The sequence below is a fragment of the Mustela putorius genome, unplaced genomic scaffold (genome assembly GCF_011764305.1).
Source record: "Mustela putorius furo isolate JIRA1106 unplaced genomic scaffold, ASM1176430v1.1 tig00003845_pilon_pilon_pilon, whole genome shotgun sequence".
Taxonomy (NCBI): domain Eukaryota; kingdom Metazoa; phylum Chordata; class Mammalia; order Carnivora; family Mustelidae; genus Mustela; species Mustela putorius.
This window is the reverse complement of record NW_025421998.1, coordinates 54,602,356-54,719,400: the sequence shown is the minus strand read 5'-3', so window position 1 is coordinate 54,719,400 and position 117,045 is coordinate 54,602,356. Positions and strand designations below refer to the sequence as shown.

Sequence of the window (117,045 nt, the reverse complement as noted above, 5' to 3'; positions counted from 1 at the left end):
TCCTCCTAAGTGATAGTACTCCAAATGTCGGATTTTGATATTCTAGTTTTGTTTTTTCTCTCTATAGAAAGACAATCTACTGTTACCTATTATAAAATAAATATAGGGTGCCTGGGTGGTTCAGTGGGTTAAAGGCCCTGCCTTCAGCCCAGGTCATGATCTCAGGGTCCTAGGATCGAGCCTCGAATTGGGCTCTCTGCTCAGCAGGGAGCCTGCTTCCTGCCCCCACCCCCTGCCTCTCTGCCGACTTGTGATCTCTGTCAAATAAATAGATAAAATAAAATCTTATAAAAAATAAATATTGAAAACTTGTTGAAATAAAACGGATGTGTTCGTTTACCTTCTAAAGTCATCTCATGTACCCCCAGTGGTAGGCATGGCCCACCAGGGACACTCTGAAGGAGAAACTAAATCCAGGTCTCATAGGGCTGCCCAGAACAGCGTTGGCTTCGGTGGGATCTGGGGGGAGCAGAGAACCTGTACTTTAAGTGCCATATATACTTACAGATATTATTATAGACTTAAAAAAATTGGGCTTTGGGAAACCAAAATAATCACAAGTTAGGATCCATAACTTGTACACCTTCCCTGCCTCTGTTTCGAGGCTTCTTTGGATAAAATTGTATTTAAGATAAATGTGTTTATTAATGCCAATAGTGCATGCAGCATTTGTGGATCCCTTTAGAAACAATGCTGGCAGTTACAGCAAGTTCTTTCTATATTTTAGAAGTAGTACTTGTTCATTCAGTTTACCAAGCCCCAGTAAAGGACAGTTTTGTTATGAAGTATCAGCAAATGTGGCCAGCAGGAAGACCGTATTCCAGGGTGGGCTGGGGCTTCCTCTGGGAGGCCCCGGGGAGCTGAGCACGCTAGAAGAGGGGTGAAAATCCCAACAAAGAGAGGCTGGAGAGAGAATATTTTAGGGCTGCATTTTCACTCCATGGTGGGCACGGGGGAGAGGGAGGAGGAAGAGGACCTCTATTGTAAGGGTTGGCAAATGGGGCCGGTGGTGTTTTGTCATGGCAGAGGTGAGGATGTGAAAGCAAAAGAGAAAAAAGTTGGAAAAATAAATTTCCTGCAAGGTCAAGTAAGAGAAATTTTATCAGCAACAAAACAAGGATGGGAAGTGTAATTGGGTATTAACTGGAGACCTGGTCAATGGCAGAGTTGGGAGATAGAACTTCAAAACTGAGACTAGCTGGCCAGGAGAGCTTTGGGATGATTATTATTATTATTATTATTATTATTAAATTGGATCTCAGAAGCAGAAAGGACACACGACGTACTTCTGAGAGAAGCTGCGTTCGTTTAGCCAGAAGTGCTGATTCATGGCTTCAGGTTGGTGGGTTGGCATTGTGGGACACACAGGCCATTCCCCACAAAGCCCAAGGACCAAAACAGAGGCTGAGAAGTCAGGCATTGGTCTGGGGGCAAGGTCACCTCTTTGGGGTTGGAGGTTGGAGGGTCATGGTAGTGGCTCTTCCTATGGTTTTGGTCATAGCAGCAAAAGTAAAGAAATTGGAAATTTCAAGATTTTTGCCAATTCTTTTGAAGTGTTATGGTGGGAGCAGAGGCAGAGCAGATTAGGAGAAAGTTCCCCCATCACCTCTACCAAGTTGATTCAGAGAGATTAGAAGGTAAGTGGTGCTTTCACAGAAATTTGAAGCACTTTTTTCCTTCTAATTTTAGGGGAAGCTTCATAGAGCCCTTCTATTGACAGCTGGATTACATTTGGAGATCTGAAGACAATGAAGAAAATATCTAGACATTGCAGCCTCCAAGGTCCCCTCTCCCTTCCTCTTCCTTAGAGCGGTCACAGGAATATACATTGTGACATGGTGGTGGTGTGATGGAAAGTTCCTTAAAAGCATGAAAAGCACAAATCAGCAGTCATGTGCTTGAAGAGGTTGATAAAGAAAGAACTGTGTGATTTGAGTGTGTATGTTTGTGGGCAAGGTCCTAGAATGTGCATCTTGTGCAAGCCTGTGTTAGGAAATAGCTAGAAAACTCCAAATGTCCTTCAGAAAAGGAGAGGTGAAATAAATTATGACACATTCATGCAATGGAATATTGCACCACTGTTAAAAAGGAGGGGTTAGATCTTTGTTTCAGAGTTTGGTCAGATCATCAGAAGAGACTCTGCGTATTCAGTGACTGACCCAGGGTGGGCACATACCTTTGATCAGAGCCAGGGAGAGGCAGTGAGGATTTTGTTGGGAATCCTGGGAAAGTGCCCCTTTTTCTTCACTAATTCTCTAAGAGACATGGAGTCTGGAGCTGCTGCAGGAATGTGGTCAGTGGAAAAAGGGAGCCCAGACGCCTAACGGGTGCTGAGAACTTAGCAAGGACAGTTTCAGTGGAATAAGGGGTGAGACAAATTGAAAAGGGTTGAACAGTGAGGTGAGAATGGGTCAAGGAGGAGAGTGGTCAAGTGAAACAAGATTTGGAGAAATGTGGCCTTTACAGGAAACAGAGAGCTTGGGTGGTGGTTTTGAAGACCAAGAGCATTTTGCAATGGTTTTTCCCCAGCAGACAGGTGCTATAACATGTGTGATGTTTATGGGGGAGTCCGCAAAGGGGAAGAACAGGTGACTTAGGAGGAGAGTAGGCAATTGGTAGTGTCCCCATAGCATGTGTGAAGGGCAGGCTTTGGAGTACAGAAGAGAAGGACCACTGTCTTGTCTGAGGCTTCTAATTTCTCAGTGAAGGATGAAGAGGGTCATTTTTTGAGAGAGAAAAGACAGGTTTGATGGTGTAGAAAAGGTATAGAAAAACCAGGGGGCAGCTGGCTGGCTCAGTCAGTGGACCATGAGACTTGATCTCAGGGTGGCAAAGGGAGCCCCATGTTGAGTGTAGAGAGGAAGGAAGGAAGGAAGGAAGAAATGGAGGGAGGGAGGAGGAAACAAAGAAACAGAGAGGAGAGAAAGAAAGGGAGAAAAGCTTAGGTGGGAGCAGTGGATGAGCCGCCTGGAGGAACTTTGTGGCTTTCTGTTTAAGGTCATGACTTCGCAGCATAGCTTTCCATAGCAGCCCCACAGCTCTGCGGGTGTGCTCGTCATGGCAGACAGCCTCCCAGGTCTCAGGCTGCCAGGAAAGTGCCTGGAGGAAGGGATATGGAGGAGTTGCAGTTATGGACCTTCAAGAGTGGTTGGACTGATGTGCTGTGGACTCTAAGCTAGAAGAAGAAACAGATGAGGCCAGGAGGCGCCACAGTCACTTGGGGATAGACCCCCCCACCCCCCATAGTTTCATTTTCCTTTCCCATTTGTCCATTTCCATCTCAAATTTGGCTTGTTAGAAGCTGCTTGGCTGGCGAGAAAGCTGGAGCTATTTCTTAGAACCACCTCTCTCTACTTCTGCCCCCATGGGTGAGCTAGGTAGTAATTTCCATTAATAATTTTTTTTCTGTGTGTTTTGATGAGATACGTCTCTCTGGTCAATGACAGACTTGTACATTCAGCCATCAAACATCATGGAAGCCTATCTAAAGGACAGATGACAGCTTCAGAACACTTGGAAATCCTCATCTTTCTAATTTTGATGGAAAAAAACCCAACAAGATCTGCAGCGTTGTCCATGCAGTAGTGGTCCAGGAGGCTCCCTGGAAGGGATTGATGGGAACATTGCTGATCTAGACCCCAGTCCTAATTGCTCTTATTGCTGTATATATTCATGACAATAAATTCACTACCTTTGAAATGTAAGTAGGCTATGTCTTCTGTTTCAGGACCTACATGGTGGGGAGGATGGAAGGACAGGAGGGGATTAATCAGTAAGACATTTCAACGATCAATCTAATGAAGTCTATTAAAATAAAAACTATTTAAAAATAAATAAAATAAAAACTATCCATATTTTCAACTCAGCATTTCCACTTTTAAAAAACATTCGCACAATAGTGAAAAGATATATGTTCTAGTATATTCTATTGAAGCATTGTTGGCCATGACTAGAGGCATAGTTAAATAAATTAAGCAATGGACATACAATGGAATCCTCCCTTTAAAAACAGTGAGGGGCATCTGGGTGGCTCAGTGGGTTAAAGCCTCTGCCTTCGGCTCAGGTCATGATCTCAGGGTCCTGGGATTGAGCCCCACATAGGGTTCTCTGCTCAGCGGGGAGCCTGCTTCCCCCCCACCACCTCTCTCTGCCTGCCTCTCTGCCTACTTGTGACATTGGTCAAGTAAATAAATAAAATCTTTTTTTTTTTTTTTTAAATTAGAAACAGTGAGGTAAACCTATACATGCTGATTTGGAAGATTCTTCAAAACATTTTGTTAGGTGACAAGATGAAACATAGTATGATAACACTGATAATAACTATTAGAATGTGTATAAAGATGAAAATGAGAGAATCATGCACAATAATGTTAAAGACAATGCCATTGGGAGGGTGGAGAATAATTTTCATTTTATGAGTTTCTATGTGGCTTAAATTCTCTGTCATGACCAAGCATTATTTTTCTCACTAATGGAATTACTAAGCATAATTTCCCTGCTAAGGATGTTATATTCATTACTGATCCACACAGTCACTGGGTGGGGGATAGTGCCTGTTCTGCAGATAAAAGGATTGGAAAAGTTAACCTGCCCAAGTTCTCCCAGTAAGTAAAGATTCTTTATCGAAAGAGACAAAGAAGCTTTTCAAACTCTATATAATGAAGTTAATATAATCTTCCTGGACTCAGCTGATTTCTGTTTAGAGGGTCACTTCTTACTGCTTTGATTATTTCTTCTTCCACTGTGATTTCACTTCTGTCTCAAAACTATTAAAATTCTGGGACGCCTGGGTGGCTCAGTTGGTTAAGCAGCTGCCTTCGGCTCAGGTCATGATCCTGGCGTCCTGGGATCGAGTCCCGCATCGGGCTCCTTGCTCGTCGGGGAGCCTGCTTCCCCCTCTGCCTCTGCCTGCCATTCTGTCTGCCTGTGCTCGCTCTCTCCCCCCCCCCTCTGATAAATAAATAAAATCTTTAAAAAAAAAAACTATTAAAATTCTTTTCCTCTGGGAAATTATCACAGGCTGATGCTGGCTTTTCATGAACTGTACTCCAGCATTGTGATGTCCTCATTGCAGTGACTTTTTATACATGTTACCATCTGAATTTGCATAGATGACTTGATTCTTGTTCATCTTCATCGTGATGATGACCTTGTTGAGAGACTTGACACTTTGCTTGGAACTTTCCATAATCCTTCAGGGTCGTTTCCAAACCTGCTCAGTAGGCCTAGGACTGAATCTATGGTAGTGTAACATTTGCACTTGGTGGGTCCTTAATATCAGAAAGCAACAGTTCCAATAAACCAGGCAATCTTTTTCTTATACAAGACTATGTTTCCTCTACTGAATTCTGTGAATGTTCCTGAGTTGGGTAGCTTCTGGGTTAATAAATAACTCCAGTAATGTCTTCTCTTGACCTTTTTTCTCCTGATGGAAAGGAAATGTGAGTCATGCAGTCACTAGAAGGTTTTCCAAGTGTAGGGACACCTGGGTGGCTCAGTTGGTTGAGCATCTGCTTTGGCTCAGGTCATGATCTCAAGGGTCCTGGGACTGAGTTCTGGGTTGGGCTCCCTGCTCAGTGGGAGAGTCTGCTTCTCCCTCTGCCTGTTGCTCCCCACTGTGTGTGCTCTTTTTCTCTGATAAAAATAAATAAATAAATAAATAAATAAATAAAATCTTTTAAAAAAAAAGTTTCCCAAGTGGAAAAATCTTGACAAGTACTATGTCAAAGGAAACATTAATGGCAGAGAATCCTCTATGCCTCTGCTTCACTGCGGACAGGATTGAATACTGTTTATATTATAAATGACAAGGAAACAAGACTTCCTGCTGCCTGATGGCATGAGGTTGAGAAAAGATCATCAAAACCTGGTTAACATAGGGAGTCTAGATTATCTTTCTTGTCTGTTTTAAGTAGAGAGACAAACTAGTGAATCAGGTATAATTTTCATTTTGCTCCACAAATATTTGACTGTAAACCCTTAACATTTCAACAGCATGGTAGCAAAAATTACATTGTCCATATCCACGGTCTGATCCCTGGTTTTCTTCTCTGGGCTTCAGTATTTGAAGGCAAGCTTCACCAGAGTGGCATATTTAATCCAAAAGACTTGGATACAATTTGACAAACTAGTTGATTCATAGCATCACTTCAGAAATCTAAAAGCTACTTGATAATACACAATTTAGGGTGGGAAAGAAGGCATTTCTTTTTTTTTTTTAATGAAATCTTTACAAATGTTTAAACTTATTTCAAGTCTATGGAAAAGTGTAGAAAATAACATCCTGGATAACTATGTACTCATCATCCACTCTATTAAATGTTTCCACTGTTGTATTAAGTTCAGATTAAATGTCACAGAGATAAAGTGCCCTGCATATGCGTCCAAAATCTCATTACTTTTATTCCCTCCCTAAGCAAACTCTATTCTGAATTTGGTGTTTGTCATTCTCATGTTGTCATTTCCTTACTATGTTTATATATTCAAAAATAATATATAATATTATTTTGCATTTTGTACTTTAAATGGTATACCATAGATATCAGTTTGCACCTGTATTTTTTTAGTTGTTTATACATGTAACTCAAATTATTGTATAGATATGTCCTCTTTTACCAAATACCTGTTATCCTGCAGATGGACTTGTTGTTTTCAATGTCTTCCTACCACAGACAATACTCTGTATTGACTTGCTCAAGTTTTTTCCCACATACAATTGTTTCTCTTATATTCAGGTGCATTCAATCATCTGGCAAATCTTGTTAGCAGGAAAACTCTGATACAGTAGGTTTGAGAAGGGGCCTGAGATTCTGCATTTGCATTAAGTTTCCAGGTGGTATCCATGCTGCTGGTCCTAGGACCAAACTTAGAGGAGCAATGGTCTTATGGGGGAGTGGAACTACTAGGTTGTAAGAGATGTGTATCTTCAACATTTCTAGATATTGCAAATTGCTCTCTCAAGTGCTTGCACCAATCCACACTCGTGTTAACAGCTCACAGTGTCTCCACGATATTGTATCTTTTTCAACATCTGTTTTCATCAGACTTTGATTTCTGCCAATTTGGTGGGCGTGAAGTCGTATCTTGTTGTATTGTCTTTCATGAATATTTTTGAAGTTGGACCATTTGAGTTTCTTTTTCTGTAATAATTCTCAACATAAACTAATATTTGGAACAAAGAAGATGTCTTCATTAATCTGTTTCATATTTTAAACATCCTTCTTACAAGATTCCTTCACTTTTTTCTTAAGAGACTCTTTTTTTTTTTTTTTTAAAGATTTTATTTATTTGATAGAGATCACAAGTAGGCAGAGAGGCAGGCAGAGAGAGGGAAGCAGGCTCCCTGCTGAGCAGAGAGCCCGATTCTTCGGGGCTCGATCCCAGGACCCTGGGACCATGACCTGAGCCGAAAGGTCGCTTTTACCCACTGAGCCACCCAGGTGCCCCAAGGCATGCACTTCTAAGTCCTGCATTTGAATTCCAATTTAACCAGTGACTAGTTGGGTGACCTTGGATAGGTCATTTTCTCACTTAGAAAATGAGGATCATGATAATAGCACCTAGATCATATGGTTGTGAGGATTAAATTAGCTAACAGATGTAAAGTACTTAAGACATAGAAACTTGCAAAAGATCATAAAAACTAGAGCTATCAGAGGTGACATTAGCAAGATGGTAGAATAGGAAGCCCTCCACCCTCCTTCCCCCTTGGAGACACAGATTTAACTGCAATGCGTGGACCAATCTGGAGCCCAGTCAAGAGTTCCTGCACTCCAGGTGAGTGCAAAGCCAACCACCTTAAAGCCTGGTAGTAAAGTTCATAGTGATTTCTTTTGCCAGAGCTCTCCCTCTGACCCAGTGAGTGCTACCGGGAGGAAACACTTAACTCCCATCTTCTCCCTGTGGATGAAATGTATGCCCAACACTCTTTTAGGTGGATTGTTGAAGGGACTGGTTTACATCTTGTCTGACAACCAGGAGTCTGGTTGGGAGCTTGGCCTGCAAGATCAAAGTGATTGGCATGAACAAGAGTCTGCAGTACCATGGATAGGCACTAGGTGGCTCTCCATTGCCACGGCATACTACAGCACCAGTGAGGTCACTGCACACAGGCAGGTATTGATGGGGAGTACTGAGTAGAAACAGGCAAACTCTTCAGTCAGGTTACACACAAGCCCCAAAAGGACACACTCCCCAGAAAAGGCTTGTGAAATCTCCAGAATCTCTAGCAGCACTGAATTGAGAATGTCATTCCAGTACAAAACCAGACTATAATGTTGGGGAGGGATGGCTGATTTCAAATGCCCAAATCCCAACAGCAGATAACAAGACATACAAAGAAATAGGGAAATGTGGCCCCTTTAAAAGAAAAATTAGGGGTGCCTGGGTGGCTCAGTGGGTTAAAACCTCTGCCTTCGGCTCAGGTCATGATCTCGGGGTCCTGGGATCAAGCCCCGAATCTGGCTCTCTGTTCAGCAGGGAGCCTGCTTCCCTTCCTCTACCTCTGCCTGCCTCTCTGTCTACTTGTGATCTCTGTCTGTCAGATAAATAAACGAAATCTTTAAAAAAAAAAAAAAAAGAAAGAAAAATTAAATTTTCTGAAACTGACCCTAAATAAATGGAGACTTACGAGCTACCAAAGAATTTGAAATTGCCATCATATATGCTCAATGAGGGGCACGTGGGTGGCTCAGTTGGTTGGGCCTCTGCCTTTGGCTCAGGTCATGATCTCAGGGTCCTGGGATCGAACCCCATATTGGGCTCTCTGCTCAGCAGGGAGCCTGCTTCACCCCCAATGCCCCCTTGCCTCTCTGCCTACTTGTGATCTCTCTCTCTGTCAAATAAATAAATAAAATATTTTTTAAAAATTTAAAAAATGCTCAACAAATGAAAAAAAGCATAGATAGACAACCAAACAAAATCAGGAAAATAATACATGAGCAAAATGAGAGTATCAATGATAAGAAAGAACTATGAAGAAGAACCAAACAGAACTTCTGAAAATGAAAACAATAATAATTGCACTGAAAAATTCACTATTCAATGTCAGACTTGACAAATCAGAAGAAAGGACCAGTGAACTAACTCAAAGACAGGACTTTAAAAGTTACTTAGGCAGAGGAGCAAACAGAAAAAATACTGAAAAAAGATGAAGAGAGCCTAAGTGACTTATGGGACACCAGAAAGCAGAACAACATATACATTATGGAAGTCTCAGCAGAAGAAGAAAGAGAGAAAGGAGCACAGAGCCTAACTGAAGAATAACTAATGGCCTTATATTCCCTCAATCTGAGACTAGAAATGGAATACAAATTCATGAAATTCAAAAAGCTCCAACTAAGATAAATCTGAAGGTAATTACTCCAAGGCATTTCATAATCAAACTGTCAAAATTCACCAAAAGAATCTTGAAAGCAGAAAGAGAAAAGTGACTTGTAATGTACAAGGGAGCTCCTATTAGATTATCAAAAGATTTATCAGCAGAAACATTGTGGGCTAGAAGGGAGTATGATGATATATTAAAAATACTGAAAGAAACAAGGGCCAACCAAGAATACAACATCCAGCAAAACTATCCTTCAAAAACAAAAGAGAAATTTAGATTTTTCCAGATAAAAGCTGAGGGTTTCTCATCACTAGACCTGCCCTATAAGAAATGCTGATGGGGGGCGCCTGGGTGGCTCAGTGGGTTAAGCCACTGCCTTCGGCTCAGGTCATGATCCCAGGGTCCTGGGATCGAGTCCCGCATCGGGCTCTCTGCTCAGCGGGGAGCCTGCTTCCTCCTCTCTCTCTCTCTGACTGCCTCTCTGCCTACTTGTGATCTCTCTCTGTCAAATAAATAAATAAATTCTAAAAAAAAAAAAAAAAGAAATGCTGATGGGTTCTTTCCCTTGGAGCAGATGGCAGACGTCGTGGCTTGTGCAGTCCTGGCCAATATTAAGTATCAAGATCTTCAGGGTAAGGGGCGCCTGGGTGGCTCAGTGGGTTAAAGCCTTTGCCTTCAGTTCAGGTCACGATCCCAGGGTTCTGGGATAGAGTCCCTCTTTGGGCTTTCTGCCGTGTGGGGAGCCTGCTTCCTCCTCTCGCTCTGCCTGCCTCTCTGACTACTTGTAATCTCTGTCAAATGAATAAATAAAATCTTAAAAAAAAAAAAAAGATCTTCAGGGTAAGGAAGAGGAACTGTTGAAATAGCTGGACAACAGGAAGGTAAAGTTATCACAGCTGCATGTCTCCAATGTGACAGGCAGAATGGCATCCAAGCTGTCCAAGATCCAAGTTGTTCACAAATCCATCATCTGTGCTCTCACCACATTAACTAGGAATCTAGTTTTTTTTTTTTAAGATTTTGTTTATTTATTTGACAGACAGACATTACATGTAGGCAGAGAGGCAGTTATTAACTAGCTAACTAATTCTAGTTAACTAGAATCTAGGAAAATTATACAAGGGCAAGTAGTAAAGCCCCTGGAAATGTGGCCCAGGAAAACGTGTGCCATGTGCTGCTGGCTCAACAAACATGAGGAAAACCTGAAGATTAAGAAGTAGCAGTGGAAGAAAATTTTGTGCCCACTGTGGATGTATGCGGTCAGAGACTGAGCACAGCAGGTCCATAAACTGGCTGTGAATAAAAAGGAATGCTGAAGGGAGTCTTTCAAGTTGAAGTGAAAGGATGATAAACAGCAACCAAAACCATACAAAAAACTCCTGTAGTAAAAAAATATATATAAATATAAAAATACAAAATACATAACTCCTGTGGTAAAGGTAAATATATAAATGTGTAATTATGTAGTGTTATAATGTAGGGAATATATCACTTTCTAGTATAGAATTTTAAAAACAAATGCACAAAAAGTAATTATATATAAATATGTGCTAAAGGATATGATATAAAAAGAGGTAATTTGCATTTCATAACAAAGTGGGGGTACAGAGTTTATGTAAAGGGGCAGAGTTTTTTTTTTTTTTAGATTTTATTTATTTATTTGACAGAGAGAAATCACAAGTAGATGGAGAGGCAGGCAGAGAGAGAGAGAGGGAAGCAGGCTCCCCGCTGAGCAGAGAGCCCAATGTGGGACTCGATCCCAGGACCCCAAGATCATGACCTGAGCCGAAGGCAGCGGCCTAACCCACTGAGCCACCCAGGCGCCCCAAGGGGCAGAGTTTTTATACGCAATTGAAGTTAAGCTGTTAATGGCTTGAAATATATTGTTACAACTGTAAGATGTTTTATGTAATTGCAATGATAACCACAAGGAAACTATAGAATATACACAGAGGGAAAATGAGAAGGGAATAAAAATATGTCATTACAAAAAAAATTAAAAATGAATGAAACATAAGATAAGGTAGTAGGAAGAAAAGAAGGACAAAGGAGCTATAAGATATACAGAAAACGATGAACAAATGGCAATAGTAAGTCCTTCCTTGTCAGCAATTATCTTATAGGTAAATGGATTTTAAATGTACCAACTGAAAGACACAGATTGGTTGAATGGATAAAAAACAAGATCCAATTAATATAATGTCTACAAGAGATTCATTTTAGATCTAAAGACACACATAGGTTAAAAGTGAAAGCGTGAAAAAGACATTTTATGCAAACAGGAACCTGAAAAGAGGAGAGGAGGTCATATTTAGTTAAAATAGACTTTAAGACAAAAACTGTCACATGAGACAAAGAAGAACATTATATAATGATAACAGGGTCAATTCACCAGGAAGATACAACAATTATAAAATATGTACCTAATATTAGAGCTCCCAGATATAGGAAGTAAACACTGACAGAGCTGAAGGGAGAAAATAGACAGCATAACAGTAGTTGTAGGAGACTTCAATACTCTGCTTTCATTTATGGCTAGAATAACCAGACAGAAGAAAATAGAAGAATTGAACAACACTATATATAGACCAATTAAACTTAAGAGACATGTATAGAACACTTAACCCAACAGTATAATACATATTTTTCTGAAGTGCACATGGACATTCTCTAGGGTAGACCACAGATTAGGTCATAAAATAAATCTTTTTTTTTAAGATTTTATTTATTTATTTGACGGACAGAGATCACAAGTAGGCAGAGAAGCAGGCAGAGAGAGAGAGAGAGAGAGAGGGAAGCAGGCTCCCTGCTGAGCAGAGAGCCCATTGCAGGACTCGATTCCAGGACCCTGAGATCATGACCTGAGCTGAGGGCAGAGGCTTTAACCCACTGAGCCACCCAGGTGCCCATAAAATAAGTCTTAACAAATTTAAGAAGACTGAAATTACACAAAGTATCTTCTCTGACCACAATGCAATAAAACTAGAAAATAGTAAAAGAAGGAAAATCCACAAATATGTGGATTAAATTAAACAACACGCTCTTAACCAATGGGTTAAAGAAGAAATCACAAAGGAACTTAGAAAATATCTAGAGACAAAAGAAAACAAATACAATACACCAAAGCTTATGGGATGCAACAAAAGCAATACTAAGAGGAAATTTTACAGTGGTAAGTGCTTACATCAAAAGAGATCTCAAATCCATAATCTAACTTTATACCTTGAGGAGACAAAAAAAGAACAACTAAACCCCAACTTTGAAGGAAAGAAATAATGAAGATTAGAGCAGAGGTAAATGAAATAAAAGAAAAGAAAAGCAATTTAAAAAAATCAACAAAATCAAGAGTTGGTGTGTTATGGACTGAATATATAAAAATATTATATATATATATATATTATATTTTAATATATTTTTAATAGATAAAAAATCATGTATTAAAGCCCTAATCTGCAGTGTGATAGAATTTGGTGGTGGCCCTTGAGGGATAATTGGGTTTAGATGAAATCTTGAGGGTCAGAACCTCATGTTGGGATTAATGCCCATATAACAATCTCTATCTTCATGCACATGCACCAAGAAAAGGCTGTGTGACCACACAGCAAGAAGACAGCTATCTGCAAGCCAAGTAGAAGGTTCTCACCAGCACCTAACCATGCTGGCAGCCTGATCTCAGACTTTCTGCCTCCAGAACTGTGAGAAATAAATACCCTTTTTTAAGCCACCCAGTCTATGACATTTTATGGTAGCTTGAGCAGACTAAGACACTGTTTTTTGAAAAGATTGACAAAATTGACAATGCCCTAGTTAGACTAACAAAAAGAGGCAGAAGATTGAAATAACTAAAACTAGAATGGAAACAGTGCATATTGTAATTAATATCACAGAAATTAAAAGGATTATAAGAGACTACTATGAACAATTCTATAATAATAAATTGGATAACCTAGAAGAATTATATAAATTCCCAGAAATGTACAACCTACTAAGGCAGAAGCATAAAGAAATAAAAAATCTGAACAGACCTATAACTGGTAAGGAAATTGAAGTAGTAATCAAACATCTCCCAACCAGGACCAGATGACTCACTGAAAGATTATACCAAACATTTGAAGAATTAACACCTATCCTCCTCACAATCTTCCCAAGAATTGAAGAAGAAACACTTCCAAACTCATTCTGTAAAGCCAGTATTATTCTGATACCAAAACTAGATGAAGACATAAGAGAATAAAACTGTAGAAAAATATTCCTAATGAGTAACAATGTAAAAATTCTCAACAAAATACTAGTAAGCTGAACTAAACAGCACACTAAAAGGATTATATATCATGATCAAATGGGATTTGCACTTAGAATGCAAGGATGGTTCAACAATTAAAAAAAATAAATCAATATAACACACCACATTAACAAATGTAGGACAAAGTCCACATGATTATCTCAGTTGATGCAGAAAAACACTTGACAAAATATAACACTTTCATTAAAAAAGCACTCAACAGACTAGGAATAGAAGCAAACTGCCTTAACATTAAATACATATATAAATGAAAACCCCACAGCTAACATTATACTCAACTCTGAAAGGCTGAAAGTTTTTCCTCTAAGATCAGAAATAAGGCAGATGCCTCCTTTGACCACTACTATTCAAAAGACTACTAGAATTCTTAGCCAGAGAGCAATTAGGCAAGAGAAAGAAATTAAAAAGCATCTAAATTGAAAAGGAAAAAAACAAAATTATCTCTATTCACAGATTATATGATCTTATACGTACTAAACCTTAAAGACTCAATACACACAAACTGCTACAATTAATAATTTTAGCAAAGTAGCAGGATACAAAATCAACATACAAAAATCAGTTAAATTTTATACACTACCAGTAATTAATCCAAAAAGGAAATAAAGAAGATAACCCCATTTAGTATAGCATCAAAATGGGTAAAATATTTAGGAATAAACATAACCAAGGAGGTGAAAGACTTATATTCTGAAATCTATAAAGCAGGGGTGCCTGGGGGCTCAGTGGGTTAAAGCCTCTGCCTTTGGCTTGGGTCATGATCCCAAGATCCTGGGATCGAGCCCCACATTGGACTCTCTGCTCAGCAGGGAGCCTGCTTCCCTTGCTCTCTCTCTCTGCCTGCCTCTCTGCCTACTTGTGATCTCTGTCAAATAAATAAATAAAATCTTTAAAAAAAGAAAACTATAAAATATTGCTAAAAAAAAAAAAAAGAGAGAGAGAAAACACAAATGAATGGAGATATCCTGTGCTTATGGATCGGGAGACTTAATATTGTCAAAATATGCATACTATCCAAAATGATGTAAAGATTCTGCGCAATCCATATTAAACACCAATCCTTTCTTTTTTTTCAGAAGTAGAAGAAAAGGTCCTAAATTTATACAGAATCTTAAAATATCCCAAGTCTCCAAAACAATCTTGAAAAAGACGAACAAAATTGACAGCCTCAAAATTCCTGATTTCAAAAAAAAATACAATGAAACATTAATTAAGATAGTGTGATATAAAGGCAGATGTATAGACCAACAGAACAGAATAGAGCCCAGAAACAAACCTGTGCATATATACCCTAATAATTTTTGGCAAAGGTGCCAAGACTAGAAAATGGATAAAGGACAGTCTCTTCAACAAATACTATTGGGTTACCTGGATATCCACATGTAAAAAAAAAAACAAAATTGGACTTTTACCTTATACCATATACATAGATTAAAATGGGTTAAAGACCTAAATTTAAGACCTAAAGCTATATAATTCCTAGAAGACAACAGGAAAAAAGCAAGACACTGGAGTTGGCAATGATTTCTTGAATATGATACCAAAAGTACAGTCAACAGAAACAAAAATAGACAAAGGGACTACAACAAACCTAGTAACTTTTTTTTTCAAACCTAATAACTTCTATATGTCAAAGGAAACAATCAGAATGAAGAGGCAGTAAGGCATTTGCAAATCAGATATCTGATAAAGGAGTTAATATCCAGACTACACAGAGAATTTCTATGACTCAATAAGAAAACAATTAGGCAAAATTAAAATTAGGATTAAAAATTAGGCAAAAGGGCACCTAGGTTTCTCAGTCAGTTAAGCAGTCGACTCTTGGTTTTGGCTCATGTCATGATCTCAGGGTCCTGGGATAGAGCCCCGCTCTGATAGAGTGTGTCAGCCTTCATGCTCAGTGGGAAGTCTGCTTGTGGATTCTCTCTCCCTCTCCCCCAGCTTGTGCTTGTGCTCTCTCTCTCAAAGAAATAAATAATCCTTTATTTATTTATTTATTTATAAAGATTTTATTCATTTATTTGACAGACAGAGATCACAAGTAGGCAGAGAGGCAGGCAGAGAGAGAGAGTGGGAAGCAGGCTCCCCACTGAGCAGAAAGCTGGATGCAGGGCTCGATCCCAGGACTCTGGGATCATGACCTGAGCCGAAGGCAGAGGCTTTATTTAACCCACTGAGCCACCCAGGCGTCCCAATATTCTATTTTTTTTTTTTAAGATTTATTTATTTATTTATTTGATAGATGGAGATCACAGAGAAGCAGGCAGACAGAGAAGGAAGCAGGCTCCCTGCTGAGCAAAGAGCCCAATGCTAGGCTCGATCCCAGGACCCTGGGATCATGACCTGAGCTGAAGGCAGAGGCTTTAACCCACTGAACCGCCCAGGTGCCCCCCAATCTTCTATTTTTTTAAAATAAGATTTTTATTTACTTTTATTTGAGAAGACTGAGTAAGAGAGACACAAGCTGGGGAGAGGCAGAGGAAGAGGGACAAGCAGAGTTTCCACTGAGCCCCAATGTGAGGCTCATCCCAGGGCCTGGGATCATGACCTGAGCCAAAGGCCCAAAGGCAGATGCTTAACTGACTGAGCCACCTAAGTGACCCTAAATCTTTTAAAAAAAATTAAAAATAGGTAAAGGACTTTAATAGACTGTTCACCAAGGAAAATGTACAAATGGCCAACAAGCAATTGAAAAGCTGTTTAACATCACTAACTGTAAGAGAAATGCAAATCAAATCAATGAGCTATCACCTCACATCCATTAGGATGGCTACTATGAAAACAAGAAAATATGTGTTGGGGAGGACACAGAGAAATTGGAACCCTGTTGATGGGAAGGTAAAATAATGCAGCTGCTCTGCGAAGTGGCATATAGGTTCAACATACTAAACGTTAAGAGTTGCCATGGACTCAGTAAACCTACTTCTAGGTATATACCCAAAATAACTCAAAGCAGGATCTCAATGAGATATTTGTACACCATGTTCACTGCAGCATTATTTACAGTAGACGAGAAGTGCAAGCAAACCAAATTCCACCAACAGATGAATGGGTAAAGAAAATGTGGTTCGGGGTGCCTGGGTGGCTCATTTAGTTAAGTGACTGCTTTTAGCTCAGGTCGTGATCCTAGGGTTCTGGGATCAAGCTCTGCATCAGACTCCCTGATCAGTGGGGAGCCTGCTTCTCCCTCTCTCACTCCCCTTGCTTGTACAGGCTTTCTGTCTCTTTCTCTCTGTCAAATGAATAAATACAATCTTAAAAAAGAAAAGAAAAGAAAACAATGGAGTAGTTTCAGTGTAGCAAGATTTAGTTCCAGAGATGTGTTACACAACAATGTGACTGTTGTACACACTACTTAACACTACTATACACTTAAAAATAATTAAGATGGTAAATTTAATGTTATATGGGTTTTTTTTTTTACAGTAAAAGATTTGATCTATTATTAACTTTTAGGCTTTCCTTTCCCTATGAATATAGACTTTCCTCCCAAATTGGGCCACATTTGTATGTATGATTTTATAACAGGCTTTTGCCCATTGACTACAGAATAAAAGCCCTTCCGAGTTATTCTCTATTCTTTTAGGTCATTTAGAAATATTGTCCAATATTCCAATATATGAATCTACCAGTTAATGGATTTCCTGTGGCTGGACACTAGATTTTATCCCTGCGTATAATACCGTGTGGCTAACTCATGTTATGCTTTTTAAATAGGGTTAATATCAGCTGTTTTCTCTCTCCTCTTCTAATTGGCTCTCAGCTCTTATACTCCTCCCTTTCTCATCTGTGATGAGATAACCAAGTTAGCTAAATCAGTTTACTTGTAATAAAACCTTGTTTGCAATTCTGTCATTTGCTCCCATTCTAGGTAAATAGCTGTTGCAGCAGCTGCTAAGGGAAGTGGTTTTTGCTTATTTGGGGGTATACTTTCAGTTTAGACCAGCTCTGCCAGAACTGGTTCTGATCTCAATGAATAAATCCAGATGGTGGCACATACTCTTGTGGTTGCTTTTTCCCCCATACACTCCCTTCCCAGGGTCTTGAAACTCAGTCTACCTGGCCACCACCTCATTGGTACCTGTTTCTGATTTTCTGAAGTCCTGCTGCCCCTTAGCTAGGTCTAGGAGCTCAGGCCTTCTTGGACTCCTGATACTGGTATGCTTGCATACTGCTTGTTTCTACTTCATTAACTCCTTCGCTTTAGTTTCTCAGACTTTTAGGTAACCCAAAGCATGCACTTGTGCTTTTTGATGACTGTACTACTTAACCACCTTGGATCTAAGTTCACCACACTGTGTGTGTGTCTGTGTGCACATGCGCAAGCACATAAAATAGACTTCAATAATTAAAACGAAACTCCCAAGTCACATATTACTAAGAAGCCTAAATGCAGCTAGATCGGCTCCTTTTCCCCAAACTTGCTTATAGAATCTCATGAAACACTTTGTAAAAAACACATCTCCAGGTCTAGCCTAGTGGATATATTATTCTGGATATGCAATTTAGCAAATACCTCATGTAATGCTTGTAGCCAGGCAAATTTAGAAACACTACGTCCTTTGCATCCTCAGAGCCTCTAGGACACTGGGAAGTTCAACTGGGACCCACAGGAGACTAGTAAGCCTGGTAGCATAGGGTTTATTCCATCACATAGAAAAATCCTAAGAGTGAAGTAACACTGGAAAGTCTTTAGAACTTGAGACCAAAGCAGGAACTTGGGATCTTTTTACTCTTTCCACACCAAGGATGGTTTCAAACATATACCCCTTGGCTACAGATTCGATCCCAAATTTTGGGCTTCCAGAAATGTTAGCTGGGAATCATACAGTTCTTTGAAAGAAATAACAATAGGATCTGGATCTTCTGAGGACTGCGTTCTTTGCATAAACTCTAAAATCATTTGGGGTATATGTTTTATTAGGTAAGGTTCTAATTTCACATTAAAAACTCAGTTCAATCCCAGATCTATGTCAGGTAACTGTTCTGTTGTGCGAGCTATGTCATTATGGAGGCTTGAGAGAGGAAAACATAACTCTGACACATCAGCCTCAACTCATAACAGGTCTTTGGCTTGGATCAACTATATGTAAGATATACAAGACATCACTCTTGTATATCTTACACAGATATACAGGCACAGGGAGAGGGCACAGGAAGATCAAAACATGTCTGAGAATTCTAACAGAAGCTCACCAGAGGTTGTGAATCCTGACCCTACCACATACTCTATTTATTCACGTGAGACCACAATTTCCATTCCTCTTACAACCTGCCAAGTTGATGGGATAATGTGAGGAATAAACAGAATTATACAGAAGTTAGGCCCTGATACAAATAAGTCTAAAACTGTTCAAGAAAACTCAAATGGTATTCCTTAAGAGAGTCAAAATTGGAGGGGGAACAAAATTATGCAGGGAAAATGCCTTGTTGGTCTGAATAATTAAAAAAAGTTTAAAAACTATTATTTCTCTAAGAGAATTTTCTTTAACATGAAGGATAGTCATGCTACTGATGTTTATTTGATAAGCAAGCTAAATATTTAAGCATTTTTTCCCCTCATGGCTTTAGAAATGATCTCCTTTCTAAAAAATAAACAAATATATATATATATTTAAAGGTAAACCTTTAAATGTTAAGACAGTAAAGTGATATAGAATGAGAAAAGCACTTTATTCAGTGCACACTGACAGTTTTTTTCGATTCTATTCATAATTGAATTTTAAAAAAAAACTCTTGCAGAGTACTTTTTATGCTTTACTTAGAAAAAATATTGAATTTCAAGACCCCTAAAGTTATTAATGAAAGCTTATATTCCTTTTAAGTATATATGTACATATATACATATTTATGTATATATTTAAATCACTTAAAGCAATTTTATACAAACCACTCAGAACAATTTTAAGAGCTGTTCTTTTCTGTATTTAAAATTGTCCTTTCAAATATTTAGAAGTTCTGTAGGTGGTGGCTTTAAGGGAATTTTTCCTAGAGTAAATTTCTTGGATTGAAATTGCTCCAGTTCTTCTGCTGTGAGTTGATCCTTGGGTGTGAATAATTTGTTATCTGTTGTGGTGCTGCCATTTGAGACTGGGAGAGAGGTAGATATGCTACTGTTTCCAAAGGTGTTGCTAGATGACTTGGAAAAAGCAGTGTGGGAATGTGAACCTAGACTACCAAAACCAGCCACAGAAGTACCACTTCCAAAGGCTGGGGCCCCTGGAGCTCCAAAAGAGCCTGCTGCCATGGAAGTTGGAAATCCTGAAAATCCAGGTGATCCAAAACCAGTGGCTGCAGTACTTTTAAAAGAAAATGAAGCAGCAGATGTGATTGCAGGTTTCCCAAATCCAAATGCTGGAACAGAAGTAGTGATGGCAGAACTGGCAGAGGGTGCAGCTCCAAATGCTGGAGTATTCCCGAACATAGGAGGACTTCCAGAAGGGGCAGAGCTTGGTTTAAAACTAAAATTCTGAGCATTAGCACTGCTGCTGTTATTCACTGGAAAACCTACAAAAATCAGAAAAAGGAAAAAATAACCTATTATAGTAAAGAATGTAACCATATTAACCACCCCTCCTTTTTCTCTTATTTCTACCATGTTTGAATGTGAGAAGCTTATTGGATAGAAGAAGAAGTGAAAAGAAGAAGCTAGAACAAACCCACTAAACCCTGTTGTCCTATCTTTCTGCTATATCTGACCTCATTTGATCATCCTCACTCATGGGTACAGCTTTGAGAAACCTCTGGGATCAGGAGGTGGACTTTCACTTTGTTTCAACCTCAAATAAATCAGCCACATCCATTATCAAAGAAGTAACTCTTTCCTTAGCTATATTCTTTTAAGCAAATATAGAGTGGTCACTTCATCTCAGTTTCCTCCTGTATAAATGGAGTGATTCTCAAGCCCCTTCCAGCTCTCAACTAAGACAAATCTGATGAAATTGTACTCTAATAATTAACATCTCTAGTTTTTGGCTAAAATTTTTCTGGAGTTGCCATTTTTATTTTTATACTTTTTATGACAGTTCACACTCCTCAGTCCTAATTTGCCTTTTTGTCTCTAAGAACCACTGTTTACCTCTGTATACTAACTTAAAACAATTTTTCTTTTAAATTAAAGAAAAAAGTGATACAATATTGTCACTTGAGACAATATTATACTGTTATGCACTGTGAAAAGAAGGTCCTCAATGTGCTGCTACCATAGCTACTATGTACTCTGATAAAACTTTTGAAAAACCATTGCTAAAATATGCTCTGAAAGCCTGAGCCACAGGGTCTTTCAAAAAATGTGCCCAGTCTGACCCCTATTTCACAAATGATTAATGAGCCAAATTCTCTGAAGCTCCATTATAGAAGGCAGTAGAATCTGCAAGGATGATTTAAAAATCACTTAAAGAGAGGGAGGAAGATGGTGTAGAAGTAGGAGACCTTAGTTTTCTCTGGTTCGTGGAATTCAGCTAGATAGCTAAAAAATCATTCTGAATACCTGTGAACTCAACTGGAGAGCTAAGAAAAACATTGCTGCAATTCTACAAACAGAAAAGTGACCACTTTCTGCAAGGTAGGAGATGCAGAGAGGTGAATCCAAGGTGATGTATCAGAAGATAAATGGCGGTGGGGGGGGGGTGGTTTGCAAGCTGGCTACCAGAAAGTGATACAGCAGCGGAGCACAAAAATGGGAACTTTTAGAAGTCTGTCTATCCAAGTGAGGGAAATGCCTGCCTGAAAGGTGCTCAGGTGGTGAGGCAGGGCAGAATCCTATGGGGGAGAGTGTGATCTCAGGACCCCAGAGCGCAAAGGAAGACCTGGGGTGCCTTAATGTGGCAGAGTTCTCAAGCATCAGAGTGGCAAAGCCAGCTACAAATGGCAAGCTCAGGAGTGGGCTTTCTGCTCTTTGTTGCCATAAACCTCAAATTGTGGCAGGCTGGGCAACTGTTCTCTGAGCAGGGGCCCAGCGAGTGGCAGAACTGTGGTGAGACACCCCCCTCTTTCCCCGTGGGGAGGAGGGGTATGGGTATGAGCTGCAGGAGTCTGCAGGCTTTGGAGACTTGAAACAGAGTTGCATGCCTGAGATAGAAACACTTGGTCACAGGCTGGGTGAGCACAGAGTGCTAAAGAAGACCAGGAAGACAGCTTTTCCCTGAGGCCATACTGAGGAGTGCAGGTTATGAGCTTTTAGCTCTAGGGTTAGAGACTGGGACGCTGCCATTTTCATTCTCATCCTCTAACACAGCCCGGAAAGCCTTCAGGGAACAAAAGCTACAAAGAGCAATCTGGAGTGCTTACACTTAGTGCGGCTCCCTGGCAAAGGCAGTGCAATTCTCCCTGAGACAAAGACACCTGAGAATCAGTGCAACAGGCCCCTTTCCCAGAAGATCACCAACATATTCAGCTAAGATCAAGTTTACCAATCACAGAGAACTACAAAACTTCAGCGCTAGGGAAAAACAGTACATAGAATTCATGTTATTTTTTAATGATTCCTCAGTCTTACTTTTTTTTTTTTAAGGCTTTATTTATTTGAGAGAGAGAGAGAAAGCACAAGCAGGGGGAGGGGAAGGCAGAGGGTGAGAGAAAAGCAGGCTCTGCTGAGCAGGGAGCCTGATGTGGGGCTTGATCCCAAGACCCTGGGATCATGACCAGAGCCAAAGGCAGACACTTAACTGAGCCACCCAGGCATCTTACAGTCTTTCCATTTTAACTTTTTTTCTTTTTCCTTTTCAAGCAATTTCTTATTTTATCAACTCTTTTTTAAGACAAGGATGTCATACATCCTGTTTTTTTAAAAGATTTTATTTATGTATTTATTTGTCAGAGAGAGAGAGAGAGAGAGAGAGAGCGCGCGTGAGTGCACACAAGCAGGCAGAGTGGCAGGCAGAGACGGAGAGAGAAGCAGGCTCCCTACGGAGCAAGGAGCCCAATGTGGAACTTGATCCCAGGACTCTGGGATCATGACCTAACCCGAAGGCAGCGGCTTAACCAACTGAGCCACTCAGGCATCCCTTGGGTGAACCTACACTACCCTTATCAACTCTTTCAAGTATTTTTTAATTTTCATTTTTATGGTTATATTCTATCCTTTCATTGTATTTAATTTAATTTTTGTATATACATAAGTTTTTCTTTCTTTACAAATTATAGCTGAGAACTTCCCTAACCTGGAGAGGGAAACAGGCATTCAAGTCCAGGAGGCACAGAGAATCCCTCTCAATATCAATAAAAATAAGTCAACACTTCAACTTATAACAGTGAAGCTTGCAAATTTCAGAGACAAAGAGAAAATCCTGAAAGCAACTCAGGACAAGCGGTCCTTAACCTAGGAGGGTAGAAACATTTGAGTGGCAGCAGATACATCCACAGAGACCTCGAGGCCAGAAAGGATTGGCATGATATATTCAGGGTGCTAAATGAGAAAAATATGCAGCCAAGAATATTTTATCCAATAAGGCTGTCATTCAGAAGAGGACAGAAAAGAGCTTCCAGGACAAACAGAAACTAGAAGAATTTGTGATCACTTAACCAGCCCTGTAAGAAATATTAAAGGGGATATTGTAAGTGACAAGAAAGCCCAAAAGTAACAAAAGACCAGAAAGGAGCAGAGACAATATACAGAAACTGACTTTATAGGGAATATAATGGCACTAAATTCATCTTTCAATAGTTACTCTGAATGTAAATGGGCTAAATGCTGCAAAGGACATATTATTAGATTAGTTAAAAAAGCAAGACACGGGACGCTTGGGTGACTCAGTTGGTTAAGCCGCTGCTTTTGGCTCAGGTCATGATCCCATCGACCTGGGATAGAGTCCCGCATCAGGCTCCTTGCTCAGCAGGGAGCCTGCTTCTCTCCGTCTCTGCCTGCCACTCTGCATGGCTTGTGCATACTCTCTCTCCCTGACAAATAAATAAAATCTTTGAAAGTTTTTTTTTTTTAAAGATTTTATTTATTTATTTGACAGAGATCACAAGTAGGCAGAGAGGCAGGCAGAGAGAGAGAGAGAGAGCAGAGAGCCCAATGTGGGGCTCAATCCCGGGACCCTGGGATCATGACCTGAGCTGAAGGCAAAGGCTTTAACCCACTGAGCCACCCAGGTGCCCCAATAAATAAAATCTTAAAAAAAAAAAAAAAAAAGCAAGACACATCCATACGCTGTCTGCAAGAGATTCATTTAAGCCCAAGGACACCTTCAGATTGAAAGGGAGTGGGTGGAAAGCCATTTATCATGCTAAAGGACGTCAAAAGACAAATTATATTTTAAACCAAAGACTGAAATAAGAGATAAGGAAGAACATTATAACATAATTAAAGGGTCTATCTAACAAGAAACCTAAAAATTGTAACTATTTATGCCCCTACCAGCTAATAACAAAATTAAAGAAACACCTTGATAATAAAATAATAGTAGGGGACTTTAACACCCCCTCACTGCATTGGACAGATAGTCTAAGCAGAAGATTAACAAAGAAATAAGGGCTTTAATTGACACACCAGACTAGATGGACTACAGATATATTCAGAACATTCCATCCCAAAGCAAGAGAATACACATTCTTCTCTAGTGCACATGGAACATTCTCCAGAATAGATCACATCCTAGGTCACAAATCAGGTCTCAACTGGTACCAAAAGACTGGGATCATTCCCTGCATATTTTCAGACCACAGTGCTTTGAAACTGGAACTCAACCACAAGAGGAAAGCTGGAAAGAACTCAAATACATGGAAGCTAAAGAACATCCTATTAAAGAATGAACGGGTCAACTAGGAAACTAAAGAAGAATTTTAAAAATTCATGGAAACAAATGAAAAGGAAAACACAATGGTTCAAAAGCTTTGGGATGCAGCAAAGGCAGTCCTAAAATACACAGCAATATAGGCCTTTCTCAAGAAACAAGAAAGGTCCCAAACAGAGAACCTAACCTTACACCTAAACTAGCTGGAGAAAAAACAGCAAGTAAAGCCTAAACCCAGCAGGAGAAGAGAATCAATAAAGATTAGAGCAGAAATCAATGAAATAGAAACCAAAAAAATAGTACACCAGATCAATGAAACTATGAGCTGGTTCTCTGAGAGAATTAGTAAGATTGATAACCCCCTGGCCAGATTTTCCAAAAAGAAAAAAGAGAAAGGACCTGAATAAATAAAATCATGAATGAAACTGGAGAGATCACAACCTAGAACAATCTATACATTCAACTGAGGGTTCCTGGAGGGGAGGGTGTTGGGGGATGGGGTAATTGGGTGATAGAAATTAAGGAGGGCACATGATACAACGGGCATTGGATGTTATATGAGACTGATGAATCACTGAACTCTACCTCTGAGACTAATAATACACTATATGTTTGCTTTTTTTTTAAAGATTTTATTCATTCACTTGACAGATCACAAGTAGGCAAAGAGATAGGCAGAGAGGCAGGCAGAGACAGAGATGGGGAAGCAGGCCCCCTGCCGAGCAGAGTCCGAAGTGGGGCTCGATCCCAGGACCCTGGGATCATGACCCAAGCCAAGACAACCCACTGAGCCACCCAGGTGCCCCTACACTATATGTTAATTAAATGAATCTAAATTTAAAAATATTAAAAATAAAAATATTTTAAAAATAAAAAAAAATTAAAAGCCACTTAACATACCTTCAGACTTTATGATCTAAAACCTCTAAAATCCCACATTTCTAAAATTAATGAAGTGTTACATTACTTTATCATTTACCTGGTGATCCAAACGTTACTGCATTTGTACTGCCAAATCCAAATGCAGGTGCTGGTTGATTTATTCCATCCTTTACATCTGAGAGCTTTAAAAAAAAAAAAGTAGGTAAATAATAAAGTAATTAATGAATAATTCTTTTTTTTAAAAAAATATTTAATTTATTTATTTGACAGAAAGAGATCACAGTAGACAGAGAGGCAGGCAGAGAGAGAGAGAGGGAGGGAAGCAGGTTCCCTGCTGAGCAGCGAGCCCAATGCGGCATTCGATCCCAGGACCCTGAGATCATGACCTGAGCCGAAGGCAGCAGCTTAACCCACTGAGCCACCCAGGCACCCGATGAATAATTCTGAATTACCTTTCCCATACACTTTATAGGCAAATTCAATTTTTAAAATGTACACTTAAAAAATATGTTTAACATAGAAAAATGTCCACAATATGAATATGCACAGAAGAAGATAGACCAATCTCAATGAGATAAGAACAACTGGCTGATGAATTATGGGTGATTTTAATTTTAATTTAAGCTTCTAAAATATTTTCTAAATTTCTTCAATGAATATGTTTGAAAATGAAAAAAAATTTATTAATATTTTTCAGTGTCTATAGGTTAATTATCAAGAAACCAAGATTTCACATAAAGGGCCTTTAGAGGCTACCCAATCTGCTTACTCTAATTCTTGACCTCAAGCTGATTCATAATTACATTAAAAGCTTACTATTGAACTCTAGTAAATATTTCCTATCCCTGAGAATACTTTTTGTTCTTGCTATTTTCTACACTAGAAATGTTTTTCATCTGTACATAGTGAAATCTTAATCTCCCTCAAAAAATTTATTTATTTATTTATTTATTTGAGAGAGAAAGCATGAGCTGGGGTGAGCGGTAAAGGGAGGGGGGGATGAAGACTCCCCACTGAGCAGGGAGCCCGATGTGGGGCTTGATCCCAGGACCCTGAGATCATGACCTGTGCCAAAGGAGATGCCCAACTGACTAAGCCACCCAGGTGACCCTTTAATCTCCCTTTTGAGGAACTTTCCCTTACTCCTTACCCCCAAGAATCTTTTCCTGATCAACTCAAACAGATATGATCTCTCTCATTTGGAAGCCTCAATAGCATTGTTCAAAAATCAATTCCACTGAAGTGTAGTTTATAAGCAATAAAGGGCATCTGTCATACATACATATATTTCAGTGAGTTCTGACAAACTTATAGCCATGACAATCAAGATTTAAAATATTTCCATCACCCTTCAAAGATCCCTTGTGTTCCTTCTCAGTCAAGCCTCTCTCAAACCCTAGGTACCATGAACCACTCATCTCCTTCCCATCACTATAAATGAGGTTTGCTTTCTCTTTTCTAAAGATTTATAAAGGGGCGCCTGTGTGGCTCAGTCACTGTCTGCCTTTGGCTCAGGTCATGATCCCATAGTCCTGGGATCGAGCCCCGAATTGGGCTCCTTGCTTGGCGGAAAGTCTGCTTCTTCCTCTCTCACTCCCCCAGCTTGTGTTCCCTCTCCTGCTGTCTCTCTCTGTCAAATAAACAAATAAATCTTAAAAAAAAAAGAGAGAGAGATTTTAAAAAATTTATTTATTTGAGAGAGAGTGAGTAGGAGGGAGGAGAGAGAATGTGAAGCAGACACTGCACTGAGTGCAGAGCCCAACAAGGGGCTAAATCTCACCACCCTGAGATCATGACCTGGGCTGAAATCAAGAGTCAGATGCTTAACTGACTGAGCCACCCAGGTGCTCTGATGAAGTTTGTTTTCTTTAGTTTTTCATATAAATGAAATCACATAGTAGGTACTTTTTTTCTGTTTTCTTTTTTGGTCTAGCTTCTCTCCCTCAGTTTAATATTCATCAACAGGTAAACAGATAAACATATACATATGCTGGATTAAAAGAACAAAGAATTAACTACTTGGCATAAAGAATAAACTACTGACACATTCTAAGCCCCTTGTGGGTGGACTGTTCAGGACCCTCCTCACCTCTGGAGGGGCCCCTAGAGAGCTGACAAAGGGCAAGGATGTTCTAATCCCAAGGGAAGTTCTGTAGTTCTTTGGACTCAGTTATCTCTTCTACATTAGCAGTGGTGAGCTGGGCCACCTCTCACATAGGGACAGAATACTTACAATATGTCCTACTAAATTTAAATGGCATCATAACAACTAAACAGTGAAGAAATGAGCTCACCCAAAAGTCTGTTTAGGAAGTACATATTTAAGAAAGGGGTGGGTGCTGGAATGGTCACATAGTCATTTATTAAGTTACATAACCACAACTCTCATATCCTTTTCAGAAAGTAGAAGCATAAATCAGCAGGGAAACTGTAAATATCTTATTTCAAAATAAGGTTCCTAAAGAGTTTTTATGGGAATAAAACATCATAACTTTAACCCACTGAGCCACCCAGGTGCCCCTAAAACATCATAAATTTAGTGATAGAGAATGAATATGCTACAGTCAGGACCATGTATCTTTGGAGACAAGTGGGTATGTATCTACTAAAGGCATTTCTATATAAGTTAGGGAACATATGGTGAGTGTTTTTCAGTCATAAAAGTATACATTAGTCTAAATGTATATTCATATCATTTTTCAGAGCAATTTCTTTGTAAATGCTAATAATGTTACATACTTAAATTTATATATTTTCAAAACTAGACCATCAAAGTAAAAAACTTTACCCTAAAAATAGTTTTAGGAAAGCAAAGTTATCTGTGCTTTTCTAAGGAACAGAGAGAAAGCAATTCCAGGACTGTGACTTTAAATGATGATACAGTCTTGAGAATGTGTGTGTATCATAATTCCTGACAGAGAATTTTAGTTTTGCTTTCCAAATTCAAAGTGAAATTCTCTGCAAAAAAGCAACAGATAAGATACTTCCAGTAGAAAACTCTCCACTACTCACCAAGGCTATGTTAGTTGATGTATTTAGGCTCTTCAGTTCATTTATTCTATTTCTCCATTGATTTATTAACTGTTGGAGGGAATTTAGCTGAAGAGAGAAGACAGAAAAATAATGAGTCAATTTTGAGTGTTTTAACTTTGTTTCTCCAACAACTTCATGTCTTTACTTGCCAAAATCACAAAAAGTTTATAAAACATTTTTATGGCAAATTGTACTATTTGCCTAAGATATTCCAGCTATAGTTCCCTCCCTGTTCTCCAACTCCCGATGTCCCCTGGTTCAGACTCTCAAGTATGTGGCAGCACACAGAGAGTTATATCTGGATGGGAGGCAAACATGGGTACTAGTAGAAATGCTTGATCATGAGCGTAAACAACACAAAATACAGTTTATGTCATTTCCTTCAGCACCAAACTTACTTAAGCCCAGCTTTTTTATTTTTTGACATCTGATACACGAGAATGTTAATATGACAGATGGTGTCTTTTTTTCACTTTGTTTTTCTAGCATTCATCATGGTGTTTGCACCTAAGGGACGCTCCATAAATGTCAAATGATGAAAGGGTCTGACTTCTAGGAATAACTGCTATTATTTCTAATAAAAATAGTGACATTCCTAGTTATATAGCCAAAATATATTATTACCGTGTTAGATAACCAACCAATTTCAAAGAAAGTAATTTAGAAAATACAAATAGCCTTGTCTTGAGAAAAATTCTAGACCTCATTCACTTTGCCAACATATAAGCAAGCCACTACAAACAGAGAAGACAGTAATTAACAGCTAATCTGGTATCAAGGTAGATGAATAGGAAACAAACTTACATAACTCTGTAAGTTATTGCTGGTTAAGAAGTTATGGTATTCAAGCCTCAACTCCTCTGGTGAAATGTCTGTAAAACCTGAAGTGAGGAATCAATTGGAATCTTTAAAATAAATAACAATACTTTTAATATTATAGTAAAGCTAGAAGTTCAAGACAAGAAAATATGCTGATGCTGATCACAAGGAAATTTTTATAATCAAAAGGAAAAATTTCAAAGCCTATATTCTAATGTTGAACAAAGTATAAAATTAAAATAAAATACAATTGGATATCTGATTTTCAAAGGGAGAAATTTTCTAAAGATAAATGGGATGGAAGGAATAACAAAGAAAAGAAAGAGTTGACCACATACACATTCAAACTTCTGTCTAAAAAATATTCTGCATGCCAGAAACTATAAGCAAAACTAAAAGGCAAATGGTAAACTAAGAAAACCATGACTGTAACATATATGACTGGAGAAGAGCTAATGTCAATGTATAAATAGTACTTAAAAACCAGTAAGAAAAATAAGTTAATATGGGCAAATAAACACCGAATTCATAAAAAATTCAAATAGCCAGTAAATAAGTAAAATAAAAAAGTTGATTTAAAAATACAACTAAAAATAGAGACAAAATGCTTTACTTAATGGAAAAAATTAAAAATGGATGGTATTTACTATTATTAAGGATGTGGTAAAATGGATATTTTCCTAAATTTCTTTTAAGGGAAATAAAAAGGTGTTTTTCTGGGAGAAAAATTTTAAATAAGCATCAAATGTCTTAAATATGTTTACACCTTCTGTCCTTAATAGAATTTCTAGGATTTAACCTGAGGAAATAATTAGATATACAAACAAAGAGTTTAATGTATGAAGATGTTCATTCTAGTATTTTTAGTAGTAGAGACAAACTGAAAACAACAAAGTAGAATACAAAACTAGATTATGATCCTAATTTTATATATTTATATGTATACAGGAAATATGGTTGTGTGTGTATATTTTGAAAGAAAAGACTCAAAAATGCTATAGTTATCTCTATGAAATCAGGTGATCTTTATTTTGTTTACATATTTCTGTATTTTTCAAGTCTTTTATGGCACCAGCCATAAATTTATAATTAGGAAAACTTCTAAAGAAAGTTCAGGATGTTTTCTACAGAGAATTACTCATATCCCACATATCATTAACTCCACAAACCCCTATACCCCAGAATAAAGAAAAGACTAAACGTTCAAATTAGAACATTGGATTCTTTTTTTTTTTTAAGATTTTATTTATTTATTTGACAGATCATTAAGTCGCCAGAGCAGCAGACAGAGAGAGAGGGAAGCAGGCTCCCTGCTGAGCAGAGAGCCTGATGTGGGGCTTGATCCCAAGATCCTGAGACTATGACCCTCTGAGCCGAAGGCAGAGGCATAACCCACTGAACCACCCAGGTGCCCCCAAAACCTTGGATTCTTCTAACAATTTATCTTTATACCATCTTGATTAACTGTTCAGGCCAAAAAACCTAGGAATCCCCTTGCATTTCTCATTCCTCACATCTAATTAATCAGCATCCTCCCAGTTCTCTCCGAAATGGAACATGGATTTGACCAATTCTGTCTCCACCGCTAGTAATGATAATTCAGTCAGTCACAAGCATTTGTCTCCTAACTCATCTCCTTGCCTTTATATTGCTTTCCACCCCCCACCACTCCCTACACACCATTTCTTTTCATACAACAGTCCAAGTAAGTTTTTTCTAATCAGATCATGTCCTTCTCCCACTTAAAGCTCCACATGGCTACCTAGAACAATTAGGCCTAATATGACGGGGCTCCTGGCTGACTCCATGGCCTGTGTCCTATAACTCTTTACTTTATTCACTCTCCTCCAGTGGTTCAGGCCTCACTAGTCCTCAAACTTGCCAACCTTGTTCCTACAAGGGCCTAAGCACTAGTTGTTCCCGTTGCCAAGAATGTTTTCCCCAAATAATTCCCCTAAGTGACAACCTTCTTTTCACTTAGGACTCATCTTCAATACTGTCCCCTAAGAAAGGATAAACACTTTAGCTAAAGGAATGCTGTCCCTCAAGTCACTTTTTCCTCCTTCCAGCTGTTCCTCCTCTGAGCCCCACAGAACACAGAAAATTATGTGAGTGAGTATTTTCTCAATTCTCTCAAGGGTGATACAAAAATAATATCATTTTAGATGCACAGGAAAAGTTAATTCATTATAATTGATGTCTAAGGACAGCAGTTGGGTGCCTGGGTGGCTCAGTAGGTTAAATGTCTGCTTTCAGCTCAGGTCATGATCCTAGGGTCCTGGGATGGAATCCTGCATCGGGCTCCCTACTCATGCATCTCCCTCTACGCCTCCCCACTGCTTGTGATCTCTCTCTCTGTCAAATAAATAAAATCTTAAAAAAAAAAAATCCAGGACAGTAGTTCACCACCTTCCTAGTCTCATGACCCAAATATATTCTTAAAAATCATTAAAAAACCCCCAAAAGCTTTTGCATATATAGGTTATACATATCAATAATGACCATATTTAAAATGAAAAATAAGAAATACAGAACATATTAAATCACATAAAAATAAGAAACCAGGGGCGCCTTGGTGGTACGTCGGTTGAGCATTCAACTCTTCATTTCGTCTCAGGTCATGATCTCAGGGTCATGGGATTGAGCCCTGTGTTGGGCTTCATGTTCACCTTGGAGTCGACTTGAGATTCTCTCTCTCTTCCCCTCTTCCCCTGCCTGCACTCTCTCTCTCAAATAAGTAAATACATCTTAAAAAAAGGGGGGGGGGCACCTGGGTGGCTCAGTGGGTTAAAGCCTCTGTCTTCGGCTCAGGTCATGATCTCAGGGTCCTGGGATCGAGCCCTGCATCGGGCTCTCTGCTCAGCAGGGAGCCTGCTTCTCTTCCTCTCTCCCTGCCTGCCTCTCTGCCTATTTGTGATCTCTGTCTGTCAAATAAATAAATAAACCTTAAAAAAAAAAAAAAAAAGGGAACCAACTACATATCAACATAAATGAAAAGACTAATTTTCAAAGCAAAAAAATAAAAATTTAGTGAAATGAGCAGGCTTGTCTTATGTTTGCCAATTTTTAAATATACCGTAATTTTAAAATATTTTATTGCTAAGAAATGGTAACCCTCTTCAGAACTTGCAGTGGGTCATCAGCTTTTTGCAGATGGAGGGTCTGTTTGTAAATTATTTTAACATTTGACTTTAATAGAAGACTGCTGGATTATTCTTTTTTTTTTTTTAATATTTTATTTATTTGACACACAGAGAGAAATCACAAGTAGGCAGAGAGGCAGGCAGAGAGTGGGGGGAAGCAGGCTCTCTTCTGAGCAGAGAGCCTGATGCGGGCTCTATCCCAGGACCCTGGGATCATGACCTGAGCTGAAGGCAGAGGCTTTAACCCACTGAGCCACCCAGGTGCCCCTGCTGGATTATTCTGCTTCTACATTCAATCTGTTCCAATCTGTTGCCTAGTTGAAGTATATGAAGAAAGTTTGTTCTAATACAGATAAGTAGTTGGAAATGGAGGACTTAAATAGCTTTTTCAGGTAATTATGGACATTCTTTTTTGACACTACCTCAAAACTTGAGAGGTTATAGTTTCTTAAAGGTTAGCTATAATGCAAACTCAAACCATATTCATTAACTTTCTGTACTACTATATTAAATCCAATGGTTTATCTTGCGCTTAGAATGGATTTTTCAGCCATGTATAATTTTCACTTGAAAGCCTGAATTTTGTCACTGGCAATAAACAGTCATTTTTTGGTACACCTGGGTGGCTCAGTTGGTTAAGTGCCTGCCTTTGGCTCAGGTCATGAGCCCAGAGTCCTGGGATCCCACATTGGGCTCCTTGCTCAGCAGGGAGCCTGCTTCTCCCTCTGCCTGCTCTGCCTGTTCTGCCTGTTGTTCTCCGTGCTTTTGCCCTCTTTGACAAATAAATATATAAAAAAATCTTAAAAAAAAAAAATGATTGGGGCGCCTGGGTGGCTCAGTGGGTTAAACCTCTGCCTTCGGCTCAGGTCATGATCTCAGGGTCCTGGGATAGAGCCCGCATCAGGCTCTCTGCTCAGAAGAGAGCCTGCTTCCCCCCACTCTCTGCCGGCCTCTCTGCCTACTTGTGATCTATCTCTGTCAAATAAGTAAATAAAATCTTTAAAAATTAAAAAAAAAAAGGCTAAAAAATAGACATTTTTTTCTTTGAGGTGATAGGCTTACTTCATTAGTTTTTTAAGAAAATGTTGCCAAATACCAAAGTCTAGGTAACGAGAGTTATGAGTCATTCTTTCAAGTAAATATTGTCTGTGAAAAAAGTGGCTAGTTGAGCTCACAACTCAAATGATAACCTTAGTGCTTTTCCTCAAGACAACTATCATATCTGAGTATGTGGCAGAAGCACTTATGTGTGCTTCCCATTTTGTCACACAGATTAAAAAGGTGTGCACTCAAGGGTCAAGATTAATAAAATCAACATTTTTACTCCTTTATCAGAAATTTTAAGAGAAAAAAGGCGTTGATTTTTTTTTTTTTACAGTGGTGCCTGGCTGGCTCAGTCAGAGGAGCATGTGACTCTTGATTCAGGGTTGTGAATTTGAGCGTTGGTGGCATAGTGGTGAGCATAGCTGCCTTTCAAAGTTGTGAATTTGAGCCCCACACTGGTTGTAGAGATTACTTAAGTAAACAAAACTTTAAAAAAAATGGTTTTGGGGGCGCCTGGGTGGCTCAATGGGTTAAGCCTCTGCCTTCCACTCGGGTCGTGATCTCAGGGTTCTGGGATCGAGTCCCGCATTGGGCTCTCTGCTTGGCGGGGAGCCTTCTTCCTCCTCTCTCTCTTTCTCTCTCTCTCTCTGCTTGCCTCTCTGCCTACTTGTGATCTCTCTGTGTCAAATAAATAAAACTTAAAAAAAAAAATTTAAAAAAATGGTTTTGTATTGACTACTATAGTCTGCTAGTACAGTAAGTTGCGTTTTACCCATCAATGTTTTTGTACCAATAGTGCAAATGTCAACAGAGTCAAAATGGCAATTAATGTCTTAGTACTATTATGAAAATTGAATTTTGAGCCTTTAGAATGATCTCAGGAATAGGGTTGCCAGACTTAGCAAATAATAATACAGGATACCCAGTTAAATTTGAATTTCAAATATATAACAAATACCTTTTTAGTATAAGTATGTCCCAAATATCACATGGAATATTCAGATACTAAAAATATTATTTTTTAGGGGAGACTGGGTGGTTTAGTTGGTTAAGTTGGCTTCAGTTCAGGTGTTGACCTCACGGGTTGTGGGATCAAGCCTGGTGTTGGGTTCCCCGCTCAGCAGGGAGTTTGCTCCCCTCTTGCTTTCTTTCCCTCTGCCCCTCCCTTGGCTTGTGCACTCTCTCTCTCTGTAATAGATAAATAAATCTTACCAAAATTAAAGAAAAGAAAAGAAAACACTAGTGAAATTATCGTATTTATTTATATTACTTATTGTCTCCTTCCTTCAAGAATATAAGCTCTGTAAGGGAGGGACCTTGTCTGTCTTGCTTATCACTATCTTAGAGCTAAGAATAGGGCCTAGCACAAAAGAAATTCTGTAAGTATTTTCTTGAATGACTGAGTGAATAAATAACTAAGGACTGATGTGATACCAATACTCATAGGGAAATGAGCTGAGAGAGAGCAGGGATCCCAGAGTTCTGAGAGATCGCAAAGGCTCTCATCTGCTAGATACTTGCTGGTTACTCTGTAGGGCAGATGCCCAGGACCACCCAAGAGGGATTAGAAAAGTGTGGTGCTCTAGGTTTCAGCTCAGAAAGGGCTTAGGGACTATGAAACAAAGAAAACAAGGGAAAAAGGGCGTTCTAAACAAATGCTATCCCTGTAGTCCAGTTGAAGTTCTTTACCTTCAAACATTATCTCCAGGACAGGTCTCAACATGCTTTATGAAAAATAGCTATCTTTAGAAGAAAATATAGGGAAGAAAGGGAGAACAGCATCAGGCAGCCACAGCCTTAATGACAGGTAAGATGTGAATCTTCAGGTCACTGCAGGCAGCTAAGAGATTTTGAAGTTGTACCCATAGGTAAACAAGAAAGCAGAGATTCTTCGGGGGCTTACAGAACTGGAATTGTGGTGGGTACTGATTTCAGTATTTTCTCATGAGAACTATGTATCTTAAATGAACTGTATCTTAAAAAAAAAAAAAAAAAAAGAACAGAACTGTATCTTCTAGTCCTTATTTCTGAATTACGAAGTTCTGCCAGAATACTGGAATACTTGAAACAATGTCCAAACTTTCTTAACTGTAGCTAAGTTTGTAGTTAGTTTACTTGGCATGCTCTTGGTTTTAGAAAATAAGAGTTGTAAAACATATTTAAAAAAAATACAATTTCTCAATTACCTGAAATATTAGGTTTCTTTTTCATTGGTGAATAAACAGAAAACATCCACTGCCCTGATGATTCCCAAATTTCCATATCTTTTATAATTCCTTCCCTGGGGAAAAAAAAAAAAAGCAAAGGATCTTTTTCATCTGCTTGTTAAAATTTATTGTTTATAATTTTCAATGACTGAAATTCTAAATTATAGTAAATATGTAATTTCAGGTTAAAAAAGAAAAGATTTTATTTATTTTTAGAGAGAGCGGAAGAGAGTACACATGCAAAGGGGGCTATAGAGGAAGAGGGAGAAGCAGATTCCCCGTTGAGGGTGGAGTCTGACACAGGGCTCAATCTCAGGACTCTGAGATCACCACCTGAGCTGAAATCAAGAGTCAGATGCTTAACTGACTGAGCCACCCAGGTGCCCCTAGATTTTTTCCATTGTATTTTCTGAAGACTATTTTTTAGAGCAGAATTTATGAACTAAGAACTATATTTAATGATTTTAAGTATTATAATATTAAATAAGTTCATGGTTTTGGTTTTCCAGTTAATTGAACCATTAAGCAATAGATTTGGTAAATGAGAACTATCAAACTACACATATTTTAAAGAACTAAAATATACAATACTAAGTTTAATCTTTCTTCGTTCATTATCGTAAACATCAATAACAAAGAGCCACGTATTGCATGGAGCACTGTGTGTGGCGCATAAACAATGAATTTTGGAACACTGGAAAAAAAAAAAAAGAACCACATAATATAGAACCATAAAATTTTAAAAGTGGGTAGCACTTTAGGATCATTTTGTCTAATTCTTATATTTTGCAAAAAGGGACAACAGACCCACACCCATATAGTTAATTTATTGGCAAAGTGATGGGTAGATTCAACTCTAAATTAAATGTTTCCCTCCACCATCAAGAATGTTACAATTAATAAAATGAGAGATACCACAGAGATAACTGTACTAAATTCAGGATTTTTACAACATCAAATACAGGAAGGTGGGCTTTGTTTGCTCTTTTACCTATTTAAAAAAAAATCAATTGTATATGATATATGGATCAAAATGTTTAACACTCATTCTAATTTATTATGAGAAATAAAAGACTAACGAATATATTTAAGTACTGTCCTGGGAGCTGAAGCAACAGTTACAGAATGCCAGGGACTATTTTGGCACAAGTCACACATTCTACTATGATCAGGAAATAATAGGGAATCTACTCTACAGTAATGAAGGAAATCAAATGAAACCACTTTCAACGGGGAAGTGGAAGTAAAAGTTTTAGGAAAAATATATCAGATGCCGTAAGTGACCACCAAGAGTACAAGTGACCACCAAGAGTGCTTTAAATTACCTCATGCTTTGTAAAGAACTAATAATATACAACAAACTCAAGCAAAACTACCTTAGAAAGATATTCACAATATACTGTTATCAATAGAAAAATGGAAAAAGCATAATTAGCTCTGAGAAGTCATTACGCTGGTATGGAAAGGGGACTTTTTTTTTTTTTTTTTTTTTTTTTTTTTTTAGGGGACATATTTTTAAGGGTAAATACTATGACATATGCAAAATAGTAGTTATCTCTAAGTAATAGGATTGTGGGTGCTTTTTCTTCTTTTTGCTTATTCTGACTTTTTTAATGATTTTTTTTGAAGATTTTATTTATTTATTTGACAGACAGAGATCACAAGTAGGCAGAGAGGCAGACAGAGAGAGTGCTCCAATATTACTTCTTTTTAAAGAAAATATTGTAGGTACTTTTGAAAAAAAAAAACAAGCAAATGGGTAGTAATTTCTCTGAAGGCTACCACTTACAGAAGTTTCTTTTCATCTTTCTGCCCATCAGGGCTGGGTGAAGCAAATGGGTTCTGGGACACTCCAAACCCTCTGTTCCTGCTAGTTGAAGCTCCAGAATTGAAGGAACTAAAAGATGGCTTTTCTTGATCTCTGCTGCCCCCCCATGGTGTTGATTTGGAGAAGCTGGATGGCTGGATAACGCTGGAGTATCTTTGGCTGGTGGTATTCCATCCACGTCTGTTATTACCTGAAAATAAAGAATAAAACAATTTTATTGGCAATACCTCTTTTAAACCTCTAAAAATTTCATTAATATTATCTTACTATGGGCAGACATTATACAAAGATTCAACAAGCACCACACTGCCACTCATTTTAAATCAGAAAACTCTTCATTTTTGACTTACATATAGTTACTTGTAAACAACAAATCATGTAATGGTCTAATGGCATATTTTGTTTAACAAGATTGAGAGAAGTGCAAGCCCTGAGGAAAATAATGATATATTAGTAAGTTCAGCTGATATAAGCTTATTAAGTAAATAATTGCTTGATAGTAGATTTAGGATGTATCCTAAATCATAAACTCCTTCAGGATAAAAAGCTGTCTTAATCATTCTTTGCTCTCTTACAGTGCCCTATAGAGCAGTAACATCGGAAAATGGACAATGTATTAAAGAGTTTGTTGAATATGAAAAATTAGATTCTACCCTCTATCCTTGAACAGATGCTTAAATCTACTTGACTCAGTCCTCCCTCTGGGGAAATAACATCTACCCACCTATCTTTCACAGGGAGATTATTTACATGTGAATAAAATGCATTCAGTTCTATTATCAGCAGATTCTAATATTTCATAATTATCACAACGAAGCAACAGGACTCTCTTCCCTTGTCTCTGTATTTTAAAAAATTGTGGGGCACCTGGGCTGCTCAGGTGGGTTAAGCACCTGCCTTTGGCTCAGGTCCTGATCCCAGGGATTGAGCCCACATCAGGCTTCCTCTGCCTGCCACGCCCCCTGCTTGTGCTCTCTCTCTGTCAAATAAATAAAATCTTAAACTACCTCATTTACTCAGCACTTCCTAGTTGGAACCAAGATAATTTGCTTTGTTTCTGACTGAATTAAGAGATATGCCATGAAATATATTAAAAACTGGAATGATGAGAGATATATTCCTTCATGAAAATTCATCTCCCAACTCTAAAACTACCTAATAAAACCAAAGAGAAAAAAGAACAGATTGCTGGGCCAGACCCCTCATTTAAGTGTTAATGGTATTTTATTTTTCTGAAGTTCCAAATTCGTTGGGGGATGACACAACTAAAGAAGTTCATTCTTTCTTTTGTATATAGCTTTTGGTCTTCATTTATTAATTACAAAAGCATTCATTTCTGGGAGATAAATACTGTTTACTTGTTGAGTTTTATTTATATTCTCTCCATCCATCAACCCATTAAATATTTGCTTTCTAATTACTACATCTATTGTGAGTCTCCACAGAACGTCAAATATTAAGTCACATTTTCCAAGGAAATACGTTCCCAAGTATCAGACCCCGAGTCCTAATTTTTGGCTTGGAATATTTCACAAGACTAATTGTGGGTGATGCAAAAGGCCTGGGTTCAAGAGGAGCGATCAGACGTGAAACCACTATGCAACACAAATTAAAGATGAGACGAACAGTCCTAAGAGAGGGAAGGGAAGGAAAGTTACAGAAGGGGGTCAGCATCTTGTGATACTTTTAAGGACTAAGTTCCAATCCTAAGAAAATAAAAACCTACTTATCCATCTGACCTTTAAAACCTTGCTTTGCGTGGTTTCATGTCCGATCCCTCCTCTCCTGGAACGCCCTCCTTTCACCTCATCCACAATTGGCTTAAATATTCCCAAAACTTTGACAATGACTTAGACCCAGGGAGTAGGGTAACGCGGTCCTCCACACCCCTTCTCTCATACCTCAGAGTCCTTCTTCTTCTTTTTTTAAATTTTATTTATTTATTTGACACACAGAGATCACAGGCAGGCAGAGAGGCAGGCAGAGAGAGAGGGAAGCAGGCCCCCTGCTGAGCAGAGAGTCCGATGTGGGGCTCGATCCCAGGACCTCGAGATCACGACCTGAGCCGAAGTCAGAGGCTTTAACCCACTGACCACCCAGGCGCCCCTACCTCAGAGTTCTTTACTGGGCAACTTCCAGTTTCACCTCCAACGTTATGAGCACGTACACTCGCCTAGGGTAGAGTTTTGCAGCTATTAGACTGTTCGAAGGAGTTTGCGACTTCCCCAACGTTCAGCATCCAGGCTGTGACCCCAACGGCTAGCCTCTCTCAAAAAATAAAAAATTCAGTAAAAATTATATCTAGGGTGTCAAGGGAGACAAAAGAACCAGTACGCAGAAGGGTAGGAAAGCAAGGAGGCGTCTGGGTCGACCTACACCCATTCTCCGGACCATCCCCACGCACAGACACGAGAGTTTTGACACGTACTTCCGACCTAAAAACTCATGGTTTCGCATTCGTACCAAAGGCCGAGTCCCCGTCTTCATCCCCTCAACTACAACCAGCCGAATCCCCACACAGCGCAGAGGAGCACCGGAGAGAACCTGGGCCGGGCCTGTGGGCGGGACCGAAAAGGGGACGACGCCAGCACGTCATCGTCACCTGACTGGTGCGCCGCCGCGCTACGCCGAGCGACGGGCCCCACGACGGACGCCCGTTCTCAGCCCCACGGCCCTGGCTCCAGGCCTTCCCCCGCTCCACCGGCGGCGGAGGATGGAGGGGCACGTCACCTGAGGGCTGCTGCTGCCGTCCTCCGCCCGCACCCCCGGCGCCGGGATGTTCGTTCCAGCACCGGTCTCCAAAGCGGCACCGGCCTTGAAGGAAGAACTGACAAATGGTCATAGCCGACGGCGTCGCCCACGGAACGGTCTTCAGTCAGCACCCTCAGCGGACGGAGAGCCCAAAGCAACCGAAGGTCCCTCCCTGCTCCCGTGACGTCATCTTCTCGCGTCCCCACCTCCCCCCTTCTCTGGTCCTGCCCTGCGGTGAGAGGCGTAGGTCCTACCCAATAGGATTTGAGAAGAGCGGGCGGCCCCCCGCTCACTGAGTTGGGCTTGGGAGAGCGGAAAGCTTGAATGGTTAACGTGGGGGAAGAGGCGCGTTTGCGCGTGGTGCAGAGCCTCGGACTGCAAGGAAAGCTTGAGGTTCCGAAATAAGAGGAGAGCAGGTTAAGGAAATTTAGATTTTCAGCACAGCCACGGAGGGTTCGAGAGACCGAGTTGTAATTTGCATTTGTACTGTTGTGAAAGTGAAAATCCGCGCAGCCATTCATCAGGTGGAAAACCGATATAGCCACTTATAAGGTAAACAGGAAACAGTGTTTCCTTCAAGGACAGACTGCAACTGAAAAGTATCATAACCCCATCTTTGGATAAACACTACATTCTTACACTCTGAGAAAGCTAGTTCTTTCAAGTCCGCGTACGCGCCGCTGTTTGAAATTGTATCAGTAAGAATGAAACATCCCACTCTTGCCTGGAGGAGCTGAGACTCTTGGACACAGAGAAGCAGCAGCATTTCTATCCAGGTGCCCAGCTTCCGATAAGGCGTTCCTGGAAAAAGCATTCCTATTTTTCTTAACTTTGTAGTTTCCAGGAGGCCTGGGTGGCTTAGTCGGTTGCCTGCTGCCTTCTGCTCAGGTCATGATCCCAGGCTGCTGGCATGAGTCCCGGGTTGAGCTCCTTGCTGGGTAGGGAGCCTGTTTCCCTCTGCTTGCTATGCCTGCTGCTTGCTCCCACTGCTTGTGCGCGCTCTCTCTCTCTGACAAATAAATAAAATCTTAAAAAGAAAAAAAAAATTGTAGTTTCCAAGGAAACGTGACCCCACATCCACTGCTCAGTCCAGATCTGATGTTGATGCCTTTACACAGAGCTCTGCTTTGCTTTGAGCTTGTATAATCTTACCTAAAATCCACCTAGTCCGCAAATCTTACAGTTGTCTTTTCCTTCGTAGGGTGAAACACCCCTACCGTTCCTCTGGTTCGCGGTCTCCTTGGTTGCCAGGAGGCAAAAAATATGACTTTGTTGGATTATAGATTTATCCCTGGTGTTTTAAGATGATTGGCCATTGTTCTTGTTCGCATCTTTGGATTTTGAATACAGTGGAAGCTACAAAAGCACTGGGAATAACTGCTACAATGTAGTTTAAAGTTTTTATTTTAAGTAATCTCTATGCCCAAGTTTATTTAAACCTAGTTTATTTAAAAAAAAAAAATTTCAAGTGGGGCCCCTGGCTGGCTCAGGCAGTAGACCATGCAACTCGTGATCTCAGGGTTGAGTTCAAGCCCCACACTGGATGTAGAGCTTACTTAAAAAAAAAAAAAAATCAATTTACTTATTTTGAAATGTATTGAAGATTTACAAATACAGTATAAGAGATGTATTGCAGACCTGATACCCCATCACCCGAATACTTTATTTCCTATAAAGACATTCTCCCACATAACCACAGTACAATCACCAAAATCAGGATGTTAGAATTGATGAATAATTATCTAATCCTTAGATTCTGTTCATGTTTTGCCAAATGTCCCAATGTCTTTAAAAGAAAAAGATCCAGTTGTCTTATTGTCTTATTCATATATATTTTTTCTTCCTTTATTTAGCCTTACTTGTATTTCTTTAGTCTTCTTCATCCTGGAACATTTCCTCAGTCTTTCCTTGACTTTCAAGACCTTAAAACTATTAGAGATTACAGCTAGTTACTTTGTAGAAGTTCCTCAATGCAGATTTATCTGCTATTTTCTTGTGATTGGATTCAGATTAAGCATCTTTGGCAGGATTATCACATACATGATGTCATGGTCTTTACATTGCATCTCTCAGGTTGTGCACAATTTCAGTTTGTCCCATTACCTGAGGTGTTTACTTTGATCACTCGGTTAAGATGGTGTCTGCTGAGCTACTACAATGACTCTTTTTGTCTTTGTTATTAATAAGGATTTTGTAAGGAGATACTTTGAAAGTATAAATGTGCCATTCCTCCCCAAGCTTTTTGGTTCTTTCATTTATTTATTCCTATCACTATGGCCTCCAATTTTCCAATTTTATTCAGTGGGTTATAATCTATTACTGTCATTATTTTGAGGTTCAAATCATCCTCAGTTTGGCCAGGGAGAGACCTCTAATCTTTGTTTTTGACACACCCCATTAATTCTTTGAACACTTCCTTTACTCCTTGGCCCAAAAGATGCTCCAGGCTCAATCTTATACTTTCCCTGATCTAGTTCTAGAATCAGCCATTTTCTTCCAGCAGTCCTGGGTCTTTCAATGGTACTTAGAGGCCAAGATCTGAGCTTCAAATTTTCTCATTGTTATTGTGAGGTCTTTTCTCCCAAGCCCTTTTGTGGGCATTGCTAGGAAATATATACCATAGACAGGCATACGTTTACATCAATACATATCTCTGTGTATGTATTAGAAACTATGAGTTTATACTGATAACCTCGTTTAATCCCAAGATTACAGAATTTCTTTTATTTTCTTCCTGTATTTCTAACTTCTACCTTTGATAGTGAGAAACTTGGTTCTCACTATCCATACTTATATTGAGCAATTCCCTTGTATTAGCCAGTTTCACCTTGTGGCCATTGACTTTCTTGTCTATGCAAAGACCAACATGTGTAAGGACTCTGCTGGGATCAAAGACCTTTAATGCCAGTGGTGGCTGAAGCTTAAATGAGAATGGACATGGCGCTGTGTGAAGGTGGAAAGGTAGGCAAGGCCAGATCTCAGTTGAGATCATCTAGGTGAGTGCTCATGAGACAGTGGGAGACAATGGGAGCCTAGGGCTAAGGAATGCAGAATTCAGTAGTAGATCAATTAGGGCTGGGTTGGTGGAAATCAAGAGTGAGGTCACAGAAAGGAAACTTCTAATCTCAAGATGGCAAAGTAAAAATAGTTCTGCCTCCCTTTCCTCTTGAAAAATCATCTCAAAGTAAGGGGAAACAAGCAAAAACCAAAATCTTTGATTATACTAGCAAATAACCATAATCTCAAACAACAATTTGTGAAGATTGAATGCGCTTGGAGGAATAGTAAATTACTTAGCAGAGAGGAGGAAGGTCACATTCTGGAAAATCCTCAGAAATTAAGAGCCACCAGGTACCTTAGAAGGGTAGACTGAAATCTCTATGTAGTGCAATTAGAATCCAGCTCCATAAATCCACCCAGTGACGATAGCTATCCCTACCTGATGGGAAATAGGTTTTCTCCTTGAAAAAAAAAATGGGGTAGGGTGGGGACGAGAGAGGCTTTGAGTCCAGGACATCAAGTACAGAGAAGTTACAGTACTGACAATGCAAGCTGTTTATTGAATGGTGAAGTATAGTCCTCTTTGCCTGAGCTCCAGAAATCCTGTAGCCAGCCTTATAGAGCCTTTTCCCCAACTTGCACTCGGCACCTAAGGTAGGGGTTTGCAAGATTATTTTCTTGAGAATCAAACATCCCAGAAAAATATCTATAGATCTGGTGGATTCCCAACAAAAATAGGTGACCATTCCCTCATCATATGATGAGGCTCACTGATAATTAGGCCCACCTTTGCATATAAAAATTATCAACTCATTCAATGTCTCATTTTAAATAAAATTTGCAGACAGGGACTAGAAAAGAGCAAAAAAAAAAAAACAGAAAAAATAAGCAGAAACACACCAAGTGTGTAGAAAATGTTAAAAAAAACTATGGGCGCCTGGGTGGCTCAGTGGGTTAAAGCCTCTGCCTTCAGCTCAGGTCATGATCCCAGGGTCCTGGGCTCTCTGCTCAGCAGGGAGCCTGCTTCCCTTCCTCTCCCTCTGCCTGCCTCTCTGCCTATCTGTGATCTCTGTCTGTCAAATAAATAAATAAAATCTTTAAAAAAAATAAAAATTAAAAAACTAAAGTATCGTCAGAGAGGATACCATGAAACAATAACAATGCTATATGAAATAATCATTTAAAAAAAAGTATTCTTAGATATTAAACATGGGTAGTGGAAACAAATTCAACAGATGGTTGGAAGATATAATCAGAGAAGTTCCGTACAAGAACTGAACAAACCAGATCCAGAACCCATATTATAGCTGCTATGAGAGGAGGCTTAAAGCTCTGGAAAAGTAAAATCTTTCAATTTCCCAAAAATAAAATTTTTATTTCTCTCAAAGTAGTTTGAATAGTCTTGGGAAGGAGGAAGTTAGGAAGATGAAAGTTAGTCCAAACTTTTGTTAGTCTTTTGAGGCAAATATTAGGAGGAATATTTAAAGGATTTAGCACATTTGAAGGATGCAACCTGAAAATGTCTCTTCATATTATCAGATTTTTGGGACTTGGTTTGGTGCTATGTTGGAGTGGATTGAATTTTCTGGACATTGTTGGTGTATGTTAATGGTGTCACCCTTAAAAAGCGAAATTTTGGGGGCACCTGGGTGGCTCAGTCAGTTAAGGATCCAACTCTTGATTTTGGCTCAGGCCATCATCTCAGGGTTCTGGGATGGAGCTCCAGTTGGGCTCTTAGCTAGGCATGGAGCCCGCTTAAGATTTTCTCCCTCTCCCTTTGCCCCCTCCCACTTCTCTCCCTCTCCCTAAAAAAAAAAAAAAAAAAAAAAGAAGAAGAAGAAAAATAAAGTCAACCTTTCCTTCAAATACTCTTTTATCCTGACAGGCAGCAAATCTCAATTTTTTGCTGTTAATAGAATATAAGGCAAAAGGAATATAGATTCCTTAGTTAGTAATTGTTTATTAACTGGCTCATTTTTGTGACTCAGAATTTCCTGTAAGATTACAGATCAGGTTTTTGAAAGCTAGGTCACAATTGTAATTAAGTCCTGTTTTTTATAGTAACTTTTTTTTACGGAAAGATTTTATTATTAAAGGGAGAGAGAGAGAGAGAAAGAAAGAGAACACAGCAGGGGGAGTGGCAGGCATAGGGAGGAGGAGCAGACTTTTCACTTAGCAGAGAGCCCAATGTGGGGCTTGATGCCAGGACCCTGGGATCATGACTTGAGCCAAAGGCAGACACTTAACTGACTGAGCCACCCAGGCGCCCCCCACACTTTTTTCAAGACATTAAACTTTCATGTTCAAGTTGTGATTTTTGAAAATATAAACTGCTGTCATCAAAATAGTGTCACTGCAAAGGATGGAAAAATAACGTATCACGTTTACTGAAAAGAAAGCAGAGCCATTTATATAAAGGACATGACTTTTATGGGGGGAAAAAGAAATAGAAAAATGCTGCGGTGTCTGACTTTAAGGTTTTGGCTTGGGTCGGGATCTTGGGAATCTGGGCTCCACATTTGGCAGGGAGTCTGCTTGAGGAGTTTCTCCTTCTGCCCCTCAAGTCAATAAATACATCTGAAAAGAAAACAAAACACCAAAAAAGCAAACAAACAAATAAAAAATACCAAACCCAACTTGCCAATATACTGTGCCATTATCCTGGCATTTATAATTTTGTAGAATATTTCCCAAGGCAGAAAGAACTAATTAGTAATTACTGAGATTACTAACACCACCTCCCCTAAAAAAAACCCCCCACAAAACCCCAAACCCAGGTTTCATCTACATCAAACCTGTCTATATACTTATAGTATGTTCCAGTCAGTTGACATAGCCAAAGAAAAGGCTAGTCCATTTACAATATTTCAAACAGTGCTCACATTCCATATGGGAGAGTATCATATTAAGTAATATAAGTAAATTGTAATATGATAAATGGATGTTCTTCTCTCCAAAAAACATGGAGTTTTCTCCCCTAGTGGAGTACAAAATTCAAAAGCCAACATAAAAATGTTCAAGACAGGCAAATCTACAGACAGAAAAATTTAATGGTTGTCTAGGTCTAGGATATCTGGAGGATGTAATTGGGTTGGCTAATGTCCCCCCCCCCCCACAAATTCATGTCCACTTGGAACTTCAGAATGTGACCTTATCTGGAAATAGATTGTTTGTAGATGTCATTAGCTAAAATAAGGTCATGCTAGATTGGGAGGAGGGTTAGCTAAATCCAGTGACTGCTGTCCTTATCACAACATATCAAGACACAAGGGAAACACAGGAAAGGACATGTGACGCCAGAGGCAGTAAGTGAAGTGGCACAGTTATAAGTCAATGAATGTCAAGGACCACCAGCAACCACCAGAAGCTAGGGGGCAGGTTGGCAGTTTTTGCCTCAGAACTCTAGGAGGCAACCCTGCTGACACCCTGATTTAGGACTTCTGGCTTCCTGAGTTGTGAAAGAAGTTTCTGTTGTTTTAAGTCACCAACTTCATGGCAATTCATTACAGGAGCCACAAGAAATTAATACAGGGGAAAACGGGGAGTGACTGCTTAGTATGGACTTGACTTCTGTGGTGATGGGAATGTTCCAAAATTGTGATGATGACAGCACAACTCTGTGAATGTATTAAAGACCACTGAATGATATACACTTTAAATGGGTGAACTGTATAATGTGATTTTCATTTCAATAAAGCTGTAACATGCATAAAAAACTAAATAAAAATATATCATTATGCTTTTTAAAAAGATTTATTTATTTTCTAGAGAGTGCATATGTGCAAGCACAGGGGAAAGGGGCAAAAGGAAAGGGAGAGAGAGTCTTAAGCAGCAGAGGAGCTCCATACAGGGCTGATCTTACAACCCTGAGATCACGACCTTAGCTGAAACCAACAGTCGGATGCTTAACCTGACTGGGCAATGCAGGTGTCCCTATCAGTATACTTTATATTTATAATCTTTTTCATTTAAACATTTTTAGGATTTAAGATTATAACCCCATACAAATAAAGCAATGAAAATTAAAATAGAAATACAGCTTCACAAATTTAAAAACAACCACTGCCTAACACATTTGAAATGAAGGATGAATAAAACTTAGCAGTCTATTTTAAGTTAAAAAATATTTAATATTATTGGATAAAAACACTGATGGTGACAGCTTTACATGGCTCATTCCATACATTCTGTAATGTAAAAGGGCAAAACATTACTAGGAAAGAAATGAGTAGCTGGGTTTGTGAAAGATTTATTGACCAGATAAAAGCAATTAATACGAGATGACAAACATTTAACTCAAATTATTACAAAACTTAGTAACTGGGTCAAATCTCTCTGATGTGTCCTAGTAAGGAAAAGAAATCATGTATCTTTTTAATCCATAAGAAGTTCAGTCAAAATTGATACTGTGTAACTATCAGTGCTATTCTAGTAACCTAGAAGTTAGCTATAAATAGCTTTATCTTTTGCTAATCATTCTTACTATGATTTTATTTTATTTAACAGTGAGGACTGAAAAGGCATAATCATTTTTTTAAACCACTGGGTAAAATAGTACTATAAATTAATGAGTGTGCTAAGCTTGACATTTTGTGTTTGAAAAGATGGACTATATTTAATTGGAATGAATATATTTCATGAGGACCTGGGTACATTTAAGCCCAAAATGTGTTTATGAAGTTCTGTGAGAGAACAGGTGTATACCTTGACTCACTCTTGCTTGCTTTTAAAATGAAATAAATTTGGCACTATATGGAACAAATGAAGACAAGCAAAATTAGGTGAGACTAAGATGCTTCATCAGAGTTGCCTGATTTGACTTACAATTCATACTATTTCTTAGTTCTTGACTGAACAGAAACAAACAGACCTAACTACATAGCACTTCTATGATGTATGAAAATAGAATCTAGAGCTAAGATGAGGCTACTTCACTGATGAGCCAATCCCCCACTCTGCCATAATCATAGTTTCAAATGTAAAATTCATTCAAGAATTCATATTTTCATCAAATGCTTATGATTTTTCAAGTTTTCTTGCTAGATATGTCTTGGTTAAGTGGCCAGCTAAAATATGGTCTTTGAATTAAGGAAATTCATATAAAAGAAACATCTATTTCATAGCGATCTTACTTTACTTGAAATTTCCTTTAAAAAAAACAAAACACCAAACTAAAACTTTGTAACCAAACTCTTGGAACAAAGCACTGGTGGCCATATTCTTGAGTCTCCGATAAATCTTGAAGTCCATTCACTTTTCATGTTTCAAGTGTTTCCTCATTTGCTCCACAAGTATCAACAACACATATTAAACAACTTGTTACTGGAAAAGCTCGGACTTTGGAGTTGGCGACCCATTTGTCTGTCTCGGTATTATATTCAAGGATATGTCCTAATCGACCCACACCTTGAAAACCAGCCAAGACATAAACTATAGAACCAACTGCTGCACACTTCACTGTTACACCCTTCCATGGCATTGGTGAGACCATCTTCCATTCGTTTAACTTAATATCATAATATTCCACGTTGTCCAGACCACCTTCAAAAGAATAAAACAGCATGAACAACTATGTTAACAGTTCTAAGATCTCTTAAGGTAATAATTCTTTGGATCTTCCCAACATTTTATTATGAACATTTTCAAATATTCAACAGTTATGAATCTTAAAATACAGCTATCATCTATTCTTATTTTTACTTTAACACAATAAAAATTTAACTTAATTTTTACTTGAATCCTAAATAAGTATGTTTATTTTACAAAATTATAAATGTTCTATCTGTTCTGGGGAGGTAAACAAACCAGTGGATTTTCCTTCTGATTAACTTTGACTATAATTATTCAAAAGTTTTTAATCCTTCTGCCATTTATCTTTTAGCAGTTTATGGAAAACAGCAATGGCTGGAGACAAGAGAAGGGAAGAAAGTATTTATTATACTTATGTAATGCTTAAAGGTACTAAAATGAGGTTTGTGGACTATAGATTCAGTCCAAATTCTCCATTATTTAAAGAAATAATTTCAGATTTTTTTACTACAAATTATTTAAGAAAACAAAAATCAAATTTACTAATTTAAAAATAGCAATATTGACATTTTCATGCAAAGTTTAAAAGTGGTAAGGAAACTTTGTCATTTAGGGCCTGAAGTTGTATTTAAAAGTTTGTAAAAACTCAAATGTTTCTGTCACTTAATAGTTCTTTAGCTAGTATGACATTATTACTCAGGGGGTGTTTGGAAGTGTGTGAAGCTGAGACTGTCACAATGACTGATGGCCATCGAAGGGATATTAAATATACTGTAATGTTTTGTAAAATATATTAGTTCTCAGAAACTATAAACATAACAATGTATGTGATAAATGCCTGTATTTAGATTTTAGGAAATGTTTTAAAGATTTATGAGAAGGAGGTATCAGCAAACTCACTGGGAAAGTTGAACAGTGATTTAATGTCACATACCCAAGCCATTCTGACCACCTACAGCAAATATCTTGTCTTTTACAAATACCAGTCCATGATTCTTCCTGGCCTCAATCATTGGACACAGCTCAGTCCATCTGAAAAAATGAGAGGAAGCTTTTAGAGTACTTGTTCACGGGAAGTACGCAAACTACTTTATAGGAAAGGTCTGTTATCTCAGTTTAGTGCTCATTTAGTACTCACATGTATTCACACCCACACACAAACACATATCTGAAAGGCTAGAAGACAAAAGTTTAATATGGTTTTGGGTAATTTATTTATAGGTGAGGTAAACGGAGATTTTATTCCTTTCGACTCCAACAGAATATGAGAAATAGAGAATATTTGGAGACTAACACATCTTTGGAAGAAATCCATTTCCTAGTTTACAGTAACTTGTTAAAATGGTAATAATAAAAAAAGAAAGGGAGGATACTTAAGAAAATATAAAATACTAATACTGTCATGTATTTTTTTTTTTAAGATTTTATTTATTTGAGAGAGAGAGAGTATGAGGGGGAGGGTCAGAGGGAGAAGCAGACACCCTGCTGAGCAGGTAGGCGATGCAGACCTCGATCCTAGGACTCCAGGACCATGACCTGAGCCAAAAGCAGTCACTTAAACAACTGAGTCATCCAGGCACCCATTACATGTGGTTTTAATTAGTATTTATGTATGAATCAAACACAAATTTAACATTGGGCTCTAGCAAATTAGTAGTATTTGTTACTATTCATAAGTAACAAAAGTACTGTCATTCTGTCAAATTTAATACTTATTAGCATGTTGTTATGTTCATGGCCACTACTATAAATAATGAGATTGAGGGGTGCCTGGGTGGCTCAGTCGCTAAAGTGTCTGCCTTGGGCTCAGGTCATGATCTCAGGGTCCTGGGATGGAGCCCTGCCATCGGGCTCCCTGCTCAGCAGGGGGGGGTGCCTGCTTCTCTGCCTCTGCCTGCTGTTCCCTGTTTGTGCTCTCTCTTTGTGTCAAATAAATCAATAAAATCTTAAAAAAAAAAAAAAAGATTGAGAACATAAATGTGGACACAAGTGTTGAAGAATATTAATTCATAGGTAGCAGCCTCATATACATAGACAACTGTTATTTTTTTTTTTTCTGTGAGACTCAATTCCTTCTTTTGCATACACTCCCCACACACACAACTGAGGTTTGTGACTGTGAAGGTGGTACTGGCACACAGGCTTGTGTCTCAATAGCTAACATAAACCAAAAGTATCCAAGTAACAACAAAAGGGTAATCTGACATAAGTGTAACTTAAAAAAAATTTTTTTTATTTATTTTTTATAAGTGTAACTTTTTAATGTTTATTTGCGTCTCTTCTTTTAAATAATTTACTAAATTTAACTTTGCAAAATATAATTAGGACATAATGATTAACTCTGAAATATTAACAACTATTTTGTTGTCTTATATTCATAAAATTGTTTTGTTTTAAAAGTGGTTTGACAGATGCCACATTGATTTTCAGAGCACTCTGTAAGGTGAGATGGGCAACGTTATTCCTTTATTTCCCCCCAGGGTAAACATCCATGCTCTTCCAGGTGAAAAGACCGCATATAGCTCAGTGGTGGGAGCCAGTATTAGCCCTCCACTGCCTCTCCATGCAGTAAGTTGCATACGGAGAGCTGTCAAAGTATATTAAACATAGTATCTGACTTGGAAAAATTCAAAATATATACTCCTTTCTTCTCTACACATGTCCATGATATAAAATAAGAGCATATTTTTATGTAGGGTCGTCCTTCACTTACAATGGTTCAACTTAGGATTTTTTGACTTTATGATAATGCAAAAGTGAAATATATGCAGTAGAAACTGTACTTGACATTTTGAATTTTGATGTTTTCCTGGGCCAGCTATATGATACTCTCTCATGATGTTGACAGCAGCAGTGAGCCACAGCTCCTAGTAAGCCCTGGATCACGAGGGTGAAGAACTGATACACTTACAACCATTCTGTACCCATACAGTCATTGTTTTCCACTTTCAGTACAGTAGTCGATATGATACATGAGATATTCAACACTTTATTACAAAACAGTTTTTGTGTTAAGATGATTTTGCCCAACTGTAGGCTAATGTAAAATGTTCTAAGCATGTTTTAAGGTAGGTTGGGCTAAGCTATGATGTTTAGTAGGTCAGTTGTATTAAATGCCATTTTCAAGGTAACAGTATTTTCAAATGACAATGAGTTTCTCAGGATGTAACCTCATTGTAAGTGGAGAAATATCTGTGTACTTAAGCCTCCTGAAGGTTTAAAGTTAGGAAGTTTCACAACATACACTTTCTTCTTCCTGTAACTTCATGGGGAAAATATTTACTAGGTGCTTGCTCTCTCCAACCTGAGGTTTTGTGTTTAGAAGCTCTTCTTAAAATTCTGACTGCAGAAACTCTGTCACATTATTTCCGTAAGGCTTCAATTCTTAGCTTCCAATTAAACCACTGTAGTTACAAAATACTTAAGAAAACTGTAAAAATCAGAAAGAATTCTTACAAAAAATAACTTAGATGGATAGATCACATATTAAAAAAAGGGAAATCATTGTAGCACATAACTTCATTTAAGATCTGGGTAATTATAGTCACACTAGCCTTCCACTTAGGAAAATTTAAGGGCACTGAAGAGAATATAGAATATTCAAGTCTTACACATAAGCTTAATATGTACAAAAGAAATGTTAACTTGTTTGAGTTTTAAGATATTACCTAAACTGAACACAGCTACCTAATTTTAAAAAATACTGAGGTTGCAGAAATCCTTCATATTTTTTCTCTGCTACTATGAATAAGAATATATTGATATGCACTCATAGTGCCTGAATGAAGATCTCAAAATTTAGAATCTTGGAGTTTATCTGGTATGGGTTCTACTTTAAGAGATTTTTTAGAAATGAAAAAATAATTAGGAAGCAGGATAATGAGATTACAATTTTCCAATTAGTATGCTATAATACTTTTTAAGCACAGTTGTCTGGGAGGTAAAGTAGAGACTGATATAGGAGGGAAGAGAGTTGCACACATCCTCCTCTTATAGTTTGGGACAAGATGGGGCAGACAGCTCAAATGAAGGATGACAGAATGAGATAAGGGTTCCCTGGCAAGTACAAAGATACCTTTTGAAAAACACTGAGAAGTAGTAAATCTGATGATCTCAAAGAGATTTTCTAGTCTCAACAGTTAAAAAAAAAAAAGATTTATTTATTTTAGAGAAGGAGAGAGGGAATGGGGGGAGGGGCAGAAGAAGAATCTCCAGCAGACCACTTGCTGAGCTTGGGACCCAACGTGAAGCTGGATCTCCTGACCTGAGCTGAAAATCAAGAGTTTGGAGGCGTACCCAAATCAGCCACCCCGGCATCTCTAGTCTCTAAACTTTAGCAAAAGGGAAGTTTCAAGATAAGTTGTTTTCAATTTTATTTCTAACACTGGTAACCAGCTGAACAAAGAAATGAGAAAAGAATAACTGTAACTACAGTTTTGTTTGGGAGAGGAGTTATTTATTTTAAATCCTTTAAAAATAAGTGGGAAGCATAAATAAATAATTGCACATGGTTAATCATATTTTATAATTAAATTCTTACTTTTCATTTAAACCAAGAGCTAGAATGGAAGACTTCTATGTTTTGTAATCTGGCAATATTTCCTAAATATAAAACTTGAGCATAAGACTTTTGGTGCAGTTCTCTGGAGTAACATTTAAGTTGAACATATTTACCCAGTAATTTGTGCTGGTAAAGGAAGAACAAACCTTTCAAATCAATAAATAACTTTTCTTATCAAATGCCTTTGGATGTTCTGAGTATCAACTAAAGGTCTGACTGGGATATTACCTGTGGTCATTCCCTTATTAGTTTAATGTCACTGCACTTATCACCCCTCACACCTTCAGTAACTGGCACATTGCCTCTGGCTACACTGAATAGGTTCTATCACCAATTACAAGGTCAGAAAAGCTGGCTAGCCATTTCCTTCTTTAGCATTTTGCCTTTTAAAAAGCAGCTATTTACTTCTCAGATTTAAGAATAATCATAATGAATAAATATGTCTCTAAACATAATTTAGTAAGCATGAGCTCAGAATGAGACATTTTACCTAGGGGTATGATTTATTAATGACACAAATCAATACATAATGTTTCCAATTAAAGGCAAATATACAGAGCATCTAGGTGGCTCAGTTGGTTAAGCAACTACCTTCAACTCCAGGTCATGATCCCAGGGTTCTGGGATCAAGCCCCACATTGGGCTGCCTTCTCAGTGGGGAGCCTGCTTCTTTCTCTCCCTCTTCCTCTCCCCTGGCTTGTGCTCACACTATCTCTCTCAAATAAATAAAATCTTTAAAAAAAAAAAAGGCAAATTTTCTGACCATATATTCTTCCCCATCTTCTTCACATTTCCTGACCTCAAACAAAAATATTTTATGAATTTGATGAATTAGTCAGACTTGTCTCATTCATAGGCAATTACTGCATAAACAGGAACAGAAACAGATGAGCTCCCACAGGGTATATTAAGGTCAAGCCATTTCTTAAAGTACAGAGGAAGGGTCCAGGACATAAACATGTCCTGAATGTAGCTCCTTCAAAAGTGTGTACATATTTTTATTTAAATTTTTTTTGTTTTTTAAATTTTTATTTATTTATTTGACAGACAGATCACAAGTAGGCAGAGAGGCAGGCAGAGAGAGAGAGGAGGAAAAGCAGGCTCCCCACTGAGCAGAGAGCGGGGCTCAATCTCAGGACCCTGGAATCATGACCTGAGCCGAAGGCAGAGGATTTAACCCACTGAGCCACCCAGGTGTCCCTAAAATAAGAATTTTAAATGATACATACGTTTCTGTGGCAGGATCATAAACCTCACAGGAATTCAGCACTCGCCCAGAAACATTGTTCCCTAAACTTCCGCCACAAACATAGATCAGGCCATTGGCTTCCACCATGCCGTGGCTGCAGCGCTGAGTCAGCATGCTGGGCTTAGTGTGCCAGCTTTCAGTTCTCGTGTCATAGCACTCAAATAAATATAGAGCTGAGTTTCCTGTAAAAGAAAAAGGCTCCATCAGGCTTCTCTTAGTGTATATGTGGGTTGGGAGGGAGCTGACAGTAGAGCTGGTCATTACTTACTGGAGGGAAGAATTTATAAAGTTGTAGTCTTTTCTGAACTTAATTAACAGTAACAGCAAAATGGGGGACTAGCTTAAGAAAAAGCTAACCCTGTTTGTACAGATCTCAGAAAAATATTTTTTAAAAAGATGTGCTGGAGATGTTTATTGGTAACTAACTTTAGGAAAAGAAATTGGTTTGATTTCAGAAGAAAAATTAAGTAACATTATGTATGTCTTCACGCCCAGTTAGGCATGATGGTAATTATTTAAACTTTAAATCCTTATAAAGCATAGCTATTTATAGATGGTAAATCCATACCTTAAACTCTGAAAACTACTATCTGATAATATGCTCAGGTTTATCATTTAACATTCTATAATAGTCACTGCACCATTAACAAAACTATTCTTCCTGACTACTCTCAGTGGCTGTGTAAGCCCTGAAGTCATGCTGACCCAGTCGGGACTGTACTCTCAAGGTATCACTGTATGTCTCTAGTGTACTTTGCTTACACATTTTATCAGCAAAACATATACATCCTGTCTTATAACTTCTGTACATTATAGGGGCTCAATAAAGAATTTTAGAAATGATACCAATAAAGCAACAAGTGCTTTTTTCCTTCCCAAGAAAAAAGAAGGTAAAAAAAAATTTTTTTTAGCTTTTGCACAACAAAGGAACAGTTAACAAAACCAAAAGAAAACTGACAGAATGGGAGAAGATATTTGCAAATGACATATCAGATATTTGCAAATGACATATCAGTATAGTATCCAAAATCTATAAAGAGCTTACCATACTCAACACCCAAAGAACAAATAATCCAATTCAGAAATGGGCAGAGGACATGAACAGACATTTCTGCAAAGAAGACATCCAGATGGCCAACAAACACATGAAAAAGTGCTCCACATCACTTGGCATCAGGGAAATTCAAATCAAAACCACAATGAGATACCACCTCACACCAGTCAGAATGGCTAAAATTAGCAAGTCAGGAAATGACAGATGCTGGTGAGGATGCAGAGAAAGGGGAACCCTCCTACACTGTTGGTGGGAATGCAAGATGGTGCAACCACTCTGGAAAACAGCATGGAGGTTCCTCAAAAAGTTGAAAATAGAGCTACCCTATGACCCAGCAATTGCACTACTGGGTATTTACCCTAAAGATACAAACATAGTGATCTGAAGGGGCATGTGCACCTGAATGTTTATAGCAGCAATGTCCACAATAGCCAAACTACGGAAAGAACCTAGATGTCCATCAACAGATGAATGGATAAAGAAGATCTGGTATATATATACAATGGAATACTATGCAGCCATCAAAAGAAATGAAATCTTGTGATTTGTGATGATGTGGATGGAACTAGAGGGTATTATGCTTAGTGAAATAAGTCAATAAGAGAAAGACAACTATCGTATGATCTCCCTGATATGAAGAAGTAGAGATGCAACGTTGGGGGTTTGGGGGGTAGGAAGAGAATAAATGAAACAAGATGGGTGCTGTGAAGTCTGTAAACCTGGCGAGTCACAGACCTTACCCCTGGGGTCAATAATACATTATACGTTTATAAAAAAATAAAAAAATTATTAAGAAAAAAGGAAAATTTTATATAGTTTGACACTGAATATATATACATAAATACATATATATATGTATGATTTTAAAAGCATTAGGATTATTTATATGTGGAGATACACACACACACACACACAACCATTAAGACCACTAGACTAGACATTGCTGTTTCATTTTTAAAATATTTCAACTTTTTCTTAAAGCTTCTGGCTTTTTCACATTTGAAATTATAATCAGAAAAAAATTTCATTGTTTTGCTGTGATGAGCACTGGGTGTTGCATGAAGTGTTGAATGACTAAATTGTATACCTGAAACTAATATTACACTGTATGTTAACTAGGATTTAAATAAAAACTTTTTAAAAAATTAAAAAAAAATTTTTAAAGATTTTATTTATTTGACAGAGAGATCACAAGTAGGCAGAGAGGCAGGCAGAGAGGCAGGCAGAGAGAGAGGGGGAAGCAGGCTCCCTGCTGAGCAGGGAACCCAATGCTGGGCTTGATCCCAGCACCGGGGATGGTGACCTGAGCCAAAGGCAGAAGCTTAACTCACTGAGCCACCCAGGTGCCCCATGAAGTTAAAATTTAACCTAATTGTAACTCATCTCCCACTCCTGGGCTTCTTGATAATACTTAAAAACAATACCACCCTTAAGGTTCTCCATCACAGTCAAGGTCTACAGAAAACAAAGTCCAGGGAGTAACAAATGGAAGAAGTAATGGTCTCGATTAACAATAACTTTTTTTTTTTTAAACTCTCAGAACATTTTCAATTTGGTAGATTCAGCTGGTGCTAAGAGGAAATACACACTGTATGGCAGACATGAGAAACTACTTCTTAAGTAAAAAATTGACTTAGTAATTGCTGAAGATATAAAGTTATCTAATTTCCAAAAAAGTGTTTCTACAGTACAGTTACTTTCTATTATCTTTAAGATTTATTGTATTTGAAATATGCTGTATTAGATGTTCTCTAAAAAATGTTTTTAAAGGGGGGGGAAAGGTAATTTCTTAAGTCACATTTTAAAATACCTTTAATTTTTCTAATATTCTTTTGACATCTTGTGGGGGAGTAAAAACTTAAAACGTAAATATGCTGACCTAAAGTAAAACATTCTTTGGCCTAATATAAAAATCATCAAAGAAAATAAAGACTTAATTGACATTTGAATTAGACACCTCAGGTTTACTTGGGTCTTCCTAGTTTTCTTTATAAGCCCATTATTTAACTAAAGAAACTATCTGAAAAGGTGAGAGCTATTATGCATCTAGTCTGCACCTAGAATATCCATTTAGAAAAATTATTCATTTAGAAAAAGACCACCACTGGACACTAGCAAATTACCCATCAACGACAAAGATTTTTTACACCCAAATCCATACCCTGTTCTGATCAATTAAGCATAAAACAGCACTCCCAGCCTTTATATGAAATAGTTAAAGAATAAATGCAAATGAGAAATATGATTCTTACTTTTCTCTGATACAAATAAAGAACAGGTAATAAGGTATAACAGATTTTAAAAAATGTGAATGTAATAGATTTTAAAGGGTCTGTCAGTGAGCCAAACTCTGCAGTCTTTAAAGCAAATAATATTATGTATCTAAAATTAATCTAGGAGCACCAAGTTGGCTCAGTCAGTCAAATGTCTGCCTTTGGCTCAGGTCATGATCTCGGGGTCCTTGGGACTGAGCACCATATTGGGCTCTTTGCTTAGTGGGGAGTCTGCTTCTCCTCTCTCTGCCCCTCTCCTCCCCTGCTCATTTACAAATAAATAAATAAAAAGAAAATATTTTTAAAAAATGAAATTAATCTAGATAGAACTAAAATCCAGATGATATGAGAAAAAAATGGGACAATTAACATAATCTAGGAACCTGAAGTTCTTGTAAAATGATTCATAGAAAAGTAAGGTAAACCTTCAGGGAAATGGGATCTAAAATGTGACAGATATGTATTTAAATTATGTTAAAAAGGGGCGCCTGGGTGGCTCAGTGGGTTAAAGCCTCTGCCTTTAGCTCAAGTCACGATCTCAGGGTCCTGGGATTGAGCCCTGCATCGGGCTCTCTGCTCAGCGGGGAGTCTGCTTCCTCCATCTCTCTCTGCCTGCCTCTGTCTACTTGTGATCTCTGTCAAATAAATAAAATCTTCAAAAAAAAAAAAGTCAAAAAGACAATACCAATTGTTTGTAAATATGAAAGCCAAGGAACACTTGGTAAAACACCTTCCCCAGACAAAAATACTGAGTTAAGTCCTTACCAACTTCGGAACCTCCAGATGTATAAATTTTGCCTTCTGCTGCACAGGCGGCAAGGCTGTCTCGAGGTGTTGGAGGGCCCAGTTTGGAATACCAGCTATCCTTCACGACATTATAGCAATCCATTCGTTTTATGGGGAAAAGCTGAGAGCCACCCAAAATGTATACTACATTGTCCCAAAATACACATGCTGCATCTCTTCGTTTTTCAAAGGGGCAGCGGATGTCTGTCCAGCTATAATCCTGTAACCGGAAAGGACAGGAAGCAGTCAGTAATGCAAAAATATAATTGACACAAATGAGGCAAAGATATAGTTGAGAAAATACAAAATACAGGAGTATGTTAGTTTGCTAGAGTACATATAGTTTGGCTTGAGACACGATCTAATTTAATCTTGTGTGATTTCTTAAGAATGTTGGTGACTGCTTTGGGTGTTTTCTGGCTCCAGATTAAACTCTAATACATTTGGATGTATCACTACCACCAGTCTTCTATTCCTTCTGTTATTAAGGATGGTAACACAAGAAAATTCTAAAATAAATAGCTTTGTAATTTAGAAAAAAACACACAACTTTCAAATGTAAATAGGGGCGCCAGGGTGGCTCCCCTGAATGTCTGATTTTTTTTTTTTTTTTAAAGATTTTATTTATTTGACAGACAGAGATCACAAGCAGGGAGAGCAGGTAGGAAGCAGGCTCCCTGCTGAGCAGAGAGCCCAACGCGGGGCTCGATCCCAGGACCCTGAGATCATGATCTAAGCCGAAGGCAGAGGCTTTAACCCAATGAGCCACCTGGGTGCACCCATATGTCTGATTCTTGATTTCAGCTCAGGTCATGACCTTTGTTGGGGTTGTGGGATAGAGCTGCAGGTGGGGCTTTGTGCTCAGTGGGGAGTCTGCTTGAGATTCTCTCTCTGTTCCTCCCCCTGCACACACGTTCTCTCAAATAAATAAATAAATAAATAAATAAATAAATAAATCTTTACAGATAAGAACAAGGGTGCCTGGGTGGCTCAGTTGGTTGTGTCTACCTTCAGCTTAGGTCATGATCTCAGGGTCCTGGAACTGAGCCCCGCATTGGGCTTCCTGCTCAGCGGGGAGCCTGCTTCTCCCCATCTCTGCCCATTCCTCTTGCTTGTGCTCTCTCTCTCTCTCAAATTAAAAAAAAAAAATTAAACAACAAGAACAACAATAAAAACCCAAATGTAAACATACTCATTCCTTTCCTGCCAGATATACAGAATGATATAAAGAATCATTGGCAGTGTGCCTGGGTGGCTCAGTCGGTTAGGTATAGACTCTTGATTTCAGCTCAGGTCATGATCTTGGCTTGTGGGATTGGGCCCTGAGTCGAGCTCCACTGGTGAGGAGATTGCTTGAGATTCTTTCTCTCCCTCTGTCCCTCCCCCAGCTCACATATATGTGCACTCTCTAAATCAATGAATAAAATATTTAAAAAATCACTGGATAATATGAAGCTTAAACTGCTGTTATCCTGCTGATGTCTAAAAGCTAGAAGATATTTTGTAGACTTCTGTGATATTACATTTTTAAAAAATATTCAGTTGAGCCAGTTTATTTAGCTGGACTCTTAAAGCTGTGATATTTACTATGAAATATTTGAGTAATCTGTTTTAACCAGTCTGGAAACCTACTTTTTTCTTCCTGATGATTAGAAATGAGCATGTATCAGTACTTCACAACAAGGGCAGTTCATGGGATCATTTCATTTCCTCACTATGTTTGGTACATCCAAGGACCTTCTTCTATGTAAATGTATGGGGGGATTTCTCCCAAAGCTACAGGATCTTAGATCCTCCCCCTTTTTTTAAGCAAGGAAGCTACAGTGTTCCTGCTGCTTTCTGAAAATATCTGAAAACAATTAGAGAATTTCAAAGAGAAATCCAAACAATTCCTGATCTCAGTGAGCAAAGCAGTGTGTGTGTGTGATTATTAATGCTGAGTTCCCTCTGGGAAAATCTGATGGATAGCTATCACACTAGTGTCCAGTATTTCAGGCATTGATCAGATGAGATTAAGCATCACAGAACATGAGGAATGGTCTCAGGAAAAAGAAGAACCCCTCATGTGGAACACATCAAGGTGTCAGCTCCTAGCGATGATAAACATTCTACTTTCTGGGTGGCCAGAAAAATGAGAGTCTTAATCCTTGTTTTATTCTCAACTTAGGATCTATGTGTCCCCCTGACTGGGAGGCACACAAAACTACAGGATAAATACAACATTTCCCCCAAAGTTCGTTTTCCTCAATGGGTACCAAAAAACTCGGGAAAATTATTATTTTAATATTTTATTTATTTGAAAAGAGAGGGAGGGTAAGAGGAAGAGAGCGCACAAGTGAGAATGAGCTGGGGGGAGGGGCAGAGGGAGAAGGAGACTCACCGCTGAGCAGGGAGCCTGATGCTGGGGTCCATCCCAGGACCCTGAGATCATGACCTCAGCCGAAGGCAGACGCTTAACCGACTGAGCCACCCAGGTACCCCCTGGGGAAAATTATTTTTAAAATTTGTTTTCTTAGAGTTGCATACCATAGAATGAAAAAAAATGAGAGAAAATAATTACTATACTCAACAGGGCGTGATCCCTCAAAAGCAAACTAAAAATTCTCTTACATATTCTGAAATATATTCATATTCCTACCTGTCAAAGTTCGTTAGCAGAAAAATAGTTTCATTAATAAGATACACTGTTAACTCAGTGAATTTCAAGTCTTGCCACTCTTATACCCAATTTATTTGATATTATTAGAAAGTAATATGGGAACTTATCTATAATTTCTAAAGATAGCCACAAGAACATTATCTTTCCTTGCTCTTCCTTAATTTCAGGATGAGAAAGTGGGCGATAGATTCTTTTGAATGATCTCTAAGATATACTACCCTTCAGATTAAAAATAACTGACCATGTAGGAGCTGGGATTAAAAACACAAACAAAATGTTTTCTTTTAGCTAAATGAGCTTGAACAATGAGACAAAGGATACAGTTCCAAAAAAAGGGGGAATAATTCCCAAGAGTTTGGTAACAGAATAGTTCTAATTTTCTATTACTCCTCAAGGATTTGAGTAAGAAATAAATGAGTGCTTATATGTACCAGTCGTATAAGGCTTAGGCTCCAGATTTAAGAATTAAAATAAACTGCTCTCTTGGAACTGTAAAGCCCAAAGGAAAAATGATTAGCCAGTGTGTGTGTGTGTGTGTGTGTGTGGTGGGGTGGGGGGCAAAAAGGCACATGCTTCTATCTACTTGTAATATGGGCTCTGACTTCCTTAGATACCCTCAAGTTTTTTGGTTTTATTTTTTTTAAGATTTTATTTATTTATTTATTTGACAGAGAGAGATCACAAGTAGGCAGACAGGCAGGCAGAGAGAGAGAGGAGAAAGCAGGCTCCCTGCCAAGCAGAGAGCCCGATGCGGGACTCGATCCCAAGACCCTGAGATCATGACCTAAGCCGAAGGCAGAAGTTTAACCCACTGAGCCACCCAGGTGCCCATCCTCAAGTTTTTAAGTCTTTTTCATCTCTCCAAATTCTGTCGCTGGTCAGAGTACATGTTAGACACTTAAGTCTGATCAATACTGACTATATTTAATATTCCAATAGTTTATCTTCTAGGCAGATGAAATGACCTTTGCAAACATTTTACCTAGAATGCAAGTATAATTTCATTTCAGCTAAAATTTAATGTTTTAACATTTGAGCTCATTAAATATACCTACCAGGGGTCAAATGCGCCTGTGTTTGAAAACACCTGGCTGTGGCTGTATAAATGAAGGGGGGGGGGATTTTTTTCCCGTCTGTGTGTATGGGTAGATCTCACTGGAAAGTCAAATTTTCCCAATCTATTCCTCACCCAAAAGAGAATGCTAAGAAGGTGATTTGATGTTTGCCCTTTAGTAATTTGTTATACTGCCTAGGAGGTAATGTGCGTAGTTGAGAAAGCAAGCAGAGAACATAAAAATATAGATGAGAAGTCAGACTTACAGGTTCCATAGATATGAATGCCAGGTCTTATCTTAGTGATGGGACTACTCCCAACCTGGGGCCCGCACGTAGAAGAAGGGTTGCTTAAGGTTTCCTAAGCTCCTAGGCTACAGGTCAAGCTACAGGGACATGCAGCTTTTATGTCAGCAATAAAATAGATACACAGCAGTAGAGTTACAGTGTATGTGTGCAGGCAGAGAACTGTTATTCTAAAAACATAATCTAATTCAGTTAAGTTTTATTGAGTATCTATTTCATGCAAGGCTCTGTGCTTGGCTGAGGAGAAGATAGGAAAATGGGAAAACTGGAAAGCCTGGAAAAAACAAAGGTAGAAGGAAGTTTTGACTTATCACCCATTTATGCATCCATACGCATACACATTCACGTAAAAGTTCTGTCTTCTCTCATCCTAGTTAGCCTTTCTTTCCTCTGTTGTGATATATACACTCTAGACTTTTTTCAAGCTCAAGGTCAAGACTTCTTTCCTTTTTGCAGGCTTCCCTGACTGCCTTGCTCTGAATCCCCCACCACACTAAAGTCTGGACTTGGTGACTGAGCACTCCATTACATCCTGTCCTGGATGATTTTCCAGCAGCAGTGAGAGGCTACAAGACAGTGAAATGCTTCTTCTTCTTCTTCTTTTTTTTTTTTTTTTAAAGATTTTATTTATTTATTTGACAGAGAGAAATCACAAGTAGACTGAGAGGCAGGCAGAGAGAGAGAGAGAGAGGGAAGCAGGCTCCCTGCTGAGCAGAGAGCCCTATGCAGGACTCGATCCCAGGACCCTGAGATCATGACCTGAGCCGAAGGCAGCAGCTTAACCCACTGAGCCACCCAGGCGCCCCAACAGTGAAATGCTTCTTCAGGTGAGGGGCTGTAATAGCTTCTCTAAATCCCTTAAGGCAAAAACACCAGCCTGCTATTTTCCTTGAGAGTAAGGACTGATTTTATACTAATCTGCATTCAAAAAACACATTGAGTCTTCAAAGAATAGAGACACCACAGATATAGATTTCAATAATCAAGATAACCAAATCCAAAATAAAAGAAATACTTTTTATTTAAGACTTGAGAATTTTATTTTGGATAATTTTGAGGGGAAACAAAGCAAAAATAAGACAGATCTTAGGAAAAAAGGAAAGCAAAATTAAGAAAAATGTAAAACCTTAAGATTTCTGGAGAAACGTCAAGGAGTCAATGTAATCTGAGTTTAAGATTACTAAATTATAAGTACTTTCTGTTAAGCTATTATCTGACTAATTTTAGTTTCTTTTCTTTAAAAGACTGTTATTTATTTATTTATTTATTTATTTAAGAGAGAGAGAGAGAGAGAGATCAAGAGAGCACGGGCAGGGGGAGGGGCAGAAGCAGAGGGAGCAGCAGACTCCCCACTAAGCAGGCAGCCTCAACTGGGGCTCGATGCCAGGACCCTGGGATCATGACCTGAACCTAAGGCAGACTTTTAACTGACTAAGCCATCCAGGCACCCCTTAGTTTCTAAGAGCTATTTAAAAAATAATCATAGAGGGGCGCCTGGCTGGCTCAGTGGGTTAAAGCCTTGCCTTCGGCTCAGGTCATGGTCCCAGGGTCCTAGGATTGAGCCCCACATCGGACTTTCTGCTCAGCAGGGAGCCTACTTCCTCCTCTTTCTCTCTGCCTGCCTCTGTCTACTTATGATCTCTGTCAAATAAATAAATAAAATCTTTAAAAAAATAATCATAGAACTACGGCAACAATCCATAGAGAAAGCAGGTTTATACCAGATGCAAGAACATCCCTAGAAGCAGTTTCATGAAAAATGCATAAACACTTCTGGCTTCATTCATTTCAGAAGGTCACAAAGAATGCAGCTCTGTGGAGCTGGGAAACACAGGCACTGAGCTAGGCTGTGGAGAAGCTGTGGGTCATACAGAGTCACTTCACCTTTCAGGGATGTTAGTTCCCTAATCCTTTGAAACAAAAAGACTGAACTAGACGATCTTAGGGCCCTTCCCTTTCAGCCCTAAAATTCAATATCTTAGGGTCCAAATGATTTAGAAAGCATCCCTGAACAAAGAGCTAACAGTTAGTTAATTCATTATAGAGCAGTGCCCTTTCCAGGAACTATACTGAAATACCTTAAAACATTATTTTATTTAATTTCCTCAATAATCCTATGAGGTAAGAACCTTATCTAATAGATAACAAAATCTTAGAAAGTTAAGTACCATGTCAAAGGTTACAGAGTTAGAAAGTGGTGAACCCAGTGGTGAACCCAGTATTTAAGTCCAAATTTGTTGGACTCCAAAATTGTACTCTTAACTCCTACACTGCTCTGCTTCTTTAAAAATCTTCTTACAGGGGGGCAGCTGGGTGGCTCAGTGGGTTGAAGCCTCTGCCTTTGGCTCGGGTCATGATTCCAGGGTCCTGGGATCGAGCCCCACATCGGGCTCTTGGCTCACCGGGGAGCCTGCTTCCTCCCCTCTCTCTCTGCCTGCCTCTCTGCCTACTTGTGATCTCTCTCTCTGTCAAATAAATAAATAAAATCTTTTTTTTTTTAATTTTTTTTAAAGATTTTATTTATTTATTTGACAGAGAGAGATCACAAGTAGATGGAGAGGCAGGCAGAGAGAGAGAGAGAGAAGCAGGCTCCCTGCTGAGCAGAGAGCCCGATGTGGGACTCGATCCCAGGACCCTGAGATCATGACCTGAGCCGAAGGCAGCGGCTTAACCCACTGAGCCACCCAGGCGCCCCAATAAATAAAATCTTAAAGAAAAAATCTTCTTACAGGGCCTCCTAGAAAGAACACTGGACTGGGAATGGAATAATATGGGTTCTGTTCCTGCTATATTTCTAGCTAAGTTACTCTGGGCATCTCACTTAACATCAAAGGAAGTGAACCAGCCTCATCTACAAATCATACAAATCAGGATGTTGGCAGGATGGCCACTGAGGTCCTTCTGCACAGCCTCCCTATCTTATCACTTAGAAAAGCAATGCTTGGGGATGCCTGGGTGGCTCAGTTGGTTAAGCAGCAGCCTTCGGCTCAGGTCATGATCCCAGCGTCCTAGGATCGAGTCCCACGTCGGGCTCCTTGCTCAGCGGGGAGCCTGCTTCTCCCTCTGCCTCTGCCTGCCTCTCTGTCTGCTTGTGCTCACTCTCTCTGACAAATAAATAAATAAAATCTTAAAAAAAAAAAGAAAGAAAAGCAATGCTTAAGCACTAAAACCACAGCTTCTCTGAAAAACTGGGATTTCCCCCTGTCTTTGTATGGTATTAAAGCCCAGGGCTTAGCATATTGAAGGGAATATTTCTATTGGATGTTAGGCCACATTTGTGTAAATGTCTCATCCAGCTGAGCCCTCTTCATTTTATACTTTCTAAAGGTCAAAGACTGTAGATCCTGCACATGGCTCCTAATCTGAACCAGTTCCTCACTATAGGACTGCCTTTAAACCACACGGACTCCAGAAAGCATCTTGTCACTCTGGCCCCTGGTCGTTTGGTGGCACTACTGAGGGTCAGGAAATCTATGACCAACCAACAAATAGTACCTGATGTTAGAAACCAGGCTTTTCTTTACTTTTTTCGTAAATCAAAATAGTTTCTATCTTTATCCTTTGCTAGAACAATTCTTCTCCCAGGAATTTACCCTACAGGAAAAACTGGGACAGTGTATAAAGCTGGCATATACAAGATGTTTCACTTCAGGGGTATTTTAACAGGAAAAAATAGGAAATAGGCCAGATGAGCATGAAGAAGATAAGAATTAAACAAATTATAGTATATCCTTAGACTTAGATAAATTATGCTATATCCTTATGATGGAATACTCTCTTGCTGACATGAAAATAACTCCACAATATAAATGCTAAAAGAGTAAAAATAGTTCCTGCAAGACAGCACATATAGTATGATCCCATATATGTAAAATGGAGAAGACTGGAATGGTGTTGATACTGCGATTGTCCTGGCTTTCTCTTTTACATCATGCTATATTTGAATTTTCTAGAGGGAGCATTTTTTTTTTAAAGATTTTATTTATTAGAGAGAGAGAGAGAGCCAGAGAGCCAGAGGGAGAGCCAGAGGAAGAGGAAGAAGGAGACTCCCTGCTGAGCAGGGAGCCCTATGCAGGGTTGGATCCTAGGATCCTGGGGTCATGACCTGAGTTGAAGGCAGATACTTAACAAACTGAGCCACCCAGGTGCCCATTTTTGTTTGTTTGTTTTAAACAGAAAAAGTAAATATAACAACCAGGCAATGGTGCCAAAAACATGGTAAAAGGAAAACAACTTCTCAGAGCAAATGCTTATAACAGTGCTAAATGTTTTAACAAAAAAGTCAAAGTAAAACTAATTTAAGAAGGTGTGCCTGGGTGGATCAGTTGGTTAAGCATTGGCCTTTGGCTTAGGGATCCAGTGCTGCATTGCTGCATCCTGTTCCCTGCTCAGTGGAAAGTCTACTTCTCCCTCTCCCTCTGCACTTGTGCTATCTCTCTGTCAAATAAACAAATAAAATCTTCAAAAAAAAAAAAAAGACAAAATAGTATTTAAAAAATTAATTTAAGGGTTTAGGAACTGAAAAACTTATCAGCTGCTATATTCTGAGACTGCATTTCAACAAAACAGATCAAAAACAGTCTTTGCCTTCCTTCCAAATGGCACACTTACTAGGGCACTCTGGTCTTCAGAAGTAAACACTTGATCATGCCAAGTAATTTCACAGGTTGTACCCATTTTGAAATATACTCATTTTCAACAGGGTCACACAAATATTTCTGGAAACATATTAACCTCTTAAAGTCCAGAAAGGGGTTTGATAATCAGCCATTAGGAGAAACCACTCCTGTAATCTAAATTCTTCAAGAAATACAGTATTGTAGTTAGAAAAAAATGGCTTCCATAGTGGGTGCTGGGTAGGGTGGGAGGGGCATGACTATGCTGTTGTAAACAGCTAGATAAAACCAGGAACAGCAAACCTGTAAGTGGTCAGTTCTCAGCTGTTAAGGACTGTTAACATGAGTAAGGAGTCTGAAGTAAGGCCAGAGACCAGCTTAAAGGGGATTACTGATTCAGAGTACTGCTTCTTTATAAAGTCACAAAATGTTCTTCCTTTCCACTCATAGATGAAAACCGTATCACCAAAAACCAAAGACTCAAACCTAAACTACTTAGAAATTTAAATATGAAATGAAACCCAAAAGTGAAACCCAAGAAGGATATTATGTTCAGTAATATCGCTTGTCCTTTGAGTAGAAAACAAATGAAATAGGAGGGAACTATCCCTGTGCTAGTACTCTGCCAGTTATCTCAACACAAGATTTGCCTTTAGATGAATACTGACATGTTATCTTAAATCTTGGCACAGGAAGGCATATTACCCTTTATTTTATTTTAAAGATGTTATTTATTTATTTGACACACAGGGAGAGAAATCACAAGTAGGCAGAGAGGCAGGCAGAGAGAGAGGGGGAAGCAGGCTCCCTGCTGAGCAGAGAGCCCAACGCAAAACTCGATCCCTGGACCCTGAGATCATGACCTGAGCCAAAGGCAGAGGCCTACCCACTGAACCACCCAGGTGCCCGCATATTACCTTTTAAATGATTATTTCAAATCTCAAAATGTAGTAACATATGCATTTAATAAACAGTCCACATGAAGGGACAAACACCTGCTCTGTCTCAGATGTGTGGAGTACAGGAGCTAATGCCAAGGGGCTCCAGTTGGGGGGACAAACAAAATGAAGAAATGAAGATGGTAAGCCTTTTTACATTTAAATATGGAAAGTGAGGAATCCTAAAGATGGCAGGGAGAAATTGAGTACATGAAGATCAAAGAAAAGGTGGAGTCTAATGAACAATAGAAACCCACACAAATCCTGAGATTTCAGTTTGTTAACAGACCAGAAAACTGAAGTTTAGAAAGACTAGCCAATTTACCTAAGTTTATATACCTAAACTCGAAATGCTCTTTCTGCAGAAGAGCTGCTTTCCTTTACAAAAAAAAAAAACAAAAAACAAAAAAAAAACTTCACAAAAGAAAAAAAAGACCAATGGCCTAGTCCTTCAGTTCTTCCACCTGTCTAATCTCTTTTTTTCTAAAGCACAAAATCTTTAAAATCACAAAATTTTTTAAAGAACAAAAATGGAATCTACAGTTGTTAGATTCCATTCAGTTAAGTAATGCTTTGGAAGCCATACTTATCAAGCCAAAAAGATGCCTTCATACTTAGGATTCAATATATTCTAGTCTTTTTCCCCCTATCCAAACTCTACCAATAAGTTGCCCTCAAGAAAACCTTCATGAAACTTTCATGGACAAATCTAATTCAGGGGGAGTTCTTCAAATCAATAAGGCTGTTAATGCCTGTTCCATTTTTGGACTTTCTCTTTTCCTCTAAGTAGGCTCCTCCCTGGGTGTGGAACCCAACACAGAGCTTGAACTTACAACCCTAAAATCAAGACGTGAGCTGAGATCAAGAGCTGAATGCTTAACCAACTGAGCCACTCAGGCACCCCCCATACTGGGACTTTTAAATGGCTATGTTCAGTGGCCACCTCATTGACCTCAGCCTCCAACTGCTTCATGTTTCTGCATCTGTAATGTGCTCTGTTGTTTCTAACAGCTGAGGATAATTATCTCTTACAACTGATCATAAATACTCAAAGAAAATAATCACAACAAACCTATTCAGACATGTTTTAATACTCCTAGGATGACATATCTTACTTTGCTTCTGCTTCATCATATGAAAAATTACCAGGATAGCTAAGAGAAATTTTCAAGTGACATGGTATAGTAAATAGTGAAAATTTATCTCCTTCTCTGTTGGTTACCCTCAGCCTGACCCTTACCCCTGTAGTCCTGTGTTCATATGCCCACTACTCTCCAGCTAATTCCAGGATGGCTGGAGTCCTTTAAAATACCACCACACACAGATACCATTTTTAGTTTCTTCATTCCTACCCACTTACAGCCCCCACTCAAACACCTACAGCTCCATTTCTGCTCTCTCCCAGCTCTTTTAGGAGACTGATCTGTTAATTTATGATAATTATGGCTTGAAGAGAATGAGTATGACATCATCACTCCTGTGGTTAGTCATATTTCCCCGGGGTTTCTTGTAGATGCAGTGAAAAAGGAAACAGATCCCTGAAGGGGGAACTTCGTGGGATGCAATGGGCTTTCAGGTTGATTTCAGAACAAAACTATAGAACAGCGTGTGGGGTAGATGCGTGGAAAGAGAAGAACAGAGGCTCTCAATATCTTGGAAGACATTCTAGGAAGGCAGAGCACTCTGCTGAGAATTTATTTCAGAATACATTCCAGTCTCTTCCACATGAACGTGAAGACCACCTGTCTAACCAAAATGCCCGCAAACAATCAAGCTTGAGGAACACTTAATGTGCACAAGCTGCAGAGGACATGTTACCACTGGGGGCCTAATATAATGACAACTAAGGAAGCATAAGGAATACCCATGGTGACCCACACTTGCATTCCAACAATTTCAGCCTCTGGGCATGCAGTTTTATGACCAATCCACTTGGGATGACTACTGCCCATGTTGGGTATTTTGTTCCTGTAGGTGCTCCTGATCATTTTAGGAGTGCTCACCTTTTACCTCCGTATACCGCTTCTATGGCACTCTTTTGCTGGTGGCAAGCACTACTGATATACTCTTATAAAAGCCTTGTTAATTTTTTAAAGTGTACACTTCTTTATGTACCTATCTTCCATAGTCATATGCAATGTTTAACTGCCCATTTCCACCCTGATCACAGAGTGGGACTATCTCCTCAGGAAAGGGCTATTTTAAGAGGTCAGGTGGCTATGATACTCTGAGAAAAAGCACTGCAGTGCCTATGTTAAACAATATTTCCAACAGGAAAATGTGTGCTAAGTTGAAGGTAACTTCATTTCTTTTGATTTAGGGCCCATCCATATTTAAATCCAGTTCTATAAAACCAACTGACAAAATTGCTTGTGAAATGTCATACCAAATTACACTGATTTATTCATCCTTTTGAACTTGAGTATCCACATTGGGCCAGACACTAAGCTCAGCGATGGGTCTACTTAAGAGTTCTGAATAAGAAAATGTACTCAGGGTAAACCTTCTGAACCTGATGTGATATGGCACCATATGGTTTTCTGCCTTTGTAATTTATAGGCTCTGGCCCTTACCCTACTGGTCTTAGTCTTTATTTGTTTTTGGCAGGGAGTGTGCAAAATCCCTTTTTCTCTACCATATTAAAGTGGTGAACCAAAACATTTGCAAAGAACTCATTTGCCCTTAAGAGCTCACTGTTTTATCTACAGGAAGAGTCCAAATAAAAACTGGTCTGTTAAGTCAATTTTTATTTAGGGATCAATATCGTTAAGACATTCTCATTCTACAACTTGAGAATACCAATACTAAGAGAATAGAGCACTGGTTACATATAAACAATTTTTTCAGTAATGACTAAGCACTTGAAAACTTTAAAAACAGGTAGAGGTGGGGAAATGGAGGCTCAATAAGCTTTATAAAAGGACCATAGCAAGAAGTATTTAATTTCAATTTTATATAATAACCCAAGACATTTTTCTATTAATATTGAGGAAAGAAAATTAAGATTTTATCATTTTTCAGTCAGCCATTAATACAAATATTTGCCTCCTCTCATCAGTGATATCCTAGGAAAAATAAAAAAAATCAGTTTATAGGGATACTGTCTTAATTCTGAATAATTCAATTAAATAATATACTGCTTCAATCGCCCCTTCAAAAGAGATCAATTCTGAAAATGAGAAATTTGAGGCTAGTATAGGACACACACAAATGGGTCTCACTTAATGAAGACCAAATCTGAATTTCTGAATTCTAATTTCTGAAGATTAAGTTCAAGAATTTTAAAGTAATTCCTGTATAGTACTTTTCATTAAGCAATCTACTTGAGTCAATGATGAAATAATGTTCATTTAGGCAGATTCAAGATAGATAATAACAACTTATAATGAAATCAGCCTTCCCAATTATTTTACTAGAATACTGACTAATTAAGTTATATTAAAATATTATATACAAAAATAGTAATGGGTGAAAGTCTTCAGGATAAAGTTTTATAGCAAAAACAAGGGAAGGCCTGGTACTTCTAATAGACACATTTAATAAACACTGAAGTGGGATTCTAATGGTGTTAGCTTCAGAGCATAAGAGATAAATGACAGAATGAGGATATTTTTATTGGTAGTTACTTCCTCAATTATTTGAATTATTCATGGAAAGTCTAAAAATTTTTGGTTGAGTATACAAAAGAGCAATAAGTATGTATGCATCACTGATAAGAGCAAATAGGAATTCTGAAGTCACAGTCTCATTTCCAGGGTTGTGGAGAATATATGCTTCTTTTCAACTGTCCAATTAAAAAAAAAAAATCAAGGAAAGTGTTAGAACTACAGATCAAAAATAAAGTGCTAAGAGTCATTCCACATTTCCCATATACTAGAAACAATGTATACTGTCTCCTAAATGAAATCAGGATTCTCCTGTCCCTCTGTCCACCACAAGAGCTACCTCCTTTAATGTAATTTTTTTCCTACTGAAATGTAGTTTAATTGTCTTTTTAAAAAACTGAAGTATAGCTGACATATGTCATATTAGTTTTAGGTCACAACATAGTGATTCAAGTCTGTATGTTATGCTATGCTCATAAGTGTAGCTAGGTTTTTTGCTTTTAACTGTAGAAACCAATACCATAGTTAGACTTTGGAAAACAAGAGGGGATTATTGTCAACACCTGAAAGCTGTAGTTCATAGAATTATAAAGTCCTAGGATCTCAATTTTTGCTTGGAAAAAACACACCACATTTATAAATTACTTGCTCTTAATTCAAAAGGATCCTGAAAAATCAAAAAACACTGAAATTAAATAGGCACTGGTATGTTAAGAGTCTTAACCTTACCTGGTGTGAAATAGAAGGTGTATCAATCTCTTAAGCACAATACCACTGTGCTTACTGGATTGTACTGCATAGGCCATGAAGCCTTGTGGTACCTGCCAGACACCAGTCTTTACTGAGAAAGGAAGCTAGATGTCTTTGTAAGAATGTCAGCTTATATTCTGGAGATGGAGGAATGGGTGAGACACAGATCGATGGGCTAAGAGCAGCCCAATATGGACAGTCCAAATATAATGGTGTTTAGCCAATCCAATTCTGATCCTTTGTTCTTGGAGAGGTCTTTTTGCTATCTGCCAGCATATCCACTCTATGAATCGTGATGTTAAGTTTACAGTAAACAGAAGAAGCCTTCTTTGGTAAGACGACCTCCTCTACCGAAACAGAGGAGGAACTGCTGCTTTGAACTGCCAAGACCAGTGCCTCTAATCATTGTGGCAGTGCCAGGGTGGTCTTCTTCCTGGACCAGATTGAAACAACTACTAAAACTTGGCATATAGCTAACACTTTGGCTAATGTATATTTCTTTTAGTGTCTACTCAGACAATCAGATGGGACTTTTTTGACTGGCAGGAAAAACAAAATAATTTCCAGGTCTGACCTCAAGGATCTCTTGACTCTCTGTGTGCTATAATATAAGCTGCAGGAGCCTTGGTCCCTTCTCACTTTACCAAGGGTAGTCTCATACGGTCTCATGTATTGATGCCCATAATACTGATCAGGTTTGTAGAACAGGACATGGTAAGACAAGTGCTTGACAGAAGTTTATCCTATAATACAGTGATGGTCACTATAAAGCTCTTAGATGCCCACAGGTCTAGAGCAGGAGCTGGCAAACTAAGGCTGGCAAACTAACAGCCCACTGCCCGTTTCTGTAAATAATGTTTTATTGGAACACAGCCATGCCCATTTGTTCATGTATGAAAACCCTGAGAATATTTATCATCTGGTCTCTTAAGATAAAATGTGTCAAGTTCATGTTGGTATAGCTCCTTGGAAACAAAGGATATACCTTGCTGTGCCAAGTACCTCCTACATATTAACAGATGGCGTATCCTGTAATTGGGTGTCCCACTTAAATACTTTTAGTGGGTAAACCAAAATGCTGCCAGTTGCAAGGAAAAGCTAGAGCAGGAGACAGCTTTTTAAGTGGGACAGGCTACAGTAAAATGGCTTGGCTGCTCAGGTTACTTTGTGATCCTGAGACATCCGGATACTGACTAGGACGCAGCTTATTGCTTGGGCCATGTTCCAATATGACCACAGAGCATGATCTGGGATTCTGGAGCTAAGCCAACCTCCTTTAAGCAGGTATCATTTTTTTTTTTTTAGGAAATAGCTCCTGGCTGGCCAGTGGGTCTTGACAGACAGCAAACGTTTGACATCAAGGGAAATCAGGTAACCACACTATTAACACACTGAACAGTTTTACCTGATCTACCAAATAGCATACCTTCAACCAGTCATGTGGTATTTAAACACAACCCTGGGCTTACAAAGATCTCAAAGGCACAGAATACCCAAATGAGCTAATTACACCCTTTCCTAGGAGGCCTTCTCCCTCACCTCTGTGTCTTCATAGAGGTGGTCCCTATATATCAGCTGATAAATTTGAGAGACCTGAGCTTGGTCCATTTATGATAATACTAGCCAAGAGTAGACATTTAAAGCATTATAGTCCCTTCAGAATGGTACTGAGGGACAACTGAGAAGAAACCTTCTGATCAGGCAGAATCTATTTTTTTCTTAAATTAACATATAACGTATTATTAGCCCCAGGGGTACAGGTCTGTGAATATGATCAGGCAGAATCTTTCTTTTTATTTTTCTTTCTTTCTTTTTTTTTTTTTTTTAAGATTTTATTTATTTATTTGACAGAGAAAGAAAGATCACAAGTAGGCAGAAAGGCAGGCAGAGAGAGGGGGAAGCAGGCTCCCTGCTGAGCAGAAAGCCCAGTGCAGGCCTCGATCCCCAAACCCTGAATCGTGACCTAAGCCGAAGGCAGAGGCTTAACCCACTGAACCACCCAGGCACCTGATCTGGCAGAATCTTAAGTAGTTCCTTTTATTTTCCGTTATACCCTTCAGGAAGGAAAGGCTACGGTTTTATCAATTCTTGATAAAGTTTACCTAAATGGATATAGACCTGAAATAAGTAACAATGTAAGACTGCTGACAGAAAGATCTGAGGAAGGATAATGCAGATGACCCTTTAGAAAAGACACAAATTTGCATCCCATATGAATTCTTACCGGAGTACCCACAACTTCAGCAAAGTCTCTTAATAATCACATGGATTATCTCTATCTTCCCTCTCCAATCTGAAGCTTGCTCAGTGGGTTTATGAGTGACCACAGGGGCAGTGACAGAGGCTGCATAAGCCAGGAGCAATGGAAACTAATGTTCCTAAGGCCAATGCTGCTATCCATACTAGAGAGTGCCCATTTCATCAGGAATATGGACCAGTCCTAAGCCCTTGATTTGTTACCACACCTTGGGGAACCAGTTAGTTACCTAAGGCCTGGCTAACTACACTGGGACCCCTCCACTGATAAAAGAGACAATGCCCTACCCTCATTAGAATGGATACTGATTATGGATTTGGATTGACCTTTACAATGTTTTGCTCTGGACAGCATCATATGCGTTTTTATAAAAGCTTTGTTCGTCTCTACTACAGTATTACATAGAATACCTCCAAAGAAATGAGTATCAGATAAGTATCCTGATGTCAAGAGGATAATGGACTCATCAGGTATCTATCATCAATAAAAAATGGGCCAACAAAATGATGAAACAGACCATTATATGGTAGATTTAACATGAGTTACAGGTTCTGTCTTTCATAACTGTGATATTTGCTCAGCCCCAGTAAAACACACAGAACTAGCAAAATGAGGCATTCTCTCTTCCATAGCCAAAACACATAGGTCTAAGAAACAAGGGGTAGAAATGTGAGTGGACTCTCTCAAGGTTTTAACTAATAATCTTTTAAGAAAAACTGTTTCTAGACCTATGACTTAGGCTTTGCTGGCCCAAATGGCATAACATATACTGGAAAACTCATTAAAATTGGTGATCATTTCTAGATGGTTGAGTTAAAGGTAACGTAATCTTTTTTCTTTGTTATTTCTTTGTTAAATGTTATTTCTTTGTTCTATTTTCTTTGTTATTTCTACATTTTCCAAATTTTCTAGAATTACTATGTATTATTTTACATTAAAACATAATTACTAAAGAGAGAATACCACATATATCCCCAGAACATTTTCATTGAAAATGACACATAAGGAAAGCAAGGAGCTGCTAACAAAATAAGAAGGAAAACTAGTTTTCCATTTTCTCTGATAGTGGTTACTATGCAGTGCTTTGGATGAATTACAAAAATATTTAAAATCTGACTAAGCTTCAAATTCCTTATTTGTTAAACAAAGAGAACTGTGTATCTCAAAAGATGTGAAAGAACAAATAAACTGCAACTTCTCTAGAAGGCATGAGCTATTATTACCAATGGCAGTTGAGTGTTTATGTGCTAAGGGTTTTCAAAAGCAAAAACAAAAGTTAGTTACCTTTGGGTTAAAATATCTACAAGACTGTGGCTGGGAGCCTCCAAAGAGGGCTATGCGATAGTCATGTTTCTTTCTTCTGGGCCTTGTGCCTTCTACCAATTCCTCTCGATCCTCTGGGGACAGCAGATGATACCTCATTCCACCTGCAGAAAAACACATGGCAATTTTTCAAGAAACTTCAGGCACTTTAATTCTTTGAAAAGGAAATAACCAAACATCATAGTGCTTTTATTTCTGTAATTGTTTTTCTACTATCCCTCTACAGCATTTAAGCAAAGAGTGAGGGGCAAAGAGGCAAGAAAACATGTAAGGATCTGAGTCCTAACAATTTATTATTCTTAGCAATCACTTCTATGCTAAGAATGCCCCACCCACTTACTATATACCAGTGAATTATCTGGCTCTTCAAGCAATAGCTGCCAAAAATCTCTGAAACCACCACAGACTCAAAAATTAAAAATTCTGTTGGTATGGTCCAGGTACTAGTACTGCCACTTAAAATGTGGTTCAAAGGCCAGCAGCTTCAGCATCTGGGAGTCTGTTAGAACTACTGAACTTCAAAATCTACTAGGCTTAGTGAATCAGGATCTACATACTAAACAAAACTCTAGGTAATTTAGATGCACATAAAAAACTTGGAGAAGTAGGTTCTTTAGATGATTTTTTAGAAAGACTTATTTATTTGAGAGAGAGTAAGTGAGCAGGAGCGGGTGGAGAAGCTAAGTGCCTGACTCTTTGTTTCTGGCTCAGGTTCTGACCCTGGGTTGTGAGATAAAGCCCAGCGTTGGACTCCGTGCTCAGCATGGAGTCTGCTGGAGATTGTTTCTTCCTCTCCCTCTGAACCTCCAGCTTATGCTCTCTCTTCCTCTAAAATAAATTTTTTAAATCTTAAAAAAAAAAAGGGCCCCAAATATGGAAGTTAAGGCATAAAACACAGAAGACATGAAAAAACATTTCAGACTTAACTACATAAAATTTTAAGTTAAATTGCTGCATGGCACAAAGAAGAAACAAAACCAAAAGACAATGACAAACTAGGAAAATATTTATTAATCATATAACAGACCAACTGGAAAGAAACACTATTAATAAGATTAAAACCAGTTACTAATAGAAAATTCCACTAAGTAACTAAACACAGCTCAAGAAAAAGAACTACAAACTACTCTTAAACATAGGAAAAGATGCTCAAGTGCTCTAGTTAGAGAAATAAAGTAAATCATACTTCTTCACTTATCAGATTGGCCATCATCAAACTGTCTGGAAACAGGGTATATATTATAGGTGTGGTGTGGGGGAACACACACTGCTTCCTACACACTGCTGGTGGGGATGTGGACAGGTACAAACTATATGGAAGGCAATATATATGATCTCCCCCAAATTACAAATGCACACTCTTTAGTCAGTAATTCTTCTATGAGTTTATCAACCTAAAAGTTCAGTCAGGGAAGTGGCTAAAAATTACTGTATATTCATACAATGGAATATTATAAGTGGCTGTTAAAACCAAAAAAGGGTAATATGTACCGAGGGAATGATCTCCAAAAACTAATGTGGAATGAAAAAGAGCATAGCAGAATACACAGTATGATACCATTAGTGTTTTAAAAATTTATATTTTATGCATATAGTTAAATACGTAATTTATACAAGTATATGTAGGTAAATGTGTATGCAGACTACCAATGGAAGGATATATAAGATTGTAATCTCCAGCACGAGGGGATAAGGAGATAGGGAGCAGGGTTAATGGAGAGATCTATACTTTTCACTATATACCCTTTCATATTGTTTTGAACTATATATGTAGTATTATTGATAAAAAAAATAATGTCAACAATTCTTAACACATGCAAAACACTTGTTCATGAGTCTGTGTGGGCCTTTAAAAAAGAGAGACAGGCTGGAGAAGTCTGTGAGTGAATGAAAATCAGTATCAATATTTAGAATTTCCTTCATTTTAGAGTTTGAGTAAAAGCACTTTTTATTAGAGCAGCAGGCAACCTTTGCAGCTAAGGCTCTGGTGCATGCTCTAGGTCAGGGGTCAGACTTTCTTTGGAAAAGGGCCAGATAGTAAATATTTTAGGCTTTGCAGGTCACATAGGATTTCTGTCACATACTCTCCATTTGTTTTTGTAATACTTTATAAATACAGAGACCACTTTTAACTCAGAGCTAGCTAGCTACAGTCTGTGGCATGTAGTTTGTTGACCCCCTCTTCAGCCACCCAACTCTAGGTCTAAGACAGAGGCTCTTAAACTGTGGCTCCCTGACCATCACTAGCAGCAACGGCCCCTGAAAATTTGTTAAAAATCCAGATTACTGTATAATACCCCAAGACTTTGGAACCAGAAATGCTCGGGTTTGAGAGCTACTGCTCTTAGGAGGGCTCCACACAGGCCACAAGTGTGTTTTATGCTTTTGCCACTTATGAAAAATTTCTAAATTATTATTCATTTAAAATATTTTTAGTGAATACAAAGCATTCCATTGTATGAATATATCATATGTTTTTCCAATTTAAGGGACAATCTTGGGTCAACATACCGAAAATCATGACAGTATCGTTAACTAGGTGTTTAATAAAAATTTTACTTGACTTCCAAATTAAGAGGCAAGTGATACAATTTAATAACTAAGACATTCAAACTTAAGGCCACTCTTGAGAAAGATGTCTTAGGCAGGAGGGAAAATGCTCATTTCTCTTTCACTTATTTCCTTAAAACTTTGTGACTGAGACCAGCTATACCTTATTTTTTTTTTTTTAAAGATTATTTATTTATTCATTTGAGAGAGATCATGATGAGCGAGGAGAAGGTCAGAGAGAGAAGCAGACTCCCCGTGGAGCTGAGAGCCTGATGTGGGACTCGATCCCGGGACTCCAGGATCATGACCTGAGCCGAAGGCAGTCGTCCAACCAACTGAGCCACCCAGGCGTCCCAAGACCAGCTATACCTTAAATGAAATGTCCAGATGAGGTACCAAGAACAACTTTTGGTTCAAAGTAGGTTCTAACTACCTTCTATGAGAGACTTTCTTGCTCACCACATTAACTGAAATCTAACTGCTGATTGCATTTGTAGATACTGTCCACACTGGTTTTTTGGTTTAAGATGAATGGGAATTCAAGAGCCCAGGAGAGTTGCAGGAGTGTACTTAACTCAGCATACTGCAGTCAGTATACTCGTATTTCATGCATTTTTAAAGAATAAGCTAAACTTCTACTTACAGCAGTATGACAGTTCAGACTTTCACAAATACTTCCTGGTACAAAATAACTATAACATCAGAAAGAATAAACATTTAAACTTTGTTTTAGGGGTGCCTGGGTGGCACAGTTGCGTAAGTATCCAACTCTTGGTTTCAGCTCAGGCTGTGGTCTCAGAGTTGTGAGAACAAGCCCCACATCAGGCTCTGTGCTCAGTGTGGAGTCTGCTGGGGATTCTCTCTCCCTCTCTTTGCCCCTCTTGCTTGTGCTCTCTCTCTCTAAAATAAATAAATAAGGGTGCCTGGGTGGCTTAGTCAGTTAAGCATCTGCCTTCGGCTCAGGTCATGATCCCAGGGTTCTGGGATTGAGCCCTGCATTGGGCTCCCTGTTCAGTGGGGAGCCTGCTTCTCCCTCTCCCGCTGCCATTCCCCCTGCTCACACCCCTTCTCCCTCTCAAATAAACAAAATCTTAAAAAGAATAAAAGAAAACAAATCTTGAAAAGAAAGAAAAAAACCCCCACATTCTTTTTGTTTTTTGAGAGCAAGTGAACATGAGTAGGGGGAGGAACGGGGGGAGAGAAAGGGAGGGAGGGAAAGAACCCTTGAGCAGATTTCCCACTGAGCAAAGGAGCTGGATATGGGGCTCAATCCCAGGACCCCAGGATCATGATCTGAGCCAAACGCAGATGCTTAACTAACTGAGCCACCCAAGCACCATTATCCCCCACATTCTTCTAAATGCACAGTTAAGGGGTACCTGGCTGGCTCAGTCAGTAGGGTATGCAATTCTCTTGATTTCTGGGTTTTGAGTTCAATCCCCACACTGGGGAGGGGGGTAGAGATTACTTAAAACTAGATGGTTAAAATGGCAAAGAAAATGTACAGCTAAGATCAGAGGGAGAAAAATGAGAAAACTAAAGTCTAGAATAGTAAGCATTAAGAGACCTCTAGAATGGTAAGTACTAATGGTACCACTATGAGGGTTTTTGATAATATCAGAAACTCAGAAATTATCTTACTGGGTGTATGAGGGAGAGAAGATAAGGTCTTAGATTTATACAAGTAAGCTGTCAGAATTGAGATCATTGCCTAAAGCAAGATCACTTAGATTATTATACCTTTAATGAAAAGATAAGCTAAAAAAAAGAAAAGCCAAAAAACCAAACTGCCCTATGGCAAAAGAGGTAAATTGTAATTTGCCTACTTAAATTTCAGCTCCAGGTGAGGTAGTTTCCTTCCTAAGAATTTGTAATGATGGCCTGTCCTTGTGCAGGTTTGAGGTTTGAATTTACCTACTTGCACATCTAGGAATGCATAAGTTAAGAAAGATTCAACATAATCTTGTTTTTTCTTATGCCCCAGGACACCTGGCAAAAGCAAATACCATTTTCTTTTTGAGGAGAGCAGGAAGACCCACAATAGTCTAACCCAGGCCTCCCAATATTCTTGGAAATTAAGATAAAAAAATATAAGCTCACAATCCAAAATTACAAAACACTTAAGGAATTAAGTAGACAGGAATAAGTCAAAAGAACAAACAAACAGCAGCATCTGGTCTTCAGAGACTTTTTAGGTATTAGCTTCATTAAACACAAAACACAAAATAACTATATTTAAAATGTTTATAGAAATGAAAGAACGGAAAACATGAGCAAAGAGCATAAAAAATGACAAGGCTGCTCTGAAAAAAATTAAGTAGCTAATATTCAAAACTCAAAGGATAAGTTAAACAACTGATCAGAACAGAAACAGATGAAAGCAGCATTAGTGAACTGGAATATACATTTCAAGATTTATCCCAAATATAACACAAAGAGACAAAGATGAATGAAAAGTTTAGAAATCACAAAGTAAAGACTTGCCAACATTTCTAATTCGAATTCCCGAAGCAGTGGCATTATCTAAAAAAAAAAAAAAAAAAAAAAAAAAAATGGCTGAGAAGTTTCTAAATGATGAAAAACACAGATCACTGAATTCAGGAAACAAAACAAATACCAAGCAGGATAAACCAAAGAAATGAATGCCCACACATACTTGGCGCTAAACACCAGAAGTAAAGAAAAGCACTTTTAAAAAGCCGTAGAAAAAACCCAGATCATTTACAAAGAATGACAACTAGACGAACAGCAGGGACCAACGGTAATGATGAAAGCAGGATGAATGATCTTCAAAGTATTCAATCTAGAATTATATGCCTAGTTAACCTTTCATTTAAGAAGAGCATGGGGTGGGGGGGCAGTTCCAGATAACCAAAACAATTTACAACAAATAGACTATAAATGTATGAAGTTTGTAAAAGACGTTCTTTAGAAATATGGAAAATAATCCAGAAGGAAAGTCTAAGACACAAGAAGAAATGGTGGGGAAAGAAACTGGCAAACATGGGTAAATCTAAACACTCATAATATTTTTAAAAAATTATTAAAAAATTACCATGTCTCATCTGGAAAATTAGAAAAAGAGAACTAAATTACAGAACAAATAAACATGTAAATACAGAAACTGAATTAAAGGGTCCTAAGATCCTTGTTTTCTTCTGGAGAGGGTAGAAATAAAAAAACTTTTAAAGATTTTATTTATTTGACAGAGAGAGAGAGCAAGAAAGCACAAGGAGGGGGAGCGGCAGGCATAGGGAGAGGGAGAAGCAGGCTTCCCATGGAGCAGGGAGTCAGTCCAACATGGGGCTCAATCCCAGGACTCTGGAACATGACCTGAGCCAAAAACAGATGCTTAACTGACTGAGTCACCCAGGTGCCCCATGGAGGAGGGTAGAAATATTAATGTCTAAGGTACATGTATTAAAATAGAAAAGATAACTATTAAAAAGACTGACACAGAGTATAAAACTTCTCACACAGTAGAAGGAAAAAATGTAGGGAAAAACCTCAACCCAAAAGGAGACAAGAGAGAAGTACAGAAAAACTGAGATGAACAAAAAGTGCAAAATAAGGCATTAGAAATAATTCAAATAAGTAGTACTTACAGTAAATTAAATGGAATATAATTTACCTGTTAAAAGATAATCAAAAAGGGTTTAAAAAAGAAAATCAAACTATATGCTGTTTTGAAAAAGATACACCTAAAATATAAGGACAAAAAATGTTTGAAAAGACTTCACAAAAGGATGATAAGCCAGGAAATCACTAACCAGATAAAAAGGTAGATTAGTTATATAAATATCTAATAAAATACAGAAAGGCAATAATCTTATAGGGAAAAAGTAGATGACTACATAATGATAAAAGGTCCCATTCACTAGGAAGATAACATTTCTAAACTCACACTAATAAGCCCTCAAAATATATAAAAGAAAAATTAACAGAATTACAGAAGAAACTGAGAAATCTACTATAGTGGGTAAATATAATACAACTCTGTCAGTAACCGATAAATTAACTAGACCAAAAAATTAGGTCATAAAAGATACAAATGACAACTTTACAAAAATTGACAACTTTCAATAAATACTAAAGATCTGATCATGATGTTCCTGGACCACAATGCAATTAAGTAAAATCTATAACCAAAGGCTAATTTAAAAGCACCCTTCTATTTAACTTATTGGTCACAAGAGAAAACATGAGAATTACAAAGCATTTTTAAAAGCAATTTCCAGAAGAATACATACAGTGTAACATTTACATAGATTTTAGAAACATGTGAAACAGTACTAGATGCTGCCTATATATATGGTAACTGTTTAAATAATCATATGGTAATCAAACACCATATTCAGGGCTGTTTCCTCTCAGGTGGAAGAATGGGAGCGGTCACTGGGAAGGAGTACACTGGATGCTTCATCTGTATTGATTTCTTAAGGTGCTAGGTAAGTTCATGAATATCTGTATTATTTTTTATACTTTTCTGCATAGCTTAAATATGCATACCAAATTTTAAAACAGTAACACTAAAGAAATACTTGCCAAAATCCTCAAACTCAGGAAACAAATAACTTTTACAGGTGTTTATTAAAGTTTAAGATTTAGGAAAAGTACTTTCTTAATTATAGACACCTACTATCCACTCCACTCATATCCACCTATGTACCACACACATACATAAGCCAATGACAGTCAAAACCCATGTCCACACCACTAGAACTAAAGGTATTCCCATTAAAGTAAGGAAAAGACAAGGTTGCCATTTATCACCATTATCAGTTAATTGAACACTGTCATGAAAAAGCCATTTAAAATAATAGGGCAGTGTAACAAGATAATAGGGGGAAAAGCTAGAATTATCATTATTAGCAGATAAAAAATTAAAGCCCTAGAAAAAGAGAAATCAACTGAAAAAAGTTTTAAAAGGGATCAATAACAACTAATACAAAGAAAAATATATAATTCATAATAGCAACAACAAAAATATCTAAAAAATTTTTTAAGTGTATAAGTTATAAGAAGAAAATTATAAATTCTCCAGGATATAAAATTTAATTAAGTGAGGTACAACAATAATTAAAAGGTACCAGAATGAAATGGAAGAGAAACTGATTTTTGTGTATGTATAGATTAGTGGGAATTTAGTTTATGATGTTTCAAATCAGTGGGAAAAGATGAATTATTTGATAAATGATACTGGGCCATCTTGCCAGACTTACAAAGGGAAAATAACCCAACAACCTAGATTCTTATTTATTCAAATAAATTTCAGTTGGGTATAAAGTTTAAAATTTAAAAAAAAAAGAGAAAAGAAGAAATTTATTAAGTGCATGAGAAGAATTTATAAAATTTTTAAAAAATCATCCTGGAATAAGGAAGACATTTCCAACTAAACCTCTAAAGCCAGATTCAGATTTAAAGAACCTGAGATATAATATAAATATAATATAAAAGAACCTGAGATTGAATGTGCCATTTTAAGACCTTTTTTCTCTCCACTTCTCTTAAAAGCCATCCCAGACAACAGGGAAGCAAGTAACAAACACAAACTCTACCTTTGACAATAGGTCTGTAACCCTAAAACTTAGTTAATGAAGACTGACCGGTAGCAGATAGAATGCTAAACCGAAATGGATGTGGAAGAAAATGCCAATGACAAGCAAGCCAAATTATCCTGCAGAACCATGGAAAGATTCCTAATTGGAGATAGAAAGTATCCCAGAAAGTGGGGTGGGGATGAAGATAAGAGAACTCTAAAATTCTGAATAAACAACATTTGAACTGCCAGGTCTCCTACACAGTCAGGTAATCTGCCATGCCTTCTCCACTGTAGGATATGTGAGGACTGGTCTTTGGAGATACTCTGGTCTCAAGGAATCACACAGAGAAGGGTGTAAGCCTGAAGACAAGGACTAAGTTTATGTATCAAAATATTCCCTACCAAGGAATATCTATACCCAGCTGTCTATACCTAGCTACCTGAGAAAGTATCTACAGATACTGACATTTGAAGGCTCATCAATTAAGAAACTGTTTACACTGATTACCCTGCAGTTCAGTCCAAGAGGTAAGGAGCCCATGCACATACACTGCCTTATCTACTAGTTTAATAATAACTTAGTCTTATAAATATGACTCACAGATGATAGCAAACATCTAAGAAAAGCTTCCAATAGCAACAAAAAGAGAAAAACAAAATTCAAAGGTAATACAGAAAATACAGACAAGAGAGCATGAAAGGTACTACAATGCTACTTCAGAATAAGATATTTTAGCCATGAAAAATAAGAAACCAGAGAATAAATAAAAGCTCACAGAAATTAAAAAGAGCTGAAATAAAAGTGTTGATAGAAAAATTAAGGCTACCTCTCAGAAGATCGAACAAAGAAGCAAAGATGGGTAACAAGAGAGACAAGATTAGAGACTCAATTGCTGAAGAATCACAATACCAGTAACAGAGAACAAAGAAATCTGTTGAAATGATAGAAAATGCCCAACATGATAACTTAAAAAAAAAAAAAAAAAAAGAGTCACATCAAGTTACATTATTGTGAACTTCCGGAAGAACCTCAGGGATATGAGAAAATATTTATTTAAAGATTGATTTATTTGAGAGGAGAGAGAGCCCCCGTGTGCATGCACATGCACAAGATGGGGAGGGGCAGAAGGAGAAGATTGGCTGCAGACTCCCTGCTGAGCGCAGAGCCTGAGGCCAAGCTTGATCTCAGGACTCAGGAGATCAGAACTTAAGCAAAAACCTGGGTGCACCTGGGTGGCTCAGTGGGTTAAAGCCTCTGCCTTCTGCTCAGGTCATGATCTCGGGGTCCTGAGATCGAGCCCCGCATCGGGCTCTGCTCTGCAGGGAGCCTGCTTCCCCCTCTCTCTCTGCCTGTCTGCCTACTTGTGATCTCTCTGCCAAATTAAAAACAAAACAAAAACAAACAAAAAAACAAGACCTGACACTTAACCGACTAAGCCACCCAGGAGCACCACCCCCCCACCAAAGATTTTAAATGCTTACAAAGGAGGAATAAAAAAAGTAAGTGGGTCAGACTGACAGATTTTGACAGATTTCTCAAAAATAACACCAGAAGCTAGTTAATAATGGAGCAATGCCTTCAAAATTCTTTTTTTTTTTTTTTTAAAGATTTTATTTATTTATTTGACAGACAGAGATCACAAGCAGGCAGAGAGGCAGGCAGAGAGAGAGAAGGAAGCAGGCTCCCCGCTGAGCAGAGAGCCCGATGCGGGGATCTATCCCAGGACCCTGGGATCATGACCTAAGTTGAAGGCAGAGGCTTTAACCCACTAAGCCACCCAGGCGCCCCTGCCTTCAAAATTCTAAGTGAAAATGATTTTCAACACAATTCTATACTCAGTTTAAGAATCCTTCAACTCTTTATGGTAAAACAAAGACATGAGATTCATCAAGTCTCCAAATATTTACTATCAGATATACTTTCTCAGGAACCTTTTAGGGGATACATTCCATTCAATAGAGAGACTTATGAAAGGGGAACACCTGGGGTCCAGGAAGACAGTGGGTCTAATTTACGAGAGTAGTGAAAGGACATCCAGGATGGCAGAGAAGGGAAGTCTAAGATAAGTGTGCCTTAAGGTTAGAGTGCAAACAGTCCATACTGGAATATGTAGAAAGAAGACTCTATGAAGGATGTTTCCAAGAAATAAAAGAAAAGCAACAGATTGTCTAATTGTACAATTTTATTAAGGAACATTTACAGAGGAACATTTATTTAGCCTCCAAGTCAAGAAAAACTAAGTAATGAAAAAGTATGGCAGATATTAGTTCTAGGCCAGGAAAAAAAAAAAAAAAAGGAAAAAGTGATCACAGTATACTATTTGGTTGACTAATATAAAAAATGAAACACCAGAGGGCGCCTGGGTGGCTCAGCGGGTTGAGCCGCTGCCTTCGGCTCAGGTCAAGATCTCGGGGTCCTGGGATCGAGGCCCGAGTCGGGCTCTCTGCTCAGCGGGGAGCCTGCTTCCCTCTCTCTCTCTCTGCCTGCCTCTCCATCTACTTGTGATTTCTCTCTGTCAAATAAATAAATAAAATCTTAAAAAAAAAAAAAAAAAGGAAACACCAGAAATGAAGAGCATGAAAGCTATCATACACAAAAGAAAACAAGGTATAAATAATTTTTCCTTCTATCACAGTGTCCCTATAAAATAAGGGCTTATGTAAGTCTCCTCCAAGTAAAGAGCTGACAACCCCATGGATTAAGTATCTAAAAGAGCTAAGTCTTGAATGTTTTTCCCTTGCGCTGAGTCTGATCCATTCTAAAGTGTTTAAGCTCAAGAGAAACTAGCTATAGGATCAGGTTATGGATGGACAGTAAGGCAACTTACTTATCACCATCTTAAGGCATTCAGGATTGTCTTGAATAAGTGGTTCAGCTTGTACCGTTTTACTTAAGAAATTCTTTGATATAAGAGGAAACCTGACTTTAGCAAGGATATCAACCATAAATGGCTGGCGATTAGGTTCATCATATTTCAACCATCTGACCGCAGCATCATAAACCTAAGGAGGGAAAATAGCATAGTAAATAAAGTTCTTAGAAGGCAGCAACATTTCCAATTACCTATTTACTCTCATACTGAAGGTTAGGGGAGGATCTCATGAAGATACAACCATTTATTCCCAATATTTTATTCAGATATTTTCTTTCATTCCCAAATACTTGCCTGTAAGTCACAATAGTTTACCCACTGCTCTAATGACTCTTGTAGATAGATTTTAGAACTAATTACTACTATATAATGCAATCACAGGAGGATATAGGATACTGACTTTATGATTTTTTAAAACAAAATGTAACTTCTTGGGGCACCTGGGTGGCTCAGTGGGTTAAAGCCTCTGCCTTCGGCTCAGGTCATGATCTCAAGGTCCTGGGATGGAGCCTTGCATTGGTCTTTCCCTGCTCAGCAGGGAGCCTGCTTCCTCCTCCCATCCCTCTCTCTCTCTGCCTGCCTCCCTGCCTTTCTGCCTACTTGTGATCTCTCTCTGTCAAATAAATAAATAAAATCTTAAAAAAAAAAAAAGTAACTTCTTCTCAGAAGGAGCTGTGATGTACATTTCAATGGAAAGAAACCTACTGGTTAATGATAGTTTCAATACATGTTCACTTGGTACCAGGAACACAGACTAATTTCCTCAGGGGGAAGTTTCCACTCCAAGACATATGAAGGTCATCTATGACTTTATTTCAATACAGTATTCCTAATTATGAATTGATACCTGTTTTCCAGAAACTTTACAATATAAAAATTCTATATTTTAAAGGATATTTATATAAGAATTGTTTTCAAAATAGTACTATAGCACTCATTTATTTTTACCAAACAAGTCCAAGTTTATTAACACAATTTGATTTATAAATTATTAGTTTTGTTTTGTTTTTAAAGTAGGCTCCATGCCCAGGGGCCCCCAGGGTGGCGCTGTCAGTTAAGCATCTGACTCTTAGTTATGAGCTCAAGCCCTGAGTTGGCTCTGTGTTTGGTGCAATCTGCTTGAGATTCTCTCCCTCTGCTGTTTCTGCTCATGTGCTCTCTCAAATAAATAAATAAAAATAATTAAGTAAATAAATTAGGCTCCATGCCCAATATGGGGCTTGAGCTCATAGCCCTGACATCAAGAGTCCCATGCTCTACCAACTGAGCCAGCCAGGTGCACCACAAATCATGAGTTTAAACACACTGATAACACATCTTTTATTTCATAAACATAAAAATCTGCCACATAATTGTTTGAGCTAAAGTTGGTTCAGTTGGAGTTACTGTTAATATGGCCTAAGTTCTGATCTCCATATGAGTTAATTTTTTATGGGAACTGGCCTATTTTTTTAAAAATAAATTTTTAATCTTGGAAAGTTTTATATTTACAAAAGAGTTGCAAACATAGTACAGAGTCCCTCATATACCCTGCACCCTGCTGTTAAAGTGTTATATTATTAGCAAGGTACTCTTCTTTCATATATAAATTTTTTATTTTTTATTAACATAAAATGTATTAGTAGCCCCAGGGGTACAGGTCTGTGATTCACCAGGTTTACACACTTCACAGCACTCACCACAGTAGCAAGATACTCTTATCACAACTAACGAATCAATTATTAAGTACAGTCCATATTTCCAAAACTTTAGTTTTTTTATCTAATTTTTCCCTCTGTCCCAAACCCATAAAAGATACATCTCATTACTCATTATGTCACCTTAGATTTTCTAGACTTTCACAGTTTCTCAGACTTTCCTTGTTTCTGATCACTTTGACAGTGTTAAAGATTTTATTTATTTAAAGAAAAAGAGCACAAGCAGACAGAGCAGTAGAGAGAGGGAGAAGCAGGTTCCCCGCTGAGCAGGAAGCCTGATGCAGTGCTCGATCCCAGGACCCTGAGATCATGATCTGAGCTGAAAGCAGATGCTCAACTGTCTGAGCCACCCGGGAGCCCTGCTAGTCAGATATTTTGTAAAATGTCCTTCAATTTGGGTTTGTCTGATGTTTTCCTCATTAAACCAGAATTACAGTTTTTTCAGAGGAAGACCACAGAGGTGCCATGCCATTCTCCTTACTTTATATTAAGGGTACATAATATCAACATGACTTATCATTGACAATATTAACCTATACGTAGTGCTCATCAGGTCTGATGATCTGTAGATACCATTTGCCAGGTTTTCTTCAGACTAAAGTTGTTTTTTAATTCCCTTTCCATAATGCATGTAAGTCAGTTAATTTTAGTCACATAACTGAGAAGTGTGGTTGTATTTGTTGTTGTTTGCCTAGCCAGGTCTTCCAGGTCCAACTTGTCAATTTGCAGACTACTATAACCAACGACTCTGGGCCATTAAGACCAGATAAAAATGGCTCAGTGTAAATCTTTTATTTTTAGAAGAAAAGTAACTCAAGGCTTATGATCTTATAGTACCTCTATTAGTTTTCTATTGCTGATGTAACAATAACAAATTATCATAAATTTACTGCCTTCAAATACAGAGAAGGGTGTGGGACTGAAAAGAGGGATTAACTGAATGTCTGCATATCAAAGTGTTACTGTTGGACCACCTAGCTCCCAAATGCCTGTACCCAGCTTACACCTCCAATAGTTTGAGAGTAAATATGTGTCACACTTGGTTAAAATCAGTGTGTCAGTAGGGTTGCCTGAGGAACTAGAGGAGAAAGCATTTCATTGCCCTTTCCAGAATCTAGCAGCTGCCTGCATTCCGTGGCTTATGGCCTCTTCCTCCCATCTTCAAAACCAGCAATCACTGGCCAAGACTTTCTTACATCCCATCACTCTGACATGGACTCTTCTGCCTACCTTTCCATACTTAAGGGGTCTGGTGATTACAGTGGGCCCACCTAGATAATTTCATCTCAGAGATCTTACCACATCTGCAAAGTCCCACTTGCCATGTAAGGTACTTACTGGTTCTGGGGATTAGGATGTGGACATCTTTGGAGAGGAAGCATTATTCTTCCTACCATGGTATCCAATAACTTTACTTCTACCAAATGGCCTTGCAAGCACCCAAGATTTACTTTTCCTATGAAACGATTTTGGAATACTCTGTTTAATGAACAGATTCTCTCCTAATATGATTCTTTTCCTTGTCATGTATCCAAACATGAAACATAAGAAATCAATAAGGATATTTTTCCTAAGAAAAATGTGGGAAGACAATTTAGTTACCTGATCCTCTGCTCTCACAGTCAGAGTGTCCTGGTTGAGGAGATGTGTAACTCGCTTGACATCAAGTTGCAGAAATTCGTCAGTTTTGTAAACTTCAGTAAAATGCTGATGAATAAAGTCATCTGCAGTTGCTTTCAATTCAGGACAATCCAGACACTCTGCTAGCACACTTATACCTAAATACAAAAGAAAGTAAATGAATAGAAAATGACTTTAAAAAACCCCAAACAGGGGTGCCTGGGTGGTTCAGTGGGTTAAAGCCTCTGCCTTCTGCTCGGGTCATGATCCCAGGGTCCCGGGATCGAGCCCTGCATGGGGCTCTCTGCTCAGCGGGGAGCCTGCTTCCTCCTCTCTCTCTGCCTGCCTCTCTGCCTAGTTGTGATTTCTCTCTGTCAAATAAATAAAATATTAAAAACAAACAAACAAAAAAAAACCCAAACAAACCCCAAACATACACTGAAGACAAAGTATGACTCCAGAAATACGAGGCTGAACGAATTTCATAAATTTGGATCCTCTTCTATTCTACTGATTTGTTTATTCTTATGCCAATACCATACTGACTGATTTTGATACTTTGTAGGAAAAGCCCCTTCAATATTTTTTCACATTTTTTTCTTGGCTAGTGTTAAACATTTTCTCTTGTAAATAAATTTTAAAATAAGCTTATAAGATTCTACTTTTGATTCTACATTTTGATATGATTTTAAGTTCCACAGTAGTCTTAGGTTCACAGCAAAGTTTAATAGCAAGTACAAAGTTCCCATATACTCCTGTTCCACAAACAACCAACTTCCTCCACTACCAATATCTCACACCAGGGTGGCAAAGTATTATTATTATTACTTTTTTTGGTAAAGAATTATTTTTAAAAAGACATTCATTGATGGATTCAATTTGGCTGACTGGGCGGGGTGGGGGTTTGTCTTGCTCCCAGGACCCTGTGACCACGACCTGAGGTGAAACCAAGAGCTGGAGGTCCAACTGACTAAGCCATCTAGATAACCCTCATCTTTCCTTCTTGATTAGACTTGTTAGGTATTTTATACGATTCTTTGAGATAATTAGCTTTTGTTTCTCTGGTCAATCTATAGTCTATTAGTGTGATTTTTCCATTTTATTAATTTTACTTTAAAAAGGTATTTTCTTGGGGCGCCTGGGTGGCTCAGTTGGTTGAGCGACTGCCTTCGGCTCAGGTCACGATCCCGGACTTCCAGGATCGAGTCCCGCATCAGGCTCCCAGCTCCTTGGGGAGTCTGCTTCTCCCTCTGACTTTCTCCTCTCTCATGCTCTCTCTCACTCATTCTCCCTCAAATAAATAAATAAAATCTTAAAAAAAAAAAAAAAAAAGGTATTTTCTTTTACTTTCATTAGGTGTAAAAATTTTTCTTTTCTACCTCTTCAAGTAGACTACTCTGTTGAGATAAAAATAAATGCATTTATTTGGAAGTATTTGAAGACTACAAATCAAATTCTCTTTAAAGAAATACTTGAGTCACATTCCAAAGTTTTGATTTTTTCTGTGCTTATTGTCATATATTTCTATATAGCCTGTAAGTTCATTTTTAATACCTCTTTAAAAATTCTTTTAAAATAATTCTTCAAGGGCGCCTGGGTGCTCAGTCGTTAAGCATCTGCCTTCGGCTCAGGTCATGATCCCAGGGTCCTGGGATCAAGCCCCGCACTGGGCTCCCTGCTCAGCAGGGAGCCTGCTGCTTCTTCTTCCACTCCCCTTGCCTGTGTTCCCTCTTTTACTGTGTCTCTATCTCTCTCTGTCAAAATAAATAAATAAAATCTTTAACAAATATTTGTCTTAGCAATGTGTCCAATGAATGTTTTAAAATGTAATTTTTTTCTCCATTTGCATGTCAAATTCTACTACCTTCTAACTTCCTGTTACAGATAAACTGATGTCATTCTGATTCTTTCTTTTCTAAGTAAACTTTTATATTAGTTATCTATTTCTTTTAGATTTTACTTATTTGAGAGATCTATTTCTTTTAGATTTTATTTATTTGAGAGCATGTGAGTGAGCTCAGAGAAGGAGACTTCCAGCTGAGCAGAGAGCCCTATGCAGAGCTTGATCCCAGGACCCTGAGATGACCTGAGGCAAAGACAAATGCTAAACCAAGTGAGCCACCCAGGAACCCCAGTTATCTACTGCTGCAGGAAAAACAACTCTAGCACTTAGTGGCTCAACATAACAGTAACATATTATTTCTTGCAATTCTCTGAGTCAACTGGGTGGTTCTTCTGAACATGGCTGGTTTAGCTTATGTATGTAGTTAGCCGGTTGCTCATTTGGGAATGGATGGTTTAGACTGGCCTCATTTACTTATCTCGTAGTATGTAAGCTGGTTGGTACAGACATCAGCTAGTACAGCTCATCTGTGCCCCAAATGGCCTCTAATCTTTTCATGATAGCAAAAGAGTCCCCAGCAGCAAAGAAGGGCAAGCCCCAATGCATAATCATTTTTTAAGCCTTTGCTCATGTCACATTTGCCAATGTCCCATGGGCTAAAGCAAGCTACATGGCCAAGCCTAGGCTACACAGGGAAAAAACTCTACCTCTTGATTGACGGCTACAAAACCACATATACAAAGACTCATACAAGGATGGAAAGAATTTGTGGCCAATTTCTGGCTAACCTACCATACTCTTTCTCTCTAAAAGCTTATAAATTCTTTTTATATTGGTTTTTTAAGAAATTATGGTAAAACATATGCAACATAAAACTTACCATTATTGACATTTAGTTTATTCACCATGTTGTGCCACCATCACCACTATCTAGTGCCAGAGCATTTTTATCACCCAAAGAGAAGTTCTCTCCTGATTTTGGAGGCAAAAAATATCACTAGGATATATGTAGGATAGGAATATCTTACTTCATCAGGTCTGATACTTAGTATAATTTGGTGTGAAAAGTCAAGTTTTTTTTGAGCTCAAATAAGTTTTATTACTTCTTTGATACTGCATTTCCTCCATCTGTTCCTTCTGAACTTCCTATTTCATATCACTGTCCCTTCATCTTCCTTTCATTTTTTTATGTTTTCACTAATTATTTCCATTCCCTTGCATTTTTGTTTTGTTATCATGAGACAGTTTTCTCTGTTTGATCTTCTTCAGTCTGATTTTTAGGAATATCCAATCTATTTTTCAATTCAATGGAATTTCATGGAAAATCACAGCTTTCCCCCACCCCCTTCATATGCATCCTTTCTATCTTAAGTTCTCCTCTTCTTATATTAAAGTTGTCTATAGGAAACATTCATTTTGGCTGTTTAGCTTGCTTTCTGTACCTCAGACTACTGGGTTTCCTTTAACCTAGAATGATTTTTGCCCAGTTCCATCAGATGTCATGAGTTCCTTTGGTATTCGTGGAAAACAGCTTGTTGGGGTCTTCTAGGTAGCAGAGAACTGACAAGTGGTAAAAACAAAGAGTTCTCTGATCAACTCACAGGTAGAGCCACACTCAGGGCTAAACAGAAAGCAGGCTGAAGTAGTTCCTTTGGGTACTGAGAATGTGGTTGGCTCAACTAGTTGGGCCACTATCTTTGCCCCATTGATAGCCCAAGAGAATCAGGCTCCCTTTTAGGCTGCTATGCTGTCCCTCCTCTCAGCTTTGAAAACAATGATGACAGAGGGATCCAGAAGTAAAAAATCCTAAATGGTCTCCTCAGAAGCCCAAAGCCCAAGATGTGGTTAGCACAAACTTGCTCCAGGTTCCACAGTATGCTTTGTACCATCATATCCACTCCCTACTCTGTTTTTCTTTTAGTTGAAGTACCTGGTTGGAAATTTAGAGTGGTAGGGAGTTAGGGAAAAATATTTAAGTCATCATCTTCCAAAAACTTATTTGAATTCCCTCTTTATAATAAATTTTGTGAAAATACTTATATAAGGAGAAATAAGTAAAATCTCAGGAATGTTAATCTTATTGATGAATGGAGCCCCAAACTATGGCCCAGAGAAATAGATTCATCCCAGAATGTCTCTATTGCACAGGTGAGATTAGAGACTGGTCTTTTTAAAGGATGTTTTTATTTATTTGAGAGAGGGAGAGAGACAAATGCACAAGCAGGGAGAGGAAAAGAGGGAGAAGGACAAGCAGACTCTGTGCTGAGTGTGGGGCACAACATGGGGCTCAATCTCAAGACCCCAATATCATGACCTGAGGTGGGATCAAAAGTTGAATGCTTAACTGACTGAGCCACCCACATGCCCCCATAGCAGTCCCTTAATTAGTAGCTTACTTTATAGTGTAGGATTTTTAGTTTTTCCAGTAAACAATAGCTAGCACAACTAAGAAGGTAAAGAGGCAACATAGTGTAGTAGTTGAGAACAAGATTACTTAAATTCCAACCTCAGCACCTCCACATACTAGCTATAAGACCTCAGGCAATACACACAACCCCAGTTTTCTCATTCAAGACAGACTGTAGCAATCTTAAGTGCTTCAACAAAGGTGAACACTCATACTTATGATATCATAGATCATACCACCACCAGATGCAATCCTTACTCTTCATTCCAGATACATAAAAAATCATTATTAAAGTTATTTCATATTTTTTCTAGAAAATGTAGTACAGTTTTTTTTGTTGCTTTTTTTGTAGTACAGTTTTTATTTTTATTTATTTTTAATTTTTTTATTTTTATTTATTTTTTAAAAATTTTATTTATTTATTTGACAGAGATCACAAGTAGGCAGAGAGGCAAGCAGAGAGAGAGAGGAGGAAGCAGGCTCCCCGTTGAGCAGAGAGCTCAATGTGGGGCTCGATCCCAAGACCCAAGACCCTGAGATCATGACCTGAGCTGAAGGCAGAGGCTTTAACCCACTGAGCCACCCAGGCACCCCATAGTACAGTTTTTAATGGGCTTCTTGAGGCCTAGATTAATAAGCACCTCCTTAAGCATCTCTTAAAATGTATTCTGAGCATATTTTCTAGTGGACAATGTCTTTAAAATTAAATGAAGATACTTATAAACACACTTTTTAAAATTAAAATACACATTAAAGTTTGGTTTTTAGTAGGAATCTGATTTCTTACCAAGACAATTTGAAGCATCAACTTGTTCTTTCAAAAAATCAACACACATTTTCTTCACAGGTTCAATCTGGTACTGGTTTGCTGCATCTAACAAAGACTGAACATTGTTGCTATTCACAGAAATTCTGCAAAGAAGTTAAAGTGAATATTAATCTCCTACAATTTATTATTTAAATAATGCTATTGTAAAATGTATCCTATTAGCCCCCGAAATTAAACAGAAAATTAAACTTTTCAGTCCTTGCATCAGTATGGCATCCTTGTAGTTTTTCATGTTGAAGAATTTGGAGCATACCAATTTGTCACCACAATGCTCCGGCATGGTAGATGCCAACCTTACTTCTCTATAATGGAAATGATCCTTCTTAACTTACCTAGCAGTATAAGCAAATTCCACAAGTTGTTCAATAATGTCTGGTTCAGCATCTTTGAGTTCAACTTCAAAGGACTTTGATTCAAGCATGTTAGCTAAAATGAAAAGAAGAAATATAAATGTCATGAGTACTATTATTAGTTTAACTGAGGGCCAGATCATTCCAGGCCATGTTAAATATGGAAAAGAATAATAGGACAGAGATTTCTCTGGAAAAAATATACCCAGAAAGCCCGACATTCCTATAATAAATGCAAAATTAATTCTCCACACTTGAAAAGTGCCTTAAATTAAAATAAGCTAGGAAATTAGTGAATTAGTATATTTCTTAAAAAAAAAAAAAAAGCCAAGTAAACACATATATAAAATAGTCTTAATATTCCCCCAAGTCCTAAAATACTTGAGTAGCACTCTTCTAAATTGCTGTGAGCAAAACTACATCTGATGCAGCTGGCAAACATCTACAAGAACAATGACAATTACAGCAATGCAACTGCTATAATAAATATAGCTATAGCTAACAAAGCTCTCATTCTCTACCAAAAACCTTATAGATAGCCAGAGCACCAAAGAGAAAACTTGAGGCAGATATATTACATTACCTGATCAAGCTCATAAAATAATACTAAACAGAGGAACCAGGACTTGGATCCAGTTCTTAACTTTAAATCTAGAGTTCTTTCTAGTATGGTATTTCATACTTCATTTTTATTTAGTTTAACTTGCTAGACAAATTATCCTAAACATTTATTTTCTTCTTTGCTTTTCCACCTAAGGTCAAGAAGAAAACTGGGCATTCAAGTAGAAACTGTACCTTCATCCATAAAATCTTTGGGCCTGTAAGGCTGATGAAAGAACATTTTTCTTTTGCTCAATCCTCACCACAACCACTTTTCAATCACTTCATTGTTTTATGGCCTTAATTTCTTTTTTTTTTAATATAATTTTTTATTTTTTATAAACATATATTTTTATCCCCAGGGGTACAGGTCTGTGAATCACCAGGTTTACACACTTCACAGCACTCACCAAAGCACATACCCTCCCCAATGTCCATAATCCCACCCCCTTCTCCCAAACCCCCTCCCCCCAGCAACCCTCAGTTTGTTTTGTGAGATTAAGAGTCACTTATGTATGGCCTTAATTTCTTAAATGCTTTAAAAACTAGGAAGATATTTTCATTTAGACTCCACCTCATTCTCATGGAAAAAATTTTATGTTTTACTTTAATATACTTACTTGTGAACATTAAGTTAAAAAAATGACTGGCTGCTGCAAGGACAACTCGATGAGCAGGTATCTTTCTTTCCTGGACCATAAGGATCACATCACATAACGTTTTCTAGTGAAGGGAGAAATAAATGAAATGAAAAGGGGCGCACTGGGCCTGGCTTAACAAACATATAAAACCAGTGCTTGACAATTGCTTCAACTCAATTTTCTATTCAAATCCAGTCTTTGTCCAGCACAGAAACTGTTCCTCAGACACATTTAGAAGAGATGTAGAGTTGCTATCATGATTTGCTGTATTAAAATATGGCACTGAGCTTCCCTTAGAAAAGCAGTCTACTATTCCTTTAGAAAAACCAATTTTTTTCCCTGACACAAAATGTAAGGTATTTCTCATGGTGTTATTTTATGGAGATTTTAAATGAAGTAAAAGCAATGTCCTTGATGGTTTTTCAAACATAGCAATCTGGGTTTTTTAAAAATTATCAATACTTGGTAAGACCCAAAGTTCACACTGTATTTCCCAAGAAAGTAGCTTACACAGCTTTAACTTGAAACAAAAACAATTCAGAATGCAGACTGGACAAAGCCAATGACCACTCAGCACTCTTTCCTTAGTAACACTTCTCTCAAATGTATGTCTGATAGGGGTTGGATAGCAACTGCTTTTTAAATTGTGATTTCTGACCAAGGCCAAAATGGTGTCACTCTAGGTTGTCGAAAGAAGGCAGAGTTAGATTAAATACTTACAATGCTGTAGAAATAAATAGTAATGAAAAAATTTAAGGTTTACTGGCACACTTAAAGATGAATTTCAAGGAGAAAGAATATCTTTATTGTCAAACAAAATTTCAATTTCTTAATGAAGTTGAAGATAAAATGTACAGGTTAGTCTCAGAGAAAATCTGGAGACTGTGATATGCTAGGAACTCTTAGCACTGGGAATATGAGGCAAATAATACTTCTAGAATAAGAGAAAATTCTATCACATTTTGTAAATTTTAAGGAATTACTAAACTAGTAATACAGATCACCTGGGTGTCTCGGTTGGTAAGTGTCTGCTTTCGGCTCAGGTTATAACCTGGGGTCCTGGGCTGGAGTTCTGCAACAGGCTCCCTGCTCACGGGGGAGTCTGCTTCTTCCTCCCCTGCAACCTCTCCCATCTGCCTGTGCTCTTACTTTCTCTCTCAAATAAATAAATAAATAAATAAAATCTTAAAAAAAGAAACTACTAATATAATTTCTGATAGGTAAGTCACTATATTCTACTTTATTAGTCCACGAATAAAAATCCAAGTGAGACGGTAATGCTCAGTACAAGAAAGGAAATGAGCTTTACTTTTATTTTACAGTGGGCTAAAAGATGAACATATTTCACTTTTACTGCTATGTTAAGATTTTTTTTATAAGTCCTACAGACTGCTACTTAGATATTATATTCAAATTACTTATGGTTAAAGCCATTGTTATCCCAAGTGTCTCAAATTTTTCAATTTTTATTTCCTTTGATTTGGTGGGGGAGGTACAGAGTAGGCATAGTTCTTAGGTGACTTTGCCACATACCATACCGAAAATACCAGGTAGCAAAACCAAGTCAACTATTTGGTTACAACGAAACAAGCTGATCTACTTGCTCAAGAGAAAGAAAGAGGGAAAAAAGGTGGAAAGAAAAGAAGGAAAAGGAGGGAGAAAAAGAATTTGGACAGAAGAACAAGAAAGTTAGATAAGGGAGGAGTCTACGGCTGCTGACAGAGTTCCAGAAGATGTACAACTATACTGAAAGGCAGCGAAAAACCTTTCCAAAATATATACTCAGTAATAGTGAGTTTTAGTGGCATGGATTTACAGGCACTTTAGAAAGGTAAAGAAATCAGAGCATTCTCTGCACAGCAATTTAGTGCTAAGAATAATCTCCAGCTGGATATTAATGTTATGGAAGGAATGGGTGGAACCTTTTGTATCCAAATGGTACATCTGACTGTACTATGTAGACTAACAGGTTTCAACAAGAGATGGGACTAACTTAAAGAAAGAGGTTCCACTCAGGAAGAGTCTATCTGCAGACAGAAAATGGGAAGAGACAGAGATCTGGGTTACACTGGAGAATATGGGCAGATTGTTACTTGTGGTAACAAGTCCTATGTGAAATGAAGAGAAACTTAAACAAAAACTACCCTTTGGACAATACATGTTCACTGGATAGAACAAGAAAAAAATACATAAACTCTGGCAATTTGTTTATATCCACCTGTATTTGTTATTTTCAGCTTTTGAATTTTTAGTCTCTTATATATTGCACATATTTGTGAATCTGTGAAATTCTCACCATCTAAAATTACTTTTAGTAGGATTTAGGTCCTTCATATTTATTACTGATAACTCATGTTTCATTTTACAGAAGCCATATTCTTTTACATAATTTATTATGCTTCCTTGCTGTCTTCTTTTTTCTCTAACTACCAGGTGGTATTTTAATCCCATTTTCTTTGTACTTGTGCACTTTTTTCTTCTTTTAGGGACTTACTTATAGATCTGTCAAATATTTGCAAAGTGAATTCAGCAGGGTTATTAGTCAAACGTTGTTCTAGGAATGCAAGGAGCATTCAAGAACAGTAATTCTTTCATATAATTCAGGATATTCACAGGTTAAAAGAGAAAAACTTCACATAGAAAACCTTCAATAGAAGGCAAAATTAAAAATTCATTTCCTTGTATACTCTTTAATAAAGTAAATGATGTATCTGTTTGCTGAAGGTGATTCAACTCAAAAGCAAACATCACATTTAATGGTGACACAAAAGAAGCATTCTCGTTTAAATTTGAAACAGAGACACATATACTGTTACTACTATTAATCAATTATTGTTCTGAAAATTTTAGCCAAATTGAAAATTGCCTCTGCCCCAGACAACTTACCAGTATTTAAGTTTAGCAAGCACCTGTAGCCCTCTTGATGAACCAAACCTTTCTTTGTATAGGAACCAGAGCACCAATATGCAACCTTCAAGCACTGCTATGTCTGTCTGTAGCTGGTACCATTGAGTCTGCACACAGTCAAGAAGTGTTACAGACCACTGAACTCCCTTTTTACTGATTAACTGCCCTAAAGTGCTTTTAAAAATCTTTGGGCCAGGTAAAAACCTCAGTTGGTATTTAGACAAAAGTCTCCCTTCTCCCCAGGTGGTCAGCCTTCTGGATAAAGCTCATATGCCTTTCCAATCAAAACTGGTCTCTTAAGTATTGGCTTTTGAGCAATGAGCAGCTGAACTTGGGGTTTTAGGTAACAAAATCAGTAAGAAAATGAAGATAAATAAACTTAACACTTATAGAACTAAATAAAAAAGTCAGTAAGATGGCTGGACAGAAATAAGATAAATATGAAAAAGCAATTAGCTAACCTATATGTGAGCAGTAAGCCATAAGGAAACACAAATAAGGGGAAAAAAACCACAAAAACCTGGCATGGCAGCAACAAAATAATTAAATGTTGAGAAATAAACATAAGAAATGTAAGGGATCTACATTAAACAGTAATTTAATATATGATAAAGATACTATTTCAAAAATGTGGCCAGAAGGTGGAGCACTGGCAATGTTCAGGGCAGTGAAACTACTTCCTATGATACTGTAACGGGACACATTTATAGTACACAACTGACAACATCCACAGAATGTACAACACAGAGAATAAACCTTAATGTAAACTGTGGTCAATAATAATGTAACAAAATACTGGCTCATCAATTTTAATAAATGTATCATACTTGTGTTAGCAAGATGTTAACAGTAGGGGAAACTGGGAGGGGGAGAGGAAAAATGGAAAACTCCGTACTTTCTGCTCTATTTTCTGGTAAACCTAAAACTACTCTAAAAAGCAAAGTCTACTAATTTTAAAAAAAAGTGGTAAGAGAATGGATAATTGAAAAATTGGTATTAGTATAACTGTTACCCATTGAGGGGAAACAGATTTCTCTCTCATAATATAGTGTCTCTTCTCTAGGGCAAGTTAAGTACTGGGAAAGAAGGTTCAGTCCTTTTCTCCAATGTCACTTGTGGAAGAGGTTCTATAGGACAAGCAAGAATAAAATAGAGGTCACTGACCACACACACACTGCTAGGCCTTCTGGTTCATTTTCTTCTGTAAGTCTGCCCCAAAGTGGAACATAACTCATCTCAAATGTTTGGAACCAACAGTGGAAGAGGGTTGCTGAAATCCATTATGCAGAGACATTCAATGCACTGAAGACAAGGAGAAATTTAGGTGATGCTTTAGTGCCTACAGATATGAGTCCTTTGGTTGGGAAAGGTTTCACTTCAAAACAGGCAATCATTTCAGGCAAGCGTTGGTAGAATGACCTGTTCTCTTTATGTGTTTGCCAGGTAAATAGGACTGCAAATGGCAGTAGTCTCCATGTAAGCTCCACAGCATTGTAAAAGGTTCTAACTTTTAACAATATGTGCTGGCATTACTAGGAGGCATGCAGCTAATTCTATTCCCAAACTGTATCCTTCATCATATCCCAAAAAGAGGACTGAGGAATGACTAACCTTTGGATTTATGTAGCTTGTCATTAAGGTTCTGCAATCAGTCCTGCCCAGCGTGATTTCAAGTTGGCCCTGGATATAAATCCCTGAGTAGACTGTAGTAGATTCAACTATAGTTGGGTGATGGATTTAAATCACTGAAAAGATAAAGGGAAATGGAGCCCTTATTATATGGGGGTAAATCATCTTCTTCGATTGAGATACTAAGAAAGCCTCAACAAAGCCATAATAAACTAAGCTAAGAGAAAAATTAAAAAGGCCTTAGGAGGGGTGCCTGGGTGGCTCAGTGTGTTAAAGCCTCTGCCTTCAGCTCAGGTCATGATCCCAGGGTCCTGGGATCGAGCCCCACATTGGGCTCTCTGCTAGGTGGAGAGCCTGCTTCTTCATCCTCTCTCTCTCTCTCTGCCTGCCTCTCTGCCTGCTTGTGATCTCTGCCTGTCAAATAAATAAATAAAATCTTAAAAAAGAAAAAAAAGGCCTTAGGAATCTTATCTGTTCAGATAATCAAGAAAAATAGCACTGGATTTAAACATACATAATCACAGTAAGGCACACGGGAAAGTAAAAGAAAAACAAAGTGAGATACCCAGATTAATAGAGGAAAAAGGGGATTTCTTCCTTAAGGGAAACATGGCAAGTTAGGTCAAACAGCTTTAAAAGGCAAAGGAGATATAGTTTGTTTTAACTGCTCTTTACAAGATGAGACTAGAAAAAAAGAGTCTGTTATTTATTCAAGTAAGGTGATATAAGCCAAAGAGATATATGAAGAAGAAAAGCAAAATTCAGCAGTAGACTAAAACGGTTCTCAGAAAAAGCCTGGATCTAAGAAATTTTTGTTGTAGAGCTCTCTTAAAGCTAAAGGTAAGAAATCAAACACATAATTAAGGACTATCCTTAAAGACTAAGACAGTTTTAACAGGTGATTACATTAAATTCAGATAGATCTGTAAAGTTTTGGAAAAGGAAGATCAGCAACAAAGCAGTGCATCCATTATGTAATTTGCAAGGTGACATGGATGGGAAGACAGGAATGTTACATACTATAGTGGAACATATCTGGGAAGTCTGTGGGGAAAAGACCCTACGGGAGAGTATTAGGTCACACGAAAGGAAGGTCAAACAACCCAGACATAATCCAAGCCTAAATGAGAGGCTGAACCTGTCCATAATTGGAATTACTTTACTGAGGGTATGAAGGTTGGCAGCAGCTGAATCAATCCTGAGCACACGGGACCTCTTGATTTCCACTGTGACAGCGTCTATAAGAAAGGCACTAAAGAAAAGAAGCAAAACAAACATTTGGGCCCCAAATCAAAAGACAAGGAAAAGTAAGGAAGGTATTCTAATCTAAACAATGTTAGCTCTATATTATGTACAAAGGAAAGGATTCAACTTGAACAGGTTAACAACTCAGGTGGGGATGCCTGAAAGGAACAGACAAGAGAGTCATAGCCCATTTTGACACATATAGGTAACAAAAAGGAATATGCTACCACTGAGTTTCCAAAGCATGGAATACTCAAATAACGAGGAAAGGCAAGGTCCTGAGAAGCACACTGTAAAGGCCATATTGGTCCCTATGGGGACCACAGGCTTTAGAGGAATCAGTGAAAGGTCATTCTCCTGCTGAGATAAATGGAAAGGAAAAAAGATCCCTCCAAGAGTTAGGATTAGTAGTAGAAAAAAGGAATTTCACAGGATAGGATCATATTGGGGACACAGGGATAAAGAACAACCAGTTGGATCAGAACTGTAGAGAATGCAAAGGCACTAACTGCTCCGCACGACTGCCTGCTACAAATGTGGATCATTCGTCTTTCAAAAGAAAATACTTTGTCACTACACAGAACTCAACTATTTCAGCACTGGGTTGTCAAGAACATAAGTTTCAAAAGAGAAATAAAAATTATGATTTAAATGTGCAGAACAGACAACGGGAAAAAGGGAGACTCTAGAAGACCTGGTAGCTGGGTAAATCCCCCTAGCAAATTTTTCCAAGAACAAAGGTATCCTATGTCAGTGAAGTATTATTACACGTGGATGAAAATTCCTTCCCTATATGGTAAAGTGTTCTATTAGCCTCTGGATAAGTGATTCCTCTCACCTGAGTTTAGAATCTGCAAATTATAGATAGCAAACACAGACTGGAAACATGTGCAAGCAAAAAGCCCAGACATCTTTATGTTTTCTTTGAAGATTCTGTTTCCTAGAAACTGAAGTTTCTGTTGTTTTAGCCTGGGAACAATAATGTAGGTTAGGACTTTATAGTAAGGTGTCAATATCTGCACTATTTATTGTAGAGTTATCTTTTTGGGTTTGTGGGGGTGGAGATGATGCTGTGCTAATCTTAAGACCCCTAGGAACCCTTCAACATTCTGAAAACACGTGGCACCAACTACCTTGAAATTGGAGAAATTCATCTTTGGAGGTGCTAAACTAATTTAATATATTCCAATGAAAGACAGCCCAGGCAGCAGCTACTGAAGAAAGCTTCCCTGAATCTGCCAAACACTTAAGCTAATGCTTTCCAGCTGAGCCTGAGCGGTGTAAGAAACAAGGGAGAGCACATATTTGGAAGGGCCTTTAATTTTAACTGACAGGGAGATCACAGACATGGGAATTTAATAATGAATGGGTTCATAGGAGTCAAATTTGGGGGACTTCGTATTTCTAGTATGTAATTAGATGGAGTGTTTTAAGCTGTCACTTGGTTGGTCACTGCAGATAATCTGGAGAGCCATGAAAGAAATCTTGGTTGAGAAAAATTGGGGATGGGAAATAGAAGTGAATTTCCAATCTGGAGTTAATAGATTATCAACTCACTTAAAAGCTTTCTGGAGGGCGCCTGGGTGGCTCAGTGGGTTAAGCCGCTGCCTTCAGCTCAGGTCATGATCTCAGAGTCCTGGGATCGAGTCCCACATCGGGCTCTCTGCTGAGAGAGCTTCCCTCTCTTTCTCTCTCTGCCTGCTTCTCCATCTACTTGTGATTTCTCTCTGTCAAATAAATAAATAAAATCTTAAAAAAAAAAAAAAGCTTTCTGGAGGAAAAAATTTAAATAACTTTTCTGAGGTGGTCTACAGAAGATACACAGAAGAACAGTTATTGATAGAGGATGCCTTTAAGATAGGACAAAATGCTCCCTGTGCAGGTAAAACAACAACCACCACAAAAACCAAACAGAAAACCTAAAAAAAACCACAAAACACCTGGAAACAAATTCTTATTTATTTACTCAGTCCAGTTACTTCTGTTGGGAGTTGGGATAGGGCTTTGGTACCTGAATTCTACTATTCAACCTTCTGAGATTCTCATCAGGGAGTTTACATAAAGATTAACAGCCAGACAATACATAATAAAACACACTACTGGGATGCCTGAGTGGCTCAGTCAATTAAGTGTCTGCCTTGGACTCAGGTCATGAACCCGGGGTCCTGAGAGCTCAGTACTGGCCTCCCCGCTCAGCATGGAGCCTGCTTCTTCCTCAGTCCTGTTCCCAGGCTCATGTGCAAGCACATGCACTCTCTACCTCAAATAAACAAAATCTTTAAAAAATTATATATATTAAAAAAACACATTATTGATAGATGGGTACTTGGTAATCTCACACCTGGATACCCCAATATTTAAATTTTGGAATTTGCATATTCATATGTCCTGTAGTGGGGAATAAAAGATGGCTGGGCCCAAATCCATCTGTAAAGTCCACTATAAGACATACTTTACCTAGTCTCCTTAGCTGATGGAGATCTTAGTAGATGTACATCTCAAAAGAATAATTGCACCATTAATAAAACAATGTCTTGACTTCTAGCTTAATCAGATGATAACGTCACTCTCATTGAGCAAAACTTGTAGGAGAGAGATGAGCTCCTACTCCTAGGTGAGGCTGAAGGTCAGACATGTTTTCCCAGCCCCAGCCCCTTTGCCCTCTGTTCCCCATACCACATACAGATGGACAAAGAGAGACAAACACACACACATACACACACACACACACACACCATGTGTGTGGGTGTATGTATATCCATTCTCCTTTTCCTTTCAGGGAAAAGCCTTATAATAGTGGTTTTCAAACTTTTTAAGCAGCAGAATCCATTTTCAAGTGATGTGATTTCACATAATTTACAGAGACAAGGGGCAGATGGTTTGGCTCAGGTCATCATCCTCAGGTCCTGAGGTTGAGTCCCACATTGGGGGGTGGGAGGGGCTCCTTGCTCAGTGGGGAGCCTGATTCTCCCTCTCCCTCTGCTCTCCCCCTGCTTGTACTCTCTTTCAAGTGAATAAATAAAATCTTAAAAAAAAAAATTTTTTTTTTAAATTTACACAGGGGCGCCTGGGTGGCTCAGTGGGTTAAAGCCTCTGCCTTCATCTCAGGTCATGATCGCAGGGTCCTGGGATAGAGCCCCACATCGAGCTGTCTGCTCTGCAGGGAGCCTGCTTCCTCTTCTCTATCTCTCTGCCTACTTTGATCTCTGTCTGTCAAATAAATAAATAAAATCTTTAAAAAAAAATTACACAGACAACACACTTTCTACATAGTCAGACTTAGCCTGGCAACCAAGGGATGGAAGAAGCTCCCCTGATGCTTAACAATTCACTCACAAATATTTTGCTTCTGATATCACCAATCAGTCCTTCTGGAGGTGGATTCTGCTAGTTTGAAGATACAAGGACCCAAAAGAAGAATGCTTTGACCACGTGACAGAGTAATATTTTTACAGAATTAGAAGTTAAGGCTACAACTGGGCATTTTGTCATTCTCCTCGCACGGGATAGAAAGAACAAAAGTTTTTACATTTGGTTAGCTGCCTGAACCTGAAGGAGAAAGAAAAAGGTTTCTCTTCTCTATGGGACAGAGGATAACTGGAGCTCGGGGATCCCCTTGGGTACCTTCTTGTTGGGAGAGAAGAGTCCTCTATGGTTCTCTTGAATTCCTACATATCTTCCTGGACATGCCATGGGCCATTTCTCAGGGTTATGTTGGCAGTAAGCAACGATAAGGGATAAGATAGTCTTCCCTATAGGAGTAAAGAATAGGCTTGCTTACTGTTTGCTATAAAATGACAGACTCCTTAAGCTCAGTGTTCATTCCGTAGCTACAACACAAACCCACTGTGTGTATAACATCCATCTGGGCCCCAGTGGGTCACCCTCACAGTACTTGTGGGGCAAGGGGAACTGACACATACATGTGGAAGCTCATGATACTGTGCTCTAACTAATCAAATATGTTGTCTCTAACCTAGGAGTCTCATGTCTTCTGCCAGCATCCATCAAACAGCAATAGGCTAACTACTCTGCTTATAAGTACTGTAAAACCAAATTCCAGGCCCCTTGCTGGTACTAAATCCAGGAATAAATGTTAATGAAAGACTAAAGTGACCCTATACAGGCAAGACCAAAGGTTCAAGACACCTAGGAATAAAGAAATACGTCATACCATCAGATAAAGAACCCTGAACTGCAGGTCCTAAAGAATAGGAATAGGCAGAAAAAAAGAAAAATTATGAATAATAAAAATATTAACAAATAAATAATAAAAATGAATGAGGCTTCTATTTTTATTTTCATCCTTGCTCTTATATTTATGTAAGTTTTAACTATGAAATTTTCCCCTCCATAATCATGTAAAGACTCTATTAAGAATTAGGCCTCAGAATTTTGAAATGACTATAGAAGGAATGGATATCACCAAGTAATCTTTTTTTTTTCTTTTTTAAAGATTTTACTTATTTATTTGACAGAGGTCACAAGTAGGCAGAGAGGCAGGCAGAGAGAGAGGAAGGGAAGCAGGCTTCCCAGTGAGCAGGGAGCCCAATGAGGGGCTCGATCCCAGGACCAAGATCATGACCTGAGCCAAAGGCAGAGGCCCTAACCCACTAAGTCACCCAGGCGCCCTATCACCAAGTAATCTTGAAGTCAGATATAGTTAAGTGAAAAACCTGATGACTTTTTTTTTTTTTTAATGGATTCTGGCAATCTAGCATCCAATTTCCTGCCTATTAGAACCCCAAGCTCCCATTTCTGGAAAAATTCCTCTTTATGTACTATGTTGGTAAGAGGGCAATATGGAAGTTAAGAGTCAGTTATTTACCTTTTTTTTTTTTTTTTAAGATTTTATTTGACAGAGAGATCACAAGCAAGCAGGCAGAGAGAGAGGGGGAAGCAGGCTCCTCGCTGAGCAGAGAGCCTGATGCGGGGCTTGATCCCAGGACCCTGAGACCACGATCCAAGCCAAAGGCAGAGGCTTAACCCTCTAAGCTACCCAGGCGCCCCAGTTAATTCTTCTCTTTACTCAGCAGAGCCAAAACCTGGCAAAGAATCTAAGGCCAGCCAATTATTTACCTACTTTCAGGATTCTGAATTTTGAGCAAATAATAGAAAGATGGTGGAAAAATTGTTTTTATGGCAGTGGCAGCAGCAGCAGCAAATAGTCAAGACTTTTCCCACACTATAATTGCTTACAGAATCTCCAAAGCCTATCTAACAGAGAATGCCAGGATTTCTGCTTGTTTGCCATTTCTGCTCCTCTTCCAGTCTATGATCAATACAGTAAGCTCCTGATATTCTTGCAATAAATTATTTTGGCTTAAGAGAGAACATATTTTGGTTGCTGGTAACCAAGAATTCCAGGAGATTCATTGTGATAATCGCAATACTAACATTATATGACAATACTGAATAATTTATCAAGAATTTTCAGGGGCACCTGGGTGGCTCAGTTGATTAAGCGCCTGTCTTCAGCTCAGGTCACGATCCCAGAGTCCTGGGATTGAGCACTGGGCTCCCTGCCCAGTGGGGAGTCTGCTTCTCCCTCTGCCCCTCACCCCGCTCTTGTGATCTCTCTCAAATAAACAAAATTAAAAAAAAAAAATGTTTTCAGGGTGCCTGGGTGGCTCAGTGGGTTAAAGCCTCTGCCTTTGGCTCAGGTCATGATCCCAGGGTCCTGGGATGGAGCCCCGCATCAGGCTCTCTGCTCAGCGGGGCGTCTGCTTCCTCCTCTCTCTCTCTGCCTGCCTCTCTGCCTACTTGTGATCTTTCTCTGTCAAATAAATAAATAAAATCTAAAAAAAAAAAAAAAGTTTTCACTTTCTCTGTCTCACTATCCCCAACATCAGTAAGGTAGGTCAATATAATATTATGGCCATTGTTGCGCACATACAAACATAAAAGTCTAAGAAGTTGTGACTTGCCCAATGTCACACAATTAGTAAGAAGACAGAACTAGGATTCAAACCCAGATCTGTTTGACTCCAAAATCCATGTTATTTCCACTATTGCATACTGCTTCCCACAGCAATGAGTGACTAAAGAAAGGCAACAGTACTAAAAAATTTTATAGAAGATACAAAGCCACTTTATTTTTAAAAAATATTTTATTTGACAGAGAGAGAGAAAGAGTGCGCACGTGCATGCATAAGCATGAGCAGGAGGCAGAAGGAGAGGGAGAAGCAGGTTTCCTACCTCACAGCGAGCCCAATGGGGGGCTCGATCCCAGGATCCTGGGATCATGACCAGAGCTGAAGGCAGACACTTAAAACCAACTGAGCCACCCAGGTGCCCCATAAACGACTCTAGAATAATTTTTCATGATAAAAGTTTACACTATAATATTACAGTGTGATTCAACTTAAGTGCAAAATGAACTCATTTAATCCTGGCACACCATTTGCCAGCATGTTAACTTTACATTAAGTATAGAATTTACGGGATTTAGCATAGATGGCATATTCTTAAGACTGTCTCTCTTAAATATTAATCAACCACATTTTTGACAGTTTAACAGAATGAAACTAAATTGTATGCTATATTATTATGCCTAAAATATTTAATATGCTGGCTATTTCAATGCTATGAATTTTTTAAAAATATTTTATTTATTTATTTGATAGAGATCACAAGCAGGCAGGGAGTCAGGCAGAGAGAGAGGGGAAAGCAGGCTCCCTACTGAGCTCGATCCCAGGATCCCGAGATCATGACCTGAGCTGAAAGCAGAGGCTTAACCCACTGAACCACCCAGGCACCCCAACAATATGAATTTTTGTAGTATATGTTCACTGGAGTTCTCCCCTCTCAGGAAATGGTCTCAGTACATGAGTCTTTCAAGATCACGTTTGTGCTACAAGACCTTGTTCTCCTTAGCATAGATACCTGATTCAAAGGTTTAGCACTCAACCCAAGCTAGGTCTATCAGATACTCTCTATCCAGAATGGTATTAAAGTAAGAACTGAAGCATGAATAGGAGAGAAAGAGTTAAAAGGCATCGGTACATTTCAGGCTTTGAAGGGAGACAGGTGCCTGGACTGAAATGGCTAAGAGTGGTATGAAATCTGACTGAAATAGATTGGGATCACATCAGACAGGGCTTTGAAACCCTGGTTAAGAATAAATATTCCTTACAAATCCATAATAATAAACCTCAAAAAACCTTCAAAAATACTGGCAGCAATCCTACCAATTCTATCCTTCACAAAAATTACTTGCCTCGACCTCTAGCTTCATTTTCCTCCTTCATTCTAGTGGATGATCTCATCTACCATTTTTAGAGAGAACAAAGGCCTCTGGACAGAAACTCCTTTATTCTCTTGATTCCAAACATACCTATATACCAACCTCTCTTCCTTCCCACTCTTATAGAAGAGAAAATGTCCTTCTTCCAAGAGAGATTAATTACCTTTACTTTAGATCTCATCTCAGGAATCATCTATCAATTATCCATTCTGTCTCATATACATTCAAGCACTACACCTCAAATGCATTCTTTTTAAAATTTTTTTAATTTAAATTCAACTGAGATAACATATACTGTATTATCAGTTTCAGAGTTAGAATTTAGTGATTCATCAGACGCATACAACACCCAGTGCTCATTACTTCAAGTGCCCTCTTTAATGCCCATCCTCCAATTATCCCATCCCCACTTCCCACCTCCCTTGAAGCAACCCTCAATTTGTTTCCTATAGTTAAGAATCTGTTATGGTTTGCTTCCCTGTTTTCATCTTATTTTTCCCTCCCTTATGTTCAACTGTTTCTTAAATTCCACATGTAAGTGAAATCATATGGTATTTGTCTTTCTCTGACTGACTTATTTTGCTTAGCATAATACCCTCTAGTTCCATCCATGTCATTGCAAATGGCAAGATTTCATTCTTTTTGATGGTTAAGTAATATTCCATTACATTATATATACGTCACATTATCATTATATATCTCTCATATTCTTTATTCATTCATCTGTCAGTGGACATCTGAGCTCTTTCCATATTGAGTGAATTCTTCCTTTCAGTTCTTAAGCACACTTACATCTCTCCAACTGAAACAAATAAAACCAAACGAACTTCATTTTACTTCCCTACTTCCTTCAGGGCCAAATTTCTCCAGTGACTGTTTCAATTGGCTCCTCAAGATAATCTGACTTCCAACTGTCTCCCTCCTTCTCTCACCTGCACAACACAGATCTGAAGGAGTTTTAGAATAAAGGCAAATCCCCTTACTTGACTTAGGAGACTGTGCATGGGCAGGTCTCTAGCTACTTTTCCAGTTTCATCTTACACCATCCTCCCCCTAATGTTTGGTGCTCCAGCCACTCTGGTCTTTAATCAGCCTCTTGCACTTGCCACTCTATGGTAAGTAGGTCTCTGAATCAGGGCCTCTGCATCTGTTGTTCCATCTACCTAAGAGGCTCTACCTTAGGTGCTAATTAACATGTACTCTTATTTTAGCTCTCCGTTCATTTACCAGTTCCTTGGGGAAATCTTTCTGATTTGATGGTCAAATCATCCAACCCCTCACTGTATCACATTCTTCTCTTTAATAATACCTACTACCACTGTTGCAATTTTACATTTCTTTTGTGTGATTGCTTGACTCATGTCTCACTCTCCTACTAGACTAAAACCTGAGCAAGGACTGTCTAATTTTGCTCATCACTGCAACTACAGAATCTAGCAAAATGCCTATATATGCTAGGCATTTTGCTAGACCCCACATACAGTGGGTCTCAGTAAGCATTCATCCAAACGGAGGAGTCAGAAAGCCAAACTGAGCTAGAGGAGTAAGTCAATAGTGAGCCAAAACGGGGAGGGGGGGGCAGTGAATCTACCCACCCTTTGGCTTTAACAGCAGGGAGAGAGGTATTATTTATAGAGGAATGTTGAAACTAAGAATGGGTAGACTGGACTGGATGGTTAATTTAAAAACCAGAGAAGTTAAAACATGCCTAAATGCTAGACTCTGATAGAGAAGGAGAAGTTAAAGATGCTCAATAGAGATGGAATAACCAACAGTATAACTTTCCTGACTAGGCTAATATTGAGGGAGCCAAAGCCCAAGTGAAAGTACTGGCTTTAGATGGAAAGAGGCAGCTCCTTCACTGTAAAAAAAATTAAGAACTGTCAAAATAAGTATATAGATTTTGTGGTGGAAATTTAAAAGTTAGATAGTTCTAAAATAATGTCTTCTATTTATTTATGGTATCAAAAAGGGGTGATATACTGAAAGTATAGATACTGAGAGAGGTATAGATACTTGTAGAGGAAAACAGGACTTACCTGGGAAAGAACTGCCCAGTAATGGGATATTTTCCAGCTGTGCTTAGAAACCTTGCACAAAAAAAGGTAAAGAGTCACTGATGCTTTTTATCAGATGGATGGGAAAAAAGGATGGAAGGTCATGAAAGCCTGGGGCATTGGAAAGGGAATGAAGAGAGAGATGATTATCTCCTAAGTGGACAGAAAGAAGAAGACAGTGGAGAGTTAAAAATAGGAAGGTCTGGAGGATGGGAGTTGTCAGTGGGAGCTGTTGGGAGAAACAAAATGAGACAAAGCATGTAAAACACATTGCAGAATGGCTGGTTGAAAATAAATGCTCAAGAATTGTTTCTATTATTCAGAATTTAAGGCAGAAGGTTTGGATTATTCACAACAGACCGTGTAAAGATTAATGACTACTAGTAATTTACAATCTTGAAGAGCTGAGTGTACAGAAGTTGAGTCATTTTACTTAGTAAGTAAGCCCACCTGACTGCTCAGCATCCAATCCTTAAATCAGCTTTTCTGGTTCTCTCACATAATTCTCAGTAGGGCTTTAACATAAGCTTTTAAATTCTAATTATGCTTTAATTCACTTAACATGAGGCAACTGTAAACTGTAGTGGTACTCAGGAAGGTCTCCTGAGTCTCCTGACCCTTAAGGTCTCCTAGACTTCATTAACACAAGAGCCAAAGCAATTAGGTATGAAAAGTAGTGACTATGACCTAGCCCCACTTTGCAGAGCTCTTCTGTTGTTTATCAGGTAATAAAATTAATCTAAACAAAAAGTTAAGGAAATAAAAAGGTGCTCAACCTAATTAAATAAGATGCTACTAGGGGTGCCTGGGTGGCTCAGTGGGTTAAGCCTCTGCCTTTGGCTCGGGTCATGGTCTCGGGGTCCTGGGATCGAGCCCCGCATCGGGCTCTCTGCTCGGCGGGGGGCCTGCTTCCCCCTCTCTCTCTGCCTGTCTCTCTGCCTACTTGTGATCTCTCTCTGTCAAATAAATAAACAGAATGTTTATAAAAAAAAAGATGCTACTATAACCCACTAGAATGACTAACATTATAAAGACTGACAATACTGAGTTTTGATAAGGATGTAGAGTAAAAAACTAATACACAGCTGGCCTAAGTGTAAACTGCCACAGCCCTGGACACTAAATAACAATTTCTATTAAAGCTGAGTATATCATAACCTATGACTCCACAACGCCACTCTTAGGTATTTCCCAACAGAAATGCATACACGTGCACATGAGCAAAATATGCAAAAATGTTCAAAGTAGTATATCCTGGGATGCCTGCGTGGCTCAGTTGGTTAAGTGTCTGCCTTCAGCGCAGGTTGTAATCTCAGGGTCCTGGAATCCGGTCCCGTATCAGGATCCTTGCTACACAGGGAGCCTAATTTTCCCTCTGCCTGCTGCTCTCTCTGCTGTGCTCCCTTGCTGACAAATAAATAAAATCTTTAAAAAAAAAAAAAAAAGTAGTACTATTCTTCATAGTGCTAAACGAGAAATAACTCAAATGTCCATAATGATAGAATAGATAAATTGTCGTATATTTATACAATGGAATACTAAATACAATGAGGATGTACTAGAGCTACACAGAACCACATAATAAATATCACAAAAATAATGTTAGCTTTCAGAAACCAATACCCAATATATATATATACAATATATATACTGTATAATTCCATTTATATAAGTTCTAAGACAGGGAAAAAAAATCTATGATGATTTCTTCTGGCTCAGAAGTTGAAACACTGGTTACCTTTGGAAGGTGGGTAGTGATTGAGAAGAATGTAAAGGGGGACCTCTGGTATCCTCTTCATGTTCTATTTCTTGTTGGTGGTGATGTGTTTATTTTGCAATAATTCATTGAGCTACATGTTTATGATTTGTATCCTTTCAGTGATTCCTATACTTCATTGGAAAGTTTACTATAAAAACAAAAGGCTAAAAATGACTGCAAGGATGGTGAAGGGAAAGGCTCCATAAGAAGCTGAGGCTGCTGGCTCTGAAGAACCCCCACTCTATTCTATGTATAGAGTTAGCTGCCAGGCTACGGAAAGATGAAATGACCTAAATCATATTTATCTAAGATCACAAAACTAATTAGTGGCAGAGCGGGAACTGGAATTCAGATATTCTAATTTCACCACTTTCTCAACTTCCTGTAAGAATGTTCCTGGGTATGTACAGAAGGGTCCCTGTCATTGAGGCACACATTATTTTGATTCCCAAAGTAATAAGATCATATGGGGAAGCAAAAATAGTCACAGCATAATATTCACTAAAGGACAAGAACATTTAAAAAATTGGTTCCCACTCAAACATTCTTCTTCTGGCTCAGACCAGTTTGTTTCTGCCAATTCCCATCAACTGCCCTTGTCAGTCACTCTTGATGAGTCTCTCTTGTGTTACAATGTTAAACAGAACAATACAAGTATAATGTAAATGAACCGCAGACTGAAACTGCACATCTTGAAAAAGATGCGGGATTCCATGAAGTTGGAAGTTCCATAGAAGTTCTATTGGAGAATACCCAAATAACATTTAAAGCCATTGACAAAGAGAGAATCCAACATATTAAGGTCAGTTAACCACTGTGGAAGAGATCCCTGGCTGTTCCACCCAGTACCTATTTTCCCCTTCCTACTAAGTAACAGTAACAGAATCCTGATTTTTCAGTAACTTTATTTCTAGCTTAACAGTAAATAAACAGAAGTTAATGAAGTCTAAAGCTAAGTCTAAGAACCAGATATGAATCAATTTTTAAACCCAAAGAGCTAAACACAGAGTTTCAGAAAATCCCCTTTTTTTCAAATAAACAACGGATGCTGCAACCTAGTTGCACCCTATCTCCTTAAGGAATGAGGCGATGCCTCACCATGCTGGTGTGGATAGATAAAACCACGTATCTGGGGGGACTGGGAGGGATGTTGGAAACAAATTTGAGCACTGGTGAATGGTGCTCACCCTTTACAAGCAGACACTTGTTAAATGCACCAGTAATATGAAGTCAATGGTGTTGTAAATATAAAAAGGTTAACAAAAAAAGGCACTTGAATGTATACATGAAAATAGATACATGAAAGTAAGTTACACACAATACTGAATTCAGAGGTTCACAGCTACTTCCGCACAAAAGCCTGGAAAGATTTAAAGGCATTTGGACAGATATCTACTGCATTCATGCACCATGCCAGGAGCTGATGAACAAAGACAAGATCCGGGCAGTCAGAGTTTGCTTAAAGAAACCAGAAGCTAGTATCTTCATATAAATCTTATATTCCTGTCCTGTTTTCCATATTCTCATGAGAACCACTAGATAAGCAAACGAGGTTTTGCTATTATTCAGACGCACATCCTTTTGTCTTCTTTAAAAACAGAACCACGGTTACAAAACAGAAACATTCCCGCATCTCCTTCGATGCGCATTTTTTTATTTTTTTTTTTTAGAAATAAAGCTCACGGAATAAAAAAATTAACCAAGTGACTTTCCTACGCCCTTTGGTAGAAGAGGTCATAGAATTTAAAAAACAAAACAAAACAGAAAACATCTCTAGTGCACATTCTCCGTGTTAAAATCTATTCCTTTCATAACCCACCTTTCGCCGGCGTGAAGACTTTCATTAATGCGCCACACATCAAAGCCAGAACAAAGAGCTCCTCTTAATCACAGAGGCGCACAGGGGCCTTAAAAGACTGCGCGGTATTATCGGTGACGGTTTCTGCTCGAAATGAACACGTACAGGAGAATTTGTCTCCGACTAGCTCCTCCCGGCTAACCCAGAGGAGGGCCGGGGATCCTTATTTAAGAGGAGCGGATTTCAGGCCAGCTGTGCCTTTCCCTTTGGGGGCTTCGGGTTGGGCTGTGCCAATGGGCTTCTCCGCACAAGATCTCACGACACCTTAGCGGCTCGCCAATGGAGGGATCCTCGCCTCACAAAGAGATAACTAGGGCAGAGCTGTTACACAACCGATACGCGACGCCGAATGCCAGCCCGGGGAGTCCCCCAGGAGTGGGACTTGGGAGCCACAGCATCCGCCGACGAGGCGACGCTGCGGCTCGAGAACGGTTTAAAGCGACCCTCGAGTCAACAGCAGCTCGGCCGGCGTGCGAAAATGGAAGGAAGGGCGAGGGCCGAGGAAGGGAGCCGCGACCCCGCCGGGCGCGGTTTCGGCCCAGGGAGCCAGGGGCGCGAGTCCCGGACCCCCTCCCCCCTGGCGTCCGTCACTCCCACAAAGGCGGTACCTGTTTCCGCATGTTATTCATGACGCCCATGAAGCCCGCCAACAATTTAGCTTCTTCTCGAGCAGCAAGTTTCTTCTCGGTCTTCTTCTTGCTGCTCTTCTCCACCCCGGAGGCTGCCATCCTCCGTCAGCTCGGTTCACGCCCGGGGCTGGCCGGGCCGAGCGAGGGGTTGCACGCTCCGGGCACGCTGGGGCTTCTGTTTACCAAACAGCGCGGCCGGGACTGCGGCTGCAGCGCCCTGCTGCCCGCGCGGCCACTGCGGAAGGACAAGGCCTGGCGGCCCCCTCAGAAACTCACCCGGAGGCGACGTCGCGGGCTCGGCGGCGTCCCGACAGAACCGGAGCCGGGCCGACGAGTCTGCGCACTTGGCTCGCGGGGGCGGGCGCGCGCCGCGGGGAGCAGGGGGCGAGGCCTGCGCGTCACAGCAGCGCGCGGCTTGTAAGGGAGCAGTGGGCGAGGCCTGCGCGTCACTGCCGCGCGCCTCTCCGCGCGACGCGGGGCGGGTCTCTGGCTTTGGTCGCCGCCAGCTGCCGCCTGGGTTTGGACCTCCAGCTGCTCCAAGGGCGTTCGTGCTCTTCCGTTTCCCCAAGCCAGGTTTTACAGATTGAGGTTATGTGGCGAGATTTTTTTTGGATACATAGGCAATATCTCCCCTTAATGTAAGCACCACAGGAACCGGGTTGGTGTTTTCTTCCCGGCAGCATCACAGCCTGGCAAATTGTAGACACTCAATATGTATTTACTAAATGATGAA

General features: G+C 38.6%; 2 protein-coding genes across 11 annotated transcripts; both read right to left on the bottom strand.

Moving 5' to 3' along the window:
* Positions 1-910: 910 nt before the first annotated feature.
* On the bottom strand, positions 911-40,267 carry NUP42 (nucleoporin 42). 5 transcript variants are annotated; one of them, XM_045062777.1, is made up of 7 exons: positions 40,051-40,267; positions 37,282-37,510; positions 35,472-35,566; positions 29,084-29,160; positions 28,259-28,345; positions 25,344-25,428; positions 911-3,730 (listed from the first exon to the last, which is right to left on the bottom strand). In XM_045062777.1, exons 1-7 carry the CDS (start codon positions 40,160-40,162, stop codon positions 3,645-3,647), a joined length of 771 nt encoding a protein of 256 aa, XP_044918712.1. In that variant the 5' UTR covers positions 40,163-40,267; the 3' UTR covers positions 911-3,644. The 5 variants fall into 5 exon arrangements, with proteins under 5 accessions (XP_044918712.1, XP_004743399.1, XP_044918710.1 ...); XM_004743342.3 differs by lacking the exon at positions 911-3,730 and adding an exon at positions 18,254-20,135; XM_045062775.1 differs by lacking the exons at positions 911-3,730; positions 40,051-40,267 and adding exons at positions 18,254-20,135; positions 39,749-40,007.
* A 6,541-nt stretch (positions 40,268-46,808) lies between these two features.
* Positions 46,809-116,705, bottom strand: KLHL7 (kelch like family member 7). Of its 6 annotated transcripts, none has more exons than XM_004743345.2 (12): positions 116,292-116,678; positions 101,501-101,634; positions 96,962-97,064; positions 95,724-95,817; positions 95,350-95,474; positions 90,295-90,470; positions 86,951-87,125; positions 75,992-76,134; positions 58,503-58,743; positions 54,391-54,592; positions 49,535-49,632; positions 46,809-48,612 (listed from the first exon to the last, which is right to left on the bottom strand). In XM_004743345.2, the coding sequence occupies exons 2-12, from the start codon at positions 101,522-101,524 to the stop codon at positions 48,329-48,331; spliced, it is 1,665 nt and encodes a 554-aa protein (XP_004743402.1). In that variant the 5' UTR covers positions 101,525-101,634; positions 116,292-116,678; the 3' UTR covers positions 46,809-48,328. The 6 variants fall into 6 exon arrangements, with proteins under 6 accessions (XP_004743402.1, XP_044918709.1, XP_004743405.1 ...); XM_045062774.1 differs by having other exon boundaries at positions 116,589-116,662; XM_004743348.3 differs by lacking the exon at positions 101,501-101,634 and having other exon boundaries at positions 116,589-116,705.
* Between the last annotated feature and the right edge of the window lie 340 nt (positions 116,706-117,045).

Bases quoted from the DNA above. Each gene is read 5' to 3' on its own strand.
- KLHL7 (XM_045062772.1), bottom strand. From the start codon at position 98,115: ATGGGAGAGGTTGCAGGGGAGGAAGAAGCAGACTCCCCCGTGAGCAGG. The intron at 95,475-95,723 runs GTAAGTTAAGAA...ACTTCTTTGCAG, and splicing joins GAATTTGCTTATACTGCTAG to AATTTCTGTGAATAGCAACA. The intron at 48,613-49,534 runs GTATGTGACATT...ATTCTTTTGAAG, and splicing joins AGGTGGTCAGAATGGCTTGG to GTGGTCTGGACAACGTGGAA.
- NUP42 (XM_004743342.3), bottom strand. From the start codon at position 40,162: ATGACCATTTGTCAGTTCTTCCTTCAAGGCCGGTGCCGCTTTGGAGAC. The intron at 35,567-37,281 runs GTAAGTGGTAGC...TTTTTTCCCCAG, and splicing joins AAAGATGAAAAGAAACTTCT to GGAAGGAATTATAAAAGATA. The intron at 20,136-25,343 runs GTAAATGATAAA...TGATTTTTGTAG, and splicing joins AGTAACGTTTGGATCACCAG to GTTTTCCAGTGAATAACAGC.